The following is a 144,179-nucleotide window of genomic DNA, read 5'->3' as shown; positions in this document are numbered from 1 at the left end:
TATGCAATTTATATAGGTGAGACAACAACATCTGGAACGTGGAATATCATTTTTGGCAAAAGAACTAGGTGTTGTTACCCCACAGCAAGCTAAAGATAGAGTTTTCTTTATTTCTGCAAAAGAAGCCCTTAATGCTAGATTGCAACGCTTACAAGGTTTTTAATTTTTTCTATGTAATATAGGATGATGTTTAAATGAATCATACATGATATGTCAGAATTGAGCATAATTTCATTTAATAAAGCATAGCTATGTATGTCTGATGATTCTGTTAAAATTTGATGCTGTAATTTTATTAGACCCACTATAATGAGATTTTCATTGCAGGGTCCCATCGAAATCATTAAAATGTTTCAAGTAAATTTGCCAATAAACAATCTGGCAAAATGAAAGGTTCTGGTTAATACAATTAACATGGTGCTCAGAATCGAAAATTTCTTTTAAGAAAGTTAGATGATATTATTTCAGGAATGCCAGAAGCTGGTGGTGCGCTAGCTGAAGGATTTCAAGCAAGATTGATTGAATTCTGCACATTTGAACATAGTTTTGAGGAATGTATATCGAGATCTGCAACAAGAACAAAATTTCACCAACATACTCAATGTGCTCAAGATATAATGAAAAGTCTTCTGACAGAATGTGAGAGTTTACTGGTAAGTTTTGAAATAATATTCTGAATGACTAGCTCAATGCCAAACTGCTTGTTTGCCTCTGCTGTGTGTTTCTGTTGTAAACAATATTAGAATTTGATACAAATGGAATATTCAATAATTTATTCCGTTCTCTCTATAATACTCGATTGGATTGGGGATTTACATATTTATCCTGGGAAAGGGAGGAAAGGCGATAAGGCGGCTTAATTGTATTCTGAACCACGACCTCTCGTCCGGTTGCCAGTCCATGTCGGGTATGGGATTAGTCAGCCAGTTAGTTAATTGTTTTCAGAAGCATGGACTTGATTGTATACTCACATTATATTTTCAGAAAGAATCATCCAGAATGAAACAGGAATGTGATGAATACAATGAACAACTGGAAAACCAAATAACATTTTTAGGTATATGATGAATGTTTATTAATATATTTACTTAACAATTGTAAAATATCACAGACAGTTTTTTGTTTTAGTTGATCTCATTGATAATAACTACCGTACATTGTGAATACAAGCTTATAGGATTCTTCAAGCTGATATAGAAATAATTTATCATTTGCTCATTCACTTGGAATGAGATTCGCCAGACCTGCTGTGATTTAAAGTTTTTAGTTTTGTGGGTTTATTTATGGGTTCCAACCATCATTATTCCAAAAGCTCCCTTTTTCAAATGACAGTTTTGAGCTTTCAGTGAGCAACAGAGGTGTGTTGTTTTGTCTCTGTGAGACTGTGACTCTTTTATTCGAAATGTTCGAGTACATAAAATTGGCCAAGCAAATATGCAGATTTTGTTCAAAAAAATCATGTTAAGCTAACGAAAATCCTTAGATATTTTTCATTACTTTTTTCAGAGAAGCGATTAAAGTTACTCACTGCACAAGCTAAAGAAGCGATTACACGATTGGTCAGCGAAACAGAATTTCAAGTTCGTCAAGCAATGTCTGATGAAATAAGAAGATTGTCATTACTTGTTGATGAGTTTGATCAACCATTCCATCAGAATATGATGGTTCTACAAGTTTATAAAGCGGAATTGTATCGACATGTTGAGGAAGGTAGAAATCTAAAAAGTTTACGTTATACCAGTGGTTCTCAACCTTTTACTGACTGCATACCACTTTGTATTTTTTACCCATGTACTACCAACAAAGCCCCCTTTTGGGGTGGGGAACAATGGCCCAAGGATCCCCCTATTTTATGTATCACTACATCCATTTTTGGCCTTTCAGGCAAAGTTTCAGCGTATCAATTATATGCAGTAACAACGTATTTTGGCGTGCAGAATCGCGAGAGAATTTGCGTCGTCTACCGTCAGAGCTGGAAGGCTTTAATCTTCGCCACCACTGAATTACCTATTCTTTAAATAAATTACACGTACCACAGGTCGTAAAATAACTAAACAGAAACAGAATTTTTATGCACTGTGAAGGAGGAATAAATAGATTCAAAATAGGCAAAGGATGGAGTATTTCGAAAATGATTAAGAACCACTGCCTTTATTATACTATTTGGTAGATTTCCATTTTAGTTTGATTTTTAATTTTTTTTTTTTCAGTTCTTGGAAGAAATCTATCGGCAAGATGTTCATCTTCTTTGCAAAAACAAATAAACAAAAGTAAACAATTGATGTTGGATGAAGCTCAACCATTATTTGAATGCAGTAATAATAGTGAACAAGGTAATTTTTTCAAATCTCATCATAATACAATTCATATTAAAAACTTTCTGAACTATCTCTGTTTCTATTGGCCAAAGCACGCCCATACACAATTGAGTCAAAAGTCTATATAATATAATGTCAAAAATTAATTTGCTTTTGCGATTTATAAACTATGCAACATTATGTCATTCTTATTCTTCAGAACCGGTTTTGGTATCTCAAGCACAGAATTCAGCTTTTGATATGTCATATGATATCAATTGTGCAAGTTTGTGTCAAGATTTTCAGGAAGATATAGAGTTCAAATTTTCTCTTGGTTTCAAATGTCTGATGGGAAGGTAGATTTATTTTTATTCAGCCTTTTGTTGAAATTATTTTCCTATTCATATCCTTAAATATTCTGCATTGTTTCATAAAAACTGCTTTAATGATGGCCACAACTTGATCAGCTTTTCTTTAATAATTGAATACTATTACTTTTCATATTAGTTTTCCTACTAATATTTAGAAAAAAAATTTTTGGATATGTTAAAAAAATTTTATAGTCTATAGCAGTCCGTCGGAACATTTCGTTTCAGTTATTCATTTGTTTGATTTTGCAAATAGCTTTTAGTTAATAGTAATTGATCTTACACTGTCATTTATTCAACACCTGACAATACTCCATACATGGAACTCCGGGTGTTTACTATTGAATGAATATTCAAACAAAGAGGGCTTCTTGCAGGTTGAACTTGTTTCCATTATTATTTTTTGCAATATTTCTCGATACTCATTGTGTTTTCTTATTGTAACCACCATGAATCCCTTTTGTTCAACAGATTTATTGGTTCACGAAAAGCAATAGCTCCTTCAGAAGTTCCAAGACCAATATCTGGAACAGGTAAATTAAATAAAAGTTTATGTTCTTCATGTACAATATGTTTGTTTTAAGCTTCAGGATTTGACTATAGATAAACGGAATACTGCTTTATAATGGGTTCTTATATTTGCCGAATATATTTGCTGTTGTTTCCTATGGCCAAAAGTTCTCTACTTGAACAAATCGGTAGTCAAACACCAATCCGGAACGAATTATGTTCGATCACTGAAGTATCACCGTATTTTAATTAATTTCATTTTAGGAGAGGTCATTGCTCACCAGCGACAACAAGCAGATGATAGTTTATCTTTGCAAGACATTTTGACATCAGTCGCTGCAAGTTATTTGAAGCATAATAATAGTCAATCAGCTGGAATGCTCGTAGGAATCAGTAAGTATCAATAAGTTTTTTTTTTTTAAAAAGAAATATTTCTGTAGCAAATTTGACCTATTACTATTTTCAGCAAAACCTCTTGTTTAAGTTGTGAAGTGAGACTCAAAATATTCATTCCATTATTATCAAGTTTAATGATATTATTCATGTAATCCAAACAATCCCCGATAGGAAAGGATTTTGAAACTCTCGACATCTAGATTGACGTTTATGAATATACTTGAATGTAATTTTTGTATTATTTGTTTCAGTAATGGTTCCCTATGCTTTGTGGAGAACTATTGGATGGAAAGCTATTGTATTTACTGTTGCATCATATGGATCACTGTATTTGTATGAAAGATTAACATGGACTTCCAGGGCACAAGAACATGCGTTAAAACGTCAATTTGTTGAACATGCGACTGAAAAACTCAACTTAATCACAACCTTTACAAGTTCGAATTGTTCACATCAGGTAAGCCTGAGTTTTTACATAGACATGATGGTTTTTAATAATATGATGCAGAAAGGAAGATTTGAACTGAAATCTGTATTGAATCAACCCACTTTTCAGATTCTTAATCTGTAATTTGCCAATTCACACAGGCTCTTAAACTTCATGAGACGCACTTCCCTTTAGCGACCCTACAAGTTTCTCGCAAGTATACAAGAAATATACATATTTGTATATTTGTTTCAGGTGCAACAAGAACTTTCAACCACTTTCGCACAAATCTGCCACAAAGTTGATGAGATTTCCAAAGAATTGAAATCAGATTCCGAGGAAATGCAAGATAAAAGTAGTCGCCTCTCTGAGATTCAATCAAAAATCAAGACCCTTAAAAACAAGGCTAATTTCTTATCTGGAGACATTGACTCATTTGTGAAAAAGTTTTTGCATGATTATGCTGTTTAATTATTCATGTTTAAGAATATAATTTTTAAGGTGTTCGTTATTTATAAGTGCAGTTTTTCTTGATAATTGAGATTCAGAGTCGAGCTGTATAGATGTAGAATGATAGTTCTGAACTCGCCGTATCTTCGGGATCTATCACGATTGAAATCAATATAAGTTGCAAAACTGCTCTTCTATCTTCGTCTTATATGATATGACCTGTGTCTATGTAGTAAAGCTCTGTGTGATGCCGTTTCGAAAAAGGTTATAGCCTACCCCAGATCTGAGCTACCCAGCTGGCGGTCAGAATTCGGACCTTTCCCATATTTAGTTGGGACCAGCATCTGCTGCTTGTGTTTGCGAGCGTCGTTGTAATGAGATGCACATTCTGCTGATCACGAACGAAAAAATTGCATCGAGCATCGACTTGTAAGTTTCATTGGCAGATCAGAAAAATTTCAGCGGCGCTGAGATGCATGTTTCAACTAGACTAGACAGACATTCGGTCATGGTGGTAAACGTTAGCCTGTTTCCGTGGCTTTGCATGCTATATGTCTATTTTTCAATTTAGGCTTAAAATCTACCTAAAATCATCCTATAGTTTAGCACTGAGCAAAATCGGATTTTTCAAATTCTTCACATATTAAGTTACGACTGTTGTCGCGACGAAGCGCACAGAGCAGAAAGATCTGCGTATCCCTGGCCGTTAGCGGTCACATCCGACGCACATCGTAACAGGTAACCGACAAACCCTTGACACCTCGAAGAAGGATTTCCATCACCATATTGGAAATGATTATCGAGGGAGGACATCGTTGACGGATTCCTCTACCAGATGGAGTAGAGGACTTGTCGCCATGGATAGTTCGAATGGTGAACACGTTATCCAAGTAAATGTCAGTAATAGGGATGTAAGTTTCAAAATTTCGAATCAAGGTCAATTCGAAGCAATTTTAGAAAATAAAGCGTGATTCTATTTAAAAAATAGTATAGCATTCGAATGACTCAGAGGCGTTGTTACAACATCGATTAAGTGGTTTTGCTCAATTTTTTTTTACTACCAGAAATTTTCAGATTTTTCAACTAACATGTTGCTATTATATAGCAAATGATATCGATTTATTAACACATTATTGCTTTACTCCTTATCAAACTTGAAATTGCGATGGCTCCTTCAACCTAGGCTTGCACGTAATTTACGGAATTATTTCGAGTTACGGAAGGGAAGTTACGAATTACGTAAAGTCGTAATTATTAGTCGCGCGCTATCGCGATTGAAACGAGCCCTCTTCAAAGAAGTCATTTCTGTCGATTGTAAAAAATGAAAGTTTGATAAGTAGAAGTTAGAGTTCCCGTATTCGCAGCCGTTTTTCTCCCTTTCCTTCCACGATATGGATATGGTATCTTTTTTATTCGGCGCGAAACGAAACGAATTTTACTGCCGTTATGGACGCTCAGAAGGAGGGAAGGGGACTTTCCTTTCCCGACTCAATCACTTTTATTAATACAAATCACAGCGTATTGAAAAGCAAAATAGAATTTATTAGCATTCATTTACAACGAATTACGGGTAAGAATTTATCGACGGCTATCGCTAACGGGTAGCAACGATAATTGTGAAAAAAAAACATTTCTTTGGCTTTTTGCATCATATTTTTCAATTCCTAATTTTGCATAACGCGTGTCAACACCGTTTTTGTAAATTTAGAAACGCCGAACCAGCCAGTACGTCGCGTTTATCAAACAGCAATATGACAACGGAAGAGAAATTGCGTAATGAACCAACGCAACTTCGTCTTTCGGCATCGGCAAAGCGATTGAGACGGCAGAGAAACAACAAAACGACGGGATTTCCCGCGGACTGGTAAAAATCCTATGCGGACTAGAGATGTACCGATGTATCGGTATCGGGTATCGGTATCGGCAATATCGGCCATTTTTACGGTATCGGCCATGTATCGGTATCGGTGAGATTAAGACCGATATTTCCGATATATTTACCTTATTGATATGGTCGAGAATGTTTTAAAGATAAGTTAGAATACTACTTTTTAATTTATTTTTTGTCTGGAGAGATCGAGAGCTATGAGCCCTACATGTCCCCACCCCCGCGAGAGAATAGGATTCACGTGTTTTTAGCTATTTATCAGCCAAATATCTCAACTAATTTGGCTATTTTCGCTGTCAAATTTTTATATTGAAATTTTTAATATTACATAGTAATTATGAAGAAATATATCAACACATCTCATAACAAAAAGCAATTAGACGCCCAGTTTTAAATCATACAGTGGAATTGGGGTCCTTATTAACGGCACATGGACTTTTGGCACGGGTATAAATTTTGACTGTTTGTCGTCAAGTACGAGTGTCATTTAGTCCGTCGACATCAATAAACTAAATTCCGACACAATTATCCCTCTACGCAGGTATATATAGATATATTGACATGACCGCCTAGCCCTAGACTATCACAAAATATATGATAGCAATTGTATAATATTATAAAATAGTAAAGTAAAAAAACGTCCTCGACGGTTATAGGTAGGCCTTCTTTTGGTCGGTGCTGATTGATATTCTTTCATGTTGGCTTTGACTTACTTATTGCGTCGACGATTACGATTAGCGACGAAATGAAATATTTGAAAAATGCTTTTAATTTGATCGTAGGACGGCGGCTCTAGAATGTGTGGGTGATATTCGATATTCTTTTAAACACGAATAACGATTTTTGAAGGTCGCGATATTAACATTAAATTCATATTGGACATCCCGGCTTATGAGTTTCAATTGAACACCGAGATTACTAGCGTTACTGTACAATGTATCTTAATCAGTTAAAGCATATGGATACCAATCATTAATTTCATATTATGCAACATATATATCTTTTTTTTCGATTTCAAATATTGTGTACTATGAACAACGCTCAGAGACCATTGTTTTAACCCGTCTGCTCTACACAACACACCTAATTAAGTAATATTCACATAGTATCGGTATCGGAATATCGGTAATATCGGCCTTTTTGTAGTATCGGCGTATCGGTATCGGTATCGGCGTTTTTAGCTGGTATCGGATCGGTATCGGTATCGGCGACAAAAGTGGTATCGGTACATCTCTAATGCGGACCGGCGATTGGGAACCACCGCATGTAGGCCTGTAGGCACATAGGTTGAGACTTAAGAACATGTGTGAACACTATTTATTTCATGTCTGAATCTAGGCGAGGCGCGTGAATTGCGCCCGAGACGTTCTAAGGAATGTGAAGATTAATTTCGACAAAGTAACTATTTATAATCGTATTATAAGCAATAGCGTAGCCTGGAATGTCGGATTTTATATATCGCAACCTCCGAATATCGTTTTTAGTGTTTTTAGGAATATCGAATGGCGGGTGCACATCCCAGCGCCACCCGTCCATGTTTTGATTGAAAGTATTCCACAACTATTTTATGTTTTATCGTATTTGTAGACATTCGCGCCACATTAAATTACAGACGACACGAGAGGATTTAAATCAGCGCCGACTTGGAGTACTTATAACACGTCGGGGACGTTTTGAGTAAAAATATTTCAGTATTTTTATCGTATATTTCAACTTTATTGAGATAGTCTGGGCGGCCACGACATTAAATCTAAAAGTATATATAGTGTGTCGTATAAATTGTTTTCATTCCCAGTGAGACGACCACGTCTATAACTCTGTTTTATTCTGTATGCCCATATTTATTCTTACCACTTGAGTCACTAGTGAACAGCTGTGTAACTTTCTCTTTCAGCTGGTTTGTCAGACTGCCGGCAGTGTAGATATTTCTCTGTGTTTTGGGTTATTATTATAGTGTTTTCGTGGCGTTAATCTGTGTAATTCTTGTTGTGAAATGATATTAGTAGTACAGGTTTACTATCTCTCCAGTTTGGCATAGCTCTGTTCACTAGTTAGCTTGTATTTAACACTTCCGTAACTAGTCTATTTTCGCAGTTTATTTCCTGTGTGATTTCCATATTTCTATGCGTATTTCTATGTATATTACTTGTTTGTCGATAAGATAGGATTTGTGTTGTATCTTTAGTGTCATACTAGTTATTCTTATGTATATCTAGGTATGTTTTACCCGGTTTTTGTATCCCATTATAAGTAAATAGGTCATGACTGTGACGTCATAGACCAATTCCGTATCTTGTGCTACGTATGTATCCTACGGTATTTGTACTGTGTTTTTATTTGTTCATTGTATTTCGTATTGGAGTATTTGGTTGTATTAAGTTCTTACAGGTGTATAATTAATCTAGTTAGTTAACTTAGTTACTCTGCTGTAATTGGAACCGCAAGAAGATTGTTTTGTGAACGACATCTATTGCAACTTCAGTGTCCGATAAGCTGGCAGAAAGAACCTGAGTGGTGATATCAATTTTGGTACGCCACATATACGAATTTTTGGCGAGCACACGCCAGGATATATTATTTGACACAGGGACTATTAAGACTAAGCCGATTAAGTAGGCTAGTCTGTGACGGATAATATCCGGACATTTGAGGTTGCCGAATTTTTTTTTAATTGCGGTTGCCTGATATCTTGGAAAAATGGTTAAGAGAAGAAAGATTGTACCGGCACCAAAGGAAGCCAAAGAGGAGAATGAACTTTTGCATCTGCAAATACAGATACTAAAGGCAAAACTGAAGGAATCAGAAGAAAAACAAGAGGAAATGTTGGAAAAGCAAGAGGAGACTGACAGTCGGTTGCAACTGATAGACAGTCGCATGCAACAGATGGACGGTTGTGTACAACAGATTGGAAGTCAACTAGAATCAGTTGAATTCCAAAATACAAAAATGGGCTCGTCGTTTGAGCAGATGTACAGCATTCTGCAAGATATTTCTGGCGTGGTTAATAAAAGAAAAATTGCTGATCCTGAGGAAACCCAGCCCATGTCACATGACCCAAATGTCAGCCTGATAACTTCAACACCAGCAACAGTTGTTCCAAAAGCAGCACCTGTTCTCAAGCATGATGAAATTTCTGATTTTGGATCAGAAGATGGACAGCCAGAAGGGAAGCGGAACGCGTTCTCACAGACATTAGAAGTGAAATTTTTGGAGAATGGTCATGTGAGTAACCTTGCACCTACAATTCCTTTTTTGAATGATAATGGTAATGAGGGCACAAATGTCAGAAGGCAACTTAGTACTAGGCCGAAAATGGTTACAGTGGCTACACAATCAGCTCCTCCAGTGAGCGCTAGTAGTGTCTCAAATGCCAATGTTAGTCGTAGTCTTCTCAATAACACAGCTAATGCTACGATGATGGCAAGAAATGCCAAAAAGCCAATGTATTTCGATGGATCCACTGTCATGACGTGGCCCAGTTATTTATGCCATTTTGAATTGGTTACCAGTTATAATCAGTGGGATGACGACACTGCAGGTTTAGAATTGGCTACTTGCATGACAGGTCAAGCTCTAAATGTGTTGAAAGATTTACCAGATATGAAACGTACTAGCTATCGTGATATTGTGGCTCATTTCAATCATTTCTTTAAACCTGCCGGAAATGAGAGCTCCTACCGTACTACATTTCACTGTCGTAGGATTAAGCCAAATGAAGCGCCACGGGATTACGGTAATAAGTTGAAAGAGCTTGTTATTCTTGCCTACCCAAATCTGGATATTACTGGTCAAGATGATATTTTGAAATCGCAATTTCTTGCCGGTCTAACCGATGAAAGCATGATCAAGCATGTTACCATGCAACAGCCTGATACTTTCGAAAAGGCTTTGTCTCTTGCGACACTGTATCACTCTGTTGATAATAACCACTCCGAGGGAAAGAACATGTTTAAACCGCGCATTGCAGCAGTGAAACAGAGCAATACTGGTAATGTAGTTAATCAGCAAAGCGACTTTTCTCTTGAAGACAGTATCAAGTTACTTGTACAGAAACTGGATGAGGTTATAGGATATGTTAAACCGCGTGCCAACAATCGCAATTTTGATGGTGTACCACGCAACCCGTGTCCTCGTTGTGGTAAACATGGTCACTGGGGCAGGGATTGCAAGGCATGTTTTAATTGCAAGCAGACTGGTCATCTTAAACGGGATTGTCCACATCTTCAGAATCCCGCTGATCCTGCAACAGCTGCTTCCTCTTCGACCGCAAATTTAAACGACACTCAGCGGGCTTGAGGTCCTCAGTGTCCGCTGAATTATTACTTGATGACGGACCAACGAACCAGAATATAGACCTGAATATTTGTTCCTTGCAATATGACAATAGTTGGCATGCGAAGGTACTTGTGAACAATCAACCGTTCAATTTTCTTGTAGATAGTGGTGCTATGACTACTCTGATCGACATTTCCATCTTTGAGGCTATAGGTGGGAAAGAAGCACATTTAGCACGGCTCGAAGAATCTCTTGTTGCAATGGGAGGACATGATTTATTACCACTGGGTACTTTGGAAGTTGATTTGTCTATTGATTCTTTTGCATCGCGACGCACTGTTGTTGTTGCCAACCTAGGTATGTCTAATGGTATTTTGGGCATGGACTATCTCCGAGAACATGATTGCGTTCTTTACTTATCATCTGGACACATGATGATAGGGGGTCATGAAATCAAACTGTTTACTGAAAAGTCTGTACCGTGTTGTCGTGTAACTGTTCGAGAAGATATTACTATACCGCCATATTCTAAGGTTGTTATCCCTGCACAACTTAGTCGTCCTTGGCCGAAAAGCAATTTGTCTGACGTTGCTGCTCTTGTTGAACCGCTGAATTCTTCTTTCCTCGCTGATGGCATTCAGCTGATCTCTTCTGTTGTGGATCCAGGAAAGTCCACTGTTCCTGTTCTAGCGGTGAACCAAAAAGGCAGACAACTTAAGATCAGGGCTGGATCTTTGCTTGGTATTGCACATCCTCAACTTGTAGCACAAATTCAAGTTGACGAATCCGATAATCGGGTTATAGCTTCTGAATTACCAGAACATCTACATGACATGGTCAATTCCGTTGAGGATCTAACCCCGAGTCAACGTGAACAGTTGGTCAATTTGATTTGTGAATTTCATGATGTTTTTGTAGGACCAAATGGTGAACTTGGCCGTACTTCAGCAGCAAAGCATAGGATCATCACAACCACACCACAGCCGATTCGGCAGGCTCCTCGTCGAATGGGGTGGGCGCGTAGGAAGATAGCCGAAGAAGCTGTTGATAATATGCTGGCTCAGGGTGTCATAGAACCCAGCGATTCCCCATATTCTTCTCCCATTGTCCTAGTTCCCAAAAAGGATGGTTCTACCAGATTTTGCGTGGATTTTAGATTGCTTAATGACGTCACATACAAAGACGCATATCCCTTGCCGCGTATTGAGGATATCATTGAGTCCTTAAACGGAGCTCAATGGTTCTCAACTCTTGATCTCGCAAGCGGATATTGGCAAGTGGAGGTTGATCCTGCAGACCGCGAAAAGACAGCATTCAGCATCCCTGGCCGTGGTCATTTTCACTTTGTAGTGATGCCTTTCGGTTTGGCGAATGCTCCCGCAACATTCGAACGGATGATGGACAATATCCTTGGTGATCTCCTGTGGAACGGGTGTTTCAATTTTCTTGATGATGTTTTGGCTCATGGTAGTGATTTCTCAATGGCACTCTCAAATCTTCGGGAAGTTTTTATAAGACTTCGCCGTGCCGGTTTACGATTGAAGCCCTCGAAATGTAAACTTTTCCGTCGAAGCACCTCTTATCTTGGTTATCTTATTTCATCTGACGGTGTCTGTTGCGACCCCGGAAATGTTGCAGCTATCAAAGAATGGAAAACGCCTAATTCTGTCAGCGATATTCGCAGTTTTCTAGGCACAGCAAACTACTACCGGAAGTTTGTTCAAGATTATTCAACAATTGCTGGACCTCTTATTCGATTGACCAGGAAAAAGATTTCCTTTGTATGGAGTACTGAATGTCAAAAGGCTTTTGAAACTTTGAAGCATTGTCTGACATCTGCCCCAATTCTTAGCTTTCCGAGGACAATCGGCGAATTTGTATTGGATACTGATGCCAGTGGTTTTGGGATTGGTGCAGTGTTATCTCAAGTACAGGACGAGCATGAACGTGTACTTTCTTATGCCAGTAAGACTATGTCCAAGTCTCAACGTAGATACTGTGCTACACACCGGGAACTATTAGCTGTGGTGTGGGCTGTTCGTCACTTCAGTCATTTTCTTCTCGGGAGACCGTTCAGAATTCGCACAGATCATGCTGCTCTGAAATGGTTGATCAATTTTCGTGAACCTCAAGGAATGTTAGCAAGATGGATATTAACACTTGGCGCTTATGACTTTAAGATTGAACACAGACCTGGCGTGAAACATGGCAATGCTGATGGATTGTCACGCCAAGTTCGCAAATGCAAGCGAGAAGATTGTTCTGATTGTGGTACCAATGGTGATGTGGCTGTGAGTAATGTTATTGTAAGTGCAATATCAAAACAGCCCGGTCAATCATCGTCAGACTGTTCCGATTGTAATTGGCTAGATACCTACACAGATGAGCAAATTAAATCTTGGCAAAGTGAAGATCCAGATATTTCTGCTGTTTTGAAATGGAAACAACTTACTGCTCAGAAACCTGACATTCAAGAATACATGCCTGAATCAACAGTGACCAAACGTTTAATGTCGCAGTGGGACTTGATTTTTGTAGATAATGGACTTCTCTATCGTCGTTGGATTCCTGATTGTAAATCGGAGGAATCGCATATCCAATTGATTGTTCCATCAAATTTGAGGCAGGACTTGTTTCATAAGCTCCATTCTTTGCGCACTGCAGGTCATCTTGGTGCCAATCGAACTTTCAAGAGTATAAGGCACAGATTTTATTGGCCTGGTTTCAAAAGGGACATTCTTAAATGGTGCAAATTTTGCAAGTCTTGTGCTTCGACCAAGATGCTTTACGGAAGAAGACAGGGAGATTTGAAACAACTTATATCTGGAGCTCCTATGGAAAGGATTGCCATTGATTTTCTTGGACCATTGCCTGTCACTGAAAATGGAAATGAACACATTTTGGTTTTGTCGGACTATTTCTCTAAATGGGTGGAATGTTTTGCTTTACCAAATCAGCGAGCTGACACCACTGCTGATGCATTGGTTACTCAATTCTTTTCGAGATTTGGGGTACCAAGAATTCTCCACTCAGATCAAGGAAGAGACTTTGAATCAAAATTATTTTCAGAAATGTGTCAATTGTACGGGATTCAAAAGACTCGAACAACTCCATATCATCCTCGTTCAGATGGACAAGTTGAACGTTTCAACAGGACCATACAGCAGATGTTGAAAGCTTTTGTAAATGAGAATCGAAATGATTGGGACGACCATCTCCCATATCTTTGTATGGCATATCGCTCCACTGTACATGATAGTACAGGATATTCACCGAACAAGTTAATGCTTGGACGAGAAATCGAGATGCCTGTTGATGTTATGTTTGGCAAACCAGAGTCATCAACTCATCCTTGTTACACTGAATTTGTCGAATGGTTTTCCTGTGCAACTGAAAAAGCTTTTCTTCATGCTAGGCAACATCTAAATGCTGCCGCAACCAGACAAAAGCGAAATTTTGATCTGGGTGTTAAACCTCTTACTTTCCAGAGAGATGAATTGGTGTGGTATTATTATCCACCAAAGCATCGTAAGCTGAGTATTCCTTGGATTGGACCTTATCGAATTGTGGACTGTTTACCTAATCACTTGTATAGGATTCAGAAGAATTCGGGAACACGTTCTCGAATTTTACATGTTGACAAACTGAGACCTTACCTTCATGAGGATAAAGAAGACAATGATGTTGATTTAACTGGATTTGACATTTTACCTGATGTGGAAAACAATGAGCAGGTCGCTCATGATATATTTGAAGAGTTACCTTTTTCTTCAAGGCCAGACACTGTACCAGAAGAAGTTACAATTGATGCGAACTCTGATAATGGCCAACGTACTAGGCGAAGGCCTAGATATTTGGATGATTACATTTGATTTGACTGTGATAGTGCTTTTAACAATTGATTGTTTTGATTTTAGATATACATTTCATTTGAGTGTACAGTTCTTTACAATTTCTTCACATTTTTATGGTTTTTCAATTTTGAAGATGGAAAATTTCGTTGTAATTTCCCATCTGAAAAAGGGGGGAGTAATGAGACGACCACGTCTATAACTCTGTTTTATTCTGTATGCCCATATTTATTCTTACCACTTGAGTCACTAGTGAACAGCTGTGTAACTTTCTCTTTCAGCTGGTTTGTCAGACTGCCGGCAGTGTAGATATTTCTCTGTGTTTTGGGTTATTATTATAGTGTTTTCGTGGCGTTAATCTGTGTAATTCTTGTTGTGAAATGATATTAGTAGTACAGGTTTACTATCTCTCCAGTTTGGCATAGCTCTGTTCACTAGTTAGCTTGTATTTAACACTTCCGTAACTAGTCTATTTTCGCAGTTTATTTCCTGTGTGATTTCCATATTTCTATGCGTATTTCTATGTATATTACTTGTTTGTCGATAAGATAGGATTTGTGTTGTATCTTTAGTGTCATACTAGTTATTCTTATGTATATCTAGGTATGTTTTACCCGGTTTTTGTATCCCATTATAAGTAAATAGGTCATGACTGTGACGTCATAGACCAATTCCGTATCTTGTGCTACGTATGTATCCTACGGTATTTGTACTGTGTTTTTATTTGTTCATTGTATTTCGTATTGGAGTATTTGGTTGTATTAAGTTCTTACAGGTGTATAATTAATCTAGTTAGTTAACTTAGTTACTCTGCTGTAATTGGAACCGCAAGAAGATTGTTTTGTGAACGACATCTATTGCAACTTCAGTGTCCGATAAGCTGGCAGAAAGAACCTGAGTGGTGATATCAATTTTGGTACGCCACACCAGCTTCGATAGTGACTGAGCATGACGATGTTTTTATTTTATTACTTGCAATCTTATATATATATATATACAGCGTATAAAATAGCTTTAAATATTATTTAGTATCCATCGCGGATTTTATTGTTCAGTTTAAGTTAAAAATAAAACGTAACAGACGACAGCCGAAAAAAAAACACGATTTTCGATCTTAAGTTGGGCAAAGAATTATGGAAATGTTCTTCGTCAACGCCGCACCAAAGTATGAAATACATGCGCGGATTTATACTAAGTTTAAGGAAATACAAGGTTTTGCAAATAATATATGTTTATTCCAACACAAATGTTGCTTATTCGCTTGGCAATTTGTCGATTTCATTTTGTTGTTTCTGATTAGTATGCCTATTTGTCCGTTTCATTTCGTTCGCCCAGTACCAGCTTATTCAAGTAATTTAAATCTACCGCGATGATTGTAACATCTGTCTGTTGATTCCATACTTAATGACTAAAGAAATCGACAAGTGCCAAAGTAAGCTAAACTATCACAATTACGGAATTACGTAAACAATTTTGCCGTAATTACGGAATTGATTTTGGTCGATTACGTGCAAGCCTACTCAACCCCATTGGTACTGAAAAACATTCAGTTACATTGTACCTTAATATTAAAACAAAGGGCATTTAGATAAATTATGTAAGTCAATTATTGAAAAATACACCTGGTTTTGCTGTCATGATTATGAATTTGTTCACTCCTAAAGTATTTGATAAACTTTTTTTTTCAGGTTTAGGCTGTTGATGGGCGCTAGATGCTTCCAGTCACTTCTTTGCAGTTTTTTTTTATTGGCCTTGAAAGTATTTATAGGGTAGGCTTCACATATTTTTTCTATGATTTTATTACTTTTAATTAAATAGGACACTGTATAGTTCTTTCAAGTTTGAGAATATTAAATAGAATCAGATTTGGGAATATTCGAACCGGAACGTTCGGACTTATTTCTGACTGCCGTTATTTCCTAAGTTCTTGAATCGAATCAAATTGCCACTATATCTTGAAGGGCATTACTGTCTCACACATCACAATATACAACCTTTCTTGTAGAAACTATTCTCACTCTTGGTCTCACTTTTAAAAATAAAAATCAATTTTCTATTCTCTAGATTAGAACAAGATTTCTCAAATTGCGAGCAACCCAAAAAAATTATGTCCCCAAACTTCCCGTGCATGATCAAGGATGGTATATTTTAAACATCAATTATATTTGTATAGTACACACACGCGCATACATAAGATGGAACAACAGTGCATGCATAAGACATGGTATATATTAATAGACTAATCAGGTAATTATACTTCACCAAACTATGAATAGACAAGTTGAAATTCTGCAAGCATTGGTGCTGTGTATTAAGCAACGTATGCAATGCATCATCTTACTTCTCTTGAATAAGGCATAGCAGAAATTCGTGATAACACAGTACTACAAAATATTATCCCGTAATTGACATAATAGATAATTGAGTTTTAACAAGATAGATGAATCAGTTTAAAATATTTAAAAAAAAAAGAAGCCAAACTAGAAGATTAGTGTATTGCCTAAAAGTATGGTTAATAATGATTTTGATTATATAAACCTCAGCAAAAAAGTTTCTAGAACTATAGACTTTAGATCGCACCATCATCCTCAGTACCCATTCAAGGAAATTTACAGTTCCATCGATTTAAGTTGTAAGTTGTAAGTTGTAAGAAAACCAATAAATTTGAAGTTGAGAGAAATCTGAGAAATATGGGAATTTTCTAATGATTCTGATGAAGCAGTATATATATATACAGAGATAATCTAAAATTATATTTCTAAAGCACGAAAGTTTCACACCAGGCAATGCCATGAGTGAAAAATGAAAGATGCATACGATTAGCTGTCCAACAAACTACCAAAAAAATATTGTTTCTCAACTGAATAAATTGTGTAAACAGCATCACATAGTTTAAAAATAGTCCTAGGCAACAAATATGCAATCTCTGATTGATTCCACCGTCAAACTATAGATACTAGGTTGGTGGTGACTCAATGAGATTCAACTGAAACGAACAACTAATAAAATTACCAGTGTGTGTGAATTTGTGACAGTTGTAGATGAAAAAAAAGACCCCAAACAAAATATACCGGTAACCTAAGTATAAGATTAATATAGCATTGAACTGTCTAAAAGTTGCCATGAATGGGTGAACCAAGGTAGCAGGATGAGATAAGTCATACAGAATTTAAATTATACAATCATAAAATGAATGTAATTTTACAACAAAAATATAACAATGAACATTAAATATTTCAATAAATTATTTTACAGAATCGATATAGAAGAGATCAGGGAGCTTCTGCATGGACGTTTCCTTGTCTTCTTGGGTCCTGTAACATAAGTTTATTCCACAATTAATAAAATTAGGATTGCCTTCAACAGAATTCCTACGCAACCATTCACTACTGATTATGAAATTATACCAAACATCAATCTGGTCACAAAGAGTATATTTTTCTATCAATGATTAGGAAAATAAACACTTTTAATAGTGTGAGCAAGACATATTTTTATCGAGTGCTTGACAATGTAAAATTACTGGACTGTTTGTCAATCCTCCAGATCATCTAATCAGGTAATATTTTGAGATGGAGATCATCTAATTATCAAAACTTGTGACAGTTCAGCCAAATTTAATAATCTTGAAGTAGTGTTAAGTGAAAAAGAAAAGTACAAATAAAAATAGCAAAAGAAATTAAATCACCAAATCTACTGAAAAAAAGTCTTTGCTTCTCATTTATAATTATTCTGAAATATGTTTCATTATTGCTAAACGAAATTTTATCTTTATTTCTTGGCTCTGTATATTTAACTTGGATGTATAAAGCCCAATGTCTTACACTCGGCAAAATTCTTACTTGGTATGTTGGTCCATCAAACCTAGAATTGAGTACGCCAAGAGATGTTGCCCGTTTCATACTATCGACGATCAAATTTTGCGTTTCAATGTTCACGATGAAATGAAGACATGCAGATGACGAAAATAAAAGTAACAAAATTCAATCAGGCAAGTTGCAAGCATGATGCAAAAGGTAAAAATAGAATAATGAAAATAAAAATTCAAAGACAATCTAAAATAATCCAACTCAATGTTTCTAATGGAAGCTGTTTTGATTGAAATTTCCGAAATATATGAAGAACTTGTTCATGTTCCAGAGGTAAGATTATTATGATGGATACTATAATATTCTGTGATGAACTGCAAGGTTTTCCTCCCTATTCACTATATACCTCAGATCCATATGTGGGAGGTACAGCAAGGTTACTTAAACTAGATAGTTAGCATAAGCTCTTCCACAAAGAACTTACCGTACTATTAAAAAAGGGCAAAAAAAACCTCTTTTTCACAAGATTAGAAATGTGGATGTCTTTATACAAAAGGATATCTGCTCGATACTACACACCAGAAATAAGATTACCACATGAAAGGATCATGCAAGAAGTACGAATAAATGAAAAAATTTCTGAGAGAAGGTATCTGTACTGGTTTCACAGATAAATGGAAATTTCCATGAAATTATGAATTTGTCATTTATACCTAGAAGATCCGGTTGGAATTGCAGGATAACGACGTGGCTCTGGTCCAGGGGGTCCCGACCCGGTAAATTTGCTAACAAGCTTGGCACTGCTTTTTCTTAGTGATGCACGTAGTCTATTGAATGACCCACTTCTTTGTAATGCACCACTTCCATCCTGCCGAGTGAGTGAGGTTGTTTTTATGTTATGACACAATGAGAAGTGAATGATAATATCTTCAGATATTTCAGGTTAAAACATACATGCAGACCAACAAACAAGCATGACATGTTCCCCTACGAAATCATTTCTATAGGTTGTTGAAATATGGAAATTTATGGTTGCATATGTTAAGTCTATAGTCCTGGATAAAGAGAAGCCTTCTTATAAATTTGTACATACAATAATTCTGGATAACAATCATATGAGGTTTTCATTACAAAGAGGAAATAATACATGGAATTATAGTCAGATTATAACATTCTTTGACAATTTTTTACATCTCACAGTCATACAACGCTAACATGCATGTGAAACATAGGACGATAGATATATGGGTACTCTTCAGTAACACAGTTTTTCTAATGGAGAGTGGGGACTTCATGCACCATAACAAAAATTCAACAATGAAAGCATAGAATGGCAAATTCAATAATTTGTGAAACACTTCATTCATTCATGAAAAGTATGAAATACGAAGCAAAATTGCCATATATATATCGCTTGTAACATTAATGAATGCACTAACCCCACTCCATTCAGCAACAGCTTCGTCCGGCTTGTTTTCTTCTTTAGTATAATGAACTTTTGGTTTGTTTTTGTCAGCTAATTCAGTAACCTGAGGTTTTTTATTCACCATTTGCAATGCCTGCAAATGAGAAATTACTTGCTCAATGATATTGTTTTATTAACAATGATTATCTTGTAATAGGGAGTATCAACAAAAATAATGCCTGGAACAACAGTAGATACATGTTAAAAAAATACGGATTAACCAGAATATAAGTATTCATGCATTCATCTAGTATTTGAAAACAAAACAAACCAAAATTCTAATGAAAATGCAAAGTAATGGTTAAAATAATTGAATATTTTTTAATTTGCGCAGAAACTTTACAACTCAAAAAGCTTTTCAATTTAAAATATTATAATAGATTAGATCCTTTGTATGGTAAAGACATTATATAATAAATTTTTCTTGTGTGAAAACAATAATTTCATTTATCGAAACTTACAAAAAGACTTTTCAATTTCAAAATCATTCTGAACTACGTTATGTAAACAGTTCTAAATACGCAATGAACTATTTTTCAATAGCGTTTATAGAATAATAGGTTTAGTTTAAAAATTTTGTATTATTTTATATTTCATGAGCTTGATAACAATTAATTAATATAGACTGCAATATATCAATAAATTATCAACTACAAGAAGAAACTAAACTACTACTACTACTAACAAAAGATATACCGGTAGTAAATTTACTAGTGATTTGCATATCAGATTATTTATTTAAAGAAATAACTAAAGAATCCAGTGATTTTATAATCTATATAAGGTAAAGGGGTTTAATGAATGCAAAACGCCGGAATCTCTGGCTCTAAGTTACGTGAAATATTTGCCATAAAAATCGTTGAATGGGTCAAATTTTTGTGATGAAAAATGTTCTAGGATTATTCAAAATTTTAACAGTTTGCAAGGCAGAAGAGTACTCAAATTGTTGACACCCCAAGTTCATGATACGCAAAATCACTAGTAAAGGTATGATAAAAATTTTCTAATACTCACATAAACAAAGGTTGAAGAATCATTCCATGGTGCAAGATAATGTGGATGCAAAATGAAGGAAAATGAATAAAATGTTAGTTTGAGAAAGTAAATCTAAAGATTAGTAAACCCCATGCAAATAGGTGAAATAAGCCTGCAAGTTCAGTCTTCTTTACTAAGTATCGCATACATTTGGAGTAAAAATTTTTCCAATCATTACTCAAGCGAAATTAACTGATCAACCAAATTAAAAATGCATTAAAGAAGGGCAATATCTGAAATTGGCAATAATATAGGCATGTAAACGGACACTTGCTTGACTGTTATGGGAAAATACAGTTATGTGTCAGAAGAATTTAAAGTATGCCTACATAATGACTTAAATATTGAAGAGTCAAAGATTTACACAATGTGATATTGGCCAGACTTTGAATGTAAAGATGGTTTAAGCTTGGCCCAATTGAATCTCATAAAATGATTGGTATGTTTTCTCTCAGATATATGGTTGTCTGAAAATGTTAAACTGTGTTTCAGATGGAATTAAGAAGTAAAATGGTTAGAAATGCAATGAAAGTGTTATGTAGTTTAACAGTCATTTTCAAGCCAGTATTGAATCCACATAAGCCTTGGTAATAGATTAAACTCATTGAAAATTACAGTTTTAACTCACCGGTAGTATAAGTGAAAAATATAGCACCAGTTATTCCAAAAATACTCAAAAACTCTATAAAGATTCATGCCTTATCATTAGGCACCAATGAATCCCATGTACTATGAGGTCAATATTTAATGAAGGACTGTTTAATAATGATAAAACTTTATTCCAAAAAGCTAAGATACTTGTGATATTATCTCTCAGGAGAAGAAAGGTTCAAACCAACATGATTCGAACAAAATATAAACTTATGAACACACACCAGCCAAATGATATTTCTATTTTTACCTTGTTTATACATTACTATTATATATTACTACCTATGTCACATGATACTGAAGTCGAATATTTAACATAAAAACGATCATATTAAAAACTGAATAGAATTACTCAAAATGAAGCTACTTTCAGAGTCAAAATAATTAAAATAGTTTAAATCAGAGACAGCCTGAAAGTTAAAATATCGAATCAAAATTGAGATTATATTTAAGTATGCCAATGCAAAGAAAAAAATAAATGAATATGATGTGTTTGAAAAATGTATTTGTTAGATTACAAAAGTGTGATATTCAGTTGAACTTGACTTTGCAACAACTTGAATTTGTTTCACAAAACAGGGAATTACATTAATAAATAGCTTCTCTATCAAGTTTATACCACAAATAAATAGCATAATTTTTACATGTTCATATTGGTTCAAGCATGGTATGTTTCTCTAAATAATTCCCAGACTGAAATTCAAGACAAAGAAAAAGAATGCATGATGTGGAACATCATGAAATATTCATCGTGTCCTTGAACCAGGGAGAAAACAATCGATTAAAAATGATTCTGAACGCACTGCGAGCTCATGCATTTTTCATTGCGTCAAACATTCGCCATCATCGCAGAAGTAACGAATGTGAAGAATTATTTAACGGAACCTATATCTACTGCCATATTATAGTCAAGCAATTGAATTTATCACTCAAACATAAGGAAGCTATTTCACCATGCTTATGTGGTACTTCTATTTAAAAAAACCTCACACATGATCTTTGTGATATTTCTTTGAATGTGTTTGCAAACAAGTACATGGCCATATATGATTTCAAGAGAGACGGCTGTAGCAAATTTTAAACAGATATTGTATGTATATGATATTTAGCTAAATATGATTATATTAATACACAAGAACACATGCAATATTATCAAAACCCATTAATGTTGATTGTTAAAGAACATTGTAAGTGCAGAATCGCCACCTCAAATTATGCAAATAATTCGGCCGGCGCTCAAGAAGTGTGTGTACCAATATGGAGATAACTAATTTTGTTCGCCTACTTTACATTAAGTTGTGTAAAGGGACTGAAACCTATGGGAAGGGGCCCAGGAGGTGTATTCACTGTGCTAACACGGATAGTTCCTGAACTCGTAATAGAAATAAAATAAGGGTAACCTGAATAACATTATGGCTATGGCCTAAACCTAACCTGGTACACACACACTACATGGTAGTACCAATAATTCTGGAACCCATTTTCAAATTATCCCTCACATCAGAGGTCGGCAACCTTTTGTCGCTCGCGGGCCCCACTTATTTTTAGAAAGTTGAAAACCCTAACGGATGATACTTTTTATAATAAAAATCAAGCAGTGATTCATATCTCAATAGAACAAAGATTTATTTCCTCATTGCATTGCATCTCAAAAATTGCAATTTGAATATTTTCGGCGCCATTGAACCCCTTGCATTTAGCATCAACTTTTCTGCGTTTTGTTGCCATTTGTCTAACCATAATTAAATTATAGGCCCAATAAACGAGTAATTGTGAATTTTATAAATCTCACAATAAATTCTGTTACGTAACGAATATAATCGTCAAAACAGCTGTTTTGTTACTATAATTCGGTGAAGCGTCGCATTACTTGTAGGTTGCCGACCCCTGCCTTACATTATCATCAATGTTTAAACAAATCTAATCTTTGTGTATTAAAAAATAATTCACCAAAGGATTTAAAACTCGCCATGTACAGAAAAAGAAAACTGATGTTCACGCGAAGCAAACAAAATAAAACAATTAGCTTATTTCTAATCAATCGGGATTCAACATCTGTACCAAGCACTAGAACTAATTACTTTAACTTCGCAGTCAGCACAGCACAGCACAACTTCTTAAGCAAAATCCTAAACGAAGAGTTAAGTGCATTGGCAAATTATTCACAAACCTGTCTGCTTGATCTCATTGCACAGTTTTCCAAGGTTTGAGCTGCCTCATATTTTCCTTGTCTTCTGTATAATGCACCAAGATTCTTGAGAGTGGTTGTCACAGTTGGACTGAAAAAGTAAAACAAAAATATTATTTTATGTAACCATATGCAGCATTATTATTCACTACATTTCGAAGTTTTCTTCATGATTTGTATGATGCAGATAAAGGACGAATAAATATCATTATTAATGAGAAAGTCTAACTTCCAAATCGTTAACGAGACTTTGACCTGTTAATACCAAATTATATCAGAATAGACAGCAATACAGAAAAACAATGGGACAAACAGTTCATGCAAATATATTAATCGATGACAAATATAAAAATTTGTGACCATGAAAGACAATGTAAAATTGGTGAATGGTGATGACTTATTAAATGGGCACTACATCAAACTGTTGCCTAAATTTCATCCATTGTCATGGCAATAACTGTCTGTTACTCAAATTAAATATTTGCTGGGCTAATCAATAACGACCAAAATCAATGGGTTTCCACATTTTACTGTAGCAAATAACTTCCAAAATCTAAAACTTTTTAAAAAAAACTTTCATTAGAATACATACAACACATGTACGAGGCGACCAAGTTAAAACCCACAAACAATATATTATCATACCTGTCGAGATTACTGTTTGTAAGCATGTGTATTAAAAAATTACTTATATTATTTTGTAAATAGCAAAGAAGCAAACAGAATAACAACAAAATATACAGCTAGGGATGCTCAAGCAAAAGAAATATCATTTTTTTTATATCTCATTATTTCTAACAAAACATTGCGTTTTATCAACAGAATTCATAATTTTACCAAACCTGAATCAAAATACCAAGCGTATGATAATGGTTGGACTAGACCAAAATTTCAATGTGCAATTAATTCATTTTCGGTAACTTTATTTATAACTTTAAAATAAGACAAACACTATGATTTTAAGTCGAAAATAGTTAGTTTCCAGAAACAGCCATTATAATTTCCCAAGATTTCATTTTTTGAAAAAAGAGACATCATCGCCCTATATATAAATACTATGTGTTCAAAATAAATAGAATTAGCCTATCAAATTCCAAAACACAACCTGTCAACTTTTGCAGCTTTGTACCATCCGCCATATTCTCCGTATGGTGCACTGTCCTTGTGCTTTCCACTGTATGCTGAGGCTTCTCTCTCCTCTGTTCAAAAAAATTCATTTGGTGGATTTAAATACTTATTTGGTAGCTGAATTTTGAAAATAAATATTTTACACTCCAGGAGTGATAGCACTGACGAATGGGTACCAGGTGTGTAGGGTGTGTACCAGGTTAGGGTTAGACCATAATTTTGTTCCGATTTTCCTTATTTTAGTTCTATTACGATTACGAGTTCTGGGACTGTCTGTGTTAGCCAGGTGAATATACCCCCTGCCCGTAGGTTTTAGCCACTTCACACAAAACTTCTGGAGCGCCAACAAATGAGTATCCAATAACTGACTTCAAGATATGTTACAGACTATAAAAATTGTCGATGATTCAGCTATTGTTCTCTTCAAATACAAATCTATTGCTTCCTAATCTGTCATTTATGATACTGGGATTCAAACCACTGTTGGTTGTAATTAAAAAAATATCCGAAAACGAATGGACATACCAGCATGCATCCAGATAGGTTTATTCTTCTCGTCAATACTTCCAAAATCTTTCTCATGAGCTTGAGTTAAGACTTGTTTATAAAGAGCTTCAGCTTGTTTGAATTTACTTTGTTTCATGTATGCTGCGGCCTGAAATTGAGAAATAAAACTAATTATTATATTTGTCAATTCGATCAAAATAAAATGCAAAACATTTGAAGTAAGGAAGTTTTAGTGAACAATAGAGGCATTAGAGATCATAAAATAATGCGTGTTGTGAAATAGACATAGCTGATTTAAAACATCCAAATTATTTCCTAATGACTGAAATTCTGTAAATAAAATCCAGCAAATAGAAAATCCTGCAGAAGTAAAGATATTGGACACTGGCTAGAAATTCGATGCGAAATAGCTTCCGTCTAAATAGTAAAAATTATCAAATCTTTGCAACTTCAATTTGTTGTGGTGATAAATTATCATAAAGAATCAACTCACCAGATTATTTTTTGTTTTAGCTACATTTGGATCATCAGGTCCCAAATTAGTTTCATAAATTTTCAGAGCTCTCTGATAATACTTCTCGACTTCTTCATATTTACTTTGATTTTGACATAGAAGTGCAAGATTATTTAGTTGTTTCGCAACGTCAGGATGATCTTTACCCAAAACCTGAGATAAGAAAAAAATTATACCAAGATCAAGCTTGGTTGCTGCATCCGGATCCCGAAGATTCCTGCTTACATTTATTATAAGAGCTAATTGTTTGAGATATTATTTATGGTTGTCAATTATGAAACATGTTTCTCCATGGTGCTTTGGTGGTGGAGAAAGTACTAGATTATGTGTATTTTGGTTTACCAACTGGATATAGATTCCGTATTACGCATTTGGCATGATATGATTGAACAAAAACGCACCATATAGCATAAAAAGGACACCCTGGAAAACTGGTCATTGCTTGTTCGGTTGACCTGATTTTTTATGAACTTAAATAGATGTGGCCCACATATTTGGCAACTGGCTTCATGCTCCATACGTTCTGCATATATAGTTATAATGTAACCAATGATGCCATGATTAAAATTATATTATCACACAGGCTTACATGAAGGTACATCCTACGAAACGGAACTGCAGGAAGAAACAAATACCTATTGGCTAAAGAGGCTACAGAAATTGTAAATAAAATGAAAAGACAAAATCAATATTCACCTTTTCTCGAATTTCCAAAGCTCTTTTGCACAGTGGCTCAGCTTCTTTATATTTACCACGTTTTCCATATAATACAGCAAGATTATTGAGCGTTGCAGCAACCTGAAAAATTATCACATCCTATGGCATGGCATCATATTTCAAGTATAGCTGAATAAATTGTAAACCAATTCACCAAGGAATAGCATTATACAAAAGTTTCAATGACTTACAGCAGGGTGATCAGGTCCAAGTGTTTTTTCGCGAATGGCAAGAGCATCGTTCAGTAGATTTCCTGCTTCTTTGTATTTATTTTGATCTCTGTAACAAGAAAAATTGCTCTGAATAATTTTATAATACAGGTCATGAATTTTTGATAATAAATGCAGGCCAGAAATTTCAATTATCATCAAGCATTCAGTACATCACCCAAAATAAATTATAGAAACCGTAATAAAGTAGCAAAGAAATAAAAATACGAAAATCTTAATAATGTAAACAAACCTGTAGACAAGTGCAAGTATATTAAGCATAGTAGCAACATCAGGATGGTCGTGTCCAGATGTCTTTTCAAGATCTTCTAAAGCTTGCTTACATAACGGAACAGCAACCTCATAACGACCTTGACTCGCATATTGGATGACGAGATTGTGAAGAGTACGAAGTCTAAAATTAGAAAATTTTGATGAATATTTGATTTTGGATGTATTCATAGAATTTGGCTTATTGTTGGAAAATGTGAACATCAACAAAAATAATGCTTCTCTAGTAGCCTATCTAATGATTGTTGAAAGCAATTATCACCAAAGTATTTCAAGAAAAACATGAGTTCAAGTTACATGAGTTCAAGAATCAAAAAAGTATGTTTTCAACATTCTCTCAAAATAGCTTTATCCACATTTCACCCTTTTGGGTTGAAATCTCTCGAAATCAGTTGTTTAAAATAGAAATAAACGTTCAACTTTCAATGTTTTTTTTTTTAATTGTTATTTCACCAATGTACCCATTTTAAAAGACAAAGTAGAATTCCAAAATATAAAAAATCCAACATAGAATATCTGAATATATGAAGAATTCTGACAGAGAAAACTTCATTTCAGTATCACATATAAACTAACTATACACTACCTGGCAGGAATCTCATATCCACCACTAGCAACAGAAGCAGCACTACTATGGCCAGGTGGTGTTTGTGGTATTGCACTTGATGTTGTTGTTTCCGCCTCTGTTGTATCGTTGAATAGATCTTCAATACTTCCACCAGCAGAACGTGTGTCGTCAGCCTGCAAAGTGTTATTCAAGTGGTAATGAAATATCAATACATGAATCAGGACTGAATATATCTGTATCTGTATGATATTTTCATTTAGAGAAATGAATAGATTTGACACAATGACTCCAAGATAACCGAACTAAAATCGTTCAGTTTCAGTTATAATAAACTCTCTCATACATGAGAATGAACTCAGATTCACAACTCATAATAGAAGCTTGAGGGAATAAATTTACCCAATATGTATGAATAAGTGTTATGAATCTACAAAGCAACAGATGTACTGGTACCAGACGATTTTATCTCTTTTATTGAAACAAAATTCAATAATCATTAACTATGCATGACTGAGAACAGTATATGGCAGGGCTACCTCAACTATTTTTAACGAAGGTCCGCAAACAAAACTTCAAAATCATTTGGGTCCGGTCTTTCCAGAAATGATATTTCGGCATCCTTAAACGAGCACTTCCTCGACCGACTAATGATTAGTAGCAAATTAAAATTGTTTATTATGGTGTTATAGTTCTTTTCGTATATATTCAAAACTATGAAAGTCATTTTATAATAGGAAATTCAAAAAGTTGGGCTAATGATCCCAAATAAATAATTAGGTGCGGTCCAAATCCAATACTCGAAAGGTCCGGATTCGGACCGCGGCCCGCCAGTTGAGTAGCCCTGATATATGGTGCACATTTCTCATCACAAAACGTAATATTATGATGAGGGGTTTTAACAAAATTGGTTAAATTAAATAGAAAATCAAGTTGAACAAAAAATTTCCATTGAATTCAGATAGTCTACTACCGGTTATTACGAATATCTATTGACAAACACTGCGGCATTTTGAAGGCACTTAGGTTGAATAGAATCAAAAATACAAGATTAGAAGGAATCAGACAACGTTGGTTGCATATTGCTTTAAAACAGTGAGTGTGAGTGACCAAGCAAACACAACATTAGTAGTTTTATTCACTCACATAGATGTAGTAAATTAATTTAATCAATGACTTTCATTAATTAAGAACCTATGCTCCTTCAGTAATTAGACTACAGGCTATGGTAATTATAATATTAAAATATACACAATTAAAATAAGATAATTTTATACTAAAGCCGCTCGTAATCAATTAGTATAATTGAAGAGTTTAATTAATACTTATAGCTCAGAAGATTTGATTTTTACATGAAGTATAATAATGAACCTATCGGTATTTGAATTGCAATAAGGTCATAAAACCGATAAATATTTGAAGTAATGTTATGATATTAGAATAATAAAACCACACATCAGTATGAAAAAGAGCAGAAACCGTTTGTTTAGCACTGTTATCAATGTAATGAATTGTTGTTTGAAACCTGAAAGTTATATATCAATTTGACAATTTGATAAAAGTTGTCAACAATATTTGCTTGGCCACTGTTGAATATTTGTTGAACTTGCAATTACTCAAACGATTACCACGCTTTATTTGTGTTTTCATACAATAAAATGAATTGGTAATTTGCATTACAATGTGCTCGATAACCATGTTTGCTATGGTTCTGTGCGGAAAAACCTACCGTAAATGAGAAGCAATAGAGCAGCAAATCATTGGATAGAAACTTTTGTTGCCTAGTTTACAATAATAGTTAGTTAAGATATTAAATAAGTTGACTTTTTAATTTACATATAAGTATCAAACTTCATCACCAAGTTAATAAACATAGAGATCACAATCACATTTAAAATGATTCAAAATATTCTTATAACAAGTTTCAAACAAAAAAGGAGCATTTTTATTACGGCAAATTATTATCGAAATCATGATTCAAAGGTAAAAATGTTCTCAGTAACAATGTTGCAGTGAAGCCATCGTTATGAATATTATTAAAACAACATCATGCTATTTGCAGCACAATTGGAAAAATATAGTGGTAAACTCCATAATATTAATAAACAATGATGTGCAAAAATATATAAATATATTACAGCTGTCCAGTAAGCTTTCCTAGTTTATAGACAAAAGTTACACAGCAAATGGCCCAGGGGAGTAGAGAACAGAATTCCCTGCTGAATAATGTATAAGTTATACCATAAAATATTGATTTGCACAATGAAGACTTCAATTATTGATTTCATCATTCTAAGAGTATATCTGACATTAAACTAAGATAAATCGTATGAATAAGTATAATTTATTTTTGGACCATGCTTGGCAAGAATTATAGTGCACATAAAAAAATAGATTTTTTGCCAAGAAAGATGCATCCACTTTGTGACCAAATATTAGAAGTACGATTTCAATAGTGATCAAGCATGAAGTAAGCTCAATACTAACGAGATAAGAATAATCAATTTTCTACATTCAATTCTTATTCTGTGAAGCAAAGATCAATAATATAAAATATTAACTTACAGAGTATTGCAAATACTCAGAGTATATTTGAAAAAAAATAAACGTAATAGCCTACTAGTTTTTTCTTCCATATTTACATGCTAAAATTTGATATTGATTGGTCCAATCTCAACAACAATAATTTGGCAAAATGATCCATAAACACACTTCGTGCCAATTAAATTAATAAAGTTAACCTAAGCAGGGTTGAATGGTAAATCCTTCATTTTCATGAAGATATCTGCAGAAACAAGGATTAAGATGTGAGATAGAATTTGTTTGATAACTTACTCCTTGAGTGTTTGTTGTGTCAGAATCATATTTTTTCACTGAATTCATAAATTCAAGATGCTTTTTCTCTTCTTCCAATTGTACAGTCTGAAAATAAATAATAGTTATTCTTGGAGGTTTTCATTTGATAAAACTGAACTTGTAAACTACTGCTTGCAGTAAATCAGCAAGCAAAAAAATAACCACCATTACTGTGCAGGCTGTGCCTAATAGAAGTCTAGTAAATACTAATTTCATACTGATGGCAGAAACAGGATAATTAATATTACAAATACTTGTGGAAACAATATTTTAGTATACAAAAATTAAAATATCCTGAAATGTGGCATGTTAAACAGAAAAGTTATCAAAATTAAATTTGGTAAAGCAGAATGTTTGAGATAAACATTCTTTTTGAAGGGCGAACAAATTTCTTTTTTTAAACACCAGAAATATTTTTCATCAATTCGTTTTGGACATCCCTGCTGTAAACTATGTTTAAGAATCTCAACTTCTAATATCTTTCTACCCTCACCTTCTGCTCGGACAGTTGTAACTTTTGTTGGGTGTTTGCAAGTTCATCCCGCAACCATGCATTCTCTTGACATAGACGACGTACTTGTGCTTTCAGTTTCTGTTTTTCCGATTCCACAGTATTTAAATGACAAGCCAATGATACAATCATCTACAAATAATTTGAAGTTTACATAGTTTCCTGAATTTTGTTACGCGAATAAAAAAAATGTCTATGTTGAGATGTTTTATTTTTTTTTTCAAATCTAAACAAACAAAAGGTATATTTTTTCTAAAAATTTGATATAATTACAGGAAAGTGTAATGATTCAAAATTTAAAGTCAACTGCAGAAAATATGTGAAATATGTAAAAATGTAAAAACTAAAGGATGATAATAGAAAGAACATAAAAACATACTTCTGCTTCTCCCAAACCAAGCTCAATCATTTCCAATGACTTTTTTATAATATGTGATTTTTCTTCAACAAGATTTACATCTTTGTCATTTTCTCTTCTTATTGCATTCAATGTCGCAAGAAGACTAAAAATATTCAATTTGTAGGAAAAATAAAAAATTAGTCATTATAAATAATATATAAAGATATAACATTTGATACAAGTATGATATTTTAATATTTGTAGCAGACATGACATTAATTAACCAAGAAAAGAAATACAGCTTACCTGTGTAATATAGAATTATGCTCGGTTCTCAATTGATCCAAGCCTTGTATAACATTTCTTGTATTCTGTAGAATAACATCTTGTGACATTTTTACTTCACCATTTTGTGTGGAATTTAATCCATCATTGCTTAAATTGACAGCAGGGTCATCCTGCATGACCATTGTTCCTCCAGACATGTTGATAATTCACCAAAAAGTATCACATCGATGATAAATTGGTCACAATTTAGAAATTAGATTATTGGTCTAATCTGTTAATACAGTACCGTAATAACTGAATAAATTGAACATATCTTTGACCAAATACAGAAAAATAAAGAACTGAAAAATGGAGAATCAATTGGGGTAGTCTACCTAATTCTAAAATATTTTTATACCTGGTACGGTAGTATCTACGTCTATACCGGTAGGCTACCTACTTTCAATGACGTAATAACTGAATACCGGTAATGCCCGGTATACCAGTATCAGAGTATACAGACTTTTAGAAGGATAGGATAGGATTAACATATTTATCCCGGGGGAGAGGAAAGTCGATAAGACAGCTTATCCATATGGCGAACCACGGCCTCTCGTCCGGTTAGCATTCCAAGTCGGGTATGGGATTAGTTTTACTGTATTGTTTGTTTTTCGGAAGCATGGACTTGGTGGTGGAGGAAGCCGTAACCGACCAGCGGTTACGTGAACCACCCAACGACGGCGAGGAGTCCAGCAATCCTCTCGCACATACAGACATAACCATCCCTGCATGGGATTCGAACCTGCGAACCCACGCAGAGTAATTAGAGGTGCGGTGGCGAGCGTATTCCTAATGCTTAGCCCGTTGAGCCACACCGCCGCGTCTAGCCTAGGTCAGTCAGTCAGTACTGCAGTAGGTACCGTACAAATTGACATTACCAAAACATTCAAAAAATTTATCCCTCCTGCCCTTATTCAGTTAATGCTGTAGTGAGCAATGCTCGTACCGCTCCCTCCTGTCTATACCCAATTGACTTGGATATTTTTTTATTGTGTGGTACAATTGCTTGAAACAATAAATCTCTCTATCTTCAGCTCTTGCAGTCTTGTAAGTTCTGAAGTTACGGTACCGGTATAAGTTTACAGGTTTATTACGAGAGGAACAACCACATTTTCACATTGGTACTAACCAGAAAATTCTCAAGCCGAATGGAGCCAAAGCATATTCATTTCAAGCAACGTTCGGGCGTTCTAAAAAACACGCCGTCATAATAAACGAAATTTGGTTTGGATTTTGGAATAATATAAAATCCTCATGACAGCCGGCCAGCTGGTGGACTATGCGATGACGTCACATGATCAACCGATCGGAATCTTCCCCTAGCGTCGATTCCCTTGTTTATGTCCATGAAAAGGCTCAATCAGCAATGAGTAAGTACACAATAACGTAACAATCGCAATCTATGCAGCCAGACACTTCTTTCGCACGGACCGATTTCCAAGTACAGTATTGTTGTAAACATTGCCACGTTTTCGTGATTTTGTGTGTTATTTGTCAGTTTTCAGATGTGTTTACAAAAAGTAGTTTCTGATTAAATACCTTAGTTGTCATTATGTCTTCTGAGGACCTTTAGTTTAGTTGCAATAATCCAAAATTGATCCCACAAACCTTGCGATAGACTATACTTAAATTATGGTCGGGGAAACGCCCATTTAAAAATATCACCATGTTCTGTTCACACAAATGTGTGCATACTTTCGTGAAAGCTGTATTGCCGAAGAAATGAGATTGATAGAGATTTTCCGTGAACTGAACCCTAGAGTTGACCAATTCTTTTTGTTGCGCAACCAAAAATAACATCACTTCTTCTTTCATTCGAAAACATGGGGAGCATGTTTTCCTTTTAGAGCCAACGTACTTGCGTATGATATAAAAGTGTAGTATGATCGGCATCGGCAAGTGTAGGAAAATCAAATCCATGCTTCCGAAAACAAATAACTGGTAACTGGACGAGAGGTCGTGGTTCGCTATATGATTAAGCCGTCTAATCGGCCTTCCTCTCCCCTGCGATAAATATGTGAATCCTATCCACCTATATCTTTACAAACCTTGCGTAAGAGTCTAGTGCTGAGCGCTAAACTTTTCACGTAATTATTTACGTCACTCTAATTACGTCAGACAAATGCTCGTAAAGTCTCCTCGGAATGGTTTTGGAGACAAGCGCCGTTGAGTGAATCATGTAATAATTTCTTTAAATTACTGGATTTTTCTGCTTTATGAGGGAAACCAATCCTAATCATGGCAGAAGCGCCAACAGGCTTACTCCAACTTAAACCAATATTGTTAAAAAATCAACTAATACTTAAAAAGCATCCACTGCCTTTGATGTTCTTTCCAAAGGTTGGCAGACGAGAAATTCTTTAGTAATCATTTCACCATCAACATATCTGGCATACACAAGTAGAAATGTAGTAGTAGTCCAGTTTAAGGGCAAAAACAGAAGAGGAGTCAATCTTTGATATTACCTTGCTCTTAATATTGTCAGACATTTCATTGATTCTGAATTTTATTATGTCGTTGGACAGCGAAACTCGTTTCTTTGTTTGATATGCTATCAGGGGGGTTTCTCCAATCGTATGTGCCTCTTTAACCTTTTCCACATACAAAGCAATGGCAAAAGATGCATGTACAGAAGTATTGCTAGTCTGCCAAAAAGTGCCGGATTTGTCCAGCTTTTGACTTTTTAGACAGGACAAAAAACGACATTCATAACCTTTGACTTGTTGTAACTTTCGCATTCGTCGATGCAAAAAGAGGTGACGCCTGCGATTCCTTGCTCTGTACGTTAACGCGTCCAGGCCTGACTTGCAGTATTTCTTGTGAATAGGATAGGATATAATTTACATATTTATCCCGTGTGAGAGGAAAGCCGATGAGACGGCTTATCCATATGGCGAGCCACGGCCTCTCGTCCGGTTACCATTCCAAGTCGGGTATGGGATTAATTATATTGTTTGTTTTCGGAAGCTAGACTTGATAGTGGAGGAAGCCGTAACCGACCAGCGGTTACGTGAACCACCCAACGACGGCGAGGAGTCCAGCAATCCTCTTGCACATAACCATCCCTGCATGGGATTCGAACCTGCGAACCCACGCAGAGTATTTAGAGGTGCGGTGGCGAGCGTATTCCTAACGCCTAGCCCGTTGAGCCACACCGCCGCGCAATGTTAAAACGCAATGTAATGGTGTTTCGTTGCTGGATTCATAGAAATACTGTATTCAGATGCGTTATGATATTTTAGTAAAAAAAAACGTGCACGTGTACGATGTACCGTCTCGAGATGCCATGTTGTTCTTCAGATCAATAACTCGGATAATATTGATACAGGTAGCTCATAAAATATGCTACAAGAAGAGTATTCTTTTTTTAAGTTATAAATTGAGATTCGATGCGTTTTCATTATTGTTTATAAGTAATAACACTATCAGGCTACCGATATGCATGGATAAAAATTGTGCTTACAAACAATTACAGAGTAAGTATATCAATTGCTGTTTCAGATGTTCACAATTTAAAAACTTACAAATGAAGAAGACCTTCATGCCCGAGCTCTTACAACCTAATCACCAAAGTTGCTGTACATTGATTGAAATATCAAGCCAACTACTGAAGAATATCTCAGAAAACATGCTTCTGCGAGGCACATACTGGGACGGTAAAGAGGTTTAATCAGACTACTGTATGATATAACAAGTTCACAATTACAAACTTCTGTACTAGCATTTCTCTGTCGTGTTTCTACTGAAATTGTTTAAGCAAGGAGTTTGTGATGTCAAAGAAGCTCTTACAGATGTTAAAAATGAGAGAACCATAACCAATTAAGTAAAATCTTTAGGAAATACTGAACTATTAGCTAGCAACCTTTCAATTTTCCACTCTTGCCTGGAACCTTGAAGACAGCTAAAATGTATTAGTAACAGAGGAAATCTACTACTATTGTGTTCTTGTATTTACGCATATTTTTAACAAATTATATCTCAACACAAAGTGAATAAATTCCATTGAATATTCTTACCTGGGGATGGCACCCATAACAAGAATGATTACTATTCCCAGGGGTGTAAAATGGGTGAATTGTTATAAGAAATTAAGGTAGTAGGCTACAGTGATTTTGTCATTTTCACCTGAGAAAAAGAATCGAAGGGCATTCGCATAATCTATATGCTGATATGTGAGTGAAGCAATGTCTTCTATCTGTGCTAGGGTGTAATTAGATCAAGGATAGCATAGCAAAATTCTATATTTGACCATAAACTGCTGATTGTGACTTTTCGTAATTGGGAATGAGAGGTTCCAAGAAATCAGATACAGATCTTCTGCTTATGGTGTTCTTTGGTGATGTGCTTGCTATTTCAATCAAATGAAACTTCTGTCCGTAACTTTTTATAAATGAGAATGAGAAGTTCCCAGCATTCAGATACAAGTCTTCTTAAGAAAAGTGGTATTGTATTTCAACCAATTGATCCATGAACAATTACAAAGCAACTATGATGACTGTTGTATGTGCTCGAGCATGGGCGGGTTCTGCTGTAATTATCTGCAGTCTAATCGTGAACATCTGCAAAAATGTGATATACTATTTCAACATAATATGGTCCATGCGGGCGACTTGGTGCCGCGGGCAACGGGTTGGTGATCCCTGCTTTAGAAGATTGTTTTCCCACGTTCTCAATTACTAGGAGATAGAAAATATTACCCAACAATTTGCAAGTAGTATATGTTTTCAAGATATCGATGGGAAAAGGGGCGCATCTCAAAGCTATAAATATTAAAGATGCCAATCAAAAATATTTCAATAATTGAAATTGTTCATAATTCTTTTTCCATTTTATTGTGCTTCTGCATTTCAAGTTTTCATGCCGTTGATTTAATGGTTTTCAAAAAGTTCATAAATAAATATCAAGTGAAAAGTACTGCTCAATCCTTTACTTCGATTCAAATGCTAGATCAATATACATCAGCAATCAGCATCCTCTCCTCTTTTGTGGTTGCTTACATTTGATCTTTACTATGAAGAAAGGCTTGAAGGTGAAATAATTGCATTATCGAAATTTCTGGGAAAGAATCTTCATCAAGTAGATGTGTTTTTCACTCTCCTGCCAAAAAAGCCTTGTCGGATTTTAAAATGTCCAAATGGATTCCAAAAACTTGTTATGTGGAATTTACAACTCGTAGGGGAAGGTTGGGACACTTTTTTTCTTTTTCATATTCTGAGCCCTTTATTCTGCACATTCATATGACTTTGCGGGATTATTGCAGAGAGGGGTAAATGTATATTTTATTCAGCGACTAAGAAATTCCCTTGCGACACACATCTTACCACCAAAATGCTTTGAAAAACGTTTGTCAAGTGTCCCACGGTACCCCACTTGTGGGGCACAATGGGTCATTCTGTTAAAATTCAAGGAAGTATGCCCTTAAAAATAAGCAATCAATCAGCATAATCGTCTAAAGAACAGGGAGACCTCAAATTTGAAGATTTAAGATTTTTAAAATCAATGTTCAACCGAAATATTTCAGATATTCCACCAAAAAATTCGCTTACAAATCAAATCATTTTCTAATTCGAATCTAAATCTGGAAATATTTTTGATTCTCGAATATATTTCATATTGGACCATGAGTCGAAAGATACCATAATGTTACATAAAAATATAACGCATCTATAGGTCTCTAAGCACTTGTTGTATCAAACACTGTCGAATTGTGCCATGTAGAGCATGTCCCACTGAACTCCGGTCCATTGTTCCCCATAATCAACAAATATCTTCAGATCATCTCACGGCGAAATTCGGAAGGCACATCCACTCGCCAACGTTATAAATATTTCACAGTGGACTATAGCTTAAAGATATCAAACGGTGGTTTGTCACGTTGAAAAGGCTAAGTTAGAAAAAAGAAAAAACTGGAACGATGAAATTTTAGTTTCAACTCCCCAAAACCAATTTCACCTCATAGCTTGCGTCGCTCTACCCGTCCGCTGTCGGTTTGCGGGGACGTTGTAACTCACCGAAGGGCGGATTGAAACATCAAACCGCGAACCGGATTCCGAATATAGTATTAGTGTGAGAGCTGATTTTCCACTGTGCCCCATGTCCCAACGTGCCCCACCTTCCCCTACGTGTTTTTCCCATTTTGAAGTCTCAAAACAATCTTCATTTTCTGACACATTTCAACAATTCTTCGCATTTCAGTTATCGCGCGACCTCTCTTCAAGCAAATTTCCCTGAAAAGGTATATATATATAATTCAAGTTTGAGTCAAATTTTATTAGTTCAATAACATTAAGTTTTAATATTAAATTGCATGACTATAAAGCCTGAAATTAAATTCTAATCACGTTATTTAGCAAAAATTGTGTATATTCCAGCATTTACTGTCTCAAATATCTCTGTTTCCAGATTCATATTACCGTAAATGACAGCAAATAATTAATTCTGAACGACAACCAGCATCATATATATATTAAAGGTAGGCTTACCATACGTCCCGGTTTAGCGGGGACAGTCCCGGTTTTAACAAGCTGTCCCGGCGTCCCGGCCGGTAGACTCAAATGTCCCGGTTTGGCAGCTCGGCTGCCATGGGTAAAGGTTTATATTCAATATTATTATAAATTTTTATTTTTTTATTGAAGACAGCCCACTTACCACTGATTTGCGACACACTTTACATGTTCAGAGAGGGAGAGAGAGAGAGAGAGAGAAATTTGTCTATTGTTATGTCACAATTGTGATATGTTTTAATGCGTCACCTGATGTTAACTGCTCTGACGTTAAGTTGTCGAAATGACAAAAAGAAAGTGCAAATTTTCCAATGCGTTGAAGAGAGATTTTCCTTATTTGAAGCAAACTGAAGGAGGAAAAACACTTTGTACTCATTGTAGATCTGTTTTTTCTATTAGTCATGGCGGTCGTTCAGCTGTCAACGATCATCTCCAAAGCGGCTCGACTGACCAACTTCTTTGCGATAACAAATTCGAAAGATTCTTTGTTTTGCAGCCAAAGAGGCCACAGTTGCCTATCATACTGCTGTTCATGGCCAAAGTTTTTACTGCACCTCTAAATTAATTTCAAATTTTTCTTAGCCTAAATTTGCATTAGTCAGAACTAAATGCGAGTCGGTGATTGTTAATTGCATTGCTCCACTGCTATCCTCTGAACTCGTATCAGTAACCATCGATGCATTAAGCAGAAAAGATTTAAAGCTTGTTCCAGTTGTGGTTCGTTATTTTTTAACTGATGTTGGTGTGAAAAAAAATATTAGAATTCAAATCTCTACCCGGGGAAACCGCCAAAACTTTTACTGAATACTTGCTCTCTGTTCTCGATCAAAAACATTTAAAAGGAAGAGTTGTTGGATTCTGTGCGGATAACTGCAACACCTACTTCGGAGGCGTAAAAAGACGCGGTACAAATATTGTTTATTTCAAACTAAAAGAAAGCCCAAAAAGAAAAATATATAACCGGTATAGGATGTGCGGCTCATGTAGTTCATAACTGCATTCAACATGCCGTAGATACTTTGCCTGTGTGTGTAGAAAGTCTGCCGTAGAAATTTATAAATATTTTTACATTTACACTGTCCGAGTAACAGAACTGAAATCATTCTGCGACTTTGTTGATATTGAATATCAACGGCTATTGCAGCATGGCAACACTCGGTTGCTCTCATTATTACCTGCTCTGCAGAGGATAACGGAAATTGAAGGCTTGAAAAGTTATTTCAATTCTCAAGAAGGATGCCCGACTCTTATACAAAAATGTTTCGACGATCCAGCGTACGAACTTTACTTGAAATTTGTCCTTGGCCAGCTCACCTACTTCAAAATTGTTCTCATTTTGGAAAAAGATAATACTAATGCTGTAGATGTTGCAGATATTTTGCCTGAGGTGAAGCATAAAAAATGGAAAGTGTGTTTATTCCATCGCAAGCGATGGATAAAGAAATATTTATCCGAGCATAGATCAAATGCAATTTGGCTTACTTTGCCCGTTGAGGATAAGTGGATAGAAAGGTTCAAGAATTTTTCACGCAAAAATATTAGTATTTTGAATTTGCAGAAACTTATTGAATTTGTATTTTGTTTGCCTGAAACATCGGCATCTGATGAACGGCTTTTCTCAATTGTTAAAATTTTTTGGTCTGAAAGCAGAGGCGGAATGCTAGAAGAAAATATTAAAGCACTCGTCCCCTGCAAAATTAATGGGGATCTGCCATGTTATCAGTTTTATGACAAAATCAAATCGAACCAAGTATTTTTAAGAAGCGTTCTTTCTGCGGACAAATACTTTTGGTCTAAATAAATAATACAAACTAATTTTTTGTGTTTTCCTAATTTAAAGACCAGTAGAGATTGACAGCTGTATTTACCCTCAATGGCATGGTAGAAGTTTTAATATTAATTGGCAATAGACTGAATGTTTGCCAAATCGCACCGTCCCGGTTTTTTGTTTCAGATATATGATAAGCCTAATTAAAGGGCTCGTGGGCCGTGGCACACATAAGACATTATTCAATCATTTTGAAATTGGAAATCAGAAATTAGTACCATAGTTGAATACACCGTACCTCTATGTTCCACATATACGCGCCTCATCGGCCCCATAATTAACTCAATAACATATGCAACGGGAGCCGACTAGTTGACGATTCACACCCCACATATTCCAAGTGTATATTCCAGGGTATGTCGATGTGGCCGTGAGTGAATCCAATTTTTGCCAAATATTTCTCATTCCTTTTTACGCGACCCTTAATCATATTAACAAAGCTCAATCCAAACAATCCACTGATCTCTATAGCGATACGTGATGTGTAATGCGGGATTCCAATATATAGTTGAGTCTGCTGTCTCGTGCTTTACCGACTAGGCCATGGTGGTCCAGGCACGCGGGCCACATGTCAAATGTCGTAGGACTAATGTGGCCCGCGGACAAGACAAAATAAATATTGTGGCCCCCGGCGCCGACAACCTAGGACCACCATGCACCAGGCCATCGCGCTCGAAATTATCCGCGTTGTTCATATAATTATCATCAATATAATCATGAAATGTCTTGGCGGATTAATCCAATGATTCTCTGAAATTATGACGTCACAAGGCCACAAAATTCACGTAAAAATCGTTCGACAAACCTTTCACTTCGTTTCCTGCTTCTTAATTGGATAACCCTTCCATTGGAAGCAAATTAGTACTGGAATATGCGTCGCAAACGAAATAAAGTGGATGTCATTTCGGATGACTACTGTAAATGCTCGTTTTAACGCCCGGTCTTGATTAAGGGCCCGTTTGAATAGCCGCCCGTGTGAACAGGACATAAAAATAAATAAGGGCCGGTGCTTGAATACCCGCCTGGTGTAAAAGTTTTTTTTTTTTTTGCGGATTTGTACCTGCGGTGCGTAGAAAAAGTCAAAATTTTCATTATTCTCGTTTAAATCATACTTGAGAACTGGAAATGACAATATACGGTATTAATTATTGTAACGATCGATCTTATCTATCGTTATTTTTGTGTGTAATTTTACTTTAAAAATAACAAGCGCCCCTGCTTGAATAAGGGCCGGTTTGAATAACGGCCCAGTTAGTGAGTATGTTTAAAAAAATAAGCGCCTGGGCTATTAAACGAGCAAATACGGTATATAGAAAGTCACAAGGTCTCATGTGGTCGAAAGAAACGAGGACAAAAATTTGAAACAGCTTTTCATCAAGTTAGTTTGCTTACATATTAATTTATTAGTGACTGCATTAGTACAACGACCTCCATTATGTATTATTGTAACAGGTTAAAATAGGCAATTTGGTGATTGAATTAGTAAACTTGACTACAAAGTATATTGAATACGTAAACTTTCGTAAAGTATCTAGGTCACGGATGTCGAACCCTACTTCTGAATAGGACCAAATTATATTTATAATAGGGGAAAAAATGACTGTAGATCATAGATATTTAATCAATGTCTTCATCAATAGAAAAACTTGCTGTTGCATTTTTTTGTAGTGTAGTTGTGAGCTTTACAAATACAACACTCACTTATGAGCTCGATCTCTGGTAGTACTTGGTTTTATTGAATTCATGTGGGACAAACGCGGGTTCGTATGCATATGAATTACCAAAAAACGACTACAATGCTACGTCAGATCTTTTCATGATTTTAAAAAAAGTTTGGAATGGACTTTTACTCTGAGAGAGGTATATTTTTATTTTTCGATGGGTTTTTAACCACATTGAAGTTACAACCATTCTGCTCCAATGTTATTTTAGACATCTGTGGTCATTAAGTCGAGTCTATAATTTTTTTTTCCAAAAGGCGTTATGTGAGTGAAAAGAATAAACTGCATAGTAGCGCATCTAGTTCTCGTTTACTCCCCAAAACATTCTGACATTCTGCCTTGCCTAAAATGACGCAGTATATGTATGTCATGCGTGACTGAGGTATATTGCACTTCATAAAATACCACAGATTCACTAATCTCCTGACCCAGGTTATAATACACTATTGAATTTTGATCACAAGCAAGGACAGCGAATGCCAAAGGGAAAATGTCGTAAATATATTATTACGTCATAGTGACGTAAACAAAGAGACCTACATTAAATAATATCACTCCTTCGCGAAAAGACAGAACGCGAATCATATACTATTGTCAACTGTGCCATAAGAATTTCAGGTGTATTGTGACGTAATAAATATGCCATTAAAATAAATTCACAACTTTGAAGAACCATGTCTCATTGATTTTGCCAATCGATAGGATCTTGTTTGTTAACGAATCAGGTATGCCTATTAGACAAAATAAAGTTGGCATCGAGAGGCCTAATCTCGATGAGGGTCACAGGGTGTCATGTGGCCGAAAAAGGCGAGGGCGAAAATTTAGAAAAGCTTCTGCGGAGGTGAGTAGACCATACTTTGCATTGCGCAGTATGATTATATTGTGGAGTTTGCATATCAGCGTAACAAGTTTCAAACTGCATTTAATTTACTTCTCAGGAACGAGATGAAGCTTCATCCTATTTGACTGCAGTGCATTGTATTTATGCATTTGCTTCATGGTTCGGCAAAGGAATGGTGAAGGCTAACAAAGTCTTGGTGAGTTTAGACTTTATATTTCCAAAGCGTTTATAAAATAGTCGTGAAAATGTTCAACGGAAATTGGTAAAGGGTAGGGTTATATTAGTGATATTAACACGGATATTTTTTATGCTACAGCGATGTTTTTTTCCAATATAAAGTTACTTATACCATAAAAAAAAACACGATACATTAAGCGGAGTGACCACATCTTAGTCTTGAAACATATCATACTAGTCTAATCCGACCAAAATTTAAAAAAACATTTTGAGCATTGCCCCCCTAGTTTATTAACGTTTTGTTGTTCGATATACATCAGACATTCTCCCACTGTTGCAAACCCAACGTTGACGAGGAAAGATTGGAAATCGATCGTAATGGTAAAAAGGTAAGTAGGCCTTTATAAATGGCTTCGGTGTAATTATTTTATTGCGTACGCCAGGGGTTCTCAAACTTTTGGTGTTGCGGAGCCCTTGAAAAGGTTGACTATTATTCACGGAGCCCCAAAAGAAATGTTAAAATTGTTACTTTCAGATTAATATTCCTGAGCAAGTTAAAAGTACTTTACCTAATTTAAATGCTGAACCTTTTTAATAGGGTTAATACAAGTCATAATTATTTCTAAATTTTAAACATAAATTATATATACTAAAGCTGTAAATCTGACACTTGACAAACATATGAATAAATTAGGGGTCGAATGTTTTACCTTTTGACATTTTTAGAAGACTTGAAAGGCCGCTTATAACGTGCGCCATTGTATTTTGTTACAATCGCCAATTTTTTTTGTCAGCATGGCATGTTTTTGAACCTTTAAACCTCGTTACGCCGGTGTTTATTCTCCCTAATCAAAAATTTCTCTCGGCATATACGAGTACATGTATTGTTACACAACGAGTACATGTATTGTTACACAATGACGACGTTAATTGCTTTTTTGTTCTTGTGGGGAATTATGAGTTCAATGTGAAAAACATGTCACCATATTATAGTCATCGGCGACGAAATGCTAAAAATAATAATTAATAAAAAGGTAAATCCGTAACTCAAATTTCTTGATTGCGAAGCGGCATTCTAAAATATTAAAACTAAAAATTAAAATGGAAGGTCACACGTTTGGTTTCAGCAGACTCACCTCAGATTGAAAACGCTTTTATAGACATTGTAAATCACAAAATTTGGTGTTATGTTAGGTTTTCTTCGTAGTAACTGCGAAATCGAAACACAGTCAATTGTGCGCGCGATGTACCTTTCTTCCCATTCTGAAACTACCGACAGAGCCGCACGCAATCAATTGTGCGCGCGATGTACCTTTCTTCCCATGCTGAAACTACCGACAGAGCCGCACGCAATCAATTGTGCGCGCGATCCGCGATGTACCTTTTTTTTCATTCTGAAACTACCGACGGAGCCGAATGCAATAAAATAAATTTCAATTGTTCGTATTTTGCCCAGACATTAAGATTTTTAAAACGGCGATATCTTGCTTAAAAATAATCTTAAGTGCGAAAGAACAAATCAAGTTTGACAAATCCCAAGATCGCAAAAATACGACTCCAATTTATTTATAGTTGGCAGTTTATCACATATTTTATGTTATTTTAGAATAGTATTATTCCATTTTAGTAATCCTAATAGTAATCTCGAATCAAACGTGAGTAAGAAGTCTCGCAACACAACAGAAATCTCGTTATCCCTTTATTTAATCGCGAAGAATGAAGAATTTCCGATTCCAATTTTGAACCACCTCTCTCTTATTAAGAATCCTGGCCGCGCTTCTGCTTATGAATAATGTCATTTTTTAATTCCGCCTCTTTGCCATATTTCGAGGTTATATTGTTGTCAGATTTTATCAAAGCTGTTATTGCTTCTTTGAACAGTTACAAAATTAGTCAGTATTTTTAAAAGTAATCCAATAGCTCGCGGAGCCCCTGGGTTTCTCTCGCGGAGCCCTGGGGCTCCGTACGGAGCACTTTGAGAACCTATGGCGTACGCGATACTATATATAATTTTTGAACGTCGGCTTTGTCGACTTTATACTGACAATAAAACTACAATATAACAAAAATAATAATAATATTACGTTCAAGTTTATATTTAAAATAATCTACGGAATTATGAAATAATATTCACAGATTTTGAAGAAAGAGAATCATCAAAAAGCAAATTTGAAAAATGGCAAGAATCAATCTAAAGTCGGGTAAATTATAGGCAATATTAGCAATGAATGGTATTTGCGCCCATGGTGTGCGTTTTTTTCGCGGCTTACAACACGATATATATATAAGCCTAGTTCTGTAGAAATTATTCCAGTGACTAGTTCACACACAACTTTTTAAATGTAGACAGTTTCGTGTATAAGTATAAGTTTCAGAACATCAAGTGGTGGAAAAAGTCGTGACAAGGAATCGGATAGCAAAAATACAGTTATAGGGAGCAGTGTAATCCATACTAACGACGAGCGTTACGAAAATGGAAGACGAGGCAACACTCTTCCTCCACTTGAAATACCAGGAGTTGGATCGAAAACTGCAAGGTTAAACAATTTTGAAAATATTTTTCTTATGAATTTGTTATCTCACTAAGACTAAAATAATAGCACAGAATAACAGCACGTAACGATTTTCATATATCTTGTAAGCCAGGGTTTCCCAAACTTTTTCGGCCGCGGACCCCTATTGGTGAATCTTAATTTTGACGGACCCTTATCCAATGCTGTATCAATTTCTGTACCTAACCAACGAGGAAAAATAATGTTACCTTTATACCACAAACGACATTGATGTGATGGTGAGGTTCTTTTTCATTGCACAATTTATCAATTGTCGGAGCAATTTCAGCCAATTTGTATCTAGCAAACTCGTAGGTGCGACTCTCCGACAACTATCGACCTGTATTTTGTTATCATATTGGTAAGAGCTGTAAATTCTTCTTCACACACGTATATAAGTCGTTACAAAAGGCAATCGCCTATTTTGACAGAAGTGCGTATTTGTTCGAAACGCTACGCAACGGTTTTTTGATTGAAATCGATCATTAAAGATCGATCAAACTCCTCATAGCGTTGCGGACCCCCTGTGCAGTCATCACTGACCCCCAGGGGTCCGCGGATCCCAGTTTGGGAAACTCTGCTGTAAGCAACTTGTTTATTTTCTATTTCCAATTATCTGCAATACCATCTTGAATGTTTCTCGAATTTCTTGAATCTCCTAAAAAACAGTGTACGCAGTGTTGAGTGTGTACCAGTTGTATGTATTCGAAAATACAATGATACAATAAAAAAAATAAAACAAGACTCGTAGTCTAATCAGCAACGCCCATATTGTAACTTAAAACTGAAGAGATTTTACATCTTTGCAGAGTATGTATAGAGAATCCTAGTGTGGGCAAGGTTTTTGGACCTGGGGTCAAAAATTTTGCCCATCTAGACTGTCGGGCCATGTAAGTGTGACGTAAAAGTTACATTTTGAACAATATTTACAATGTTACAAAAGAAAATGTGGAAAACCAAAGGCCTCATTCCAAAACTAAATTAATAGCGCAATCTCAACAAATTCCTTGATCTAGTTTTAGCTAAAACCTCAAAATATGGTTTTAGTTTGGTTGTAGCAGCATCAGGCGGGCCAGATTGAATTATCCAACGGGCCGTATTTGCCCGCGGGCCGTGGTTTGTCCATGTCTGGATAGGCTGATCCATTTATTGTACTCAATATAAATATGATTATATATGTGTCAAATTTATATTTACTGAAACCATTTTTGATATTTCATAAATTTCCCTAGTGAAAAATCAAAAGATATCGTTGAAACGAATCCTGCAAAATTCAGACCTCCATTATCTGTTTCTGGTGTTAATTTTCAAACCCAAAGTCTACCCGGGGTCGTTGGAGATTTGCCCAACAAAATTCTTAAGGCATCTGCAGGTACTATAAACTCAAATATATTTATAATCTAGCCATTCAGATATTAAATCATAGGGCCTACCTCCGTCGTTGTGTTCGATTACTGATTTTGTTTAAAATTTAACATTGAAGTTTGTGATAAGGTCGTGATTAAACATGTGATAAGGTCGTGATTGAGCATAGCAATCATCTGAAATCTGTGAGAGCCTGGAAATAACTATCACCCACTATTCCCTGCAGTATACACGATTCGAAAACATGCCAATTACCGTTTTAATCCAAGCGACATTGCAGTGTATCCCCGTCGAGACAATCTATGCTTGTTTTACTAAAGACAGCTTCAATTTTAAATACAAATACAGATGATATTCAAATACTTTGTTGCGAATTGTTCCAGATTTCAAAAGTTCGAAGGACCAAGAACAAATGCCTTCAATGCAGCCGATCCCAACGTCAACTACAGGGATATTGCCTCCATCTAGCGGCCCATATGTATCACAGAAAAGTAATGCTTCTGCGGACACAGGAAGGGTGGATGGCATGGTACGTTTAAAAAATACTAGAAATGTTGTTAGATCACAATGATTTAGATGAAACGAAAGTTGAGCATATATAAAATTGGATTTGCACGTCGCTAAAAGCAGTTCCATTTTTCTCACTGCAGTTTGGCAGCTTGTTGGAACTCAACTTCTAACAAACTATTGCGTTTCGTTGTTTTTCAGGTGAAATTTGTGAAACAATTAGAGGAGCAGAAGAAACTATTAATTTGTGGTTTGGAATCGGTAACTTCAGCAAAATTATGGTTTGAAAAGAGCTTAGATTTTGTTAACGAAAAACAAAACCAAATGAACGTAAGAACCACAGAAGATGGGGATTCAGGGATAAAAAGATCAACTTCATCTGAAAATATTTGCAGTAAAGGTTGGTTCATAGAATTTCAATCTCTGATGATTAAGATGCGGGAATGACTTATTCCTTATGTGCACGCGCAGAGAAAATGAATTCATGTTTCAATTTCAAATTATGACCAGCTTGAATGATAGAAAAATTCTTGCCCATAATTTGAATAACTTTATCAGGGGGCCCTCTCGATAACCTCACAGTTGACAGCATAAACGAAATGGAAAAGAGGATGACATCGCTGATCGACACCTCAATAAAATTGGAAAATTTTTTGACGTCTTCAAAAATTTGGGAAAAACCGGTAAGATGCTGCTTAATCTATAGAAATATATTGGCTCTGGGGAAATAGAAAGGAAACAAGTTTTTCCTCAGTAAACGTATTGTAGACAAAATGTATGTAATTTGAATATGATGTATAACTTAAAAGTGTTACCCATTTCTCCCTGCTGCCCATAGAGATCTCATTGCCCAGGCCATGCAAGTGCTGACAAGCCACCATCTATATAAGTATATTAGTCTTAAACACAACTACAGTCTTGCTGCCCGTCGCTTCGTGTTGGCATTTCAAAACGTAAAACTGTTTTCTTTTGCAGAATGTTGACCATAAATCAATACAAACAAATAACTTTACAAAAGATACTCAGAAATGTATCGAAACCAAGGTGAAGTATTGCATTGTTGATAAGTATCAAAAATAGATTAAATTTTACAAAACATAGAATGTATTTAACTCTACATCTTTTTTAAATTTATATGATAATTATATTATTAGTTTCAGTCGACTCAGACAATTGACGAGGTACAACCGAAAATCGACCAGGTAAACAAATATGTAAATAAAATATCCGCTCAGTTTTGAGTATATATGAAAAAATATTTTTAAGAACATAGCATTGAAAAAAAAAGATCCATCCATATGTCAATCTGATATAAAAATATCCGGTACTCCCGAAGTATGCGAACCAAGATGGCGGACATCGGAACGTAACATGGGTAACAGGTTAGGGTTTGGAGATAATTTTTTTCCAATTTTTCTTATTTTAGTCCTATTATCAGTTCAAAGACTAGCCAAGAGCCTCTCGTAGTATTTATACCTAAAATTATGGCCTAACCCTAACCTAGTACACATATTACATTCCGATGTCCGCCATCTTGGTTCGCATGCTTCGGGAGCCCCAAATATCCAATACAAGATATTGAGTTAAATAAAGACCATACAGAACAAATTCACATAGGTAGTATGCTTGCCAAGTATGACAATAATTATTTATTTTATTGAAAAGCTGTTCTTTATTATACATTTGTTATCCATTCTTGACAGAAGAAAAACGACAAGGAATCTTCAATTAATGGTTCTAATTAGTTGCCCAAGAAGGTAATGTTCAATAAAACTTATAGTATTTCTGTCGTACAACGTCCATCCTCGAATAAATTTAAAAATCGCACATCAGATATGTTTTTGTTGAGGTTTTGGTCAAAGCTCAAAGTGGAATGGTTTTAGTAAATGAGAGATTTTTGTTCCAATCCAGATTTTGGTATTTAACTAATTGTCACGTTCATGGTAATATCTTATTTTCAGGTAATAGCAGAAGAACTTCCATCACCGTCTTTCACTGATGACGACTTGACAAAAAATGAACCAGAAAATACTGATGTAAGATTTATACCTCAAGTTGTAGCGACCAGTAAAATCCATTCATTGATGTTGTATGATTTTAATCACAATAAATGGTTCAAATGTGTACGTTTTCACAAATAAGTTCAAAATTTTGGACCCATTTAAATATTTTCAAGGTGTACTGCCAAAAATATTTGGATACTTTCCCTATATTTTGTTTTTTCATTTCGCCTATTTTATATATATATATATATTAACGGCTGTGCCACTGCGTACATGCATATGCTATACTACTTTAATAAACAAATCGACCATTTCTTACGATAAGGAATTTTCCAACAAAATTCCCAGTTTGTAGTAAAAAGTACAAATAGCATATATGAACATTGCATTATTATATTATTCGTTTGTATCCAGCTTGCGGAAAATAGCAAGAAAATAGAGCAATTCACTGAGAGCACCTTGAAAAAAGAGAAAAATGGAGGAAATATCATACCACCCCAGGTTTGCAAGATCGTTTGTTTCTTCTTCATATTTTTTATAATAGTAATGTAGATAAAATTAAAACAAAATTCAACTCTAAAGCTTGAAGTGGACAATACTAAATAAAGGTATTGGATGAACAAAGATAAAAAAAAAAGTTTATAAATCTCTAAAAAAAAGTGGTTTAGAGCAATTACTCGGAGATAATTAACGCTTGAATTGCAGTGACTTTGTCTTACGCCGTTGATTTCAAAACAATTCAGAAGTACATATGGTCAATAATTTAATGTTGAACCCCCTGCCAAGCGTAGCACATTTGAGCCTCCATAAAATATAGACTGCGTAATATATGCGTTTGTTGTTCTGCTATATGTTTCTTGGGTGGCAACACATATAGTTCACAAACACTCTTGTCCGCGATTTGAACTTGAATGTAAAAACGCACTATTATCGTCATTGTATTATTCGTTTCGTTACAGCTTGTGGATGTTAGCAAGAGAATAATAGAATCTTTTGATAGCACATCAGAAAAAAAGGAAAATGAGGTGACTTTATTTGACAACTTCTAAATATTTCTCCATATATGATTCAGATATTTATTTTTCGTCGTGCAAAAACGAAATGATCTCTTCATAATATCAAAGAAATATACACATAGAGACATTAAGATCTTGCTTTATACATTGATGGATCTAAGATTAATATTATTCACAAGCAGGTATAGGTAGCTTTGTAATAAAGATAAATCATGTACTAGGTAGGGTTCATGGAAAAATAGCCGAATAGAACTTATTTATATTGACTGCCATTTTGTTCTACAATTCAACCACGGTATTGTTTATAATGAAGGTGATTTTATTATTCTCAGAAAATTGTTCACGTACAGAAAGAGGATAAAGGAGAAACCATCTACAAGGAACCAAATGATGTAGAGGTATATTTGATTACTTTTCAAATGAGTGGATAAAACTTTTAGACCTCAAAAATGAAGGCATTGCTGGTTGGATATCTCGGGTTCGAAACCATTACCCATCTCACCCATGTTGTAAGAAATTGGGTAAGAAATTTAAACCAGCAAAGATGATGATGAGCAACATGCAAGAAGCTTTGATACAATTTTAAACAACAAATACCATAACATTAATAATCGTTTGTTTTCAATATTTTCAGTACAAGAAGGATCAAAAATCGGCCAATAAAGACGACGAGGAAGAATACGAAGTAAATGTTGTAGCATTTTTAATCAGTACCATCTGTGTGTGTATGATCATTCATTAAAGCTAACAGGACTTCGTAAATCCGGTATAACATATCAAAAAAAACATTTTTTTTCTTTCAAACAGGACGATTTTGAGAGCGATGATTCCAGTAAGTCATCGGTAAGTATTTTATTTTAAACTGAAGTACAATCAAGGATTTACTAGCAGAAAACGAGAAGAATATGCGAGTTATGAGTGCTTCGCCAGGGCAAGAGAATGGCTAATCGATTGATGACAAATGTCAACGGTGAATGGTTAAACTGTCTAAACTAATGTGCATTTAAAATAACAAAAAAACTTAGACAATTACTCTGTAGCGTATTCGGAACTATTAGTAGCAGACGATTCACTAATCCAAGTTTTTTGGTTTTCAGAATGAGTCTTCAAACGGCGATGACAATGAATCTGTTGCAACGGTGGGTTATAAGTTATGATACTAATATCAGGCTATATATTTAGCAATTGAGCACATAGTCTGTAATAAGAAAGGTAACACGAAAACCATTGTGAGAAGATTTCGACAAATTTCTGAGCACTGGGTATCTCATCGAATTGACTTGTGTCACGAATTTCTACAAAATACAGAAACGTCCATTTGTTCAGGGGCAATTAAAATTGTTTACAGGATGCTGGAATTGAGAAGTTGGAAAATACCTCAACAAATGACATTTCTAAAAAATCTTGTCTCGCCCCTGTACCTTCCACTGGTCAAAGCAACAAGGAGAAAAGGACTGTATGCTTTCGCACAACATTAGAAGATTTTTGCTATTTTGATAAAGATGATTCTCCTTCGGAAACCTGTAAAGGTGATACTTGAGCTGCAGGAGTAAATATTCATTTAAGTTCATCTTGGTTCTGTTTTGTCAACAGAGAGTCAAGGTTGAGGTATTATGAATTCAATTCTGCATATTTCTGTCATAATAACAATTTCTTTTCGTAAAATATTGCTTTTCGCTATAAAAATTTAATTTTCTATGATCTCCAGGTAAAATATGTCGGTCATATAACTCAGATATTTAACCAAAACATATTTGATAACTGGCCTATTTACCTGTCATTACCGAACTACTTGTATTGGACATAAAGGTGAAACGAAAGTTCGTGTTTTTTAATTCACGTTACTTATTTCAGGGTACTACGTCGGTTGATTTTGGTATTCATTATAACATGTTTATACAAGGAAAATATGGACGAAGATTCATTTTCAGTGTAAAATTTTGAAATATCTACTCACAATTTATAATATGGATATTTGGAATGCATTCAAGCAGACAATAAAGAGGAAAATGAAAATTTTATTTATTTATATTACACTTTATTTTGAATAAAATATATCGTATAAAATATTTGTTTCAATATTTTGAATATATGAAAGCGAAGATGATGGCGCAATCGATGACTGCTAAAAACATTTGATTTTAATACTACATCACTTTTAGTTCTTATTTGAGGCAAAGTTCGTATGGTTATGGTTAATGCTGATATCGAGAATATTAGCGTTGAAAAAGTTTCTCCTTCATTGCTCCGAAATTGAAAGGCATTTGAAACAAAACGAACTTCATTCGATAGAACAGTGGTTCTCAAACTTTTTAAGCTGCGCCCCATGTTGAGAATTTGTCAAATCTCGCACCCCATACAAAAAATAACTCGCCAACAACAAGCTAGAATACCAGATAGTAAAACGAAAGTATGTTTTATTCGAAAAACACGTTGAAAATACGTATACGGAATCGCATTCTCTAGTCTAAACAATAAAGAAATGTTTATATAAAATATAAGGCGGGCAAAATGAAATCTAACAAATATTTTTATATTTAATTAGCTTCAGGCCCTCTCAAAAATTGTCTACGCCCCACCGTTTGAAATCACTGCGATTGAATATCTCTGTCAATGTTTCAAAGCTTGCAGAAATGGAATGAAGGTTTACAGTTCGACATCGTCTAATTATTTGTTATTAATCGGGCAACAACGTTTTCCTGACTATTCTGATACAACATACTGCTGCCCTAACAGGGTAAGCGTTATGGTAGTATATAGAAATCGTTAACGATTAACTGGATTATTTCATATTACATAGGACAAATTAGCATTTATCAATGACTTCAGTTCCATACTTAAATTAAGGCCCTTAGTTCATGCCAGGCACTTTTGATGACCTTCAGATAAAACATTATTACGTGTACTACACCTTATGTGTATATATATATAAAATACTAGGATGTCATTAATGCATTTTTTAATTGCGTGAAAAACGAAATTTTAGTTTCAGAAAAGATACGTACGCTAATCGCCTAATATATTAGACAGTACGTTGAATTCAAAACCATCCTAGGAAACTTGACGCTACAAGAAAGCATCATAAAACCAAAAAATCTGACGCCACAATACCCGTTTCTAGTCACGAGATGGCGTTGCACAATATCTGATAAATAAAATATAATTACCATAGCATTCCATACCTTGATATAAACGTGTCTGCGATGATAAAAATAATCCTTCAATTCGTTGTTGTATAGATAAATTAGTATAGGTATATACATACTGTTCTTTTTTTATCCTTTTATAAACTAAAGTCATTACTACGGTAGAAAACTACGATATTTTTTTTAATTAATCTAAATAGCATATTTTGTTTTTAGGTTAAAAGGTTAAACGTTTTTCAAATCTAGACGAATTCATTTATTCAACTGTATCATATTTTTACTCTTTTAAATGGTAAATGTTTGGGACAAAAATTATTAACCTTATTAAAAAATTAAACAAATATCAGTTTTTTAAAGTTTAAATCGGTTTTTATTTGAAACATGCCTTTACAATGTGGGAAGACTCAAATAGTTGAAAATTGAATGACGAGGGATATAGGCTTTGACCTATCTTGTCTAATAATAAATCCGGTCGTTGGCACAGGAAAAACTACTCGTGAATGTGCGATGGATACAAGTTCTGGAACGAGTTCTCAATACTACGTCATCAAAGTCCGTTTCCCAACTGGGGTCGATTTTCGTTGGAGCGGTTTATAAAAATTGTCTGAATTCGTTGAAAGTCAATTTTATGTAAATAGTAAGCGTCAAAAATAACTTGTATCAACCAGATAACTTTTCAGACGCCCAGTCGGGTGAATTTCGAACTTCCGCCCGTTCAGTCTTGCAATAACATGTGAAGCAAATTTTTGAGCTAATGTTTCAACATATTGCTTTTTGCAAGCATCCGGAGGAAATACACTGCATTCTGACAACGACTTAAATTGGAACAGTCATTTTACCAATACAAATCAAAATATTTCACTCATATCGTTGTGATTTTTAATAAGCTGTATTGATCATTTTCCTATTTGACAGGATGGGACCAATTTATTTTATATTACTTTGTTAAGACGGCAAGGCTTGACGCTGTTACATTTAGATAACATCAAGGTGTCAAGCTTGCTATTTGTTTATTCGATTACTCAACTGATTTCCTTGCATATACACTTTATATTGACAGAACCTGAAACGACAATCGTTTTCGATATTTTTGTTTACACGACAGCTTGTCGTATTTAACTATTCCTATTGTTTCCCACATTATTGGTGTCTCATATAGTAACTGCAATATGCGTGGGTCAGTTCTTTACGCGCTGACGTCGAATGAGAATAGGTATCACAAATTGTTTTACATATATATTCATTTTCGACAACTGTGCTTTGTTACAATTCGTAAAAAATACTAACGTAGATAGGAACACAATCATTTTATTTATATGTCAAATTGGTCTATCGCATAATAATTGGTTAAGGAGGTCATTAACTTGAAGGTCATCAAACTTAAAAACTTATTATGATCAGAAGAGTCTTTTTACAACGTAAAAAACAAAAAATAAAGTATTCCAACTATCTGTATTCCCACCGACGTGAAGCTAGTTGAGGCAGCTGAAGTTGTTGTGGACGACGTAGACGTGGAGACTTCATTTGAATTACAATTTGAAGCATCTTGACAGCAAACAAACGTACTAACCCTAGATGTTGATGTTGCCTGCCTTTTCTTGCGGGATATAGAAACTTCGTTCTGAGTAAAAAGTTTTAATTTATTTCATTGGTGATTGTTTGGACAAATTTGATTTTAGAATTCCAGGAATCAAATCCCAAACATCAACTATATTATGTAATGCGGTCAACACAAAAAAAAACTTTTTGCACGAAAAATCATTGCGCTGATTTTAAACATATCTACGTTTGTATGTATGGTATCATTTATGTCCTATTTGGTTGTCGTCATGCGATGCTTATTTGTACAAAACGTAACTTACAAATTCAGTGCAAGGGTTGGCTACTTCAGTACATTCGCAATTGCCGCTCTGTATCCCCGAATCACTTAGTAATGATCCTTTGAAACATCCCATAAAGTACGGAAAATCTGCAGTGATGTGATATCTATATAATGTATAGGGAAAATTGAGCAATATTGATAACGGCATATTCATTTGACTATTTGACATTCTTCAACGCTGGTTATTAGGACGATGGCAAAGTCCTACATTGTAAACATCCTACATTCCATACCATATATATAGTGGGGTAAGTATGTGAATCTACGAAGCATGTCATAAATGGTTTCATTATATAAAATTGAGGGCGCTCCAGGAGTGTGTGTACCAATACGGAGGTAACTAATTTTGGTCGCCTATTTTACATCAAGTTGTGTAAAGGGAATGAAACCTATGGGAAGGGGTATATTCACTTGGCTAACACAAACAGTCCCCGAACTCGTGATAGACTAAAACAGGGGTCACCAAACTTTTTTGACCGCGGGCCGGGTATGACTCAAATTGTGTTGAAACGGGCCGGATGAATATTTTTGTCAATGCAATACAATAAATTCACAAATGTTGGGAATATCGCAGAATATAGATCGAGAACATCCTATGAAAAAAATTAACAAGATTCCTATATCTAGACAACTATCCTGAGTTTAGCTGTTATCAAAACGTTGCTGTCATGAATTAGAAATGTTACAAAATCCGCGGCAAAAAATGTGGGCATCGCGTCTGCTGGGTACCGTTACGCCGTGTTGAAATACCGCTCATAAAAACGACTAACTGCTGTAGCTTGGAATTCTATGAAATTTTGACATAATTTAGATAAAATAAACAACTATTATCTGGTATTTGATTTTTTTCATTTGCGCATAAATTTGCCAACATTCGACGCTTTTAAAAATTACGCTCCAGTTATACGTAGTTCAAATTAATGATATTGTCTATGGACACCAATAAAATTTATGTGGACGTGTGTATTTCTTTCCTAACTTAATACAATTTTTATGAAGTTCGTACAATCAGAACACCGTTAATTATTACCCACAATGAACCACTGTCAAACTATCATGCACAACTGCAGCGTTTATTTGCGACGATCTTTCGGCGGTGTCAATGACCGTTGTCAGAATAAAATCCTGAAATAGTCTCAATTTACCATAGATGTGACGCACATCGAAAGATTAGTGATTGATATGTGTTATTTTTCCATATTTAGTTCAGTTCTTATCAAAAAAGTAATACAATCATTATGGAAAAAATTGGCCTGTCGGGCGGTACTAAAATTCCGATATCTTCGTTATTTCTTGACCGTTTATTATAAACTTGGTATTGTTTTCTATTTTTACTCAGATCTTTCCACTGGAATAGTTTTTATTTAAATCGGATGAACTTCAATTTTTTTGTAACATATACCTACATGAATATCCGCATTAAAGCAGTACAAAAATTAGTGTGGCTTTTGAAATTGGAGCAGTACGCGAGGGATTACAGTACTGTTAGCACAAAATGCACATTCGACGTTTATTTTAGCACAAAAAAACATACAGTTTCGTCGAAAGCACGCGCCACGAGTGTACAAGTGTATCGCAGAAAACGTTACGTACTGGTAGCATTCAAAGTCGCAAAAACGAAGTTTTGTTTACAACCATGACTGAAAATCTGTCAGGGTGACAAAAGTGTCTGAGCGGATGCGGAAAGGCCTATTATTACGTCACTTTTTTGCATCTTGCCGATTGGGCAATGTTACGATATAAACAAAGACGACGATGCTCGTGAAAATCTTCCTTGGAAAAAAATTTAGCCATTTTTGTGTGTTATTGCGGACCGGATAAAATGACGCCGCGGGCCGGATAAAATGACGTCGCGGGCCGGAAGTTTGGTGACCCCTGGACTAAAATAAAGAAAATCGGAATAAAGTTATGGCCAAACCCTAACCTGGTTTGCATACTACGGGAATATCAGATTGAGCGTATATGGAGGATTGATGCGTAAAATTTAACACTGCACGTGTCACTAAAAATCGCACCATGCTAAATCTAATTAAGCGTATTTTCCTTATACCTTACCTATATTGGCCGTTTGTCACCTTCCCATTGCATTCATCAAGATCACTTATTGTAAGTTGAGTTCCATCGTCGTCGTTTGGTCCGTAAATGGGGAATCCATCAAACGCGACCCCTCAATATTTAAGAAGTTATTTTTATTTTTTCGTTGAATTATTTATGAATGATTTTGTAGTAAACAAAACTAAATATTTAAGTTAGGTATTTCAAATGATAATGTGCTGCACCCGAAATCTAATGAAAGGAAAAAAATTAGATTTTCATTGAAATGTTGAATATTAAAATAAAAATGAAGTAATATCATTCAGACTTTTCACTCAACTAATTTTTAGAATTTTTATCAAAACACATACCTACGATAGTAGATGTCTGGTTGCAGATAACATTGAATAGACATTGTGGGTTAATATGGTAGTGATAGGCACCAGCTGGCTGGGGAGCTGGATGCCCCATGCATGAGTCAAAAAGATCAAGCTCTTCAACTCCTGAAAATTAAAAACATTCGATTTTGCGATAATACATCACTTTTAGTTCTTATGGGAGACAAAATTCGTATGATTATATGCAATTCCAATATCAAGAATATTAGCGTTGACAAATTTCTCATTTAGTGCACAAAAATGAATTTGCTTATTTAGTTGGTTTTTAGTGCATGTTTAGTTTAATGTACAATATAACAGGCATAGAAATGCCGTTTTTATGAGGTTTTTCTTACTAGTTGTTATCAAATTACCTGTATCGCAGCACTGTATGCTATAAGGATTGAACATCGGTACTCCGTTAAGCGCCAATCCAATAGGTCCTTGAGGTAGACAAGTTGTTGTTGATGCCTGTGTTGGGTTTTTTGGTATTCTATAGTTATATGTTTGAACCGATAAAGGATTAGGATTTCCATTTCCGGGAAACGTTCCTGAAGACAGAATGCATATTATTAAAAATGTTGGTGGCATTGAAACAAGCTAACATATATATGAGTAGATCAGATGTTTTGAATATGGCTACTAAACTACTTAACTTCATACATAATGATCACCGAATAGGTTCCAAAGCTTCGTTTACGAAGTGACCTACCTGTTGCGTGATCAGGCACTCCGTTGCTGGATAAATCAATAACAGTTGAATCTGTTGATGAAATTGTAACTGATACAGTTCCTTGAACACCAGTATTTGTCTCTATGTGAGTTCTTGCGACAAATAGTGCTATCTCTGCGTCTGTTAGGGCGCTCACACATCCACAGAATGTGACGAATAATAAATGAGCGAGAGGTCTCATGTCGCGGTCCCTGCTGTCACCTAGTTTTAGTCTATCTGAAAATGCAACAAGACATTTGTTAGCATTTTACTACTATCGCTGCCATTGAAACTTATCTATATATATAACGGGAGTACAAAAAAAATATATTTATTCTTCATTGCGATTTTCATGGGCTTATACTTTTTCGCTTTTTTTGACCACTTTGCTCTCCTTCTGTTTTTACCAACGTCTGATAATTCGACCTACTGATGAATGAGTACCACGTGAGGTGGAGAAATGTGATATTACAATAAGGAAATGTGACAAAAGATGTTGTGGCAAAGATATAAATGTTTTGTTGGTATGGACTACGCGACGAACGAATTGTATTGATTTAAATGGCACAAAGTTGAATGCCCAAAAGAACAATAGCATATGATATTAATAGTGGTTCGAATGTATAATGAGAAATCACAAATTATGAAACAATTCCAAGTGAGTTTATATACTTTATATAGTTTATAACTAAGAACCTTCACCCATTTTTTGATAAACTTTTAAAAACATTGAATAATGCTCATCAACAAAGCAATCATAATAAGCTTAATAACAGTATCCAGTGACCGAACGGTCTGGTGTTTTTCTATGCGGACATCTTCACATTGGACATCTTTCCTGGGACATCTTCACATGAAAAGATTGCAATTTAGTTTTAATAGTGCAATAGAAAATATCCAAATGCATTTTATTCCTATTAAAATCACTCTCTCAAAAAATCAGATCTGCACATTTTTTCTCAATGTATCAGGGGATATGAATTTCAACAAGTTTGACTTTTTACATATACTTTTATTTACTTTTATTGATTCGAATGTTTCGAGAATAAAATGAGATACAATCTCTTCGGGGTCACATAATCAATAATGCACCAAAATCAATACAGTTCTCAATATTGCACAACCATTCATCAGGTAAAACTTCAGTGGGACGATATTAATTTACATATTCTTAATCACAATATTGCATGCCATATTTTTCAGTCAGTTCTCTATACATAAACAAATTACCCAAATTTTCTAAATGTCGTACTTCTTTTATAACTGTCCCTCCCTTACATTTCCCCTCGTAGGAAGCGCCACAGGTGCGCCCTCCCCTGGATCTAAATTTTCATTTATGGGACAGGCATAAATTGCTATGGGATAGGATGGGGCAGAAAAATATATCCTATGCACAAGCCTGATAATTTGTAAACCGACTCTAATCAGGATAATAGGTTTTTCAGATAATATTTGATCCCTAGTTAGCGTTCTATATACATATTGCGAGTTCACAAGTCACAAACTACGTTTGCATTTATATGATGTGGATGATATATTGAAAAATTTATAGTTGAGGGACAAAAAACAAAAGCAGAAATTAGGTTCCCTGTTTTCCTAGTTATCTATTTTCCCGAATTGAAGGTACTGAAAAAGAATGGTACTCCCGTAGTGTGTGTATCAGGTTAGGGTTAGGCTATAATTTTATTCCGATTTTCCTTATTTTAGTTTTAATACGAGTTTGGGGAATGTCTGTGTTAGCCAAGTGAATACACCTCCTGTTCATAAGCTTCCGTCCCTTTACACAACTTGATGTAAAGTAGGCGAACAAAATTACTTACCTCCGGTATTGATACACACACTTCTGGAGCGCCAAAAGAATTACATACAAGAATGAATTCCCACAAATCAATACAAGAAATGGAAAATTTTAGAAGAATTAGTCAGTTTTCTAGTTATTTGTGGTGTTATTTTTAAAAAAAAATAAAACCAAATAGCATGTTTTTACTTATTGACAAAAGAGTCAATGATTTATTGAATACCTTGGATACATGTGGCGGTAAGTAAGTTTTTCCTTTTTTCATATAAACCAAAAAATAAACTCACGTTTTCTGAAGACTGTTGACTCTTCGAAATCTGTACCGCTAAGCAATGATCGTGGATAGACTGTGGTTTGTCAGATCCCTGTAGGCAAGTTTCCATGCGCCCTTTAACCTTGAAACTTTGACTTAACGAGATATATATTAAATTTTGTGATATATTTATCGAGGGGAACACAAACTTCTCAAATATAACTCCAATCCATATTTTGTTTAACTATAAAAACTATAAAAAAAATAACTATAAAAAGGTGCGAAAGGCCTCATAAAATGTAACATGTTTGCATATATTTCCCCAAAAATCAGTGTACAACCTGGCGAACCGGTTATTGGATCTTTTGCAGAAAGTCCCCACTACTAATGTAAGATTTGATGTAATGTGAGATTTGGTAAAAACACGTCCGCCACGTATTAAAATTTAAAAAAATCATCAATTATCAAGTTTGGGTTCGAGTTAGAAATTATTAGAAAAAATATCCCGGTTATTTTGCAAACTAATTTGCTGGATTCATTTAATCAAATTTACTTACTGTGTGTCTGATATGGTGCGGGATAAATATTGTCAAGCGTAATATGTGTCGAGGTTCGTTGCACAGAAAGTTTATTCTGAATTGGCGCGTAATACTAACAATCCACGTTTCTTCTTTAACGCACGACATGCACGTGCTCAACTTGTGGAAGTGTTTGCTATGTGTCTGAGAGATTTTATCGGAACGCCCCGAGACATGTTTAGTGAACTTTTTCAGCTGCAACATGTATTTCTTTCCGACCTTCTTGATTGCAGAGAAACGTGGCCCAAGAATGGACTGACTATTGATGCGCTGTAGTTTCAAATAGCCCTTTCCCTGGATTATATAATAAACAGAGCTTCAAAGTACTTTTTACGTCGAATCAAGCTTGAAATCAAACAAGCTTTACTGTCGACCGATAATGGGAGATACTCAAGCCACACCCAGAAATGGGAATTGCGACAAGCAGACTTCAAGCACGTTCGTTTAGAGCGTCGTTCATTTTGTTCAGTTTTGAAATATAAAATATTACTATTGTAATGAAAAAATATCAACACTTTTGATATTCAAACAAATAAAAACGGCGTTATATTAAAATTCTTGTAGTAGTTGTTTTTCAACTATGAGCTGGTTATTTTATATTTATATTTTAGTATACTGTATTCAAATTTCCGTTGTTTTTCCAGTTTACCTAAAATCAAAAAACAAGCAAGCTGCCGTAAGGTTTAAGATGCAAAATAATCAATTTGAAATCAATTGCAATGAAAGATTGATCGCAGTATTCTGGATACGTTCATACGGTAAGTTGGTATCACTGAGTTAGAGAACTGAAACCAGCTTTGCCACGCGGGTGTAATTTAACGCGGCGTTTAAATGAATTTGAATTTCAGTCAACATTCACGTTGGCGTGTAAGAAAAAGTAACTAAAAAATTTTTGAAGGATCAAACTGTATTCTTAATCCGACAATTCCTAATGTCTCAAAATATATGAAATACACGGCGAAGAGTAATGCATGAGTAAAATTTAAATGATAACCCATAAAATTGAGGTATTTTATTTTTATGCTATATTGATTTGGTAATGCACGCTCCCATATTTATGTTTATTCTAAAATTACTGTGACATACAGAAACATAAATGATGTGGATTGTAAAATGTAGGGCGAGCTTTTTTATAACTCAAAGTTTGAAATGAGAGAAACAGCATACGTTTTGAAAAAATTTCAAAACCTGAAACGTGGATAACTGGAACAACCCTTGCAAAAATATACACGCTTGATATAATTCACCCAAGCGTTTTGTTGTAACAGACTTTATGCATAATTGTACATTGCGATAGTAAGCTTTCGTGAGAATATTTTACTTACGTACTTTTGTGCGAAATTGTATATTGTAAAGAACTAACTTATCGTATGAATGTAGTTTCACGGAAACGTCCACAACAATTTGCATTCTAAACATAAATTGTGTGGCGCGAACCGACTTTATTGGACAATTCCCGAAAGAATGAGCTCCTGCATTAATTATTTAATCTTATGGGTGAGGTTTTTAAAATTCGAATAAAAGTATAGTCATTTTGATTGATAATGCCAACGGGAACAAAAAAAGTTGGATCAAAAAAGACATCGTAAAATTGCATGGGCCGTACGTACGTTGTCATCGTTCAGAAAACCTGTTGAAAATCATTTATAAATATCTATTATAATTTGCCAATTTTGTATAAATATACTAATAAAGTATGAGCTCGCATTCAAATATTCTGCATCTGTCTTTCACTTGCGCCAGCGTGAAATTTTGATAATCCGGTGTTTATTCTTGCACCGGTGTACTTAAACCATAATAGCATATCATTATTACTCAATCCGAATAATAATTTGAGAAAGGTTATGGAAAATTACGTTTGCTCCCAGATTCAATTCGCGCTTGTATCATACCTGGCTTGGGAAAACAAACTCTTTATTGAGCGATAATTTTTGTACTTTTCAATCTCATTAGACAATTGTTGACGTTGGTTTTAATTTTTATAAATGAAGTACATGACCCCGTGCAACGTTTTATTGACTCGAAAAATATGCGGAACAAACGGTAGCACAGACATCATGTTTGTACATTGATCCTGTCTCAGATAATTTCGACTCGCTGGTATAAAAAAGGCTGTTTCGGCGTTTGAACACGAAATTAAGGCTTTCGTTGAACATTTCTTCGACATTTAGTATTGTTCCGACACCTGCATAATTTTGATTACACTAACAAATTGTCAAAGTTATCTACACAAAACAGACGAAAGACACGTGCGCTAACTTTATCAACGTATTCAGAAGACTTCGCAACAATATCAACTCGTTACTTCAAAGTATGAATTAATTTCCAAAAATATTCACTCCGCCCCAAAGATAAACATAACCGGGTATAGAATACCTTTTGGTACACAATGAATTGTTGGAAAATTGAAAAATCATAACCATTTTTATCAATTAATTAAATTTGCGTTAGGATTTAATTTGCTTGCAGCGCACTTTAAAGTAGCGATGTCTGTACTTGTTTTTGATGGAGTTAAAGTAATAATAACAACAAATGAATTAATCTGTGGAATTAGATTTCTTATGATCTTGTTTTGGAACGGATAAACGGATATTCGATCCTTTGACGTAATTAATTGGGGGGAGTTTTATGTAATAGATACAATCTTTCCATACCATCAAGGGCACCACAAAATGACAAAAAAAAAGTTGTTCGCTACAGATTTAATTACTTTTATAGAGCCAATAAGTATATTTCTTTATTACGAAACTAGCGGAATTATTCAGTATTAGGAAATTTAAAAAAAGAATATTTTAAACATTTTCCATTTGTGCGTGTCATTTAATAATATTAGATTGTTATTGGATTAGTCGCTCGTGCCTATCGCGTACTTGTGGAAATCCTCGCCGTTGTATTTTTGTGCCTTCGTTGTTTGCAAACGGTATGTGATTTTTTGGGATTGTACATTTTCTGTTTTTAGTTATAATATGATCAAGTAGGACAAATATTAAAGTTGAATCATAAACCATACACTTTCTATTGCCCGCATTTGGACAACCACAAATATTTCTTGAAATTACAACAAACTGAGAGATTTTTATGTCAAAATCGAGCGATAACAATTTAACCATTATCAATGTTTAATCAAGACCTGAACGATCGGCATTGTTTACACCTTTCGCCCGTCTCCCATCTGTCGCCAAAACACACCCTTTGGGTCGTTCGGATTGCCCTTTCGCCAATGAATGTCATTCACGTTGCGACGCAATTTTGAACTGACAGTTCAGCAGCACTCTCAAAAAGAGCGACATCTCTCAAAAATAAAATAATATTTTAGTGAATTCACCGAATGCTCGGTTTCAAAAGGCGATATGTTTTAATTGGAAACGCCCATTCTGTTTGATCAGATATAGTTTAAAAATTCAGGTCTTGTTTTATCAATATTTTTAACAAAAAAAAAATGGAAAACAGACTGATGATACAGGCCGACGCAAAAAAATGAATTGATGCCATCTAAAAATGAGCATTCGCACACTATGCTTTTTATGTATTATGTGAGATTTCAAATTGGATCTTTTCCCGCTTTATCCGCGTTGTCAAAATCAAATTGTAAGTGTCTCAGTTTTGTCTTATTTTTATCGTAATGGCTTTCAATATCTGAAACGTTCGTAATGGTGGTTTTGATATTACAAGCCAGTCATCCCTGGTTTCATTGTAAGTTAGTTCGGTGTTAGATAAGAATGTACCTCCAATTTATGTGAAAAATGAGGATTCCCGTTCAACTTCGTTTTTTTTGACTAACGTGGTATCCATATTGTAGGTAGAGTAGTGTTAAACTTTTGCTTGTATTGTATTTGAGAGGCATAATACATAAAAAAAACGTAATTTTTAAGCGAAATTATAACTCGCTTGCTTGATATTTGTCTTAAATGGAACATCCGGCATTGCCATGAGTAAGAAATGCAATTTTTCGTATCCAAGATAAATTTAATTATTATCTTCGATGATCTGACCAAATGCGGCAACAATACTCTATATAAATTAAAAATACTTCAGTCTTCAATAAGGTGCGTGTTTTGGTGCGCAGTGGAAAAACATTCAGTAAAATAACAAAATATTAACGAAGTTTAAGTATTATAACTATATTCTCTTTGAGCAAAATTATGACACTTGTGGTTAATGGGTCATAAGAGCAAATCCCCTGTGTCTAAATTACTGAAAAGAAGATGTGCTTGAACGATTAGCACTGTTTGTAAACACTGCACTCCTCCGCGCGTGGCGGTATCCAAAACTATGGAGATTTGGCGAAGATGAGAACAAACGATATTCGGCGTGACAAAAATAAATAGTCAATGACAATAGAAGTTGAAGATGATACCTATTGTGTGTATTTAGAAGGTCGCCATTCAACAATGCTAAAAGGGGGTTCTGTGTTTATAGGCGGAGTATTAATGTGTTTACTAAACACTGTACTATCATAAAATAATATTCACTTGTGGAGGTCGTTTTTGTATAATAATTATTTTGACAAAATAGATCCGGGACGACGTATCTACGTCGATTTTTAAGTATATCACGTGCAACATTTCGCATACGAAACACGTGACATTGCCGATATGATTTTTATTGCCAAGAACGTTGCCACGGGCGTTTATAAGATACTTTTATTATTTCCTCAGAAATATATACGTTTTTTAACAAGATCGGCATCATAATTTCTGTAAGATAATTAAATATTATAGCATTGATGGAAACCTCTATTCTAGGATCGCTTAGTCTTAGTGTATAGGACGAGAATTTCGGAATCATAATAGGCGAGTATGAAACTCTCGATTGGCTGATCCTAAATTGTCTGTCTAAATTACATAGAAAGTATAAGCCATTCGATACGAATGTGTTCAAGCAAACTCTTGTTTTTTCATATTAAAAGAATATAAAACACTTAGTTTTGGTTGTTCAAAAATATAGTTCACTTGTTGTTAATAAACATTACAGCTTTTTACGCCATTTTGTTTCGCCCTCCCAGACATAAATATATTATTCTTCGTTACTGTCGCCCGAGTAAATTCAATAAAAAAGCATATATGATTGTTTAAAAGCGATTTTACTTTTGACTTGGTAAAAATAAATTTTTGTCTGGTATTTGTTGTAGTACGAAAATTTAAGGCACGTTTTGACATAAAACTTTGTTTATAAATAATTGCATTAAAAGAAATGATTGCGAATTCATTGGCTGAGAGTACTTTAAATTTCTCAAAAGTGCATTGTAAGGAACAAAATAGATTTCAGAAAATATTATTTAAATTCACAGAATTGTTGGCAGTGTAAAAAAAAATTTGGTGCGATATGATATTTTTATAAAAGACTGGTAATAAAGTTTGGCAGCATATGATTGAATTGTTTTGATGATTTGTTGCATTCTTCTGATATCTGATCCACTTTTCGTGGAGTTTGTTCCACGGAATCGCTCCTAATTGATGCAATTTAGTCTTCTTGAATTCTGCCAATTGTGACAGCTCCTTCAAGCGTAGGTACCTCCGAATCTATATCCTTCGAACGTGGTTGCTGTTTCATATATATTTTGACGTATGGCAGAAACATTAGCAATGTTGTTGTGTTGTTGTGATGTCGTTACCTGAGCATTTGAATTAGGAGAGGGAAAAACAAACGCAGCTACTTCGTTTGCATTTCTCGGAGTCGAAGCTAGGGGTAGATGATTGAATTGGCGATGGCCGGACATCATAGAGGTGTCAGGATATTCTTGCCATCCATTGACTACTGGTAGCGAACTTGGATATTCGAAACTTGCAGTACTCATGCAAATGGGAGGACTAATTTGTTGAAAGGTTGATTGATTTTCAGTTGCAGGCATCGAGTTGTCCAAAAACTTTTCAATATCGTAGGCAGTTACTTCTCTCAATGATGAATCGGTATCGGACTGATGGAATGGCAAAGATTCATATGCTTGATGAATGTGAACACCTTTCTCATAATGACTACCCGGTGACCCGTCGGAATATCCACTGTCGTCGAAATCGACGTTAGTTACAATGTCATCCGTCTGTTGACTTGTGGGTAAGTAAGTCGATGCAGCATCATCAAGATCATCAAGCACGGAACTCGAATCATTGTTTATACTAGAAGTAGTTTCGTCGCAAACATTGATATTGTCGCTGATTACTGAAATTTCAGTTGAAGTTGTTGCATTCTCTGAATCGAGGCCTGATTCCAAGTTTTGTGTTTCTTCCTTTTTCTCTTGTTTTCTTCTTTGCATCACTAGTCGTTCCAGCGTTTTGATATATATGATAGCTGACTGTAGAGTATCAACCTGAAAACAAAGAGAAAATATTTAAATGAATTTGACTGATGCTTTATTGCAAACAATTACCACACTAAGCATACGACTCAAATTAGTAAACCTGATAAAGTGAGAGGGATTGATTTTTGAAATAAATAATAATCAATTATTTTCATTGGCGAATTTCACAAACCTTGCTGATTTTCTTCTTATTTTGTTCACCGGATGGCACATGTTCACGAAGTTCGTCAAAAGCTAAATTCACATTTTTGATTCGCCTCCTTTCGCGAGCGTTGCGTTTTGCGACGCTTGCTGGGTTCTTGAAAGCGGCTGGTAAATGTCCTCGAGGGGGAATCGAGGTTTTGGCGGTCTTTGCGGGGGCAGTCTCCGCAGCATCATCCGATATATTCCGAGGTCGTTTCCCTTTGCGTTTCTCATTTCCGGTATCAGTCAATGCCGGTTGAGGTGCTGAATTGATTCTACGACCTCTTGCTAAGCCGTCGTTTTTTTGTGAATGATTGCTCATATGAGTGAATACAGTGTCGTCTTCTGTGCAATGTGGGTTCACCGACCAAGTCATTGATTCAGAATCTTCAAAGTTGCAATTGTTGTTGTCATTTCGCTTTGCTTCCGCTCTGCGCAATTCTTCTGTAGATGTCAGCATTTCTTTGATTACGGTTACTTGAAATATTTTTAGATACCAATCTACGTCTAGAAACGAATATACAGTTTTTAAAATGATAAATTAACTAAAATACGATTCACTAAGAGACACATTTAATTTGCTGTCACGTTGGTTAATTTCTATGCGCTCGTGCTTGTCGCGTGCCATTTGCACCGACTGTCATGATTCGTTATTTGCCTGACCTTCAAAGCCTGAAACCAACTCATAGAAATCAAATTTACCAACATCTCTCGATGACGTTGAGAATTCTCTCCCACGATCATGGAATGATCTCCCTTATAAACGCGTGATTCGCGTAATTTATTTTTTCCCTCGACGACGTGATAATTCAAATACAATGCGCTTTCCCGCGCTCATTTACGTCCTTGGTTTCCAAGTAAAACGAAGAAGATAGTTTCATTATAATTCCCAGCGACTTGCACCACTTCTCATTGAAAGCTAATTCTTTATTTCAACAATAGAAATAATCTTAATACTTGAGATGTACATGGTTGAATTGACAATATTTGTTTATTCAATATACACCTTTGTATCTAATAGAATACACCATTAAATTTTGCATTAAAAAAAGTTTCAATTATCCAACTTTATCATACTAAGTTTTGAAAATTATATCCATATTTGCCGTTGTGTAAATTTTGGCAAAGATAAAAATATTTAAAATTGTAATTTTTTTCTATAATATGATAATAAAAAGAAGTGACATTTTCTTTACAATTTGCCGAAATAGAAAAGTTCTGGTTGGTTATTGGTTATTGAGAATACCTTCGCTGGTGCCACGCTAAAGTGCACATTACTACAGTATACGTTTGGCCAATTAAATTTCAATGATACCAAGTTTTAAATAAATTTGGGATTTTTTCTTCGACATCTGGACAACGGCAATTCCAAAGTGCCGAGTTCTATGACTTCTCCTTGGAGCAGTTTTCCATCACCTGCCCCCATGTACGCTAAGTCTATGAAATTATACGTGATTGCGTATATCCAATGTATGTATTGTACAGACGGAAACGTCGTCGGATATGGGTTTAGAACTAATCTGCGTTCAATTGCAAGCCGGAAAATTTGCGAAACAATACCGATGACGGGATTTTAGACGATGGCAATTATGAAGTAAACCGTTTGCTGAATTTAGTAGCGAAGTATGAAATTTGTGATGTCTAAAATCAAATTCCACAGCGTTATATGATATATTTCATGTTTATTTTGTTTGCACCTCAGTTTGTCGATTGCAAAAGAGCTGAACGACAAATTGTAATCACCTATCACCTATTGCAATTTTTCGCAGAAATAAACAGTAAAGGCAACATACCCATGAGCAACTTCTCGCACGAAACAAATTATCTCGGAGGTTAATCTAACAGTGGCCATTCCACGAATAAAAATTAACAAATCTCAATTCGTTTCGCTCCAGACTGTTGCAATGCACGCTCGTTTACAACTCCATTGTGTTGAAACTGCACAACTAATTGAATTGTTCCCTCAAAACAATTAGCGATCTCTTATGTAAACATAAGGCTGAACAAATCATCGATACGTATAAACAATAGTAGAATTCTGTGAACACCACGATTTACCCATAGCAATAAACTTCCTTGAAATATTCTTAGTTTCATAAATACTATACCCCAAGATATAGATAATATTGTTCAAAAATTCCTATTTCCTCATAGTCGATTTCTTTGTTCATATGAAAAACTTCAGCTCTAGATAATTTATATCTCAATCTCTTGTAACACTTGAATGTGATCGCATGCGGTTCAAGGCTTTTTGTTTGTTAAAAATGAGCTGAGTAAAACGAGGCAAAAGACAGAGTCAATATACTAGAAAAGTTATATATTGGATTCACTTCTCTTCGGATATATTATGCTTGAATAAAATGTGATGAAACACGCTTGGTATGATCACTTATCAGCGCGAATCTCGGCGGATGATGACGAAGTAGTACGCAAATATTAAGTTAATGCCCATTATAAATATTAGATTACTGAATTTTGACAACGAACTACCGACAAACATTATATATTATACAGTCACTACTTCAAAATTCTCTTTTGTGTCACAAATCGCTTAGTTATAGATAGGTATATTTCATCAATCATTTTGATGTATTAATAGATAAAATGCTCTTAATAGGTACACAAACAAAATGGAGACTGTCATCCCAGAATTAAGTAAAGTTTACTGAACGTAGGTGATAATTCTTAAATCCTCTGTCACCGCAATTTTTCTTTCCACTGAGAGTGATTTTACATTTTCTTTAATTTACTACCTAGTCATTGTCTTCTTTCCCTCTCGAGGTCATTTTATGCCGCATTCATAAATATTCTAGGCGACATCGAGGCACCTTCATATACCGCAGTATTTTGTCTCGTTTTCGCAAGAATTCAATAATTTACAATTGGCCTAGCTCGGACCAGATAAATATAGTGGAGTAATGTTAATAATTGATCTGATATTGGTGTGAGATTGACAATTTGGTTATACTTTGATACGTTACATAAAATTATATACTTTCAAACGCTGAATATTACAAACTATCATAGGAATGCGCGAACAAAGATACCAAGACTTTCAAGAGCATATGAGTTATGTTACTAAACTATAAACTTCCCGAAACGTTGCTATTGGCACACGTCATTTCCAACAATACTTAATATGTCAGAAAAAAGAAATTACAAATGCACGAAAATTGGAATGTCCTCGCATGGAATTTGATGATCGTTTCAAATATAATTCTTTGGAAAAGTTTTATACTGTTGAACCCTTTTTTATGGTTAGCAAATGTATTTTATTACCATTCTTGAATAATAGACATTGGGGTATTTCAGTGTCATAGAACCCGCGTCGACAATTCCCGAAGTAAAATTTTTTGTTTCAATATTCTACAGCCACGAGAGTCAGGTTCTTAATAAAAACAATTGCTGTACACGGGAGATCCACAGTTTTGTTTACTACCGTATTTTGAGAATACTTAGACATTATTTTTCATGCCTTTGTATAATGTTTGCCTTTTTTGATAATTGAATTCATTTGGAAAGATAATCGAGAGATACTGTCACATAACATATTTCCTTATCATAAACGGATGCCAGTGTATGCAAACAAGTACTCTGTGATATCAAGCTAAGTTGTTATCGCACGACATGTCAAATCACTTGCTTAATGTTGATGTTCTCTGCTAACCAAATAAAATGAACGTGTCTGTGTATATTTCTGATCATCGCAATCCAATGAATTTTCTTTGTTATTTTCTATTCCCCTCATTCTATTTTTTAGGGTTCAATCGTGGTTAAATTTATGTAAGAGATTGAATATATATACAGTTGTTTTAATGTGTAATGGCATATCGATAGATTCTATATTTAACATACAAATTTGGAAACTTTATGGTTTACAGCAAGTTGTGAAGTTCTATATCACTATTTTAAATATTTTTTTAAAATGAATGTAACAAACAACGCTGAAATCAAACAATAATTGTATGAATGTGATGATTTATGTCATGAATAAAATTAAATCTGTTCACGAGAAAGGTTTTAAAATTATTACAGGTATAAGGAAAAAACCTATTATAGCCTAAAGTTTAAATGTTATGGCATCTATGATTCTTTTTCATATACTTGTAACAATTGCCAAGTATATAATTTCGATTGCAATATTCAAGCCATTGATTCTTTATTCAAACTTATTATTAATTGATTGTATAACAATATTTTCCTCTTGGAATTTGTCAGTTCAAAAGTTTATTAAACAGACTAGTATTTAATCTATCAATGCCATATAAAACATGCTTGCAGCCTAATCATTGGAACTATGATAGTGTTGAACTGACAAATGTAACATATTGCATCAGATGATGAATGGCACGTTGATAAATGCTAAAGAAAAATCGTTCCAATTGGGCTTTTATATGATTCAGAGTAGGTATCATTAGGCAGGTAGACAAATATCGAAATACGATAACAAAAGTGGATGAAATTAAAAATGTAATACAACATGGCGCCGGAAAAAATTTAACGTGATATACATAATGTATCTCGCACCTACTGTGTCATAACTCGAGGCAATGAATAATAATCTGTTGACAAAACCGCAAAATTATGAACAGCGCAAACGAGGCGCGTGCTGGTCGCGCGTCGATATCCCTGAGATTGGGCGGTTTCTTATTCATGTCTACATCTACCATAAATCTAACACACTCTGGTTTTCCACCCAAAGTTTGATTGGTACAAGCGATGATCCTTGAATATTATAACCATTAGCTTAATTTTATTTGACTTTTTCAGGTTGTCTCATTCTTTTCAATTTTCTCATGCATTAATTCTTGAGAAAACTAGATTACTTGCCTTCCTAATTCATATTGTTTATTTCTGTTCCACGTCGATTAAAAATATACTGACTTTGTTTGTGTTGTTCTTATGGAATATGATGTGACAAGTTTACCTCGCTACTGGTTGACACTTTTATTTGCAGGTGGTCTCCATGAAACAACGTTTCAGAATTTGACGCGCTTATGTTATCGAGTTTTACTTCTAGTTTTTGTACAATACTTTGCAATAATAGAAACAATGATGTCATGTAAAACGACGACGTTTTTGTATTTGATACATCTGAAGCTAATTTCCATAGATCCGAATTCACTTTTCGAAATTGACTCAGCGTGTATCCTTGTTTTCGACAGTGAATCAGTTTTGACGACCATTTTGCTGCCTTTATTTGTATCGTTTATAAGAAATCGAAACCCTACAAAGCCATTTTGTAATGTTTAGGTATATACTTAAAAGTTATATTAAACTACATCAAATTCCGCAAATAATATTGATTGATAGATATGCTACCCGTGCTTCATATTCTTATTTTTTTTCTTCGTTGATGTTGATTTGCTTATTTTATTAACTTGGTGACTTAGAAAAACTTGATCTTGAGAGAAACGTTATATTCGACTTTAAACCGGCAGCTTCATTTCCGATTTAATTTCGGTTGATCAGCGACCGAAGAAAACAGCAATGACTCGATGATTGAAAGGCCATTCTTAATGTGTCAGGATAAAAGCAGTAATGGACAGAAATTGATGTTAACTTTCAAGTAACAGCATCCATTATGCAGAAAGGTTTAACGACTGAAATCAAATTAAATTCAAGTATAAATCATATATAAATATGGCTTCACTGATATATTTTGAAGCTAATGTCGCGTTTGGTTAATATTCAATATTATATCTTGCTTATTTTAGCGATTTTGGACACGCTTGATTATTGGAGGTGTCAAATTTTCATGATAAGAGTTGATTTACAAAACACTTGGTCGGCGAAATAAAAGAATAAATTTTCACGTACACGGTCGAGGTGTGGAAATGCTGTTTCTAGGTGCAATCGATTCGCTCTGGTTGGGCGCTTGACCAATTCGTTGATCTATGCATGTATCAGTAGAAACCAAAGTCTTGATTAACCGGAGATGGCCCTAAAATATTTGCCACTTTAAATCCTTTTCTTAGTTTAAAGCCTTGTTGGACCAGCACGACACAAAACAAATTTGTTTGTTATTCTGTTGAAAAAAAATACCGGTAGAATTTGATTTGATCGGTTAACCGGAACATTGCGAAATCCGCCGTGTCCATTCATTACAAATTATCCATTTGTTGCCATATTTATTTGTTGACCATAAACAATAAAAGACATTCAAACACATTGAATTTTATTAACGAATATATCCACAAACAGGATTGGGCACGCACAGGTGACTTTGAAAAATAACAATCTATCTCATGATAAATTGTTAAAATGGTTATTTGCTCCTTTATATTTCCTAGAATATCTCTTCAGAATAAATACACATCTGAATTTCTATGTTGTATTTGGAATGTACACACACAAAAAGAGGGTAATTAGCAAGAGAAGACACATCGAACGATGCAGCAGCCTCTTGTCGACTCGGGGCAATAATTTGGTAAATTTATTGCAGCAAATTACTGTCATAGACGACCCCTTAGCTCGCTTCATTTGGAAAATGAATATCAGATACATATGTAGCAATCAGATTCGGATTTAAGTCTTGTTTAATTGGCAGCTTCTCTTGGCTCGGATCCGTGACAAATATTTTATCGTTTATTTTCACCAGGTGTCATCCATGAATAATAATATTAAGAGATAATTAAATATTTTATACTTGTGAGCGTGAAATCAAAACTTGTTGAGACAATTCAAAGCGCGCGTGTTCGACGGCGGAAAATGGATCGTAAAATGCAAGAAATATAGTATTTTCTATTTTAAAAATGACTACAATTATATTATGCTAGATAAAAAATCAAATGCCAGAAATTTTGGAATTTGTCACTCACGTTCGGTTAAAATTTCCTGAAACCAATCCAAGTTTCCTAACGAGACATCAGTAAATGTAAAACCACACAGTGTTAGATGAAGCCATTCAACCTAAGTTATTGGCCTCAGTTTTCCATGCCGAAAATTAATTTCATTGTCCCAAGTGTTTTGCGCATTCACTGCGAACATTTCTTTATACACACACGCAGTCTAGTAATGCCTCCCTCGATTTATTTATTTGATATTTTACAAACAAGCACTTATGCTTAAAACCACAATAAATAAAATATCGTGTATGTTAGCAGTTTTGTATGAAAGTTGCCAAAATTAAGTAAGTAATATTAATTGTAAACAACATTGATATGCGAGAATTTCGTTGACGACAATTAATCAAAAGACAAGCAAAAGAAGCCACTGCAACATGACAATATCAAGTATGCAAATATTTACAATGGAATGAGGAAAAGCAAACACGGGTGTTTGTTAGTACAAAATAAACTAAATCTGAATGAAACAACCGATAAATAACGTAGACCAAGTTTGATCGAGTTAGATTGATGATAAGGTGCGTAGACTTTATGGCGTGGACAGTCAACAGAATTACTGCATAAGAGCCCTCAATAAAGCGCATCTTGTACATAACTTAATAAATAAAACAGATTGCGGAAAAGATACCTATAATAGGATAAAAATATGATCGGGAGCACGTAGGAAGCATTAGCGGTGATGAAATTTACATTCGATAAACTCCCGATAATGTCGTTTGCTGCTCATTACTGTCTTAGCTACTTGTAATTGGGCTGTACCGGCGATGCAACGTCGCGACAATACGTCTGCGCGCTACCGATTACGTTCTGATAGCGCGCTCAGAATGGAGCCCGCACAAGTCCGCTGACCCAACTCTTGGTTGTTCGCTGACCGCAAATATGTTACGGTAAATACAAATACTTTGATGCTTAATGTTGTGATGATAACAGAGGATACGTAAGGGACAAATTTTGATTTGAAGTGCGTATATATAAATTTTGTACAAAAATAAGCAAAATTGTTAATAAAAGTAATACAAGAACATAATAAATAGTTCGAAAGCGATTAGATCGTATTTACGTGAAATCCTGAATCTTCTTTCCCATACTTGAAAAAATATAAGTAAACCCGCCGACCAAATACTATTTACTGCAGATTGAATATTGCAAAACATTGAAATGAAACGTATAGTAAATATCGGAGCGTTTTTGATCGCCGCTCGTATACCAGACTGAGAAAACTTAGTATTTCACTCGGTGATTCCTATCGGATCATATTGCAACCTACATTGCCCTCAATTGCGCCCATGCCATTCTCTGACAACTTCGAAGCGTGAAAATTGTTTTTCCGAGGTGAAAATTATCCTAAATGTGCCATTAAAACATCAACCTATTACCATAACCACGTTTATTTTTACAAGCTTTCACACATCCGTTATTTTTATTGTGTGACATATTGGCATCGTCGTCACGGCCATTGCAACATGAAGACAATTCTATAATTCCTCGCAACATCAAAAGATTTACGTAATCTCACGTATTAAATGACGTATAATTCGATGAAATTTGTCGTCGCATTAAAATTGTTGATCACACCTATGAATAAATAAACAATTAGGTTTATTTTTATGCAAAATGGAAACCTTCGTCATTCAAGCTTGCTACAAATATACATAATATTTAGAACAAAAATGCTAATATGTAACTAGATTTTTCATATGTAAAAAGATCTTTTTTAGCAATTTCATATTTATAAATTTATAATCATCCATGCGATATTGTAAAATGAACCAGTAAAACAGCCTTCATTTGATTCCATCTACGTATAACACATTTAAATGAGAGTGCTTTTCAGACTTAATGGGCGACGTATAAGATATACAGATTCTATCTATTCCCTTTCCCAACAATTTTTGGTTGAATGTACACATTATTCATGTATAGTATTTTATGATATTTAAAAATTACATTTGTCACCCTATAAACGAATTCAGGCATATTTTCAGCATCTGACAATAAAAGACACAATACATACCGTCGTCAAGGTTTGGTATTGTTTTCTAAGAATAATTACCTCTAGACAGATATATGACAAACAATAATAATTCTTGCGAAGGCCATTCATTCACATTCTTCAATCAGTAAACTAAAGTACTTCTTTTTGTGCATTGGATCATCTATCTAAATTGTATGAAAATTGAGGAATAGTCTTTTCAGACGAAGATCCGGATATTTTCGTTATTGTTTTTATTGTTCTCGTTTTAGGTGCCTGTTAGAAATGCAGAAAAATTAACGTTATGCCAACTTTATCTAATTTTAACTTGAGATTGGTATTACGAATATCGAAAAATATGAAAAATCACATTTCGTTTCGCATGATAACATCACATATTTAATGTGCGTAATGTGTCCATGTATTTTTCACTTCGAAGCAAAAAAAATATTGTTTTATGGCGACATAATTATATAGCAAGTGACAACGGGATCCATATCATGATATCATTTCAAAAAATATACTGTAACGCGGCTATTACTATTCCAAATATGAATCTCAGTGACGTTATGTCTGTGCAATCGGAGCCCACCTTTCTATTAATGTCATTGCTTCATTTCGAGGCATTTTCGAGGCATGGCGTGTATAATTATCAAGTGAGTTGTCTTGCATCACCTTAATCGAATAACATCCCTGAACTTGGATTTAATATAAGTTAATTGATTTTCAACCAAAACACCATTTGCATTAGGAAATTGATGATTTAGTCGAAAACCTACGAGCCACGACAAGTCCTATTAGTTGAGTAGCGGACAAGTTATTTGTATATCATATTTATATCGTTCATTATATCTAAATATTTGAATACTAAAGATTGATATATGGGTTTAATTTCACTCCGTTTGCTGTTCAATAACTCCATTGTGAAAAATGAATCGGTCGGTCAATGAATTATTAGTGACCGGGGAAAATTGTTTACATGCCATCTCCTCGAGTAAATAGTTTCAGCTTTGATCATCAAGGCCACATAAAATTTCATTGGTGTTGGATTTATACCTTTAAAATACATCTTAAGTAAATTATTGATAAGTTAACATTTAAAGGTAGGAGCCAAAACAACTGCATGCAGGTTATGTTTAAAGCAACTAACATCAACGAGATTTTGCATATCCATCCCTTGTGTAGAATAACTTGACGCAAAACTGCGTTTTAATTATGCCTTAACATCCTAATAGCTCATTGTGATGTAGGACATTCAAAATGGCGATTGTGGTCATACATCCACTCATATTCACAACTGTAACAACATAATTTCGGAAGCACGCTATATTTGAAGTTACAGGTTGTTATTGGCGTAATATACAATATGCGTAAAAATATTGTGAGTACGCAATCGACATGCAAAATATTATCTATCATCATTGGATTGCCGAAAATCGATATATATATATATATATATAAGCTAAAGAATGGCATTTTCAAATTCTTCATGTAATACTTTCAATTCCAAAAAAGCCCCTGATATCATTCATTTTATGAATATTTACTGGGTATCTTCAATTCCTAACCACGTTGCCCGTTGTTTCACCAAGCCAAAATATTCAGTGAACTATCTTTATTGAAGGTAAAATGTCAGGATAATCCCATAATATTAATATAATATTACGTGAGCGACTATAAGTTAAATATGATTAAAATGTCACAAAGGCTGCCCCAAGCACAGCATCATATTTCGAAATCTTCAAGTAACTCGAGACTTTGACCCGAATTCACGTTTTTATCTTAAATATGGCGACACAGGATATATTGATGCTAGGGTGGTCGTGAATTCTGAACTTTATCGTCAGTGCAATCTCGTCGAAATTGTTGTTGTGCATGTTTAGTATATTCTTAATTGAACACCTTTCTGACTATATAAAATGGTTGGTGTTAATGCAGTATTTGGCCAAGAAAGAGCCAAACTAATATAGAAGGTGTCAAAACTTCTTTGATTTTGATGCGTGACAAAGTGTGGAGTTTTCTGATTGGTTTATATTTGAAGACTGTGGCCTAATTTTAGAAAAACAGATGATTATAAAGCCCAAGTCGATAGGTTAACATATAGACAGAAGGTAGGGCCTACGTTTATAATGAAACTCTTTTGAAAACCAATTTCGTAACGGCATGGGCTACCACAAGATTATTTTGTCTCCGTGGTTTCAACCTATTAACTAAAAACAATAAATATACTTTAAATCGGAATTCAAACACCTGCCACTCTCAGTTGCGTTAATTATTTCCCATTAATGAGTTACGCGTGGATTTGTTTTTGCATATTAACTAGTAAATACGACAATTAGCAATTTGCAAGGTGACTAATTAACTGTATTTAAAGACAATTGATCCACAATCAAACAAAATAAATAGGGTACGAAGATAAACAGCATGACTATAGGTTAGGGCGAATATTCAGCAAGTGCTGAATAGTAATATATAGGGATGTATTTAGGGCCCGTTATGATTAAACAACTAGGGATATTATTCGTCAGAGATTCATTCACAAAATTTATACCTTTCTACACAGACTTTTATATCAAAGCAAATCATTCGACCAATTCTTCAATATTCATTTCAATTCAAGTATATGCATTAGCTCTTTTGTATTAAATGACCAAAAGCGTGCCAATGACGATTTGAGTGATTGTCATAGTTGTGATGTTAAAATATCAACAAGCCCACAGATGTTTATAATTTATTAAAACACAAATTTTTGTTGCTAAAGAAGCTTATTTTTAAAAGTATATAATGGAAATGTTTTTGTCTTTACAAAGCAGGTAGTTTTTCTGTCACTCAAGTCACACCAGAGTCAACTCTCTTTAGATAGTGCGTATCAACAAAACCAAAATATAGCTTAACTGTGACACGAAATTCTAGCAGTGGCAAGCAACAAATATAAAACAGGCAAACGAAATTCCTCACCTTTACATCGTGTTTTGAACGAACTTTTAATATAAACCATAATTTACATCCTAGTCATACATGGTATTTTTTCTGCTTCATACCAATTTTTGCTATCTTAGAGAAAAAAGATAGGCGAGGTTAATAAAAAATAATTTATAGGATGAAATTTCATAACCTCCAGCCCATCAATGCGTTTGACTTACGGCGCGTGCCTGTTCGCGTGGGTAATTAAGCTATGTATTTACTTCAGATCTTATTTGGGCGAGAGATGGCTTCTTTAAAATGCTAAGTTTATTTATTCCCCACGCCAAATCAATTGTGTGGCATATTGAAGAAACGAAAATTTTAGTAGGCGTTATATCTCCTAACCAAATATTTAACTTGGATTTGGGAACACAAAGAGGTTTTCACTTGGTAAATAGGGTCTTGTCATTCGTTAATGCGATTACTACTGTACCTTTGTCAGGGACATTGTTGCCGCCGCGACGAAGGTATTAACGACAGAAAAACATAGAAAGCGAATCTTCAGAAAATTGATAATATCTTACGACGTACATTCATCATATACCTCATGATGGAACTTCAAACACTTCGCGCGACCTAAAATTTGTTCCGATCAAAAAATTGCTTTTATTTCTGATAGACATTCAATGAAACAAACTTAGTAATAATATTCTGAACTGTGCTCTTGTATTTGTCCTCATTCACAAACTACAGCTATCACAACCATGAGCACGACATAAATTTATAAACTATTTTGGATGTTGAATATATTATTCTCAACTTGAAATTACTTCCATCGAATAGGAAGCTCGTCGTTACCAGTGGGTATTGTCAACACTGCCACGTGCGTTATAAGGATATTGTCAAAGCCAAAGTAATAGATTGATTGCACTAGCATAAAACTCCGTGCATAAATAATTTAATCAAATAATTTATAAATAATTCCTACAGTGACTGCTAGCATTTCAGCACTCGCTATTGACTTTAATTTCAGATGATTTCCAGTCACACGAAAGCGTGTGGCCTTGTTTTGAGTATTCTTTCAAAAGTGCCAAACAGCTCTCCAATAAATAAGTGTGTTATTGTACCAATTAGCGCAAGGTCGGCATCGCCGATGCGAAACCGAGCTCCCAACTAGTTCTCAAAAACTGTGATACGTCCGTTTTTGGCTTCTTCTAAATTATGATCAACCAGTCAGTGTTGTAATCATGGCAACCAAAGAAACAAAATAACCTTTATGCTTTGACACGAATTCAAAATCAAATAAAAAAAATATCAATGTTTGTCCAAAACTCGAGTGGCTTCACAGAGGTCAGGAGGGAAAGATAAATACAACGAATAAATATGGAATTAAATCGTAATACCTGATATATTAACATTGAAACTAGAATAAATACAGGCGATACCTACGAATATTTTGTCCATACATAAACTGTTAACCAGTTCTATATTTTGTGGTGATTCGCGTCAGAGTCGATATCAGCAAGTCGTGGTCAAAGGCTTGTTTTGCTGAAAAGGTCATTTTACGGGGGCAGTAATTTTGCTTGTAGTAAGACTAAAATTGTATTTTCTTAGTGATTTGGATGGAATACGATATCCAGTAATCGGTCACTCATAATCTACCTTATTACGACCTTTAACCGCAAGTAAATGGCTGAATTGAATTATCTATAACCGTCAAATTGTCCCAAATTACAGAACCAATGGCGTTCTGTATAATATTTGTTCTGACCTAAGTAATGAAATGAACGGCGTGTCTGTGGAAATCATTTTTCTTTTGTCTGTTATCTCGCTTAATAATTGTGTAAGATTGAACGATGAATGGGCAAGCACATGATTCAGATTATTCGAACAGAATATTAAAATTCGAAGCCCAAATTCGAACTTAGTCCATGATATCGACTCGATGGACACCACAATCGCCCTCGGACGTCATCAATTTATGTTTTATTAAGTTTGGAAATATGATTTTACCATACTCTAATATTACAAAAATTATCAAGCATTTTCGTTTGTCATACGTGGCATTAGATGCATCCAGACCTCTTCATTTCCTGAGAATAATTTGGATCCATAATTTCTACTTACAAATCATTATTTCTGGTAACGTGAGATGAAATTGCATTATTATTGCAATAAAAATATTTCAACGGCAATATTGGGACAAATGTTCGTTTTGACAAGCTCTGAATTGCCTTATTACCTATCTTCATTTGTCATCGTGGCGAGAACATTTAAAATGACTGAATTTTCTCGGAATCGCTATCGCGAAAATCACCGGTATAGGGTAATTTAGTGGTCATCTCAGTCAAATAGGGAACAAATTAACACCACATTTCACCTATATGCTTCCCATCTTTGTTCCACAAATTTTCATTTAAAAAATATTTATGCTGCAGATCTCAACTCCGACCAAGACCAGAAAACCAAACCAAAAAAGAATTACACAGACTGACATATATTACTTTTGACCGACGGTATATGTGTCTTGATCATAAATATAAATTAACGTCCCTATTTCATACGGTATGATATTCATGACCGAAAGTTCAATAAAAAGCAATAAAAGTATATTGCTAGATAATGATGCACTTTTGATTTAAATTTCATGTAAAGTATATTTAATTTACAAAGTAACAACAAAATTAAGCACCACCATGAATGAAAAGGACACCAAATGGTGTACTAAATTTTATTTTATTTTATTATACAAATCACGGTTACTATCGTTTTTTGAATATCCCACAAAACAACTAAAAATAAGAATGATATCTTTCCCCAGTGGTATTTTTATTAGCGCAAAGGCTGACAAAGAGGGACTACGCAAACAAAAGATTCAGATTGTTCCTTGGAATTGTGTAATAATTAACGATATATATGCGTGGTAGTCTTTTGCCTATTTCATTGGAATTTCCACAAATATATAAGTTCTGTGAAATACACTTATTGAGTGACAATAAGTGTTATTTGGCATAAAAATGCAAAAATATTGCACCGTTATTTGAGAAAAGGCTCAAATGTTTAAATGATGACTTAAATAATATTTTTGCCAGAATGAGAAAGTTTTAAACTTCTAATCGTCCGTCCCGACAAAGAATTGGTTTTGAATTCCTAACAACAATAACTTTGATGTTTCAAATTAGATCATTCGACTATGATAGTGTACATAAAATACCTCCTAAAACTTTACGCATATAGCTTTATCTGGAACATTCTTAGGGCATCCATTGCCAAAGTTGTGCATTCATTTGATATTACAAATAAATAGAATCAAATTATATTCAAAAATTGTTCATAAAAAAATATTTGAAAAATTTTATTATTTTTATAATTTTTAGAAAAAATTTTCGGCTTTGAATTGTCCACAAAATTTGTGATAAAATATTATATCAGATTACTAATTCTGATAAAAATTCTTCTAGCATTTCATTTTGATGAGATTTTTTTCTGACAATATGTGGTTTTTGTTGGACAATCATTATTTGGCACTTCTTGCAAATTTATTTCAGATAAAATACAAATCATTGAATGTTATAATTTGCCAGAGGTATTTTGTACAAATGCGAAAAAATTAACGATGTTATTTAAAACTATCCGAGGCAACCACGTTTTTATGAGTCATGTCTATATTCATAAAATATCTCGCAAGACACAAAAAGTGTCAACAAACTACGCACAACACAATAGATGTAAATCACTTGTGTCGTAACTGGAGGCGACCAGATAACATCTGCGGGTGAGACGAACGAAAAGCGAGCAAGGCGCGTGTCGATCGTGTGTGAATTACCGTTTTTTCTATAAATTGAAAAGAGAGAGTCGCTTTATTCTAACAACATGGCACCTTGGCAATTACACCCCACCATTTCTGTTTATCACGTATATTGGAAAGATGCTGAATTCCATTTTATTCAATAGGAGCCTTGGTGCATTTTTAGTGAATTGCAATAAGTATATTAAGTGTTTCGTCAGCATGTCCTCGTAACGAATATCAAAAAGTCTTTTTTTCAATATCGATTTATTTATTCTTACTAAAAGAAAGACCTCAAGATATTTGGTTTAATATATGTAAAATTTAAATTTATTTGCAGGCTAAAAAAATTGTGACATACTAGGCTACTTGAGCGTATATCGAATCCGTCATGTATAAATCAACCACGACCCATGATGCGAAAGCACGTCAGATTTTGAGAAAGTATTCCAGAAAGAAAGTATTACCTGATCACCAAGCAAATGGTGTCCATCATTCATTTTCTACGTATCTCGGGTTCAATCTCAGATAACAAATATGTTACTATTTTGCGTGCTTTCCTTAAAAAATAGTGTAAAAGTTAGGACGCTTATTTCAAACAATTGTCCTTTGTCTTTTCATGTTTTTTTTGTATAATCCAGTAAAATGTTGTTTGATATACATTTATTATTTAATCAGCAATAATCTATATTCGAATTCGGTAGAAGGTATTCTTTTTTTGGTTACTTCGAACATTTGAAAATTGCGTTTTTGTATTCATAAAAAACACTATATTGTAGAAATGTTCCGGAACTTGTACGAATAATAAAAATCGCAAGCTACAATCCGCATTCGTTTAATTAAACAAGCGCACCGAATTCAGAAAAAATATATACATGTGTGAGGCGCAATATATCTGCAACAAACGCAGGACAAAATTACTCAAAGAAGTTTGTGCATTGAACATTATATTGATTCAGTTCATCCTTTAGCCATTCTGCTTAAGTGTGGCTACATGCCGTACGAGGAACCAAAAGTTCTTGTGAAGTTGAATTCATTGAGTGCTGAGCTTGAAGCCACCTTCCAACATGATCATACAGTTTCGAGAAATTAGGTAGTTTATGCAAGTTTGTTTAAACCAAGTTCAAACGAGACGACGTTAATAATGAATTTTCTATGATAAATTATCTCACAATGATTTGTGAATGTAACAAACATCATATCTGCGAAATGTGATTGAATTCTGAACACAATACAACTATCTCCAACTAAATATGGAAAGAATGAAAATGGTACAAAGCGCACGACCTTTTTGTTTATCCACGACTATGTATCATTTTTGACAACAAAGTGTACAACAATACATACTAAAGCTGGCTTAAAAATGCATTGTATCTTAAAAGCTGTATTTAGCGATTAATCTTTACGAAGCAATGATTATCTATTTACAAAAATGGCGCACGAAAGAAACAATATTATTTATACCAGACATAAACTATACGCCTCAGAGGTAATAAGCTTTCGAAGCAGAGCGATGTTGAACTTTAAGGCAATTTTAAGGTAATTCAGCCTACAAGTCACGTACTGGAATACCTACAGCAAATTTTTTTTGTCTGTTATATTTGATACCAATACCGTTCTTGTATGTGTGATATATTTTAACAATTACTGCAAAACTGAATGTATTAATATGATTTTTTTGACATAAATACATATCAAACTTATCATCTATCTTCGCGAGTCTCCTGTTTATTTGTCGTACACCCCGTGGGCAGGTGAATTACGCTAGTCACATTTTTGTGGTATTTCTTTTTTTACACTTAAAAAATACCAAGCGTGGTGATAAACTGGTACAATTACCTGAAAGATTCCAAATAAATTTGTAAGTAGATTTTGATTATTTTAATATTGATTTACATCTGGTCGAAGTGATTTTATTCAATTTTTTACAGCGGTATGCAAAATATGTAATTTTTATAGTTCACATACATGTGACAATTTCACGATTAGGTGAAAATACAAAAATAACTTGTCACAACGAAAATATTAAAATAAAATTACTTTCTGCTAAATAACGGATTTAAGTTGAAACTTAAATTTTTTGGTCGTGTAGTCGAAATAACTGGTCAGTTATAGTCAGAAATTATCTTTTACACTTTTTATGTGATTTGATACTAGTTTTTTATTATCATATATATTTTTGTTGTTAGGCCGGTTCTCCATCAAATATTATTTTCTTCGCCATTTTTTTTACCAACAGGTTCTACTGCTTTACCGCTTCATTCTTTTATACTTGATCACGTGCATATTTAGGATTTCTCATAGCTTTCGCCAGAAATCCACACTCATGTATGTACATCAATTTCAAAATGACTTTCAAATAATTTTAAAGACAGAAATGATAAAGAGACATAAAAATGATTACCATTTCGAAATATTATTAATATACTCTTATGTTAACACAAAAAGCCGACACTATACTTATTTATTTTTTCGATTTTATATTTATAACAACCAACTTAATTCATGAATATTATATTATTCAAGAATACGCCCATCACCTGCCGTTTGTGTTGGCATATCAATATTTCACGAATGAAGTAAATTGTAGTTAAGAAGAAATATTGCACCTTAGTTGATCTTAAGACAATAAAGCACATTTGTTTCAATCATAAATTCAAAATATTAAGCTTATAGAATCGTACACGTGTCATAATAAATATGTTGCTAGCCTATGCATTCGAGTGTATAATTCCACCACTATAGGCCATATTCAAAGAATATATCATATTACTCGGCTCGGCGTTTACAGACTTTCAAACTATTTTTCTTTAGCCGGAATATAAGGTGAAATTAACTACCTCTGAATTTTTGATAACTGAGGTAGAAAATAAAAATTACAAAATTTATGAAATTTTGGATTTTATTGACGCATGTTCATATTAATTTCGAAGTAAATCCTATTGGAAAGCTTGTATTCATACCACATTGTTCAACACTACTGTAAAATGCATACTCCAACTATTTTATTCCTTGAACACATGCTTTTTCTTCAAATGATAATAAAATTAAAACAAACTATTTTGACATCGGCATCGAGGCAAACTAAAAAAATCCACTGAATGTTATCGATTGGGTTTTGCGGGATCACCTACTTATTCTTCTTCTATTCTTTTGCGGCGAACGTGATATTGGACTCTGGAATACTGAAATAAGGAATTTGTGGTCTAAAACTTGGAAAACCGGACAAACATAGATTCTTCTGAGAAGATACAGACAAACTTGAATCAAAACGATGCCGGTAAATTCTGTGCATGGGCACTCATAAAAACAAAACAAAATCATGAGAAACACGAAATTACAATATGTTCTAGTCAGATACAGCAGGGTTGGCCAACCTGCTTTTGACCGCGATCGACTAAGATCTTCAATATAGCTCGCGATCGGCTGATCGGTTATAAAGTCATACACAAAAACGAATGGATACTGAATACGCAGATAACTGCACACACACATACGAAAAACTTCACCACTGCCAATAAACTCGGCTTCATGGGCGCATTGTTAATGAAATCGACACAAAATTTGTATTTTATTGTTCCATTTAAGTTGTTATTTGATTTTTTAATTGAACCCGGAGTAAGTGTTTCATCATTTATCTAAGTTTTATTCAAATCATACAATTCAGATATATATATATGACCTGCCTACTTTTTAGTCGTAAGTGTTGCAAATTCCTTAAGAAACCTTGCCAAGTATTCATATATTATCTGAATAGCAAAAAATAAATATTCTCAAATCATGAATGTTACATGACTGCTTAAACTTCAGTATCTGATTTACAATTTCCTCCAAACGCGATTCTTCGCTTGCTTAGAATTAGAACAAATTGGGCATTTCATGCCACTGCTACCATAGCGAATGAAATTTATCACACTACTCTTGGAGTGAGACAATAACTTTTGCATACTGCGGAACTTATTGTAGGATCGTTTGCCAGTCTAGACACGCGATATTCGGCACTTCATTTTTAAACCTTGGCAGCGGAAAAACTTGGATTTGTGCATTTGCCTTTTTGGGGTATTTCATTAAAATTCACTCAACATCGATCGCGACTGACGTGTTGGCCACCCCAGAGATACAGTAACGATACGATATGGAGCAGTTCGCATCAGATCATGCTGGCCTGCATGGAGTTTATCATGGGAAAATAATCGAAGCTGAAGATAACATACAAACGTCAGATGTAACGATATTTGATGATGGATTCCATAAAAAAGACTGCTTACACAGTTACACTTACACAGTACATGTTCACAAAGCATATGGATATTGATTAAAACTGAAGTTGGAACCCCATGACGTGGAATGCTCTTGTTATATTTCACTCCGTTTGTTATGCATTCAGAATCATATTAATTATCACATATTGCGCACCACTTGTTTCTTTGTTGTATTCTACATATCTCGTTATTTTCTTGTTTAGATATATAGGTAGAAATTGCAGTATATGTTCAAACTTCACTCTCGCACCCAAGTATTTAAGCCTGAATTATCTTTCGTGTCTTTTTTTAAAAATTTACTCCAATGTGTTGTTTACTGTTTGGGGTAAGTGGGCACGGCACGTGCATCAGCACGTCCTGAATCTTTTTTTAGATTTTGCCCACTTTCCCAATTTTCCGTATATTTGTTTGTTTTGCCATGTATTGCTTCATTGTTTTGTTGTAACAGAAAATCGAAATACACACTTACTTACATATCTTCCTAAGTTGGTATATTGTTACATACAACTGCTGGTTATAAATTGAAGAGAAGATGGTTATGACCAAACAAATATATTCAGCTAGTTGAGTAATCCGTCACATACTGTATACAACTTTATATGCATGTACAAAATACTCATAGATCAGTTATGAATTCAGTCACAATTTATAAAAATAAATTGTCAAATACATTGTTTTATGTAAAGTCTTGTTATTTATTGAATGTTTTAATTTATTGATATTGATACTAATCAATAGTAGAAGAGTGTTGTGAATAAAAGGTTAACGGACCAGACGCTTTCAAAGCAAGATTAAATACGCTTGGTAATTTATACAAAATGTCAGTTGCTCAAGCCGACTTGTAAGAGAGATCGGATCATTTGGTAGGAATCCTAAGAGTTGTGCATGTGCACTGGCATGTAGCATACTCGAGTTTTTAGAACATCGAATGAACGCGGCAATCTCGGAACAATTCAGAACTTGTATTAGTGTACCGTAAACCAGTCTGGTAGACCCATTCATATTCAGATAAATTCAAACCGCTATAGAATAGTGCAGTGCGTTGCAAATAACTATTTCCTTATCCTAATCGCGGGTGCAGATATCCTTGGGTACACATGTCCGCGAGAAAATTTCGGTGTGTGCAAACGTCTGTTGGTGCAAATCAGCATTGGTATAAATGAATGTGGATGCAAATGTCCGTTGGTGCAAGTTTACAGAGTGCAAAGTCCGTGGGTGCAAATGTATGTGGGAGCAAATGTGTGTGGCTACAAATGTCGAAGGGTTTGCAAACTTTCGCCGGCGCAATCTATTTATGTGGGTATGGCTGCCAATGCCCGTGCATGGAAAATAACGCAGGTGCAAATGCTCGGGTGCAGTCCATGTGTGCTAATGTATGTGAGAGTAAATGTACTTGCGCCAGTATTAAATGCACGACCTATCTTAACCTAATGAGCATATATGCAAATATAATACAAGAGAGCAATGCTCAAATATATTGACACGACAACTAGAGCGAAGCAGTCCTCACCTTTGACGCTACCGGTACCCTCAAAAATTTCCGAGTTTCGCATAGCATTTATAGAAACAAACCGGACAACCAGTGTTCCCATGGATAAAATAATACAGCAAAATTTTGGATGAAATATCAGATTTCATACAAAATTTAGAAATAAATAAAAGTAATGGCCTTCTGGCAAAAAAATCAATCTTCAACTACCGAAAAAGTATTCAAAGAAAAAAAAACGATTTTTTAATGATGATGACGACGAAAAACAACAACAACAACATGATATTGAAACGATCGTTATGTCCACTAACGTGTCTAACAATATGTTATATGTGATAATTTTCGAAACAGTCTTGGTGCCTTACTAATGAAATGAACAATTAATGATTTTTAAGTAAAAATCTGTTTAGTTCTACCTACTGTGTTTCCCCGAAAATATATTTGACACTGGCTTATTTTCGGGGAAACACGTATGAATAAAAAATATTTGGTGTCAAAGGTTACTTGATGACCCTCATCCGCGACACAGGTTGCCATGGTTTTGATCATCACAATTTACTATGCGACTGACTGCCAGTCTAATGCCAGGATGGCTTTATAATTGAGGGTATTCGCCACTTCCACTGACACTGTCTGGTACTCTAAAATCAGAAAAAACATTATAATGGAAATCGCATCACATCTAGACCACGTTGCTTCGGTTTATGAAGAGCTTGAGAAGTTGCGAGAGGCCAATCAAATGGCACAATTTGTTATGGAAAATCGTCACAGGAACCGGGACTTTCCAGCAGTGACACCAGGTTCGATTTTAGATTTTTCAATTTTATTCATTGGCATTTTTCCCGTAAATGATGTGAGACAAAGCAAATACAGGAATGCATGAAACTGAAACTAAAATGCAGAAATAATGAATAAAAAAATGTTAACTATCATTAAGTCAACCAACAGAGCAATGGGTGTGGTAATGCATAAATCAATGAGCTACCTAGAAACTACATATTATAAAGTTGATATAGATTAGCAAGAAGCGTCTTTGAATAGAGCTTGTGTAACAGTGAAATTGTCAACGGATGTTACTAAGATTATAATTCACTTGCATTGATTTTCATTGGTTTCCCAAACTGGAAAAAAATTGCATTAGGTTTGAATAATGAAAAACTTTGACTGATATACAATTAAACATTCGGGTGCATTGTTCATATCTTTTTTTAATCGATTTTTCAGACGTTAATGATACTATTCCTGATGCACAAGAAGAGCCAGTTGTTATGAAAAAGCAATCAACAAGACACAGTGAAGTACTGAATGATGATATTTGGGGAGCTTCACAATATCTCACTGATGATGATGATAAAATACCATATGTCAAACAGTATTTGAAAAATACAGATGAACTTTTACAACGTGACAAAGAATTGTTGAAAATAGCTGAACCCACTGATTATGAAATTGTGGATGATATTGGATTGTTGTCTATAAACAGTAATAAATCTTGTAATTATGAGAGTTTACATCATATTGATAATGATAAAACTGAACAACACTTCTTTGATGTGTTGTTATCTGAGAATGAAAATTCCGGTGTTGAAGAAGAAAATGATCATGTTTTATCAGTCTCAATGAATTTGTTACCATCTAATAACGAAAATCCTATAGGAAGTAGTGGAAATAGTGAATCAAAATATGAAATTGACAAACAAAATATGAATTTGGAAGATAATCTTCAGAATGGTGGTAATTTTTCCACTTCTTCTGCATCAAGTCCCCCCATGATGTCATTAGTTGATGAGAATGAATTTAGTTCTCACGTTGTTGATCGGCAACATTCTAATGGTATTGATACCAGTTTTCTCGATCATCTGTTGCACACTGAAGATGATTTATTACACCAGGAAAATCTGAAAGAAAAAGATCAACAACACCAACCTTGTAATAAAAAGTCCTGTGATTCTGATAAGAGTATTGAAGTAATCAAGGAAACCTGTTTTCTCGATCATCTGTTGCACACTGAAGATGATTTTTTACCACAAGGAACTCTAAAAGAAAAAGATCAACAACACCGACTTTGTACTAAAAAGTCTTGTGATTCTGATAATAGTATTGAAGTAATCAAGGAAATCAGTTTTCTCTATCATCTGCGGCATACTGAAGATAATTTTTTATGTCAAGGAACTCTAAAAGAAAAAGATCAACGACCCCAACCTTATAATAAAACGTCCTCTGATTCTGATAAAAGTATTGAAGTAATACAAAAAATAGATGATACAATTGGTCCTACATTATTTCGTTATACAAAGGAAGTTGAGAACGAAAAGCCATTAAACTTTGCAACAGATAACTTGGAAAAAGCAACTTTTTTCGATTCTTCAAAAGAAAATTTTCTCATTCCAGAAACCAGTTTCCAACAACAGTGTCCTGGTAGAAATAAGTTAAATCTGTATAAAACTAACTGGTCGGTTCCAAAAATTTCAAAATTTTCCTGTGTTTGGGATATATTACCTGATGAAATGATTTTGAATATTTTTTCTTATTTATCAAAAAGTGATTTAATGCAACTATCTCTCACAAATCATAGGTTTTACAATTTGACCAAAGATTCATGTTTATGGCATAGAGTAGAAGCAAGTGATATGGAACTTAGTTCTGAACTTTTTGAAAAGTTTCAAAGCGTAAAGCCGAGGCATATTCATTTTCACAGGTGCTCTGCAAAAGGCCTGAGCGCAAAAGTTCTTCGTAACTTCTTTCAAAATTGCAAAACATCTTTAAGACATCTTCATGTGAGTGAATGTATGCATGAGTCGTTGTTTGGTGATAATATTCTGCTTCATGCATCATCTCATTGTAACAAAGTTGAAAGCATTTCAGTGCCCTGGAGTAATACCACAGATAATGGTGTCAGTGCACTTGCATCTCTCGTTTCTCTCATAAATTTGGATATCAGTGGAAACTGCTTCATTAGTGATGAATCTTTCATTCTTTTAGTGAAGAAAATTGGAAATTCATTACAAAAGTTGAAAGTGAATGGTTGTTTTGCATTAACGTGTAAGAGCTTTCTAGCAATTGCTGAAAACTGCTGCAATGTTAAAACACTTGAAATAGGCTTATGTGCAAAAGCAACATCTGAATGTGTACAAACACTTGCCAAATTTGTATTCAACGTGAAAGAGCTTGATCTTCGTGGCCTGAAGTCAGTTAATGATGAATGTCTCACTGTGATATCAAAACACTGTAAATCTTTGTCTAAGTTAGTTTTAGCCAACTGTGCTCTCATTACTGATACAGGTCTATCCGATCTCGCCTTTGAGCTTCCAAAAATAAAAGATTTAGATATATCAGGATGTTCCAACGTGACTGATGCAGGAATATCAACTTTGGCTACTGGATTCTCAAATCTTGTGTTATTAAATTTGAGCAGCACATCTATTACGTATGTCAGCATAATAACTTTAACAGAAAATTGTTATGATTCTCTAGAAGTTTTGAAACTTAGTTTTTGTAATAATATCACTGAAGATTGCGTCAAGAAATTAATAAGCTTCTGTTACAAATTGAACTGCCTACATTTACATGGCTGTAAACGTGTATCTGTTAAATCACTGAGAGCAAATCATAAAACTTTAAAAATATTTTCATAATGAGTTGTAATGAAAATTTTTCATTTGTTATCAAAGTTAATAATATTTTTTTTTGCCAATTCAGATTTATCATGCTTTACAAGTATTTCTGTGTATGTGATGCTCTAGTCAAGAGTATGTTTCAAGCAATTATTTATTTTTTATAAAATCATGTGCCATTGGAATGTTCTTGAAATTTTTATACAAATGTTTTATTGGAAGAATCGCATCTCTATTTTATATGTTCCATTCTTTGTTATGACAAACATATAAATTTGTTGTCCTAATACTTATTTAGATCACTTTTCATAGCATAAGTCGATATGCATACTGAAAAGATCTCAAGTATGTCGCACCAATTTGTTTGTGAATCTAACTAATGTCATACAGAGTTAAGATATTGAAATCAGTTTGCAAACATTTTCTCAATATTGAAATTGTACAATGCAATCATGTATGTGCTGTCTGCCTAAAATGTCTGATTACATCTGACAAATTCTTTTGGATTGATCTTGAGTGATCAGCTGAATAATTCAAATCTGTCTATTTCTTTTCTTGGATTTCACTTTTAATTCTTATGCTCAGGATTCAAAAAATCTTTCATTCCTAAAAGAAATCTTGTATTCAGCTGATTGAATGGGTCTTTATGGGTCACATATTCATGGTCAACTCAAAGGTGTAAGCCATAATATGACCAAGTCACCAACTCTGCAATCTTGCTAAAAGAAATTGAATCTCACGAATTGCACAAAGTCTAGTCCAATTTAGTCATGGGATTCTAAGTATCAAGTCTATCCACATGACATATGTGGCTTAAAGTTAATTTTTGAGACTCAGTTAGGCCAATGCAAGAGCATGAGTCATACTACAAATGATAGATTTCCATATTTTACATACACATTTACAGAGTACTCGTATGATATTTTTCAAATATATATTGCTCGATCAAGTCATAAAATTGTGCTAATTGTAAAATTCGGTGCAATAACAAAAGAAAATCAGAAACTGTTACAGATTACTAATAAAATGTCACAAAAATACAGTGGTAGGTCAAAGTAATGCTAAGTACATGATTCTACATTAGATACATGGAATAGTAAAATTATAGATAATATTGTGAGCACTAGAGTAGGAGTTCCGTCTTCACTTAGTGAGAGCTATAACAAAGAATAATAAGCGTATTTTGGTGAGTTGTCTCATGAATATGGTAAGTTTGAACAAAAGCCCATCATTTTTTATGATACCAAATTATTGTATAAAAATATGGAGCAGCTGAATGTATATTTGTACAAAAATGTACTTTTTAACATTCAAGGATCAAAATCCACACAATATGTATATTTTACTGAAATATAACAATTGAAAAAAGATAATATTTCATTAAACAATGGGTTACTTCACTGATTAAGTTTTTGGCTTGGATCAAGATAGAACTCTTTGGTTTTAAATCTTCCTGATCAATTTACTCTACAATGTCTAGTTGATTATAAGATTCAATTACTGAAAAAAATGATAAAGATAGAAATTAATTTAGGAATACTATTGATTGGCTACACTAGTTTCAATCCTTCTTACAAAACAAATTTAGGCAAAAAAAGGAAAATACATAGGTAGGTAATTTGAATATGTAAGAAGTAAAGAATCATTTTTCAAACACACTTTGTTTAATTTGATATGCCACAACAACGATAATAACAAATATTTTGCTTCTCAATCTATCATTATTATTGATCACCCAATGTTAAATATGAAATTTGATTCTAAAACTAAAAGATTATAATGGTATCCATATTAAACTTGAAAAATATTTTCAGGCAGAAACATAATATTATCTAACAGGTCCTGTTGGCAGCACCATGAATTTTATTTAAGTGCATATGAGTTCATGTATGCATTTCAATGCAGGATTAATCTATGAGTGATACATGACCTTAATTTCTCAATTTTGGAAATATAAACTGTAATGCTCATCAGTGAACTGTGCAGTGGCAAATTCACGCGGCAGTATTCTCATTGCTTGACGATTAAAATTACAAAACTTCGCATTTGAAATTATTAATAACGGCGTGATTCAATATCCAACAATCTTGCTCTTCTATTTGCCATTGCTGTTTTTTTCTTAGCACCAACTGCTGCTTCATAGTTTGCATTTCTTGCAATGTCATGGTAATGTGCCATTTGACGTACCTGACGATCAAGCTAGAATAGAAAATGATTTTACAGATCAACAAAGAGACAAGGCATGAAACACCATAGAATGATAACACCAGCATTATAAGAAAAAAGGATAATTACACACATGTCTCTAAATTAAACACAACTTTTCAATGCATTCAAAGTTGGATCAAATATAATCCATGTCTGTATTCTGATGATGTTTACATAAATAGGTAAACTGCTAAACCTGTGATGTTTCATTGATTTATATCATACAGAAAATATCGCATAGTAGTCTAGAGCAGTGATTCCCAAAGTGGGCGATATGGCCCCCTGGTGGGCGATAACGCTACAGAGGGGGGAGGGGGCGAAAAGTCGAAGGGGGTGACAGGGGGGCGATTTCTAGAAAACTGTTTTTGTTCGGTGCTTCGTGCACTTGATTACTGTACTCTGCGTGCTTTCGTATGTTTGAATCACGTAGGCGATTATCACACATGAAAGGATAGCTGGACTCGTCTTTGCAGTAAGATACGGTCGTTTCCGTATACCAGTGGTCGGCAAAATACGGAATAATTTATCACTGCTTAATTTTTGTGTAAGAGTGTAACTTCTTAACAATAATCTTTATCAACATTTGACAAACCATGCGATAACATTCATTTCGATGTTTGGAAATACATATGTGTGCGAAAAATTATTTTCAAAAATGAACATTACAAAGAACAAGCTAGAACTAGGATTATGCCCATTTAGCTATCAAGCTAAGCTATCAAGCGTGATGCAGCAACAAGACAGTGTCACATTAAATGTCATTGTAATAATTTTTTAATAAGACGACTGTTCCGTTTTCAACTTTCAAAAATTATATGTGACCCGCAAAAGATTAGCAACCCTAAATGTAAAATGGGGTGAATTTAGGGAGTTAAATGTTATAAGGCAAGAGTAAATGGCGGTTTTTGAGGAGGTAGAACCCTAGATTCTTTCATATCCGACCGCTAATATGATGAGGGCTTTTCAGCTGTGCTACTATTGCTATCAAAACAACAAAATCGCCTTTCCATCAGTAAACAGGGTAATTTTAGATATTATAAAAAACTTGCTGAAAAACACCAAGCTCATCCATCTCATTAAAAAATACTATAAACTATGATTTATCTCGTTATTCGGTCTGTAATATATTCGTTTCAGACTTTACATTTTTTTCGCAGTGCCGGGGGGGCAATGAACTAGTATAAACTACTGTAGGGAGGCGATGGTACAAAAAGTTTGGGAACCACTGGTCTAGAGCTACTCAACTGGCGGACCGCGGTTCGAATCCGGACCTTTCGACCATTCAATATGGACCGCATCTGCAGCATAAGCATTGTTTTATAGCTTTTGATGATTTTTATGCTATTTACATACACGGCTATACAGTTTGTCGTACTAGTACCGATGTGCGACATTTGTGTCCATATCTGTGAGCCATTGCTTTTGTATGTAATTTAATAACACATTTGTTTATTTAATTAAATAATTTCCTGAAATGTCCGGACCCCAGTAATTTAGAGGTTTTGTAAACGGGCCTTTGGTGAAAATAGTTGAGTAGCCCTGACCTAGAGCCATTCTAAATTCCCCTCAACTATATTTTTAAGTGATGTCGATCTTGAATTGGATAAATTGAAAGTTGAAAAGCATTCTTTAGTTAAGGCTTAGAATGCCATATAAGGGCAAAAATTTGGTTGATGTTTGGGAAGATAAAACTAAATTTTGTTACCATGTTTTTGTTTCAACTAAAACAATTCAATCTATACATTATCTAAAAAACTATTTATCTATATATACTTGTCTCAGTTTTTCTTGATTTTCTTCTGCTCTGTTTAATACTGCATGAGCTGATTCATATTGATTTCTTCTTTGTTGCAGCCACTGTTGATGAAGATTTCTTCTGTTCAAGTGATCCATTTCTTTCTCATAAAATTTACCACGGAATGCCTGAGTGGGGGGAATATCAATAAAGATTATATTCATCAGTTTCCTTTATGTCAAGATTTCTCTAGAATTTTTGTGTGTAATAATAACATATCATGTCTTGAGTGCGGTAACTTCATATGTGTAGATGCCGCAGATTACATATGCCGATAATTACAGATTCATCTCACCGACTAAAATCATATTAATCTCTACGACACGAACTCAAGTTGAAAGTATAAATTGTGAGCTCTCATAATATTTTCAAGGCACTGTTTTTTTTGGTATATCAGTCAAAAAAGTCGAGTGTTAATTACCTTTTCTGTATTTCGATGGAATGGTTTCATGCTGCTGGTCAATATAATGCGCGTTTTCATACAATTAGAAATTTAAAATAATCAAGTAATCACCTGACTTATTTTAGATTTAGCATCGATAGTTCTTTGAATTTGTTCTTCGTATTTCCTTTGTTTGTCAAGATCTGATCGAATTCTCATTAGAGTTTTCAATCTGTGACAAACAAATATTTGAAGAAGAAAAATATTTTCAGAAATTATAATATTAAACAGAAGCCAAATCAGTATTTAAGGCTTTAAAGTAAGTGTAGACAATCATAAAGCGAGTGAATAACATAATTCAAACATGGGTGACAATAGATGATGCTCCAGCTAATCTGATGTATAGTGAAATATAAAAATATTCCCTTCATATAAATCATATTTAACACAAAGCAAGGATGATAAGTAACCTTTTACAGTCAGCAATGTCCATTGATCTTGCATAATCTCGTTCTATACCTCTAACATGTGCTGGTTGATATTCAGAATCATACTCAGTTGCCCACTGTATGAAACGATAGTTGTGAATGAATATTAACACTTTAATAGGAACTAACAAGGATGTTCAAAATAGAATATGAGGAAAAACAAGAACTATGATTATCTGTTTTATGATTTTAACAGATTTGATTCAAGTGGTAAATATTGTAAGATGTATCAAAATTTCAAAGTGTTTGGCACAGAAATATACATAATACATTGGCTTGACATATATAGGGTAAGAATTTCACATTTATCTTTAGGGAGTGAAAAGGCTTCAAGGTCACACGGTTAAACTGGGGGAGGGAAGTCGTAGGGAAAAAAAGCGGGTTATCAAGTAGCAACGCTCAATGTTCTAATATCTGATTGAAAGTTGCACAAAAAAAAAATTTATTTTCTACAGCATTTTCACTCCAGAAATTTTGAAGGTTACATGCCTTTCCTAGTGATTACGATGAAAAGTGTTATACGATATGCACTGAAAGACAAATTCTGAAAAGTTAGTTGATTCAAAACTTATTCATTTGCATTTCTCAGTCATTCGATCAGGGCATTTGATAACAGTTTGTGGTGTAGAAAAAGAATGACTTCAGCTATGACTAAATTGGATACCGATATAAATTTTATTCAGAAAATAGCATTAAACCAGGAAATAAAACTCACGGTTCGTCTGCTTGGATGAATATGATGAAACCTGGGTTGAGGTGTTTGCGGCCAATATTTTTTCCACTCTGGTCTCGGTTCTGGTTCATGACGAATAAATGAACTTCGCTTTGAACTTCTGAGAGTATAATCAGTATTCGTTCCTTGGTCTCGCAAGTATGTAGGTTCAGTCAATAAGTCTTTGTATTTCTTATCATCATCAGAACTTGATGAACTTGAACTGAAAATAATAAATAAATGAATGTTATTATGCTACATTGAATGTTTTGTTCAAAACTGGGCTTTAATTTCTCTCTTCATTCACTTTTTTATCAAGAAGATTGCCATGGTTGTCTTTAGTAACCTAATTGGAAAATAGAAAGAGAATTTAAAATTGTTTTTCTAATAGAATAATACAGAGTGATCTAGTTTTATAGTAAAGAAGAATTTGATGAAGCAAATGGTTTATTGAAATACTTATTTTGCGAAATGATTCACAGTTTTTGCAAAAATTTCAAGATAAAGAGGGAGGGGTAAGTTGATAAAAAACTCTAGCAACACAATAAATCCAGTCTTATTCCTTGCAGAAAACGTGAGTGAAGTATATACGATAAGATACTTTCCTTTGCTATATCTCCAGAAGTTATATTTTTCCTGAATAGGATAAAAGTTTAGTTGATATTGGATATACCTGCTACTACTACTGCTGCTGCTGCTGCTTGAAGAATGCCTTTTAACTTTCAATTTATCCAATTCAAGGTCGACATCACTGCTACGCCTTTTGTCATCATCATAATCATCTGAAACAATTTATCAATATCAGGTATTTTGAAATTTAGATAGTAAGATAAATTGAATATTTGATTTAATCGCTGATAGTTCAACTGCTGCAGCATCGTGCCAAGCATTAGGAACATGCCTTACCGGTTTGAATAAAATGAGAGATGCTTATGCTCATGTCGATTGCTAATCTTCTCACTGTGGCAGAGTAGTTGGTGTCATCACCACACTCAGACCCCAAACTCTGAGTCATTTAATAACTCTGGCTATGAATTCTAGTTGACAAAAGCTCAGTTAAACTCCAATTCCCAATACCAAAACACCATTTTTGACAGCAAAAAATTGACTTATAATGATTACCACCATTACAAAATACGACAATCCCAATATTAATAAACACATGTTCCCAAATTTCGACTATACAGCCCTGCTTACTGATTGTGGGTAAGTTTAGTTCATCATCTAGGAATATGGTTCTATACCCAGGTTGGCTGTTCTCCTGTACTGGTAACAAGAAAAGAAGTCTAATAGCTATATGAACAAGTCCTAAGCTCGGCGGTGTGGCACATCGTGCTAAGCATTAGGAATAAGCTCGCCACCACATCTCTGATTACCCTGAAAGGAATCGCAGGTTTGAATTCCATGCGGAGATGATCATGTGCAAGAGAATTGCTGGACTCCTCGCCGCCGTAGGGTGGTTTACGTAACCGCTGGTAGGTTACAGCTACCTCCACCATCAAGTCGATGCTTCCGAAAACAAATAACTGACTAACTAATCACATACCCGACCTGGTAACCAGACGAGAGGCAAATATTCGCCATATGATTAAGTCGTCGTATCGGCTTACCGCTCCCCCGAAATAAATATGTAAATTCTATCCTAAGATAGATATGCTTTATCTCCTTTAATCTGTTTGTTGTAATGATAAATATTTGTATACAATTAAGCGTTATTTCTCTACCCACCAGCAAATTTTGGTTGATCTAACGGATACCGCTTGTATGAAGTAACATTTTCAGGATAGCAATACTGCCATGGATATTTTTCATAAAGTACATGCGGTTGATGGTATAAAAAATGTGGCCAAGATCTCAGATATGTTGGTACACTTGTCAGCAGTGGGTATGTTGGAAGATAGTAATATCCACGATTCCACCAAGTGTAGTACAGACCTCGATACCTGTAAAATTTTTAAAAATCAATTCATTTTGAAGAAAACTTCATCACAAAATAACATCATGAAAAGTATGACCATGATCATCTATGAATGTTACAGATGTTCCCAGGTTTATTTTTCTACCCAAATCCATTGCACACATCTTGGCATGGTGGTATGAAGTAATTTGCTAAGCCATAGAAATACGCTCGCCATCGCAATCGCACCTATGATTACTTTGAATTATGTGTGAGAGGATTGCTGGACTTCTTAGGGTGGTTCACATAACTGCTGGTCGGCTACAGCTTCCACCATCATTAAGTCCATGCATCTGAAACAAATAAGTGTATAACTAATCCCATACCCAACATGGACTGGTAACAAGAGGTCCTGTTACACCGTATAATTAAGCCAACTTATCGTCTTTCCACTCCCTAAGAAATAAATATGTAAATCCTATCCACAAAACAAAAAGATGCCCATATACATTTTTTAAACTTACAATGGATCGATAAACGGAACATCGAGTATGTCATCATGAAGTACTGGCTGTGTTAATTTGGTTGATTTTTCCAGATCTGTGAATGTTTTACGAGCTGATAGCTAGAAATTTAATGATATATGATTATAAATACATGCATGTTCCAAATATGAGCGAAAAATGAAAATATTTTCAAATCACTTTGTCACAGATAAACAGATAAAATTTTTCCTCAACCCAACTGGTTCCTCAGTACCCCTTTGTGACTGACCTAGTAACTTAACCAGAATATAATGAAATAGCACAGATGAAAAGTTGAAATTTAGCTTGACAAGAAGCTAGCAGCATTAGATCAATCAAATATCATGTTATTTCACATATTGAAACAACTTCATTCAGGCACACTTTAACTAAAATTGGTACGAATGACAAAATATATCGGAATCATTAAAAAATCGCAATTCACCGGCATTTGTAGCTCAGTCACAATCCTGTCATATAGTGGACCAGGAATCCATATTGCTTCTCCTTTGTTTACTTTCTCAGTTTTTCCATTCCAGAATGAAACAACTAAGTCATTGTCATGCCTATCTCCTGCAATTAAATAAAATATTCTTTGTAAACACGAGAGGGACAGAAAACGAAAACAAAAAATTTATATGATTGGTCCCCTTATGGGTAAGAAAAAACTTGATCCGTCTAGGTATGAAAATAGCTATAGTTAAATGTTCCAAATACATGGGCTTGAATGGTGGAGAAAACTATTCTAGTTAGAATCTAGAAATTCATAATATTGCGCCAAAAATTGATCACAATGATCTTAAAAGTTAACTAAGACTAAATATTTTTCAGCTTTTTATGGATGAACATACCGATAACTTTTCTATTTTCAACTCCTGATAAAACATCTCCTGCACCAAACCTTGATCTAGCATTACTCCATTGAGCCAGTACCTGAAATATAAGATAAAATATAACACGCTTTTCATTAAATAGCCCTATGTGGTATTATTTATTTATTAGATCTATATATGTCATAATCAGTTTTAATAATTATCTAGATATCATGTACATAATTTATAATTCATATTCTCATATATCTGATGAAAATCAATTTCAATTTTGACAACTGCAAAACATGATTTTTAAAGATTAAAAATGGCCATTTTGTCAAGGGATTCTGAATTGTGATTTAGATCAACAAATCAACAATGCATAATTTTATCACATTAGTATACTTCCCACACTCTCTCACCAAAACATACCTTGTCCCCAGGAACAATAGAATGTCTTTCAGCATCATGCAATGCAATAATATCATGCAGAGGTATCTCTTCCATTCTCATTTCAGGACCACGCTTTGTTTTATCAAATTCAACCATGAAAGCTGATTGACTTTTCTGTGGAAAATACGTAAAATAATAATAAACTAAGTAAGATATATATCAACTGAAATGATTTCTTCAAAAAAATATCTGAAGGACTAAGTAAAAGGCCTAAGACTCTACCTCGACTTCTTGAGCGATGTTTCCTCTGTAATAATATCCATCCTGTCTTCTTGCAAGAACCCTTGTTCCTCTTGCAACAACACTTGCTATCGGTGTCTTATGGAACTCTTCACGCATTGCAACAAGATCAACCACTGGATATGGTCTTCATGAAAAAGAAATAAACTCAATAAATAATGTTTAAATTTGAATGTATAAAAATGTACAAATCAAAATGCAAAAAAGGGTAAATAAACATTGCACAACATATATTACAGCATGCCGAAATATTTATACTTTTGTTGCTTTTTGTTTGCTTTACTGAATTATATTAAAATATTACAACACGCGACCATCTTATGAAGATGAAAAATGGATGGAAACTGGAAAATTTCATTTTAACGCTTCTCTTTTTTGGGTAATAAATTGCTCGTATGGTATGGCCTTATATCAATATTACGATAGCATCCCATCCAGTTACCAGAACAAATTGATAGAAGAAATATCTATCCAATTATTTGTTTCCGATGTATGATCTTGGATAACAGAAAAAGCCATATAGACTGCCGCCTATGTAGAGCAACCTAGCTCAGAAGCTAGCTATTTCGAATAAGATACGATAAGATTTACATATTTACACTATGTAAGTAATTGATATTAAACCTGTAATATGGATATGGATAATATGCTGGAACTGTGACAACAGGAGGAGGAGCAGATACCGGTCGAATATCTATCACAGGTGTGTCATTCAAAGATGTCTTTATACTGCATGTTCGAACATCCGGACCACATTTTTGGGAATTATAAGCTTCAATTACCTGAAAATCAATTTGATTATGAATTAGAAAAAAAACTCAATACAAAATATAGCAAAAAACTGTGACCAAACATGAAGTGTATCATAAAAGTGAAAACAACTAGAGCACAACACATTGTGTAACACTGGTTTTCATTTCTGGATTTTTTGAAAAAATAGTATCTCCAAAATGAAACATGTATGCATAACTATTGTATTGTTTCGTCCTATGAGTCTACCTATTTCAAGCACTAAAAAGATTTTTTTTCAAATAACTCCCCAATAAGACGGGAATGGAAAAATGTTTCTTTGTTGGTCAGTTAAGCACCAATATGCGCTCATAATTTTATATAGTTAGAACCAGGTCATGTTTGTTTCTGTAGAACTGTACCTACAGAATTAACTATATTCTGAATAATAAGAGCTGTAATTAGTGTTAAAAAGCTAGCAGCAATCATTTCAAACACTGCATTAATTGGAGCGTTGAAATAATCTGGCATGTGATATTGTGATGAGTAATGCACTATATGTCCACGGGTTCATTAACAGCCGTGTGGTCCAGTCTGGTTTCGTTTTTCTCAGAATGGGCAGAACTGACAGTACAAAGTCAATTAAATAACATTAGCCGTGATTCTGCAGACCCTTTGGTGTGGAATACAAAAAAGTATAGATCTGAATTTGACACAAATTATGCTTCTGAAGACTGCGAAAAAATAAGCAGAATCTAAGAAAAATAAAATGAGCATTGACGCCTAACAAGACGGCCCTCCCAAAATCAGGCCAAAAATTTGGGTCCAAAGAAAATAGTCAAAAAATACTATATACTTTGATTAATTTTAGTTTGTAAGGAATGCTGAAAGACTTAATTAAGTTAATTTATTTTCTCACCCTATCTACGTTTCCACCATTAGTTAAAAAGACAATGTGGAAACTTCCTCTTGATAACGTTGCCAGATCTTCACAAAATACATCTTCTGTACTGGGATACCTTTCCTTGTCACAAGTGAGCAAGATACAGTGTACTGGGTGTACCAAGCAATGTTCTCTCAGATCTTCATCTCCAACACCATTCAAAACCTTAATAGATAATAAACAAAAGAGAAATGAAAATGAAGATCAAATATAGCTCAAAATTTAAATTATTTTATACAGTCAAGGTAGCAATTCACATCGGTGGATAACGCCTCAGCTGAACATTAGGATTGTTAAAAATATCTTCAGAAAAGCCTGGCAGGCCACATAATAATAAGCACAAAACCAGCTATATCTGGGGGAAAATTTTGAAACCTGTAGGACTCAGAAAGGGGGAAAATACTAAATCTAAAATCTAGTATTTTAGCTTCTTCATCTCTAATTATTGAAGATTTGAATAGGATTGGTTCCATCGCTGCAGAGGAAAGAAATTTTTTCAAAACAACAGCAATTTAATAAAACAATTCATAGATCCAATTTTATTCTCCAAAAAATATTTTACACTTTGTATTTTATCATACCAAATCATACCAAATAAATTACGCCATGTTCCATTTCCCTTCCTGCAATTTTCACTGCTTTCAGGAGAGTTTTATTTTTCTGACATTTCACATCACTCAGCCATCTTATAGCAGAATTCACAGAATGCGGTGTGCATTCCACTGGCTTATCTGACCATTTTGAAATCAACTGAAATCATTTGAATATAAACATATGTAAGAACAGTAAAATGCAACATGCATAATAATCATAGTGAAAATACAGTAAAAGCTTATCCAACATGTGAAAACATGTCTACAATATGGAAAATATAATTATATCATTTTAAATATTTCTGGGAGTGATATTTTCTGAAAAAAAAATACAATATACTAGGATCAGAGGTTTCTGATCTCATCTAACTTTTCATAAGTAAATATCTTGGGTTTAGCGTATTCTATTTTATCATAATTTGATCTCAGCTTGACTTGATAAACAAGTATCAACAAGTGACATCGACTGGTTGGATTATATCATAAAATTATTGAAGTCACGCTTCAATGATTGCTGCAAAAGCCCTGAGCGAGTTCGAAAGTTTTGACTTCAGTGAAAATAATTAGGTACTAGAAAACTGCTGAACTCCTTGCCAGAGCGGGGTGGTTCAATTAGGTTTAATTAGCTGACCCTCATTTATCACCAAATGAGATGACTGATTTTGATTAAATCGCTTCATCAAATATTCACTCCATTGCCTGTCAGCTTTTATGGTAAAAGATTTCTGATTTCAAGAGCGGTCTACATCATTGTGCTAAGCGTTAGGAACACACTCGTCACCGCACCTCTGATTACTCTGCCCGGCTTCGCAGGTTCGAATCCCATGCGGGAATGGTTATGTGCGAGAGTAGGCTTGTACGTAATTTACGGAATTATTTCGAGTTACGGAAGCGAAGTTACGAATTACGTAAAGTCGTAATTATTGGTCGAGCGCTTTCACGATTAAAACGAGCTTACTTCAGAGCAGTCAATTCCGTCGATTGTAAAAAATTAAAAGTTTAAGTAGAAGAAGTTATAGTGCCAGTATTCGCAGCCGTTTTTCTCTCTCTTGTTACGCAGATGGGGAAGGCATAACGCGTCATTTACTAACCTATTATTAACTTATCTAGCATGGCCAATGTACATATTAACCGTAGATAAGGGATAGAATTGTGTTGAGACCGATGGACGCCAACACACCTGGTTTCAACTTCTTCGGGTGAAACGACTAAAGAATGTAAGAGATCAACTTATAAAACATGGTCTATTTGTAAATGCTGTGATAATTAATGTCGCGCTTATCAAACAGCAATAGAAAGACGGAAGAGAAATTGCGTAATGAACCAACGCAACTTAGTCTTTTCGGCATCGGTAAAGCGATTGAGATGGCAGAGAAACAACAATACGACGCGATTTCCCGTGTTTATTCTGCGCCAGATCCATTTTCTATTACAAAATCTTGATGTTCTGTTACCAATTTTATCGTTATATATCTGTCCGGACTTGGCATTGCTCAATATGTTTTTCACAATGCCTCGCAATATGTCGGCCAAATATGATTACCTGTCTTTACCAAATGCGGAAACCTATTTTGATTTATCGTCGACTCGAATACCACCGGCACTCGACCAAACTTGTGTCAATCTTGGCAAATAGGATTGTCGACTTGAGTTAGAAAAACAAATTAATATTTTCATGGGTGTAAAATAAATGTCACAAAATGCATTGTTTTGCGATATAACTTTGTATTTTCGGAGAAGGCATGTCATATAAGTACGGTATTTTAAATTATGCACAAATAATTAATATTTGATCCAAATTTATCGCAAATAATGTTATAACATTTAGGCCGCGGAATGATTTGATGTAAAATGAGGCATGGAAATCGGAATATCGTCAATAAGTCGGCATCAATAATTAATGTAAAATGCTAACTATGTAGTAAAGTCGGATATTGTAAAAAACGGCAAAATAACAAGTCTTCGTCGCGAGGCAAGCGAAAGTATAATCAAACAAGAGAATACGCTTGTAGTTGATTAGAAAATAAGCAACCCAGAATTTTTATTTAATACGAAAGTCGTATTAATACGTTTATACTTTTTAAAAAAAGTCAACTATCGTTTCATATATATATTACCAGTGTTGGTAATGATAAAATTGATCGCATAAAATTTGGTGATAAAGTTGATAAAGGAAAATCAAAGCTAATACAAAAGATAAAAATCAGAATAAAATTATTTTGAATTCAGTCCTTGATATTTGTCATTAACATCTGTCGCCGGCGTGTAGTACTGCCGGGAATATGAAAACCAAACTTCGATGTCCCATTCGGAACAGAAGTGGATTAAATTTGTTGTTATGATAGGTTTAAATGTGTGAAAAAAATATTATTACGTAATCGATTTGGCCGTAATTACGGAATATTTTTGTCAATTACGTGCAAGCCTATGCGAGAGGATTGCTGGATTCCTTGCTGCCGTAGGATGGTTCACGCGACCGGTGGTCGGTTACGGCTTCCTCCACCATCAAGTCCATGCTTCCGAAAACAAATAACCAATCCCACCCGATATGGAATGGTGACCCAACGAGAGGTTGTGTTTCACCATATGGTTAAGCCGTCTGATCGCTTTCCACTCCCCTGCGATAAATAAGTAAATCCTACCTATCCTATTTAAATTTGCAGGTGTGAATAGGTGATAAAATTAGCGCCACATTTTTCCAATATTAACGTAAGTTACCCTATTATCGCCACTTTTTATTGCAAACCACCCAAAGTCTAACTACTTCTGGTAACAATTTCTCTATATTGTCTTGGAACATTAGCTACTAATCAGAGAAAAAAATGGCAACAGCAGCGAGTCACAAAATGAATTTGCTATAGCGACACTTCATGAATATAGCAGAAATGTGGGTATGGCGATAATCAGAACTACGATTATTCTATTATTGCCACTTATGTCAAAAATTTTTTTTCAAACGCTTTTCTCCTTAAATACATAATCATTTGCTCTGAAATTTTCAGTGATTAAAGAGTGTTGCCGCGGCTAGAAGGTTATTACTTTCATTTTATTCCAAACATTTTTGTGGGCCTTATGAGATTGAGATTCGTTTTCACCTCGAAGTTTCATGTGATGACGTCATCGAAATTAAAAATTTTGATCAGCGAAATGGGATGCATGTTTTTATTAAAATGTCTTTACGCCACAGGGTGACAAAATATGTTTAATATTTATCATTGTGACGTCGCAATCCAAATACAACTCATATTCAGCGCTATCTGAAAGGGTGACTGCAGTGCGGCGATGGGCGATGCTGAAGGCGTGTGGTGAAAATTGGTTTGTGGCGATAATACTGTAATACAGTAATATGGGTACGGTAACTTACGTTAATTTGTCTGGGATATTCAAGCAAATGTTATCACAAACTGGTGAAATGATGCTAAACAATTGAAACCATTACTGCATATTCCCAATATTATGGAATGTATGGATAAAAACATACCTTCGAGTTGCTTGCCACAATATTAAACTTGAAGTCTGGTCTGCATGATGCATTTTCAGATAAACACTCTTGCAGGTGACGTTTGATGATCGGTATCATATCCTGCATACTCCATGACGTATCTATCACAAATGTGCAGATTCTTTCATGAATTTCCCCAAAAATATTGTTTAAAACCATCTCCAATTTTACGATGAAGTTAGTAAATCGCAGCGCATACAACAACTGAGAGGGAGTTTTAGCGAGTTTCTCCCACGCGTCGCCAAGACAACAAATTGGGAGTTCAAAGTTTAACCAAGTTATTTAGAAAAACATGATGATAAGATTAAATATAAAATGATTTTAATAAAATATCCAAGTACTATTTTTTTAGAAATAATGTAGTAACATATTTCTTTTTAATTTAAAAAAATAATTTGAAATTTATCGTCACTTCTCAGTTTGCGGTGTCATGTGAGTCTAAGGAGCAAGATTTTTGTATACTAGTTTTTAAGTAAAAATAGAATTATAAATATTAATCAGAAATGAATTTCATAATGTTTTCATTTCATTCTTCAATGACTGATTGCCAGGCTAGGGGGTTCCGAATATTAGATGCTGAGCTCGCTGTAGCTATTTCTCATAGTAACCTTAGCAACCGGTGTCCAATACACGGCGCAGGGTAATCTAGGTTTTTTGACTTTGTTGGTAGCCTATTAGTTTGATTAAATCTGTATATAATGGAGATTATGAAGGAAAATCATACGACATTCTGTTATAATAATTAATTTTTTTTAAATAAATAATCATTTTAAACATTAACATACCCTATCATACATATGCATAGCTACCGTACGTTTTTTTCATACAGTCATATGCATTTGTTGACTTTGCATTTTTACATTGATGGTGCAGTAGTGGAGTCTCATCTCTTGCGTAGGGTGTTGCAGTGTAAATTTAGTGCTGTAGTGTGCCAGTATAGAGCATTGTTTAATTTTGGTCGTTTTTCAACCAGAAGACCAGTGAAATACCATATTAAAATGACAAATCATAAAAAGGTTTGTTTGTCGGGAGTTTTTCTTCCAATTGACTAAGTTACAAGACTGTGCTGGTTTAATATATGACTGATATATGTAGGCAGAGTGTGGTAGTTGAATAAGCATAAGCTAGACAGAAAGACTTTATTATCATGGCACTCAGTCATATCTTAAAATTAACTTTGATAGCTAAAAATTTAATTTTCCAGATCTATATCAATTATTATCATGTAACGTTATAACATATTAAAGTATTCTGCATGACACATCTAATTTGACCAACTTACCTCATTTGGCAATTTTTAGCATAGTGGTACATGCATTGGACTGAGAGTTGAATATACTAGATCAGGGGTGTGAAAAAGGGGGCCCACAGAACACAACCCGGCCTGCCAAGCCTTTTAGTGTGGCCCTTGTCAATACTCAGATTTTTCCCCATCAGGTATAAAATCTTAATCTGACAGTTTATGGACTCGCATGGATTAAAATACATAATGTTTTTTTGCTATTGTCGCTGCGTGAAATTTTTCGTCGTTTTGTCCAATGCTTAAGGCTAAGAGATTGTCTTCTTTTGCATTTCCGGCAAATTTTTTGTGTGGCTTGATGTTTTGAGTTAGTTATATGGCCCACTGCCATAAACTTTGCTCACCCATGTTCTAGATGAAGAATCACAAATGAACCAAAAATTCGAGTTCATCTAGATTTGATAATATTTGATGTAATATATTTTTGAATTTTGGAAGAATTCAAAGTGTCAACATTTAAAAAAGTTGTTGTTTTGGCCAATGGACATCAGCCAAAAAATGGTATTCAACGCAAAAATTTCTAGAAATAGAAATCAAACAAAATATCTTTATAAATACACGCAGATTTGAGGATAATTTCCATCGAACATCTCTTTTGTAATATATTCAAAAATAATTTTAGAATATACTTGAAAATAATTTTAGAATAATTATATTCAAAAATAATTTTAGAATGTAGATCGATTCCACTTACTTGGTTCTGACCGCTTTGGTTTAGGAATTATTTCAACAAATAATCGACATACAGTATTCAGGCGTGACTATTTTTACTGATGAGCTATTTTGAATAATTAAAAATATGGCAGTAATTCCGAATGTTAATTTGAATGGCTGTAATTCTTAATGCATAATGACTGTGATGAAATTAAATCCTTTTTCAAATTCATCTTTACCATTTTTCAGCTCGTAATGATATAAAAACTTCATACTGATATGGCAACTGTGCAGCATGCTAACTTTATCCAGTATGGCAGAAGAATGGGGAAATCTAAACAAACAATTGAAGAAAGTGAACAAATATCAGATGATGTTGCAGAACATGTTCCCCATGGAATGAGGCTTCCCGATGGATCAGATTTAAGACAGGTTACTGTACTTCCACAGAGAGAATGGAATCGGATCCAAAACAACCTGGATTCAAGAGCTAAGGAACTGGAACGTGTTAGAGAGGCGAAACGACAGCAGGAAGAATTACATGCTGAGTCTTTGAATGTGGTGAAAAATTGGTCGAATACAATTGCTGGTCAAAGACAAAAGAAACTTGAAGCAAGAAAAGTCCGTGAAGCCAAGGAGGAAGAGGAACGTGTTAAGATCGATATTGAGGAAGCAAAATTTCAGGCAAAACGAAGACAAGTGGCGATCGAAAAAGCAAAAACTTTGCAATATTTTCAAACAGACAGAGTGAAATCATTTCATGGAGCTCTTCTTTTAACGGAAGTTTTGAAAGAAAGAGATGCTCAGGTTGAACTTAAGAAACAGAAAATTGCGAATGAAAAAGGAAAAGACACTGAGCTATTAAAATATTACAGGCTGCAGTATGAAAACGGCATTCGCAGAGATCAAGAAAAAGCACGTGAACGATATGATATGCGAAGAAAAGTAGCAGAATACCAATTATCTCAAGCTAAAGAGCATTATGATGCACAACACAAATGTAAAGAGCAGGACAAGAAAGAGGGTGAGGAATTGAAAAAACTTGCGAAGTTGAATGAATGGGAACAACAGAAATTGGATGAAGTTAGAAGAGAAGAAAAAAGAAAAATAATGGAGTCACATAAAGATCACATATCTAATCGAGATGCAATACGAGCTCTGGAGTTACAACAAGATGAAGAAGAAGATGAGGAAATTCGAATGTTTGCAAATGCCAAGAAGAAGATGCTCAAACTGCGCAAGCAAAAAGAGAAAGAACTTTTTACTCAACAACAAAATCAAAGAGATCGCATGGTTGAACTTCTCGGACATCAGTTGAAACAAAAAGTTGATGATGAAGATTCACGAATTGCAAAGGCAGAGAAATTGAAGGAGGAAAAATTAACAAAAGAAATAAAAGCAAAAGAAGATAAATTGAAAAAAGATCTAGCGAGCATTGCCGAACATAGATTGGAGCAACTTGCTTTGAAAGAGAAACAAGAGAAAGAAGAACATAACAAAAACTTGGAACTTTTGGAAATGAAAATGGAAGCAGATAGAGTCTTTGCAGAAAAACAGAGCGAGTGGCGAAAATCTGAAAGAGAGAGATTGCAAAAACTTCAAAACTTCCACATTGCACAGATCAATGAACTTGCAGAGAAGGAAAGATTTAAACGACAAGAAGATCTAGAACATGATCACAAAATTGTTGATTTGCTAAAGATAGAAGAAGATCAATTTCAACAATATGCTGGGAAGGTAATTAAAGAAGCCAGTGAGCAGAAATGCAACACGTATCCTCTTGTAAAGGCAGCAAGTGCTGGTGCGGGAGGGGGAAGAGGCCCCAGTTTCCTTGGCAAAGGGGGTGTACGACCAAGCTATCCAGTATCTGATTCCACTGGTGTTCAGCTTCCCAAATATCAAAGAGAAACAACTGAAAGTGTCAAATCTCAATATGAAGTGAAAGATCCTGTTCGTGCCAAAAAACGTCTTGGATTTGTATGGTGATCCCACTCATTTTAGATGTTCTGTTATATATATTTTTTTCAAACATGCTAACGCACATTTTGTTATATTCTTTGTTATAATTTAAATACTGCTTCATCAATCACTGTTTATTGATGCGTCAAGCTTTAAAACTAATGCATCAGTATCCAATGATTAAGTTAGTTCAATGTAATCTAGTTAACATTCCGCCACTTTCCGAGTGTACGCAACGACAATGTACTACTCTTGAAGATTTAAAACTATAAAAATTGGTATAGGAATTGGAATAAAATGTATATTTATCACAGTTTTATTGAACTGACAGTGTCAATGTGAAAACGTTGACAATATCTAATTAGGAGTCTGATTCACCAGAACGAACATGCCTATATCCTTTCATGTTTGCCATTCATGTCATTACATTTATATTACATTAAATTGTCTTTGAAGACAAGTATACCGGTTCCGAGTTGCTTCCGAAGTAAATTGGCCATTCTAATCGTCATAATTAACCATTTGACAATGGCGTTCCTTATGACGTCACAGATGAAAAGTTGTATTTATTCGTCGAAATTACCGGCCGACCCAACTTTGCTTCAATGGCCGTTTCTATTTTCTGGTTAACATTTTTCGTCTATCAAGCTCCATAATGCCTTACTGCTCGGCTCCAAGCTGCGCTAGAAGAACAAATGACATTGTAGGATTGTTGCGGAGACATTTTACTGCCTCAAATTAGCGTATCACTATAAAATCTTTGAAAAATCACCAAAAATGGTTCTACGCTGTGTTTGGGGTCAAATTTAACGCATTAGATAGTTTTTTATTCTTAATTTTTTTATTTATTTAGATAGCATATATCTTAAAGTTCAAAACCCACCCTTCAGTTTCATTCTAGCCCTTATACCAGCGGACTTATTCGATTCGGTACAACAACACGACGAAAATTTCCCATAAGACTCCATTGTTTCGCGTTTCCAAATATGGCACAAGATGGCGTCCATGAACTTGTTTAACATTAGGCAAGTTGGTTGCCGGCCCTTGGGTCGGGCCGGGCTGGAATTTTTGAGCCCGATCTTACCTCTACATCCGATCCCATCGCGCTATAATTTACTCAATGCAACATATTGCTTATTGGGGCTCCCGAAGTATGCGAACCAAGATGGCGGACATCGGAATGTAATATGTGTACTAGGTGAGGGTTAGGCCATAATTTTAGGTATAAATACTACGGGAGGCTCTTGGCTAGTCTTCGAACTGATAATAGGACTAAAATTAGGAAAATTGGAAAAAAATTATCGCCTAACCCTAACCTGTTACCCATGTTACGTTCCAATGTCCGCCATCTTGGTTCGCATACTTCGGGAGCACCTGCTTATTAATTACAGGGTTTTGTAACAATATCAACCTCCAGCTCATGAATTCTTGAAAAGCACCGCAATAATCGTTCCTGATCATTAGAATATCAAGCCTTTCTTTGCACAATGCACGTGTATTTACAATGAAAGAAATGTAATCGATAATTTTGAAAGAAGTACACATATGAAAGTTTTATCCAACTAGTAAAAATCTTAAAACGACCATAAAAGTGTAGCATGCTCTTTAAAGTTCATCAAATGTTGATATGTTTTTACTGCAAAGCAAAAGCCCCTATATCAACATTTTGGAAACTGATGACACGTCATCTGGTTGACCTGAGTGAAGTGTCCATCAGTCACATTCGACAAAGTTGAATTGTTTATCCCTGAAAAAAGTAAGCATACACTGAAGTGACTTAACCTATATATATATCTGGAACAGATTGAATTAGTTGATCATCATATTACGCCTGGACTGCGCTATATTGACAAGATCCATCAATGATTTTATTGCTCTTTTATTAGAACGGTGACGTTAGGTATAAGATGAATTTGCAATTAAAGATATTTTCCACAAGTTTTGTGATTAGGATTTCGCTTATGTTAATATTTCGAATTTGTTTAAATGGCTAGTTAGCTGAATGCCTGAGCACTGGTAACTTGTCGATACATAATTGGGCTTTATATATCGACTTTTATTATTTTAGTAAAAGGTTCTAAATTCTAATGCGTATTGGTCTTTCCTGAGAATTTTACGTTGTGCATGCTTGTAGAATAGAAACTTGAATCTGTCTTTAATTTAGAATGTCATTAATTATTACAAAGACCTCCATGATTGTCAATATCCAGAATGCATTCTATTTTTAAAATGTTATGATGGGATATTGCTCAATAAACAGTTCTTTCATAACACTTTAAAATGAGTTTAGGCGTACTTGGCAGTCACCAGTCGGTGTTACTTCGTTGCGCTTTATATGGCAGGCAGGCAGAAATGACAAATCGACAAACCTGTTGTTGATTGCTGCCCAACGATATAACTTGGGCATGGAAGGCTGAATGACTCCGTTATCGGTACATTCTTCATTTTCCCGCGGACGCCTCGCGCTTTTGGAGTCTTGTGAGTAGAATAATGCTGAGACAGCTCTTCTGGTTGGGCAAATTTCTTTTTGCAATCTTCCCATTGGCAATGAAAGGGTCGATCTGTAGACACCAGAAACAAATAAATTAGGAATTCTATTGTAAACATCATATAAGGTAATCAAAAACTATTAAGTTCTTGGCATACGCCAGGCTCCTTTATTATTTCATATTTTACAACATAGACATTAGCTAACAACTAACCAGTATGCGTTTTCATGTGGGTTTTCAGGTGATCAGATCGCGCAAATGCTCTATGACAGTTTACGCATTCGTATGGTTTTTCGCCAGTATGTCGAAGTCCATGACGCTTCAGCTGATCTGAACGCTGGAATCTTCGATCACAAAGTGTGCATGAATATGGTCGTTCACCTGTGACATATATAGCTGTTATTAAAGAACCCCCTGTACATGAGTGTAAAGCCCCGTTATCTTTCTGCGGTTACCGAGTCTCAATAACAATAATATAGAATGCACAATAATGTGGAATCACTTTTATTATACGAAAAATTAATCTTTGTAGTTAGACTTTCTGTGATAATTTTATCCCATTAGTCAAAGTTAACGAAGTTATTAAAATAACCACTTAAACGTATGGAATATACCAGTCAGATATATGGCGCCATTAAACCTATACAAGAGCTGATACAAAAAACAAAGAATATTTGAGTTACTTACCTGCATGTTTACGAAGATGCATCTCTAAATGATCTTGTTTGAAATACCTTTTGTTGCAATTGGCATGAGTGCATGCAAACCGTCGATTTTTCTGAATTTTCGTCTTCCTGTTCCCAGAAGCTTTTTTCGTCACCGTACGATCCGGCCTACGTGTTTTAGTAAAGCCACGACCTAGAATTATATATACTTGCATACTTTGAAATTAAAATATGACCTTTCATACATAACCTACAAAAGAGAATAGTTGCTGTGAATCAAAATTAAAATATTAGAGTTTACAAATTAAAATTATTCCTACCTGGTTCACAGAATGTCGTTCGTCTAGCATGATATGCAGTACCGTCTTGAAAACTCGTAGTACCTTGCTCACTATAAGGAGTACCTGGATAGTGCTGACGAGAAGTGTGCACTGCAATGCCTTCCGTCCATGGAGCTTGAATAGCTATACCCGGGTTAGCTTGTCCACAATATGGAAACCCGTGGCCATTGTATGGTCGAATGGAATTTCCAATTGATGAATTTTGATAGGTATATGAAGACGAGCTACCACAGGAAGGACCGCATAAAACCGAACACTGACTTGCAAAAAATGGCTGATTTTGTAAAACTGGCGTTACATTCTCTGTAGAAGTATCGACTGTGCAAAAACTAGTTGCAGGACAATCTTTGTTTTTGTCAGACGAATATTCTCTGGATGCTGTATTGGGTGTTTGAAATTGGTAGTTATCCTGCTCAATGGAAAATTCATTTTTCGTTCCATAGTTGGCTCCATTTGAGTAATAATCAATGTTATCCTCATTGCTGTATAAGAAGCAAATAACTCAACAATATCCAACAAAAGAGTTAAGAGTGTTGGGAATTCCATAACATAAACTAGTATTCTTCTAATGCGAGAAAGTAACAGGTCAATTTACACAAATTTTTGTAAACAATTCTAATTTTCACTATTACTTATTGGGTTTTTTGTTCTTATTATTTGTTTGTTTCTAATTATTATAGATATAGACCACCTTTTAATATGTGCATCAACATATAAGTGTGTCGGATCATATTCATGTATTCTAACCATACACCCCGCCTACCTTTGATGGAACTCTGATTTGATATTATTCTCCTCCATCGCACGTAGTTGCGAGGAAGTGTTGTTAGTATCGCTCAAATCGCGTAGAAGACCGTTTGTATTGCTGTGATCGAGCTGCTCTCCCGATACCATAGCAGTATCTTCGCTGGTTGAAGGTGTCTGGTCAGTCATTTGTGAATGGCGTATATTTCGTTGAGCATAATGGTACGTTGGATAAGAATTGGTGTGTGATGTTTGTGGATATCCTGCGTTTAATCGGACTATTGGAGACCTGGGCACTGCAGCACTCGTGGTATATGCACCACTTTGCTGAAACAGCTGTGGTTGATATGGAGGATAGGCGCTCATATCACCTGGAAATAAGGGGTTTTATTTTATTCATTGAATGTTATTTCTAACAACAGCCAAAATATTTCAAACTTTCCGCAACAGAAAGTATTGAGAACCTATAAAGCGAATATGGTATAAATTTATGGATTTAGGTCTAATCAATGACTTATCTTCATAGTGGACATCGACCCTCGCGGAAATTGAGTGGATATGAACTCACCATATTCTATAATGCTGATGGAAGTACTTCGATATTTTCTCGTCTTCGTTTGAGTTATCAAAAAATCTTGAACATCTATAGAATGGAAATATAAAATTGAACGCCAAAAAAATCGTTTTTGATACAATAACTTAAAACTATGCTTTAACAAATTTTTTCAAGTTTGACAAAACACATCTATAACAGATATCAGTTCTTTTCCAACGTATATATATATACAGGCAGGCGCGCAGCCAGGATTTTCAAAAAAGAGGGGGTTTAAAATCGGAAATTTCCAGTGCCGTCTGTAACAGTCACCACGATCACGCGCTCGTTAATAGAGCCGCGTTTTCAGCGTATAACGAATTTTCTGTTGCGTAAAATATTCAATTCATGACAACTACGAGATTCTAAAATGTCCCTATATATTAATTTAATTGTGTCCAACGTAACTCGCGGTTGCGACTGCGCGGTTTACGTCAAAATCAAAACATTACTGCAGTAAAATACCACGGCGATCTGTGGACATAAAAATATGAGATAAGCTGACTGATGTATTTAATTTTGACACTTATTTTTGCAATCTTCCGAACTCGTTATCGCCGTTAGTAAAATCTTGATATCTGATATAAAATTCCGTATAGTACAATTTTACTTTATACAATGAACATAGATATAAAGTATACTGTAAATACAGTACATAGATATAAAGTATATATACAACAAATTCACCGCCTCGAAATCCACGCCGAACAGTCGCCGCGAATACGCCACTAGTTAAAAGAGCCGACTTTTTCAACGAAAACCAATTTTTTTTTCTTGTGCAAAGTATTTAATCCATGACCGATACTGGCATATTTAAAATATCCTGTTTTATTAATTTAATTGTCTTCAATTTTACCTGCGGTTGCGTCGACAAAACAAGAGCCACTCTGAAACACCACGGAATTTCGCAGACATAAAGTGTGTGGTTAACTGCCGATTTTATATTGTATTGATCCGTATTTTTTCTATTTTGCAAATTCGACAAATTTGAGATATACTTGTAACACTGACTCCGTTCAATCGCAATGTTGCCATTCCAATTATTTTTAAAAATAAAACCTTTTGAAAATCCGTTAATTTGCTGTAAATTCTCATTGAGTAAAATTTATTTCAGTACAATAAAAATTGATCGATATACTTCAATTATTTTATATATCATCACAAACCGGGAAAAATCGCGTTTCCATCGCGTCGTTTAATGATAACACATAAAATTTTCGACGACAATTTTAAAGTAATGGATAAAAAGGAAAATCCCGCCCACAATTAACCGTGCTTCGATTTAGTGACGGTATGTTCTGTCCCTAAACGGGGACCGAAATTTTGAGATTTTAAATGCCTAGAAAAGCGTTTTTAGACTGTCGCGGGACTCAACAAAACTTATACTGTTTACGGTTATTTTCAGTATTTTATATTGCCGCTTTTCAATCAAAAAATTTAGGTCACGGATTCACTCCTTCATTTGTCTTTATAACCTCGCCGCCGATGAACGTATAATAACTCGCGCCGAATTCACAATTCCGTGGAAGTACAGAAATAAAATAATTATCATGTTTATCGTGGCACAAATTTGTGATTTAGAGAGAATAAACACCAACGTAAAGGCGTTTACAGACTGAATAACACGCTGATGGCGATTTTAGCAGAAGGCAATTGCACGCGTTATTGGCGACTTTTTCAGTTTTCACAATTCCGGGCGAGTACAAAAATAAAATAATTATCGTTGATACCGTGGCTCAAATTTGTGGAAAATTTGTGATTTGGAGAGTGCATAGACACCAATGTAAAGGGCGTTTACGTCCTAAATAACGCGCCACGCTGATGAAAACAATCGGCGATTTTAGCAGAAGGCATTTGCACGCGTTATCGGCGACTTTTTCAGTTTTCAAAAAAATTTGAAAGGGAGGGTTCGACCCCGACACCCGCCCCCTGGTTGTGCCACTGTATACAGGGTGTCTCAAAATTAAGTAAACACTTTTAATTTTGATTTGCTTTTCAGGTACTCATCATAGAGCGTTTAATTCTTGAGAAAACGTAGTGTGGATGAGGGGTAAAATTTAGGTATTGTTTGCATTTTTCATCAACCCACAGAATGACAAGGAGATTAACCCAAGAAATAAGGTGCAAAATTGATGATGGCAAGAAGCATATAAACAGTATTGCAAGCTCAGCGCCACTTCAACAGAGAATTTGGAATTAATTCGACTCTTACACGACAAACAATTTATGCAATTTATCGTAAATTTATGAGACTGGATCTCTAGTTGATGCACAAAGACCAGAGAGCGAAGAGCTTTAAGAAAAACATTCGGAACCCAATTAATTCCAAACTCTTTGTTAAAGAGGCCCTGAGTTTGCCTTACTAATTTATATGCTTCTTGCCAACAGCAATTTTCCACCAATTTCTTTGGTTTAATCTCCTCGTCATTCTGCTGGATGATGAAAAATACGAACAATACCTAAATTTTACTACTTATCCATACTATGTTTTATGAAGAAATGAACGTCAGTGATGAGTACCTGAAAAGCAAATTAAAATTGAAAGTGTATACTTACTTTTGAGACACCCTGTATATTTATGAATTATTTTCCAACACATCAAAGCACGGAAATACTAAAATCCGAACGAGTAAACAAATAGCGATGACATAACCGTTCCGCAATTTTAATACTCTGTCAGTAACTTTGATTCCCGTGTAATCTAAAACATGTTATTTATTCGTTATCAAACCTTTTCAAGTTGCAAATTGTTGCTTTATTATAACATGTTTTAACGACGCCATTTTGTTTCGGTCGTATTTTATTTCGCTTTTCGTCGACATCCCTCAGCAAAAATATTATGAATATTTGGCCAAATCTTGCACAGAAGCTATTTTCTCTGCCACTTTTATCCAATATCAGAGACAATCAATATACTATTCTCTGAATCTTATAATGAGTATTTGTTGGTCTAATCACAAAGGTTTTCAACGATAAATACAACAATTTCATGTATTTTTTGCCTTGTCCATTCGATTGCTATATATCAGAAGCTTTATTGATCTCCGGACCTACCGATTCCAATAAGAATAGCCAAGGATATAAAAATAAACTAGAGTAAGATATTGTACACCACGTAACATAGAGTCAAAGTAGTCATAACCTTTACGCTGAGATAATAGTATTCAAAACAAACATGCTCAGGTGTCGAGAAAAAGTTTTCTTTTGCTCCAAACTCATTAAATCACAAGACTCTTACGTAGCTTAAAAACTAACTCCGGATGCGGGCGTTTCTTTTCTGGGGATCGCGAAGCACTTTTCATGGAGTCGCAGAACAAAATCATTTTTCGCACGACTTGTTACTATAAAATCTATCCTAATCAGTGGTGGAAAAATTAAATTCGTTTATAGGTAGAAAAATCAAAAACGAGAAACAATGGAAACCAATTTTTGAGGCTCATCGTTGACCAATCCTAAAATCAAACTAAGGTCTCCCACTTCAGAACACTCTTACCACCATGACATCTTATCTGTTGACAGCACGCATTTTAATTTGACTATAAATCTGTGGTTCCCCCTCTTTTTTATTGAACTCCTCCCTCCCTTTCTATGAATAAAACTACTTTATTTATTCAATTTTTAATGGACCGCTTGCTAATGTAATGCGCAAGTCGCATTTCCGTTTGAAAGTTCATTATGAAAAACTAAATTAATATTTGTGCTGCGCGATATATACTCAATTCGAAGTACCTACGATACATATAAAAAAGGAAAATTCCTGCGTTAATAAAACGACAAAATCCATCCCTTGGGCTGAATTCTTCCCCGTTTGGGAAGTATTGCTATTAGTTTTACCACTTGTGTGTTGGATTATCATTTGACGAGATACTTTATGTTAGCGGCAAGACATTTTTATAGATGGGGCAGCTTTTTTCATCTAAATATGTTCATTTTTTAATTTTATGTGTTGCGTGTGAATTTTGCAACTGTAACGGCCCTTATGTTCATCTTCTAATGTCCATTCAATTGTTAATTTGAAAATTTAAATTCTACAAATAGCAAACTTTCTAAAAAATTAGAACATGAAAGTACGAGTTATACATTTTCATTACCGGTACCGTATTTTTCGGTACCGCCCAGACCTATTTTGACTACCGGTATTTTCTGGTCGAAAGCTAATTCACCCTAATAACCCGACCCCATACTTTATATCCTTTTCTTTGTAGGACCCACTGATTTTAATCGCGGCATGTTAGAAAATATCCAAAGGGGGTCGCGACGCAAAAAAAGATTGGGAACCACTGATCCAGATGAATTTCCAATATATATAAATCAGTTTTTATATAAGAACAACTAGATTTCTGGAAGTGTAAACAGTAGATTTGCATCAGTTACATCTGCGCAAATGATCATTTCACCAAAGATTTCTATTTCTCCAAACCAAAGGTTTTTTGAAGTACATTCTCGCAAAACTACATTTTAACAAATATATTTTTCAACATTACATTCGTGCTAAGCCTAATTCCTATTCCGAATAAAGCACTCACTCGCTTGCACTATACCAACGGTGGTGGGTCGTATAGTGCGTAAAGCCTCGAAATTTCCATTACAAAAATGTTCGTTTATTTCGAAACCAGGCTATGTGCCATGTGAAAAAGCTCCTCCTTTCTCCTATTTATGACCGGATTAAACCTTGGAGCTGCAAAGCCATCAGAGCTTCGACATTTCATTTGAACTATCATTCAATTTTAATATGTTTTTAAATTTAAAAGGCGTGTCACAGAATTTAATCCGTTTGAATTTTTTTGAAAGTGAAATTTATTTCAAGCCTCAACCAGGTTAAATATTCTTGTCACAAATATCCCGTCTAAAATGTTAACAAACTAAATACGGTGGTATACATGAATCGGTTTAAATTTGAAAAACTCTACCTTTTTAACCTTAAAGGTTTACATTCTATTTCATTGTAAAACAACTTTAAATTTATCAAACAGCATTTAACTCAATAATATGGCCCTTTTTAACTGATAAGGAAATGATAACTGTATTTATCTACACAAAAACGAATCTACGATTTTTATATTTATTTTACTCAACAAGTATTATTTTACATGGTAGGCCAGTTTATTTTAAACATTGATAAATTTATTTATCAGTAATCTTTCATTTAATAGTAAGTGGGTGCAGTTGGCCCACTCAGGACGTGTATTTCTTCGGCGACGTAATGTTTAATTACAGCTTCGAACTTCCTAAATTGTTTGAAATTAAACCATAGTATCGTCTCTGCAGCTAAAATTTTCATCTATTGCGGCCATATATAATTCAGATATATAGTTAGATATATTAACCGTATGAAGCCATGATAAATTTAATTAAGCATGTAACAGGTCGCTGTGCGAGGAACCTCGTAAACGGTGTAGCCTACGTGCTCCCATTTTCTAAATCTGGCCGTGCGCCTATGCAACAGTCTATTCCGGGTACGCATGGTTATTGCAAAAGAGATCAGACGCTACGGATATACGGTTGGTGGAGACTGCCGGCGACTCTCGGCGATTTTTCGATTCTCAACTTTAATCGTCAGGCGTGGATGCCCACAGTTTTTATATATCGACTGAAAGAAATTTAGCATAATTATGTTTATGACACCTCTCGTAACCTTCACTAAGACACCACCAATGTCACAACCTGTAACACCGCATTAGTGTCTTGCTGTAACTACAATATTGGCGCTGATTTGCAAGAGGTAGGTTACTGCTAAAACGCTACATAACTCTGCATTATTAAATGTTGGAATAAATTTACAAACTAAGACAAGTTAACAACGTGACGAAAAGCTTTCTCTTTTAAATACAGAAAAACATAGATCAAAGGAAAACATTTTCAAACATCCGAAACACACACAAGGCTTGCTGAAATTTTCTAGTTAAGACCACGAAAACAATTTAACATGACGTCCCCTTATCCGAATGATTTATTACACGTCGTCATTCCCAGCTGTTACCCGGAACGCAATCATAATATCGCCATTTTAAATAACGACGCGGGGAATATTGCTGAGAAGGCAGTTTAGTTGTTTTATCTCATTTTTGGACGATAGCATTGTGCCGAAAATGTCAAAATTGTAACTAATATAGCAAGATATTATTACGTTGTCGACTGGAAACAGTTTATATTTTTTTGCGGAATCGAAACAAAAGATAAATTGTTGATGAACAATTTTGTATTATAGTTGCCGACATTTTGTTTAAATACCGCGTTTAGCCCATTCGGCTTCTGTGACGAATGATTTTTTTTAATAAGAGGGCTGTCTATAGTTTTAAATAAAAGAATCGTTTGAGAATATTACGTCTAGCTCAGATTCTATTGATGCACAAAATATCGTGCCAATAATATTTTGTGTTACCAAAACAGGGAAACAATATTTAATCGAATGCACTGCTAAATAAAATTAAGCAGTTGTTAGATACAACTCACAGTTTAATTTTTACTGTCGTATGCGTTCTGTTGAGATTCATATTTTTTGAGAAAACATCGTGTTGTGTAAACATGTTACGATTTGAAACTTTTCCTAATATGCAAACGTCCAAAGTAGCAATTTGGTACACTGAAATTTTAGCTGACAATGAATTTGCATTGCCGTTATCGAGTAATTATCAATTAAATAAATAATAATCTTCGAAATATAGCCACTACAACTGTTAAAATCATAAAACCTCACCTGTGGGTGGCATTTGCATTGCCATTGGTACGTTGTACTGACATTGTTGCATGCCGCATTGCTGCTTGTTACTGTCCGCTTGAAATGTAGATTCCGTGTTATTTTGGCGCAACGGATTTGAAGAACTTGGTGTGGAAATTGATTGAGAAACTACCTGCTTTTCTATCGGCTTGCTCTCGTTAGTTTCATTTACATTGTGAGATCCTACACTACTGTGAAAATATGGTGGGATTTGAGAGGAGAAGCCGAATATTTGAAACGGACCCACGGAAGTGGTCGAATCCTCAATCGGATATGTGGTGCTCATTGCGAAGCACTGGGGATGAGAAAAAATGCGAGAAACGCCGGGAACACAAGGATCTGTGTCTTCGTTTTTATCAACATTTTGCTGGACGCCTTCTGTGTTATTGGTACTTTCTAAAGCTGAATCTTGTCTTTTTTCCACAATGCCATTCCCGTCATCGTTCAGGCACTCATTCGTATTTTGACCAACTTTCTCATGATTACATATTCCTTTAGCCTCGTGACCATTTTCTTCGTTATTAGTTTGCTGCTGGCTTCCATACATGCTTGTATCTACGATGTTAGCAAAGTTAGCGCCACTTCCAATGCCCTCTCCGAATGCGCTACAGACAGATACGTTTTCCATAAAATCTGTGTCGCCTGAACTACTTTCTTCGGCGATTGACGCTGTCATAGGGAAATACGGCAAGCATCTTTCGTCTATGTTTCTTATTAAATAATCGTTGCAATTTCCAAACGAACTCTCCTTAAATCGCTGAAAATTGAGTTCGTTGCAACTTTTAAAACTCCTCAGCATGGTTAGATTGGGAGTTTCATTTATGCCTGTAGTATTTTCTTGCGTGCTTGTGAATTCAACTCCACAATTCTGCATAATAGCGTCGTCTTGCCCTCCCGAATACTCCATGGGTCTATCAGAAACCGAACGCCAGAAACAAATTTCGTTATTTGACGAACAATGATTTGCTTCGGGAGGATCCAGATGCCAATCGTTGACAATTCTTGGAAAGGAGATAGAAATGCGTTTTTCTAACGCCAGTCTGGTGCTACCACCACTCCCTTTGTAAATTGCATCACAATTTTTATTGTCAATTCAATTCCAGAGAAATAATAACAAGTTCAACAATAACGTGAATTTAGCAAAGCGATCCAAAGGTCTTGAATTAATGTAGAAAATTGACTACAATTGAAAATGAGTTTTCATTGATTGATCCATTATTTATATTTGTTACTTAAATGTACTCACAATAAATAAAATAGTAATTGTATTCAAATACTTTCTTGTACATTTATAAAGTATATAATAATTCTAAATAAACTAATATACGTCCAAAAGCGAATACCCGATATCCAAGGGGATTGTCAAATCAAATAGTTCATTGGAATACGTTAAGTAGTGAGTGAATGACATATTTTGCTAAATCCATCCGAGTTTATCGTTGGCGATGTCCAGCGATGGACAAATATTGGCAGCTACATTCAGTACGCTACAATTTTGAAATTTAAAAATGTCACATTCTGTGTTAAAAGTCTTGTAGAAAAAATCGATTAATCATAGATAATCAAGCTATTAATCAACACTGCTATATGTGTATATTAGGAGAGATATTGGCCCCGTAAAATGATTGTACTTCAACACTCGGCTCGGCTCAAAATTACTTTCCTGAGCTTCTCACGCTCAGAATTTCAATATATTCAAATAGCAAGATAACGAGCCCAATATGATCAACAGAGAATGTATTCGGATCACTCCTTTTGGCCATTATTACCAAAAATAATGAATAAATAAAAACCCGCAACGTCTAGTAGACTAAGACTGAAAATACCACTCCTTAATTTTCGTATCCAATATTGAGGCAGAATTTTCCTAGAAATATATATTGGCAAGTTCGATCAGCTGAATGGCCGATTTGATTTTTAACAATCGAGCGTACATCACACTATTAAACTAGTTTTGATTCATTGTAAAATAAAACACAGGCCTTTTCAAACTGGGTTTAGACATACCTCATATTTATTGATTAAATAGGCTGCTATGCTTCGCAAACGAATACACGGCCAAACAACAGAAAACAAACTGAACTGCTTTCTAAATGATCTACAAACAATGTGTATTTGTAGTAATTATTATATCGAGCTAACCAATCGAGGAACTTGAAATGGATTATGGATTGTTTTTCCAATGTGTTGTTATAGGCAGCAAATCTTTTTCTTACTTAGTTACTGTAGGCCTACATATCCCTAACTTGCGTGGAAAGATGGGTGTCTCTTCTGTGCATAAAAAATTATTACTCTTGTATTTTGTGTTTTTCAACATCTCCTACATGGTCGTTGTTTGCCTCAACTTATATTGGTTTTAAACATAATTTCATCAGCACGTAGGTTCTATGCTGATCGATTTAACAGAATGTATCAGGCATGACACACAGAAAATTACGAAGCACTTTTTGCACAGTGCCATCCCAACGCCAATATTATATGTTACCGCCTGTGAGGGAAAATAGCACTTTTGCTCTTTTTAATGTTCTGTCGCATAATAAACAATGCTCTTAAGATAACGCTGACTCCTGTGTCATATGGCTTATTCACTTTTAAAAGTCTATGCCCTTCCAGAAATGTATGCTCCGAAACGGGTGGTATAGATTTTCCACTGAGCGTATTGGTTTTGCGCAACTGCAATAACTATTTTGTAACTGATGAAAGTATACACCATGAATTCAAATAAATCAGGCGGTTTTTGATTTTCCAAATATATATGTTGCAAAGCTGATAGTTTAATTTGGATAAGATGAAAAAGACAAAATCACCGTCATGTGCTTTTGCCGCAATATGTCGTCTTTGACGGACCACAAGGCGCACTTTAAATCCTATATTTTCACAAAAATCGACCATCCGCCTTACAAGCCGGTGTGCCCAATGCGTGGATCAGGTAGTGCTTTATTGCCTACACTCAAACCCAATACCGGTATAGTTACTTCATATACAAACCGCCGTCTTTAAATTCCTAAAACATTTTGCTTTCTCTAGTCCGATGCGCCTTACGAATCACAGTTGAAAAATGGGAGTGGTTGTTTGAAATTTTAAGGGGGAGCAGGGAAATCACGGTTGTCATGTAATACCCGATAACCCGATGAGATTGCTGCGGCCATGACAAGGAATATGGATGGTAAAGGTGCAACGTTTTATGCAAAAAAGTTGATGACGAATTATCCCAGATCAAGTGTTTAACATCTTTGTTTCGTCCTTCTTTGTGAGTTAAAAATTTGGTTTCATCACATAAACTTGTGTTAAGGTTTTAATTTTATTTCGTTATCTGTTATTTGGATATACTCGATTGTGCAACTGTACAAAATATAAATATTTGGCATTACAATCGATTGTGTACTTTTTGACCTCTGAAAGAGTCGGTGGAGTTACTCCGCCAAAATACGTTAAATAGTTGGCCTACTAGGATAGGACACGCAGAATAGGGACATTCTCACTCTATATTTTATGGTGACACACGGTCGATTAGCAATCAACGTCAAACAATCTCAATTTCTGCATTCGGAACGGGAAAGCAATTTGTCAGTAATCAAGTCAATGAACAAAAACTCAACATTTCAGGTATAAAGCAAACAATCAATCTGTGCAGTCGCACGCTTTATGCCAATTTAATAGGTAATCGAGAAAACCAGAACGTAGTGAACTTTTGACATTAAACCAGGTATCTGGACCAAAAAGTCCTATCATCAGACATGACTAACTCAATCTCAATATTTCAAGTTTAACGCCCGAGTTCTCGCTTGTGTATTTTATATTTCAATCAACGTCTTGGTTCTTGTGTATCATTTGAACTTTTATAGTACAATTAACTAAATGCTTTGTGTGTCAACATGTAATGAAGTGCAATGGACCAGCGCCAGTCTCAACTGGCCTGCGTTGGAGATCGGTGTGACAGGGGTTAGCAAGGCGGCATGTGCTTCGTAGAATTGTGCCGGAGGAAGCAACAACATTTAATGCGAAATATGTGTGTACTAGTTTCATGGCACCTGCAAGAAATTGGGAGAAGAATCTATCATAGAACTTGGGAACCTATCGCAAGCATCGTATATATGCAGAAAGTGCTCTCCAGAGGACGATGTTGTATTCGTCTTTATTTCACGTTTGCACATAGTAAGCAATTCAGCGCATTTCCGTTATAGACCTGTCCTGAATCATGATCAAACAGTATTGTCCCTGGGAGGAAGCGAATAGCTCCGGCTCTATTAAAAGATATTTGCTAGTTTGATTGATTTCCGGTGTACATATATATATACACGATAGTAAAATTTGCTTTCTATTAATTTTTTGGAGAATTTTAAGTGAGGTCACGCGCACTCACAAAAAATAAAGGAGGTTTAACTGAGCGAAGTTACGGGCGACAACTAAAGTGCCAAGAGCTACTGAGACTATAAATTATTATAGTGTAGAATTGCGCGTTAGTAAAGACTGGAAGCAGTTTATGTCAACACGATCAGGAAAACTGATGTAGAGTAATGAATTCCAGCACATGACTAAATTTCATTGAAAACAAACTTTGGAAATAATTTATTTTTGTCTGATAATTATATTGAGGGTAATCGGGTGAGAACTTACAGTCAACTAAGTTTGACAACTGAAATGTTTTCGGAGAAACAAGTTCTGAAGAACACATATTATTTGTAAAATAAGCACAACTGTGATAGGAAAAAGTTCGCAGTTCGATTTTATTCAACGTTTCATTGAAAATACGACAGTCAATCCTTCTAATCTAAAGCCAAAGCCTGCAGTTAATACCCATTTGTAACTCATCCCATGCCTTGTACTTCACAGGAGTATCACCGAATTAGATTCTTCATGGTTTAGTCACCAGTTCGCAACCCTATGACGACTTTTTCCGATCGTGAAAATTGAGCTTTTTTGTTTGTTCCGCTGGGTTTGACAAACCCGGAGCGTTCCTGCGTTATCCCCGCTTATAGGTTTTAATTTATTTCGACCCATGCCCCATAGAAGGCCATTACGGTCGCTCGAAATAGATTTTCAAAAAAATGCAACCCTAACTTTTTTTTACTTTGTGACTGATGACTCACAACCACAACAAATCTCCACTTCTATGTGTCCCCGGACTGCCGCAAAGCCTGTATTGACTGTACTCTTTTTGGCGCATTTTCTTCAGCTTGGACTATAATGGCGCTCTCCAAAGTTATTAGGAGACAAGTGAACATGCCGTATCCCCCAGTAAATGGGACAATAGCCCAATATTAGCCCATATAGCCCATATATAAGTTTTTCGGCAGTTGCATCCACCGTAAAGAAATAGTTGGCGGACATCTGTGAATTATATGAACAACAACAGGAAGTACAATGACTACTGAATCCCGAATCACTTTGTACCGCTTGTTGAAGAAACTGAGTTCAATCTTCGTCTCTTCATTCTACCCCAGTACTGTACAAGAGGCTTTGAATACCTCCTTGAATCTCCAGGCATAACCCCATTTGAATTTGAAAAATTCAATTTTGATGAAACCAGCCCGGATACTGGCATCGGTATTAACCGGATCAATTTTGAACTCGGTTGGGATATCAGTGGCGACAGCAATGACTTTGTTGTTGCGTTGCAGGCAAAAAAGATGCGGCTAACCACACCGATTATGTCAATTCCATCTACTGCTTTCGAACCATTGAATGAATAGCGTGGAATACGATTAAGTGGCAGATTCCTTACAACCATGCTGGCGGACGTTATTGCTAAGAAAAAACACTGGTCCGAAGAGCAACATTGGATTCGTGGTGCAGATGGGAAAAAAAACAAGCGAAATTTTGTTTCAGATAATTATGGCGCGTGGTTCGATGTAAAGGTAGCGTCCGCCAGAGCCTATTTCATCATTGTAGAAAATGCCAACCAGAAAAATTTGCCCGAGAAAACAAGTACTGTTCGATACCAAGCAGATTTAACTTACGGATTCAACCGAGACCTCCATACTCTAAGTACACGTGCCTGCAGCCACAAGATAAAGATTTATTACCTCGAACAAGCAAGCACACGGAGGGATGTGCTACAGCGCACAAAATGAACAGACACTACAGCCCCCCTTTTTCCCAAATAATCAGAAACCCCAACCAAATATACGACACATTTACAGATTTCGAATTAGTAAAATAGCTTACCCACTATAAATCAAGTCATAACATGATTATCATATCAAGAAAAGAATTTAGTATTTCTTTTTCGTCTGCTAGGTAATACAGTCAAACTCTAACTGTAGTCATTTGGCAAATTGGAATCTGAAACATTTTCATACTGAGCAACATCTGATAGGTCGAAATTATCGTCATTAACGATGTAAGTTCATGAAACTTCTTAACGTGAGTTAACGTTTTTCTTGTATTTTATCCTTTCGGGTGCTTATACAATTGAACTATTGCCTGTTTTATTTTTAACAGTAAAAGGTTCAGGTTTAAAGTTTGGATACAATGTGTTCTCAGCCTTCTACTTTACTAAAATTTGATCTCCTTCTTCAATATCGTTCTCACAAGCTCTTCGTTTTTGATCAGCATATATCTTCCCCCTTCATTTCAGAGTCGTGATCTCTGACACTTTGATCATTATAATATTGCAGTTTTGTTCGAAGTTCACGTTTGAACATCAAATTTGCTGGAGAAGCACCGGTTTTTTGCATGTAGGCTACTGAGCTTCTATACATCAGTAGATAGGTATTCAAAACTTTCTTCCAGTTCTTGCCTCCAGCTTTTGCAACTTTCAATCTCTTCAATGGTGATCTGCTTTTTTAATTTCCGATAATAACGTATTGTCTTCTTGTACATTATCAGTATTTATACAATACGCAATACGGATAGCATGTCTGGAAAAGATATGGTGTAAACTGTAGACTTCCGATTTATTTCTCAGATGTTGTAGAATTTAAAATTACTATTTCATAATAACGACTATCAGTGGCGGCGCGTGGTCATTTTGACAACCGGGGCAAGCTACTGCGGGACCAAGTCACCCCCATCTACGGGGACAGGATGAGCGCTGTAAGTTCTCCCATCATTTTATGAGTATAAAAACCATTCCATCGATAACAACCAATCGGCAAAAGCGACAATATTTAACGATAAGAAAGTGTCTTTAAACCCGGTCCAAGTCAAGGAATTAATAAATATAGACATAGTTTATTTTGAAACCTCTTTCAAAAGGAAAGGCAATATTTACGCAGATAATTACAATGACATATTAACAGAAACTTCGGGAAAGCAGATAAAACCTAAAATAAGGTTTAAAACGTTACTATGAAGAAAGGAAAGTTAATGCAAAGATAAGGACATGCGTCGCTCACTCATAGATATATATGCTGCTAGACTTCTACTGCTTGAACATATATGCAACACGCCGCGGTTTTTTGGAAGCAAAATGCTCAATAACGTGCTGATTAAAGTCATGCATCCCAGAAATAACGTATCTGTGAATGGATAAAACAGCCAAGGAATTTAATCTATCTTGCTTCATTGTGTTTCTGAGATACGTTTTAATACGCTTCAGCGTGCTGAATGTTCGCTCTGCGTCGGCGGAAGAAATAGGCGTCGTCAAAATGATGTCCAGAAATTTTGCAGACGCCGCAAAGGTAGTTACTAGAGTGTTATCTATGAGGAACCCATAGATCGCGCAAGTTGATGTGATGTTCAAAAAAGTTTGATTGGTGTATATACATAGCAATTCATTTTCCAATTTACCCACGTTTATCATGGGGTAAAATATGGAGACAGTAGCCAACAAATGAATGGGAAATTGACGTGCAAATTTTGAAAAATGTTTGGGGTTCATCAAAGAGAACGCGGCAAGGTGTTCAGTGCGCAGACGATCGCCTATTTGATTCACCAGAATGTCACAGCATTCCTTTGCAGACAAAATCAAACGCTGCGTTGTTTGCCCGCGGCGTAAAGAAGCACTCCATGTGTCGTCGTATTTTATTGTTTCCCGGATACGAAATACAGCATCGCAGAAGTCTGAAATACACGACTGCTCAGACGCTCCATCCATTAGCCTCGACTGCAATGCGCCGTATAATACATCCACGTGATAGAATATTGTGGAGAAAAAATGAAAACTCACCATCTTCTAGATTATAGAAGACGCTTTAGACCTGCCGCCTCCCTCACAGAGCGTTCGTCCCAAACCGGAGAGCTCTGAATGCCATTGAAACACTCAATGAGCTCAGACCTAATTTCGGACACGCCCTGCACCACGCGTGATTGGAAGTTCCAACGTGTTGGTGCACAAGCTGGGCTACATATCTGGCGAAGGAGGTTAGAGCGTTTCGGCGAAACGGAAAAAATGAAGAAAACCCCGAAACATTTGCAAAAAATATACGGACGAGAGGGGTATCAAGACACATATTTTTAATAACGAGGTTAAATTGGTGTGCATAACAATGTAAAAAATGCGCATGAGGAAAATCTTCTTTTATATAAACTTGAACATCATGTTTCGACCCACTCATGTCTGCTGCGCCGTCATAAGTTTGAGCTATCAATTTTGACTTCGCGTTGTAAGGCTGTAACACTTCTTTCAGTACGGCCGATATCCCGCAAGCCGTGCGATCAACGATTGGTACAAAGCTGTGAAATCTCTCGGCAGGTTTACCATCTTTCACAAACCGAAAAATCACAGCCAGTTGGGAAACGCACGTGATGTCAGTTGTCTCGTCAGACTGAAGCGAAAAGAACTGGCAATTCTCAATTTCCAGAGCCAAATGTTGTAAATAAATTTTATACATTGAGTCGAGCAAATCATTTTGGATATCCTTAGATGTCCCTTTCGAAACAGTTGCGGCATCAAGATGATCTCTCAATACTGTATCTAGGGATGCGGTGTATTCCACCATATCCAAAAATACCCCTCTATTAGAAGAGCCAGCCCGTTCATCGTGCCCACGGAGGGCAGCTCGTGACAACCAATGAACTTCAAAACATCTATCAATCGACCGAGAACATGGCGGTTTTTTTTCGACGTTTTGGTTGTGCCGACGAATAGAAACCGCGCGTCCTTCATCCAACTGTGCTGCAATATTAACATTTCCGATTGATCGGAATTTTACTGCATTGTCCAGATGCTCCATAGAAGATTGATGATCCCTGGCACGCTCGGAAAGATGTTTAAGATCTCTAAAACCAAATTTACACCAACGTGAGTCACGGGCGGTAGCAAAAAGTAGGCAATAAAAACAAAAAAGTGCATTTTTGTCCTCGCTGTAACACAACCATTCGTGTTTTTTATACCAAGTTTCTGCGCAGAATGTACGCCGACGCTTTCCTCCGTCATGGGATTGTTCCAGTGAACAATTTTTTGGTTGATAAGGCCCAAGACGGTGTACCTCTAATTTTTGTTCCAGCGGCAGCTGCGAAAACGGAGTGCGAAGTAGTGCATCAACCTTATTCATTATGAGGTCTAAGGCTAAGAAATGCGAAGCCGGAAAGAAGTGAGGAGCTCAAAAGGAATGTGGAAAATCGAAAGCAAATGGACTAAAGGTCTCTAACTGATTCAAATAGCGAAACAAGCGACAAAAACGAAGGCGAGGAAACTATCAACTCTTCAAGCAACCAACGAACGAGAAGGAATGCGTGAATATGTCAACACGTTGTTGTAAGAAACGTCGGCATTGTGTCTTCATAATTTCGGGGCTAGCCCCGATGATTTAGTAAAAGAAACAGAAAACAAACGAGACAAACGCGGCGAGTGGAAGATAAAAGAGAGAATACGATATACAATGAGCAACCGGGGCAAAATCGGCGTCGCCCCGTCGACGTTCGGCGAAGGCTTTGCGAGCGAAAAATGAACCATGTCGGGAGAATATGGCTAGTGTAGACAGTCTGTGCAACCGATATTGAGGTATTTTTCGAATATTTTTTATTATACCGAAAAAACAACCGGGGCATTGCCCCGGTTGGCCCTATTGACGCGCCGCCACTGACGACTATATCAATCAACATCAAATATACTGTATCCGGTTGGTAGAGGACCTAATATATCTGCGGCAACATCTATGTTGGTAATCCAGTTCTAACTATAGATTGTCCAGTCATTTGACATCCATAACATGACTTACAGTATTTCTCACTATCACTTTCTATTCCTGGCTACCAAAACTTTGTTCTTAGGTTTTGTTTCATAGCGTCTATTCCCGGATGTCCTCCATGACAAATCGCCAAAACTCTATAGCAGGGGTCACCAACCTTTTCAAAGCCGAGGGCTACTTTCTGAGTACAGATTAAGCGGAGGGCTACCAGTTCAATGCACACTTCCAAAAAAGTTAATTTGCTCGATTAGGCTTCAATTATTGATAATTACTGGTATTTAGCCAAGTGAAAACACTGATAAACTTTAGGATTCTTCAGGAAATCAAACGATTATCACAATGTAGCAAATAAATCACTATTCATTTTCAAACTGATTGTTTTTCAAAGTGGTCACTACAATAATATCCTCGCAAACCACACCACAGGTTTACGAACACCCTGCATAAGTCTATAAGATAAAATGAACTTAACAGTTGTACTGTTAAATTTACAAACACATTTAAGTCATTATAAATATCTTGTTTTCAACAAGGAGGAAACCAAAATCAAACAAATTTGGTCTAATGCTTCTCCACCAGTGTGTTGTACTCCGGCGTGTAACTTGACACTGTAACTCTGAGCGAGTCTTGCAGATTTTCATCATTGAGGCGTGTTCCGTGTTTAGTTCCTGGTGAATTTCATGTCAAAAAATATTGATTCAAAAAGATAGCTTGAACCAAACACTGGTCTCGTAAAATAGGGTTGCTGTTTGATTTAGAAGGCGAGCTTTTTCTGCCCTTACAGCGCTGATCAGTGGATAGTAACAAGATGTAAAATATCTCTCCGCTTTGTCGTTACTATAATCGCCCCGCAAGTTAGACATACGCAAGGTGGTAAAGGGAAATCCATCTCCCACTCATCGTGAAAATGGTAGGTTTTCTTTCGGTTTTCTGTCAATTTTCTTTGAAATCAACAACTGTGTTATTGCTGCTTCACAAATCAATGGACAAGAAAAAACGCGGGTTCGTGGAAAGTGACATCTGTGATGTCATGATTGGGAGAGTATTGAATGACCCGTCACATTACTGAGGTCAAATACTAAGCAAGATGATCGTTACAATATTAATTAACATAGTGTCAGTTTCCACATACAGACATAAGTGGGATTTATACAAGAATAGCATGACAAAAATTAATTGATGTAGCTTTTACTTATAAGCGCCGTTATTATGCTTATTTTGGAACAGTCATGCGGGCGACTCATGTGGTCTTCGCGGGCGACTTGGTGCCCGCGGGCAACGAGTTGGTGACCCATGCTCTATAGCCTATCTCCTGTTGCCAATTCTTTAGGTGTTGTATGAACAGCAATAAATTTAACATGTTCTCCGGTTTCATCTGACAATTTCTCGCATGGTTCACCATTACTTTGGACTAGTCGGAACAATGTGTCAGCAATATTTTTATGTATATGATATCATCTCAAGAACCCATATTTCGATTACCGAACTTCGTTTCAAGTTGCTTATGGTCGATTAGCAGTTCAGTTCAAATTTGATACCATAAAGATAAACATGGAATCTTTCGCATGCCCAAATTATTGCCAATGCCTTTTTTTCCGTCTGGAAGTACCTTCTTTCCACATCAGTTAAACTTCAGCTTGCAAAGCAAATAATTCGTTTTTCCTCTTTTTGCCATTGTACCAACACACTTTCAAGATAGCCTCGACTTTCAATTTATCAGGACAAATTTCTTTGCTTGTTATATCATGCCCTATAAATTCAAATCTTGGCATTCTGAATTTACACTTTTCCCTACTCAACGTGAGATTCAAATATTGAATATTCGTCGGAAGTTTTTTCTATTTTTTTTTATCGTGATCGGTTACATTTACCCCATGAACTTTAATATTATCGAGAATATTTTGGACTCAATCAACACCTTGTAATGCTCTTAGGTACTATTTTGGAGCAGAACTGATTCCGAATAAAAAACGTTTATATCTGTATAAACCCTCGTGTGTGGCATACGTAGTCATACCCCTTGAGTTCGGATGAAATTCATTTTGATGATAGATGCTCCAATTTCGAAAACAGTTTACTTTCTCCAAAGTCTTGTAAAATTTCATCTACAGTAGCTATCGGATGCCTTTCTCGTATGTATAATAGCTTTCTCAGAAAATCGCATATTAATACGCAAACGAATATCTTTGCCATACCGTTTTGAAGATATCACTGCTGGAGAAACCCAGGGAGTTGGACCACCTATTTGTCAATGATATCCACATTTTCTAGCTCATCAAGATTGGCACTCACTTGGCCTCTCAAATTGTAGAGAATCCTAAGAAACGGTTGGACAACAGGTATGACACTTTCATCAATTGGTGACTGACTCGCTGGATTAACATCAGGATTCATTTTTAAAAGAGTCAAATTTAAACTGATGCCACTTTACCTCATAATAGTTGACCCTTGTTTTCAACAGCAATACAATCAATGGCTCCATTTTCAACCGAAATATGAACTTGAAACACACCAGCTGCATTTAATGGATATACACTACCATAAGCAGGAACGTTTTTGGTAATTCGTCTGAGGTTAGTCATTCGTTCAGTTTTTCCACTACTTCATTATAGTTGTAACCTGTATTCGTCAAAGTTTCGAAGATTTCTTGAACTTGAGGACCCGCGTGGAACAAATGTGCAGCCCGTTTCTGCGCTTTTGACAACGCCCCTAAAAACCCTCTAAAACATGCTATAACCTTATCAAAGATCACTTACTTGGTTTTGATAAGCTGAGTCTGGTGCAAGATAATAAGACGAAACTTTGGAACCGGGATTTTGTGACATCATAACAGAAATTTAATGTAGCATTAAGATTTGCCACTTGTAGGAACCTTGCCAACAAGTTACAACACGTACTCGCGCACCACACGTTATGTAGATTTGCTTTGTTAAGATGGATAGATATTTGAAAAAAAACGAATACCCTAGAAACTTTAGAAGATCTTTGTGTTTTTCTTTCGTGATCATCGAAGCTAGCTGACGTATCACATTAATGTGTCATACATAATTTTCATTGGTACTATCTATTTAGTCACTTTTAGTGGGGATGGGTCGAGATTCGGACCTGGGCTGGGATTCGAGTCGAAACCGCGCATTATTTGGATTCGGATTTGATTTTGAGTCCGCGTCATTTTTACCGAATCTGTAATCAATTCTGCTTTTACTAATTGACCCCTATACGTTTTGTACCTTTACTTCTCTAAAGCTCAGTACATACCTCATCTAGTTAAAATCCGAGATTAGATCTTTAAAAACATACATAGGTAGCCTAATGTTTGTACATAGGTAAAAACATACATAACATATAAACATACATAAGTAATGTTTAAAGTGTTATCGCGGTTGATTATTGATTGAAAAATCACTGCGATGGGATTTACATATTTATTCCTGGGTAAAGGCTCGGCGGTGTGGCGCATCGGGCTAAGCCTTGGGGCGCTGGTGACACTGGGGGCGCTGTGACACTGTCGATCGAGTCTTTTGGGTGTGGCCTGTTGGCGAGTGCTGTGGGTTGGTAGGGTGCTGTTGTCTGAGTGTGGTTGTTTTCGGATGGATGTTTGGTTTTTAGTGTCTGGGGGAGTGCCTCTGGTCTTCGGTGGGTTATCGGGGAAGGTTGGCTGTGGTTGTGTGATTGTTGGATAGGGATTTGTTGGATGTTTTGTGCTGGACAGTGGGCTGATGTTGGCATCATGTTGTGGTTTGAGTGCGATGTCATTGCAGTTCATTTAGTGTTGTAATTTTCAGTTTATCATGAAGTTAGCTATCATCAGTACTGTTCAAATGTTCTGATGTGTATATTTAATTTTTTACGATTGTCATTATACACGTTTTAGTCCGGCAGAATCGGGCCTCAACATTGTTTTGGGACATAAAGTTTTTTTTATTGTTTAGATATAATGTATATGACATATATAATGATACCCAGGTGGGTGTGGAGTATATAATGTTGAGCAATTTTTTTTAAGTGGATTTAAAGTATTCGGCCTAAAATGACGCACATCCTGAACCCTAACCTGGTGAACATACGATGTTCAGGTTGTGCGCCATCTTGGTACGAATATTTCAAGAGCGCCGTTTTGTTAAAAACAATTATTTCATAACTACATGGTTTAGTTTTGCATACATAGTAACATTGAATCTCCTTACAATGTCAGAAATCAATTTTAGTAGAATAAATGGTAGTTTATTTCACTAATACAAGCCACGATCATCTAGCCACTTTCTATTTCGCTCTTCAAACTAAATTTGCGCTGCCGCGCGCATTTCGTTTTCCTAGTTTAAGCTTAGGGACTCGGGAAATATTTTATTAATTGGATTGGAATATTTGACCTCGTCTTTCACTCCGAACAAGGCCATGTAAAACCATCCACTGGTGTCTAAAGATGTGTAACGTGTTTTCTTTTGGAATAACCGCAACCTTTCAGTGCTGCATTGACTTTGGCAAAATTAATATATCCTTGTGGAGATGAAAGGTATGCTTATGCGAAACCGAGATGTGCACCTGTTATGCCAACATAGTTGAGTCAAACGTTTTGAATACTAGTACATCACACACATTTTCCTGCGTGCTTTGGTTGTACATATAGTAACACGCACATTTTTGCGCACATGCATCAAATTTCACTTGATTATTGAGCTATAGGTTTTTGACGAGATTTTGTGTATGATTTCATTCCATAGAATTTGTATGCTGTTCTAAAGAACACTATAGTTTCAGCTTTTTCATTCATTCAAACCGCGTGTTGAAAGTAAGTTTTGTAATGTTGCGTGTTGGTTTCCAACATCCTTAAATCGGTGATGCCAGTAAATCTTTAATACAAAAAGATCAGTAACATCTGCAATAAAAACAGCAGTACCCACTCAAATGACAGCTGGGGGATGGATACTCTTAGTATCTGCTCCATCGCGTGCCTCCTACAGTCTTACCAGTTAACATGAGTGCCAATTGGTATCAAAGCTCAGCCAGACCCAAAAAAAGTTTCGGACTGCAGTTGGCGTGACGAAATGTTTTTAAATATATATTCTACAATAAGATTATTTGATTGCATACTACTGAAAGTTCCACCTTATATGTCTTTTCCCATTGCACTATTCCTTTACTGATATTCGATAATATGACGCTCATCTGACATAGTTCTTAAAGTGTGTAGATGGGTATAATCTTTTCCACGCTGTTCAGATGGGAATGCGCGAATATATATAAGAATTGCTAATATTGGTTTGCAATGCGATGAAATCCCATCTTGGCATTTCTGTCTCTCGCAAATGCTGCGTATACTTATCGGGGAAGTTCTGTGGCGTGGTTATATAATAAAAAAATAAAAAAAATATGGGAGTATTTTTTCTACTTCTCTTCTACTATTGACATTTTGTGAAATTTTTTCCATGCAACCTTTTTTTAAAACATCTCCAACAACCACAATTAATTCTGTTATTAAACTTCCGAAACAAACACATAAAATCATCAACAGATGCAAATCACCAAGTAGATATTGCTGAATTGATCTTTTTTTTACCATTTTTCCTGTAATTCTTTTTGGTAAACCTGTTATCTATCGTAAATACAGCACATTTGACAATGTTGTAGTGTGCCTCACATTTTTGATATTTCTAATTAGAGCTCTTGGGGCTCTGTCAAACAAAGTTACATACAAAATATTGCTTGTAAATTGCAAAACATGATCATGTTGTTGGAATAATTTGGCATTTTACCACCTGTATATCATTCATTGTTGAGAATAATAACAAAATCATAAAATTTAAAAATCTGTTTTCGTGAAATTTTTGTTGTAGCTGAATTCGAGGGACAGCATGACAACAGGCAAGGGGAGGCACGGTCGCCTCTTTTAGTTTAGGACAGGGTTTCTTAAAAGGGGACCCCGTCCTCCTTGGAGCTGATCGGTTATCTGGGAGCACGAACAAACAGATGGAAATGCAAATATATAATAACAATGTATTTTTATGGAAGAGAAGAAGCAAAAGTGTTAAGAGTCTTTGGTAGTTTGAAAAGCATTGGCATGGAACATAAGAATGAACTACATTCTTTCCCAGAGATATACTATAAAATGTAGTATTTTCTTATTCATTCTTGTTCTCGTGATATCATTTTCTTTCACTGCGTCGTCGTGATCATCCCGCTGCATAACAGTTCTCGCTAACAAATAATTGACTGTTCTCCACCGGGTGTATATACACTTGAACCACTGGCGACTGCATTAGCAGGCTTGTATTGTTAATTGCAACAAAAACGGGTATTTTGAAACCGTACTCTTTACTTTACGCGTATGTTTCGACAGTATTTCCATATAGTGTATATGGGTCGCGACCCAAAGCTGGGCTTAACAAATACCTAAAAGTTATTGATTTTATTTCCTAGTGAATTTGGTGCTTGCGTAGTTTGTGCACCAAGATTGCGCACAACCTGAACATAGTATTGTAACAGGTTATGGTTCAGGTTGTGCGTCATTATGATGCACATGTTTGACAAAAAACACTAATACAAATATCTCAATAAATACCTAAAAGCTATTGATTTTATTTCCTAGTAAATTTGGTGCTTGCGTAGTTTGTGCACCAAGATTGCGGACAACCTGAACATAGTATTGTGAAAGGTTATGGTTCAAGTTGTGCGTCATTATGATGCACAGGTTTGACGAATAACACTAATACAAATATCAAGCCGTAAAAAAAATTGCTCAAGGCTGCAAACTCCACACCCGTGTAGAAATGATGGGCAATGACCCCAAGATGAATAATCACAAATAAAAAAAACTTTATGTCTGAAATCAAACTTGGGCCAAAAAGGTCCCCTTATCTGCCGGACTATTTGTCAATTTTTCGTGCTTTAAATTTTGTGTTAATTCTTGCATGATAGAAATAAATTATCTGAATCTGTGCACATATAGAATTGTTTATCGTCTTTTAAAATACCTGTCATACGTTATTTTCAGCCGATTTTGCAAATTTTAGTAGCTAGTTTTGTGTTCCGGATTCTAAGGGTCATGTGGCTCCTATTGAAAGTGTCTTCGATTTCTGGGACCGTCAGTGTTTTTATGGTGTATATTGCTTTCTTATATTTATGGTGTATATTGCTGCCTGGTATCTGTTATTTTTATTGTATGCTGTCCGTTGCTTTGGAGTGTTTGGATGTAATAAGATTGATATTTAATAAATAGAAAAAAATAGTATAAATTGAAGTTAATATTGAGAGGAAACTTGACGTCAGATCATATTGGAAGATATTCTGAACTTGGATAATTATTACATAGACTGCCGGTACGCTACACTCCTCTGGTTACCCTGCTGACTGGCTGGACTTTTACCGTAGCAGGACGAGAAGCCGTTGTTCTTCATACGATTAAGTCGTCTTATCGGCCTTTCTCTCCCAATGAATACTCTGTAACATTAAATCCTAAGTTCAGATATTTATTTTTGTCGTGCATGAACTTAGTGAGTTTATTTCATTTTGTCAAACCGTAAATATATACTACGTCAAACCAAGAAAACAAAACGATATACGACCTATACGACTATACGACCTTTGGAGGTCATCAGAGTCAATTGTCACCCAATTCAATTAAATAAGCATAAAAAATAAATAACAGGTTCGGTGTCAATTTATTAATAGTAGCCTACCTTCTCATGTTTGTTTACTATATACAATATTTACATGTTTTTACCATTTTTTATTATCAAAGCGAAACTATGGTATACGGTTCTTTCAACTAACCGAATTCGCCACATATTGAACTTGAATTTCAAAAATATAAACTGCTCAGTGGAGCCAAGGTACTCTAAGATACGAATTATTTGGGTAACTTGTATAGGCCTACTTATGAGTGAAGGTAAGTTAATACAGAACATGCAGGAATTTGAACAAGGGTGGAGTTCCATTACAACATACACATACTAGTGCTATATAATCAGAAGCACGGGTTGGATCATCGAAACAACACAGATTTTTGGTGTATACAAAATGCATTTATTTGGACAAGGCCATTCATGCAAATATTTTGGTAAATTGTTGACTTAGTATAAATAAAATAATTTTGACTTAGTATAAATAAAGTAATTTTCAATTCAATATAATCAATACAATCGATAATGACCCTCAAGTGAATGAAAGACACACAGTTGGCAAAAGGGTTGAATTGATATAGGATGCAATATTTCATAACCCTATGTAAAATGATTTTGAACACTTTGAACATAAAAATTAAATAGAAGTGTGATTACACGGAACTTATACAATTCATTAGTCCAGGCCATTCAGGCAAATTATTTTGAACAGGGAGCTCAGTGAAGAAGTATTGTGATTTGATTAACAAAATGAGGGATGATGGAAATGAGCTATTAGCTTGGCATATTAATAGCATTTTATAACACGATTTGGGACAATTTGAAAGCGAACATTCCATTAGTCATAATCGAATTGTAAGAATATATGAACTCATTTTACAAAGAAAGTATTATGAATGCAATACAAGTTTGGCATAATTAGACCTACCGTACGTCCCGGTTTGGCCGGGACAGCCCCGATTTAAACGTCTGTCCCGGTGTCCCGTCCCGGTTTGCAAAATGTCCCGGAATTTTATTTAGTGAAATTTTCAAAATTAACTCCAACCTGATGCAAAATTATGAATAATTCCGTCCTAAAAGGCATAACTTTGCTTTGACTCGAGGCTTATAACCTAATTTTCTTTTAGCTTAGTAGGTTGAGTAAAATATCGCGCATAGCTTGAGAAATACTTTAGTTAGGGAACAATGAGTGACGTTTATTGCGTCATTATTCATTAGAAACCTTATTATGCTTGGAGTTGGAGAAGGCATAATAACTTTCATTTGGTTTTGTTTGAGGCATATTATGCTGAAAGTAATCTAGAACTTGAGATTCTGTAGAGTAATGCAATATTAAAGCTTATAAATATAAATATAGAATAAAAATTTGCCAAGCTCAGGCCTTCGGCTTTTCGTCCAGTTATTTCATTCATAGTTTTGAGTTTGTCCCGGATTATGCCAAAGAAATTATGGTAAGTCTAGGCATAATTAGCCCTACGAAAAAAATAATGAAGAATGCAACATTTCACAACATGATTGGCACACGTTCAATATGAACATTTATTAATAGTAATCAAATATAAAAATAGAGAGTTAAAGTTGCTTAGGAAATATCATGAATGCAATATAAGATGAAATTTTGGTTTAGAGCAGCAAAGTACAACACACGATATGTAACATTGGTGAATATAGTGAGGGATTGCAAACATAAAAAAGAACAGTAATTTCCAAAATCACAATGAGATAACAATTCACTGGGAATGCACAAGTCAAGCATGTTGGAATTGCAAGTTATGGATTCAAGGATACAGACACAGTATATATTTAATACTTACACCTGACTAGGCTAAAACCAAATATATAAAGAAGAGATTTCTTGGTATCGATCAGGTCAAAAAAAAAACTTCGTGTTATTAACTAGGTCTTATCTTTAGGGGAGGGCTTATATTAAAAGCATTTTTAAAATTCAAGCTATGTCTTATTTTCAGGGTAGGCCATATTTTCGGGGAAACACGGTAGCTAACGTGTCAGCGACACCTAAATTGCAGTATACAGCAGCAGATGACAGCAGCAGTATTTGAACATATTTTTTTTGAATGAACACAATTTGGAAAATGTTAATCGAATTGAAGGAGTCGGTCAGAAGAAAATTGTTAAAATAGAAAACATATAGACTATAGATGACTTGCATGGGTCACGTGACTTTGTTACTGGACGGCAATAAAACAAAAACGTCCATTTGGCTCCTGTCAGTTGCAAGTTGGATTATACATTTTCGTTTTGTTTGGCTGTTGAAAATGGTTATTTCGTATTGTTCCGTTGGCTGTACGTATAGTATAGACAACGAAATGGATCTTCAGTTATATTCCACTGATTTCAAAAGATCCGGAACGTCGCGAAATGTGGATATCATCTATTGCCTATTGGCAGAACTGCTTGGTGTCAAGTCCAGAAGCCATCTTACTTGGGTTTCACTGTTTGCGGACAGCACTTCGTTGATGGTGAGTGATAATGTGGTGGTGGTGTGCCGTTATCAATTTTTTTAAATATTCACAAGCTCCCTCATTTCAATGGAAAGCAGATGACAAACTACTGTTATTAGTAGGCCTAGGCGTGGGCCTACTTGCAGTTGCAGACTTGACTTGTGTAAGACAGTAAGGAATTAATAATCAATTGCTATAAGGTATTGTTTCCTTAATTAGCAGGTAATCTATTACTAAGTGTGTAAGGTTGAATAGATAACTAAAGTTTAACACCAGTGGTCATGCAAAAAATAACCGGAATTCAATTGAATTCGCCATCTAGGAATACGCTCGCCACCGCCTCTCTGATCACCCTGGTAGTTTCACAGGTTTCAATTCCATGCGGAGATAGTTATGTGCAAGAGGATTGCAGCTCTACTCCCACCGAGGGTGGTTCACATGACCGCTGATCGGTTACGACCATTCCCCACCATCCAAGTCCATGCTTCTGAAAACAAATAACTGGCTTAAGAGTCTAAACTTTTATTTGAGAGGGGTGTAACCCAAGCTAATTTGCAAATGGTATTCATGGTACCAAATGTATCACACACTTTACAGTAATTATAAATTATATTTGAAAAATAAAGCACATCAAAAATGTATTTTTAAAAAACAATTGGTTTTATCTGCAGATACTAGGTTGATATTGAGATCGACCATTTCAATGCTGAATTTTCTTTAGTCAAAAGGCACACTTGATTCGCAAAGATTTGTGAATGCGCACAGTACACCAATTTGTCTAATGTTTTGATTTCATAGGCAGGAGGTTGTGGATCGGTGCTGCCCAGGATGGGATATTTTTGCCTCTAAATGCATATTACGTGTTTCACATGAATCCATCGTGCTCAGATTCGACTGTTTTCAAGGTCTGAAGGCTCCAACAGCCTTATTTTATGGGTACACAAGAGAATTTTCAGTGTGGCATGCATGGGTCAGTTGGAGTCACTAACCTCAAGACATCTATAAGCAAGAATAAGATAACCTGGAAGTAACATTCCATAATTTGGATAAAAAAGGT

General features: G+C 35.1%; 9 protein-coding genes and 1 long non-coding RNA gene across 17 annotated transcripts in view; 4 read left to right on the top strand and 6 right to left on the bottom strand.

The window, feature by feature from the left end:
• The window catches only part of LOC120331645 (mitofusin-2-like), a 7,225-nt gene extending 2,709 nt beyond the window's left edge, over nucleotides 1–4,516 (top strand). The window contains exons 6-15 of one of the 2 annotated variants that reach the window (XM_039398763.2): nucleotides 17–155; nucleotides 454–653; nucleotides 985–1,057; nucleotides 1,507–1,710; nucleotides 2,211–2,333; nucleotides 2,518–2,653; nucleotides 3,137–3,198; nucleotides 3,440–3,568; nucleotides 3,823–4,028; nucleotides 4,254–4,516. In XM_039398763.2, the coding sequence (XP_039254697.2) occupies nucleotides 17–155; nucleotides 454–653; nucleotides 985–1,057; nucleotides 1,507–1,710; nucleotides 2,211–2,333; nucleotides 2,518–2,653; nucleotides 3,137–3,198; nucleotides 3,440–3,568; nucleotides 3,823–4,028; nucleotides 4,254–4,469 (1,488 nt within the window). In that variant the 3' untranslated portion in view covers nucleotides 4,470–4,516. The remainder of the gene's footprint in view (nucleotides 1–16; nucleotides 156–453; nucleotides 654–984; nucleotides 1,058–1,506; nucleotides 1,711–2,210; nucleotides 2,334–2,517; nucleotides 2,654–3,136; nucleotides 3,199–3,439; nucleotides 3,569–3,822; nucleotides 4,029–4,253) is intronic. The other variant, XM_039398764.2, reaches the window with a different exon arrangement.
• Nucleotides 4,517–16,589: 12,073 nt separating this feature from the next.
• Nucleotides 16,590–31,841, bottom strand: LOC120330798 (kinesin light chain 1-like). 7 transcript variants are annotated; one of them, XM_039397726.2, is made up of 17 exons: nucleotides 31,555–31,840; nucleotides 31,288–31,411; nucleotides 30,891–31,040; nucleotides 30,377–30,463; nucleotides 27,563–27,717; nucleotides 26,939–27,100; nucleotides 26,668–26,755; nucleotides 26,456–26,557; nucleotides 25,739–25,912; nucleotides 25,264–25,393; nucleotides 24,716–24,809; nucleotides 24,256–24,267; nucleotides 23,593–23,701; nucleotides 19,711–19,830; nucleotides 18,985–19,139; nucleotides 18,305–18,365; nucleotides 16,590–17,776 (listed from the first exon to the last, which is right to left on the bottom strand). In XM_039397726.2, exons 1-17 carry the CDS (start codon nucleotides 31,731–31,733, stop codon nucleotides 17,735–17,737), a joined length of 1,944 nt encoding a protein of 647 aa, XP_039253660.1. In that variant the 5' UTR covers nucleotides 31,734–31,840; the 3' UTR covers nucleotides 16,590–17,734. The 7 variants fall into 7 exon arrangements, with proteins under 7 accessions (XP_039253660.1, XP_039253663.1, XP_039253664.1 ...); XM_039397729.2 differs by having other exon boundaries at nucleotides 19,711–19,800; XM_039397730.2 differs by lacking the exon at nucleotides 18,305–18,365 and having other exon boundaries at nucleotides 31,555–31,841.
• Nucleotides 31,842–42,322: 10,481 nt separating this feature from the next.
• LOC120331788 (uncharacterized) lies at nucleotides 42,323–49,576 on the top strand. The gene is made up of 14 exons (XM_078114001.1): nucleotides 42,323–42,468; nucleotides 42,566–42,664; nucleotides 42,966–43,034; nucleotides 44,782–44,846; nucleotides 45,021–45,182; nucleotides 46,430–46,569; nucleotides 46,946–47,091; nucleotides 47,271–47,469; nucleotides 47,628–47,752; nucleotides 48,045–48,113; nucleotides 48,224–48,271; nucleotides 48,773–48,826; nucleotides 49,031–49,105; nucleotides 49,487–49,576. The coding sequence occupies exons 1-12, from the start codon at nucleotides 42,355–42,357 to the stop codon at nucleotides 48,812–48,814; spliced, it is 1,278 nt and encodes a 425-aa protein (XP_077970127.1). The 5' UTR covers nucleotides 42,323–42,354; the 3' UTR covers nucleotides 48,815–48,826; nucleotides 49,031–49,105; nucleotides 49,487–49,576.
• Nucleotides 49,577–54,457: 4,881 nt separating this feature from the next.
• On the bottom strand, nucleotides 54,458–58,526 carry LOC120331687 (uncharacterized). Its single transcript, XM_039398811.2, has 6 exons — nucleotides 58,240–58,526; nucleotides 57,902–58,078; nucleotides 57,522–57,653; nucleotides 57,172–57,283; nucleotides 55,097–55,220; nucleotides 54,458–54,855 (listed from the first exon to the last, which is right to left on the bottom strand). The coding sequence occupies exons 1-6, from the start codon at nucleotides 58,439–58,441 to the stop codon at nucleotides 54,646–54,648; spliced, it is 957 nt and encodes a 318-aa protein (XP_039254745.2). The 5' UTR covers nucleotides 58,442–58,526; the 3' UTR covers nucleotides 54,458–54,645.
• Nucleotides 58,527–65,281: 6,755 nt separating this feature from the next.
• On the bottom strand, nucleotides 65,282–68,048 carry LOC120330982 (uncharacterized). Its single transcript, XM_039397980.2, has 2 exons — nucleotides 67,339–68,048; nucleotides 65,282–67,175 (listed from the first exon to the last, which is right to left on the bottom strand). Exons 1-2 carry the CDS (start codon nucleotides 67,807–67,809, stop codon nucleotides 66,369–66,371), a joined length of 1,278 nt encoding a protein of 425 aa, XP_039253914.2. The 5' UTR covers nucleotides 67,810–68,048; the 3' UTR covers nucleotides 65,282–66,368.
• Nucleotides 68,049–74,375: 6,327 nt separating this feature from the next.
• Nucleotides 74,376–79,228, bottom strand: LOC120331654 (uncharacterized). Its single transcript, XR_005567993.2, has 3 exons — nucleotides 79,128–79,228; nucleotides 76,251–76,445; nucleotides 74,376–75,772 (listed from the first exon to the last, which is right to left on the bottom strand). It is a non-coding gene; the product is annotated as an uncharacterized LOC120331654 (long non-coding RNA).
• Nucleotides 79,229–89,096: 9,868 nt separating this feature from the next.
• Nucleotides 89,097–92,998, top strand: LOC120331469 (uncharacterized). Its single transcript, XM_039398555.2, has 2 exons — nucleotides 89,097–89,411; nucleotides 89,836–92,998. The coding sequence occupies exons 1-2, from the start codon at nucleotides 89,276–89,278 to the stop codon at nucleotides 92,244–92,246; spliced, it is 2,547 nt and encodes an 848-aa protein (XP_039254489.2). The 5' UTR covers nucleotides 89,097–89,275; the 3' UTR covers nucleotides 92,247–92,998.
• Nucleotides 92,999–93,145: 147 nt separating this feature from the next.
• On the bottom strand, nucleotides 93,146–107,749 carry LOC120331468 (uncharacterized). The gene is made up of 16 exons (XM_039398554.2): nucleotides 107,483–107,749; nucleotides 104,000–104,158; nucleotides 103,385–103,573; nucleotides 102,361–102,518; nucleotides 101,719–101,863; nucleotides 101,476–101,610; nucleotides 101,083–101,164; nucleotides 100,677–100,804; nucleotides 100,232–100,332; nucleotides 99,539–99,753; nucleotides 98,484–98,592; nucleotides 97,814–98,033; nucleotides 97,081–97,175; nucleotides 96,743–96,842; nucleotides 96,207–96,356; nucleotides 93,146–94,424 (listed from the first exon to the last, which is right to left on the bottom strand). The coding sequence occupies exons 1-16, from the start codon at nucleotides 107,660–107,662 to the stop codon at nucleotides 94,281–94,283; spliced, it is 2,310 nt and encodes a 769-aa protein (XP_039254488.2). The 5' UTR covers nucleotides 107,663–107,749; the 3' UTR covers nucleotides 93,146–94,280.
• Nucleotides 107,750–108,495: 746 nt separating this feature from the next.
• Nucleotides 108,496–111,729, top strand: LOC120331885 (cilia- and flagella- associated protein 210-like). Its single transcript, XM_039399052.1, has 2 exons — nucleotides 108,496–108,519; nucleotides 109,707–111,729. Exon 2 carries the CDS (start codon nucleotides 109,737–109,739, stop codon nucleotides 111,441–111,443), a length of 1,707 nt encoding a protein of 568 aa, XP_039254986.1. The 5' UTR covers nucleotides 108,496–108,519; nucleotides 109,707–109,736; the 3' UTR covers nucleotides 111,444–111,729.
• A 1,125-nt stretch (nucleotides 111,730–112,854) lies between these two features.
• Nucleotides 112,855–124,031, bottom strand: LOC120331904 (uncharacterized). Its single transcript, XM_039399079.2, has 8 exons — nucleotides 122,945–124,031; nucleotides 116,224–116,298; nucleotides 115,675–116,026; nucleotides 114,891–115,393; nucleotides 114,593–114,763; nucleotides 114,119–114,286; nucleotides 113,786–113,977; nucleotides 112,855–113,163 (listed from the first exon to the last, which is right to left on the bottom strand). The coding sequence occupies exons 1-8, from the start codon at nucleotides 123,870–123,872 to the stop codon at nucleotides 113,075–113,077; spliced, it is 2,478 nt and encodes an 825-aa protein (XP_039255013.1). The 5' UTR covers nucleotides 123,873–124,031; the 3' UTR covers nucleotides 112,855–113,074.
• Nucleotides 124,032–144,179: the final 20,148 nt, after the last annotated feature.

Source organism: Styela clava, chromosome 6 (genome assembly GCF_964204865.1).
Source record: "Styela clava chromosome 6, kaStyClav1.hap1.2, whole genome shotgun sequence".
NCBI classification, from domain to species: domain Eukaryota; kingdom Metazoa; phylum Chordata; class Ascidiacea; order Stolidobranchia; family Styelidae; genus Styela; species Styela clava.
Note: the sequence above shows the minus strand (reverse complement) of the source record. Positions and strands in the feature narration are given on the sequence as shown.

What these genes read in the sequence shown, in the direction of transcription:
- LOC120331687 (XM_039398811.2), bottom strand. Translation starts at nt 58,441, where the DNA reads ATGAGACCTCTCGCTCATTTATTATTCGTCACATTCTGTGGATGTGTG. An exon ending in CCAGACATCTACTATCGTAG is followed by an intron (nt 57,284 to 57,521) that starts GTATGTGTTTTG and finishes TTAAATATTGAG; the next exon opens with GGGTCGCGTTTGATGGATTC. An exon ending in GTGACAAACGGCCAATATAG is followed by an intron (nt 55,221 to 57,171) that starts GTAAGGTATAAG and finishes TACATTATATAG; the next exon opens with ATATCACATCACTGCAGATT.
- LOC120331469 (XM_039398555.2), top strand. Translation starts at nt 89,276, where the DNA reads ATGGAAATCGCATCACATCTAGACCACGTTGCTTCGGTTTATGAAGAG. An exon ending in CTTTCCAGCAGTGACACCAG is followed by an intron (nt 89,412 to 89,835) that starts GTTCGATTTTAG and finishes TCGATTTTTCAG; the next exon opens with ACGTTAATGATACTATTCCT.
- LOC120330798 (XM_039397726.2), bottom strand. Translation starts at nt 31,733, where the DNA reads ATGTCTGGAGGAACAATGGTCATGCAGGATGACCCTGCTGTCAATTTA. An exon ending in CATAATTCTATATTACACAG is followed by an intron (nt 31,412 to 31,554) that starts GTAAGCTGTATT and finishes GAATATTTTTAG; the next exon opens with TCTTCTTGCGACATTGAATG. An exon ending in TTGGACCTGATCACCCTGCT is followed by an intron (nt 26,558 to 26,667) that starts GTAAGTCATTGA and finishes ATAATTTTTCAG; the next exon opens with GTTGCTGCAACGCTCAATAA.
- LOC120331885 (XM_039399052.1), top strand. Translation starts at nt 109,737, where the DNA reads ATGGCAACTGTGCAGCATGCTAACTTTATCCAGTATGGCAGAAGAATG.
- LOC120331788 (XM_078114001.1), top strand. Translation starts at nt 42,355, where the DNA reads ATGCCTATTAGACAAAATAAAGTTGGCATCGAGAGGCCTAATCTCGAT. An exon ending in TCGATCGTAATGGTAAAAAG is followed by an intron (nt 43,035 to 44,781) that starts GTAAGTAGGCCT and finishes TAATATTCACAG; the next exon opens with ATTTTGAAGAAAGAGAATCA. An exon ending in CAAAAATTTGGGAAAAACCG is followed by an intron (nt 47,753 to 48,044) that starts GTAAGATGCTGC and finishes TTTCTTTTGCAG; the next exon opens with AATGTTGACCATAAATCAAT.
- LOC120331904 (XM_039399079.2), bottom strand. Translation starts at nt 123,872, where the DNA reads ATGGAGTATTCGGGAGGGCAAGACGACGCTATTATGCAGAATTGTGGA. An exon ending in AACGACATTCTGTGAACCAG is followed by an intron (nt 114,764 to 114,890) that starts GTAGGAATAATT and finishes ATATAATTCTAG; the next exon opens with GTCGTGGCTTTACTAAAACA. An exon ending in CCACATGAAAACGCATACTG is followed by an intron (nt 113,978 to 114,118) that starts GTTAGTTGTTAG and finishes TGGTGTCTACAG; the next exon opens with ATCGACCCTTTCATTGCCAA.
- LOC120331468 (XM_039398554.2), bottom strand. Translation starts at nt 107,662, where the DNA reads ATGGTTTTAAACAATATTTTTGGGGAAATTCATGAAAGAATCTGCACA. An exon ending in TATCCATATCCATATTACAG is followed by an intron (nt 101,864 to 102,360) that starts GTTTAATATCAA and finishes TTTTTCATGAAG; the next exon opens with ACCATATCCAGTGGTTGATC. An exon ending in TTCATCCAAGCAGACGAACC is followed by an intron (nt 97,176 to 97,813) that starts GTGAGTTTTATT and finishes CGTTTCATACAG; the next exon opens with TGGGCAACTGAGTATGATTC.
- LOC120330982 (XM_039397980.2), bottom strand. Translation starts at nt 67,809, where the DNA reads ATGCTGACATCTACAGAAGAATTGCGCAGAGCGGAAGCAAAGCGAAAT. An exon ending in ATAAGAAGAAAATCAGCAAG is followed by an intron (nt 67,176 to 67,338) that starts GTTTGTGAAATT and finishes CTTTGTTTTCAG; the next exon opens with GTTGATACTCTACAGTCAGC.